This window comes from Narcine bancroftii, chromosome 1, assembly GCF_036971445.1.
Source record: "Narcine bancroftii isolate sNarBan1 chromosome 1, sNarBan1.hap1, whole genome shotgun sequence".
Lineage (NCBI taxonomy): Eukaryota > Metazoa > Chordata > Chondrichthyes > Torpediniformes > Narcinidae > Narcine > Narcine bancroftii.
Genome location: NC_091469.1, coordinates 437,727,374 through 437,871,552, shown reverse-complemented (window position 1 = coordinate 437,871,552; position 144,179 = coordinate 437,727,374). Strand labels below are relative to the sequence as shown.

Below are 144,179 nucleotides of genomic sequence, written 5' to 3'. Positions count from 1 at the left end.
TGTCCTCTTCACTCTGCTGCCATCAGTAAGGAGGTATAGGAGACTGTAGACGAACACCAAGCGGCACAAAAGCAGCTTCTTTCCTCAGCCATCAGATTTCTGAATGGACAATGAACCATAGACACTATCTCACCTTCACTTCTTTTTGCACTAATTTATATACATTTAATGCAATATTTGCCCTTGTAACATTGCCCAAAAACCAACAAATATTGTGACATGTTCATGACAATTGATTCCGATTCACAGCAAATGGCTGAAAGGTGGAGACAGGGTGAGACCTGTTCATATTAGTTAAGGGAGTAGTTAGGGATTATTCAGCTTCTTTGTGTCTTGCTAACAAGAGATATGTTGGCTGTTAGAGCGAACATTACAAATGAAGGGTGAAAAACTGACCTAAACGCTCTGAAATAGACAATCTAATTCTGATATCGACAGAAGGAACAAGCTACCTGAAATTGGAGAATTTGATATTGAGTGTGGAAGGCTACATTGCACCCAGATGGATGGAAAGGCAATGCTCCTTGTTACGTTGCAGACCAGCAGCAATAGAAATTCACCAAGACAATATATTTATAATATAACTTAACTGAACTTAACTCCACTTATCCATAAATATACCTATTTGTGTATATGTGTTTGTGGGATACCCAAACCATAACAGCTCAGGTACAATTCTGGAAAGTGAATTAAATGTTCTGTCTTTGAAATCCTGTGTGAAACTCAGACTTTTAAATTGTTGAACAGAAGAAATCATGAAGGAGGTGAGAGAGAGAGAGAGAGGGACTGTGCGATCAGAGCTGTTTCCAGAGAAATGTCCTTTCATACGAATAATTGTCAAAACTCTCCTCTTACTTGCATATGGGAAACGAAGCATATGACTTCCATGATGCTTCAAAAAACCAGTAGAAATCATGAAGGAGGAGAGAGAGAGAAAGAGAGAGAGAGAGAGAGAGTGCGATCAGACTGCCAAAAACACACAAATCCTTGCTGAGTTGCTTCCAGAGAAATGTCCTTTCATATGAATAATTGTCAAAACTTTCCTCTTACTTGCATATGGGAAACGAAGCATATGACTTCCATGATGCTTCCAAAAACCAGGCACAGGTCAAATGAGATGACCATCAGAATGGTCATGATCCAAATGCATGAATCCTCCTGCTTCTTTATCCAGATATGGGTTAATCGAAATGACCATTACAATGGTCATGGAGGATCAATACTTCTCCTGATAAGGAGAACCAGTAAAATTATTGATTTCACACAAAGTTCACCCCACCTTTGTGTCTTTCAGATCTCTGGTTACTTATTAATGAATCCCTCTTTAAGTGTCCCAATAACATGACTTTCTATCACATGTTTCATTCACCATATGGTTCTCCTAAATAAACACCATTGTTTCCTTCTTCGAGAGCAGTCCTCTGTTTATAGTCAATATTTAACAGTGCCTTTCTGTCTGTGAGCTGAGAAAAGTTTTGCTGTGAAAGGTTTGCAACCTGTGTTAACCCTTAAAGTGATATTAATTAAAAACAGGAGCTTGTAATATCCTCCAGCTTGTGTTGCATCTCCTTCATTGTGCTGGTGGTTAGTGACAGGCAGAGTGAGAGTGGGGCAGAGCCACTGTAATTTTTCATTCCCCTCGCATGGTTTCTGCAAAATCTTCCAAATCCAGCAGCAGGAAAAGCTGTGATCCCAATGCAATTGGCTCTGAGGAGCGGGCAGATTTGTTGACCCACCAGTGGCACTTTAGTGAAACAGGCACTCTACTTTGAGCCCTGATGTGACAAGTGATTGACAAGAAAGAGAATGTTTTGGGGATATTGTCCTTGAAAAATGATTTGTGGAAGCCCTTGGCCTGTGTGTTCAGGCACATCTGGGGAGATATCCGAGCACCTGGAGTCTATATGAAGCAAGCCTGTGGAGAATGAATGAAAATATTGCGGAAGCTCCCACACAATGCATTCTGTCACACATCTCCTACCTTATCTGTGAGGAAGCCTGTGGATCTTACAATGTGGAGCAATTTAGAAGCCACAAAACAGGAAAAGAAGTAATTTGTGACTCTGAGGCATTGCCTTGGAGCAGAACCATCACTGTGATTTATTTTCCAGATGAGCACTGTCCAAGATTAAAATAGTCGCGCTGAAATGTCAATTCTCAATTACCTTTTCAATTTACTATAGTAGTCATTCTTTGCCAGTAATAGCATTCATTGGATAATACTTAGCCTTGGGATTTGACCATTAATGGAGGTTGACTTGTAGATTGCAAAGCTTAAGCAGACAAGGGATGTAAGATCCCTCAGATAAATCAGATTAAAGAAGTGCACATTTCTCCCTGAATTACAGGAAAAGTAACTCCCACATCCATATTCCAAAATATTGCTGAATATATTCAAAATAAGATTAGGAATTAATAATATGGAAATATCAGGAAATGTTAAAAAAATGAATTTGATTCTGAAATTGTATAGTTCAAGATCAAGTTTGTTATCATCTGAATGTACTGCACATAGAAACCAGACAAAACAAAATTTCTCTGGACCCAGCGTGCACAATCATGCACACTTCATAAGAATTACAAATATACGTGCAGACATGATTTAAAATAAATATAAATAAATATTTGGAATTACAGGAAACTGTTCATCAATCTCACATCATGTAGGAAGAAGCTATTTCCCAGTTTCCTTGATGGTGTTAAGTCAAATATACTGTTTGCTGAACAGTGTTGATTATAGGGATATTGAGAATGTGTTATATTAGTCATTGAACTAACAAGACCAATTATTTAGCTTGAGTAAATTAAATCTTAAAACTTTAGTTATAATCGTCAGCAATATGAGTGTATTCATTTGTGTAGCATTTCCTTATTACTGATATCTTTCAAATTACTTCCTATTTTACTATTCTCTTTAGCAAACCTAATTTTCAGCTCAAAATTCAGCCTGACATTTTCATTTTACCTTGTAAACAAAGTATAACATCATTAGTTTATTTACAGGACAGGCATTGTGAATTCTTTGGCTTGGCTTCGCGGACGAAGATTTATGGAGGGAGTAAAAAGTCCACGTCAGCTGCAGGCTCGTTTGTGGCTGACAAGTCCGATGCGGGACAGGCAGACACGGTTGCAGCGGTTGCAGGGGAAAATTGGTTGGTTGGGGTTGGGTGTTGGGTTTTTCCTCCTTTGCCTTTTGTCAGTGAGGTGGGCTCTGCGGTCTTCTTCAAAGGAGGTTGCTGCCCGCCAAACTGTGAGGCGCCAAGATGCACGGTTTGAGGCGTTATCAGCCCACTGGCGGTGGTCAATGTGGCAGGCACCAAGAGATTTCTTTAGGCAGTCCTTGTACCTTTTCTTTGGTGCACCTCTGTCACGGTGGCCAGTGGAGAGCTCGCCATATAACATGATCTTGGGAAGGCGATGGTCCTCCATTCTGGAGACGTGACCCATCTTCAGCAGCGTGCACTCGATGCTGTCAACCTCTGCCATCTCGAGTACTTCGACGTTAGGAATGAAAGCGCTCCAATGGATGTTGAGGATGGAGCGGAGACAACGTTGGTGGAAGCGTTCTAGGAGCCGTAGGTGGTGCCGGTAGAGGACCCATAATTCAGAGCCGAACAGGAGTGTGGGTATGACAACGGTTCTGTATACGCTTATCTTTGTGAGGTTTTTCAGTTGGTTGTTTTTCCAGACTCTTTTGTGTAGTCTTCCAAAGGCGCTATTTGCCTTGGCGAGTCTGTTGTCTATCTCATTGTCGATCCTTGCATCTGATGAAATGGTGCAGCCGAGATAGGTAAACTGGTTGACCGTTTTGAGTTTTGTGTGCCCGATGGAGATGTGGGGGGGCTGGTAGTCATGGTGGGGAGCTGGCTGATGGAGGACCTCAGTTTTCTTCAGGCTGACTTCCAAGCCAAACATTTTGGCAGTTTCCGCAAAACAGGACGTCAAGCGCTGAAGAGCTGGCTCTGAATGGGCAACTAAAGCGGCATCGTCTGCAAAGAGTAGTTCACGGACAAGTTTCTCTTGTGTCTTGGTGTGAGCTTGCAGGCGCCTCAGATTGAAGAGACTGCCATCCGTGCGGTACCGGATGTAAACAGCGTCTTCATTGTTGGGGTCTTTCATGGCTTGGTTCAGCATCATGCTGAAGAAGATCTTCTTCATTGTGAATTAGTGATGTTTTATTGCCCCTCCTGAATAAGCCAGAAAATAATGAACTACGACCCTGAACCACTATAACCCTCTGCTAACTGTATTCCCACAATGCTATTGCGTGGAGAATTGGAGGATTTGAACAAAGGAATAATGAAGAACAATATAAGTTTTGATGGTATATGAATTGGAGAGATATCTCAAGCTGGTTATATCCCCTGGTCCTGCCTTTCTGCGTGTAGAAGTTTTGGGTATGGGAAAGTTAGAGTAGCCCAGATTCCTTTTGTAGATTGTAACTACAGCTGATAAGATGGTTAAGTGGTTGAGTCATTTAATATTTAGGATGGTGAAAATCAAACAGCCTGCTTCATCCTGGATGGTATCAAGCATCTTGGATGTTGGAGCTGCTCTCATCCAGATAACTACATTAAAGTATCCATTTTTAAAATAACACATTAAGTTAACCATGCATATAAAAATTAAGTTTAACACATGCATGTGTTATATTAAAGATTTATCTGAACATCAAGTATCATCATGTAACAGAGGTTACTGCACCGATCTGCAGATTTGAGTACATGTAAGGGATTTTGTGAAGAAATGGGGATTTTATTCAATTTTGTGAATTGATAAAGGAGAGACAGCACAATTTGTTAAGGCAAAATTGAATCTGATTTTCTTTCTTTTTTTGAATTTTCTGCTGAGACAGCAAGAGGTTGCTGATAGGAGCAGTTTAGTTGATGCACATATGTGGATAACTTAGACATCTGAAGAAAGAATATATATGTTTAGCTTTTAGACAAAACTGACGTCTCTGGAATAAAAGAAGTGAAGTGAAGTCTGAAAATCTGCAGAAGCTATGATTGTAGTAAAAGCACACCAAAACATTGGAGGAACTCACCCATTCCTTTCTGCCTTTTTAAAAAGGAAAGATCTATTGCCGACATTACAGGCCTGAGCCCGTCTATGAGGAATTAGCATAATGATCCCAGAAGCAGAAATGTAACCCTAAAGTATCATTTTTGTGCGAAAGGTTACAGGGAAGGGAGAGGCAAAGCTGGGGCAAGATGATGGGGGCGATGGTGGGGGGGGGGGAGTGAAGGGGGTGATTTTAACACAACCTAGAGAAGTCTTTTTTAAAACTTTATTTATATATTATAAAATACAGATATAAAACAAAACATTCTTACAATAAACCATCATTAAAATACACATTAGTTCTCTACTATCCCTTCTCCCCTCCCCCCCCAACTAAATTCCTCCCCCTACTACCCCTAAATACGGAGCCTGGTACATAAATCAATTAATTATGTGCCTTGGAGTGTGCCATATCCATAAACCACTTAAACTATATTCAAATCCATACATTTTAAATATGGAGTCCACATTTTAGTAAAAAAAATAATTATTATGTAAAGTTTATGTTATCTTTTCTAAAGAGATAAAGGATTTCAACTCATTATGCCACTGACTGTTCAACTCTATTATTTTTCCATGTAACTGCAATACATTTTCTAGCTACTGCCAGAACTAGATGAATAAATTCTACTTTAAACTTATCCAGTTTTAGACCCACTGCTCAATTTGTCATGTATCCCAATAAAAAAAGTATTGGATCAAATATTAATTTGATTTTAAATAAATGCTCCAAAAACTCCATGATTTTCTTCCAAAAAGGTTTCACTTTATCACAAGTCCAAACTGAATGTGAAAACGTACATCTGTTCTCCACAACGAAAACACAAATCTGATGAACTAAAACCATATCTTTTCAATTTCTACGGAGTTAAATACAACTGATGTAGAAAATTATAATGAACTAAACTATATGTCGCATTGATTTACTTGGTTACATGTTTTCACACAACGTCATCCATTCCTCCTGAGAGATAAAAAAGTTTAGGTCCTTCTCCCATTAACTCTTTGTTTTAAATATGCCAGGTTTAGTCAACTTGCAACAACGCATACATTTCTGATATCTCCAATAATCAACTTCTCAAATTTAGTCTGGGATGGCAATTTTAACTCCTGTCTAAAATTATCCCTTAATAAAGCCCATACTTGATAAAAAGCAAATAATGAATTTGACGGTATTCTGAATTTTTCTTGAAGTCTAATAAAAGAAAGAAAAGATCCTCTCACAAAACAATCTTCCACAGTTCTAATACCCTTTAAATCCCAAATTTTTAGATAATGATTATTCACAGAAAAAGGAATAATCTTATTTTGATATAGCAGTAACTTTAACTTTAGTTCCAATAATTTGATCTCTACTATATCAGATCTCCAGTAAATGTCTTATTATTGGTAAATTATAAGTTTTTAAAAGATGAAGATTCTATTTATAAATAAATTGATGAACATTAGATTCTGAAATCTGTGCCAATTCAACTTTGGCCCACACAGAAGGTTGATGAACATGAACCCAGAGAAGTTGATATTAATGCCATCCAGTTGGAGAGTGCCTAGTCGGAAGGTGAGGTGCCGTTCCTCCAATTTGCAGGTGGTCTCAGTCTGACAGTGCATGAGACCATGGGCAGACAGGTCAGCAAGGTAATGGGATGGGGAATTGAAATACATGGCCACTGGGAGATCCACACTATTGTGGTGAACAGAGCCGAGGTGATCAAGAAAGTGATCTCCCAGTCTGTGTCCAGTCTCTCTGACATAGAGGAGACTATGACCCCTGCAGATTCAGAAATGAAATGTTGCTTCACTTGGAAGGACTGTTTTGGACCTCGAAACATGCTGAGGGAGGAGGTGTGGAGCATTTCCTGTGGTCACAAGAGTAGGCACAAGGGGATAATTGGTGGACAGGGATGAGACAACAAGGGAGTCATGGAAGGAGCAGTTCATGCGGGGGGAGAAAAGGGCAATATGTGTCTAGTGGTGGGCTCACTTAGTAGGTGGTTGAAATGGCGGAGGATGCAGAGGCTGGTGAGGTGGTAGGTGAGGACACGAGGAATCCTTGTTGTGCATGGGGGCGGAGGGGGCCAGGGCAGATGTGCAGGTAATGGAGGATATGTGAGTGAGTGGTGAGTTGGTGGTGGTAGAGGGAAAGCCATATTGTTTGAAGAAGGAGGACACCTCTGATGGAAGTCCTGAGTGCATATGTGATGGAGACAGAAGAATTGAGAGAATAGAATGTAATCCTTACAGGGGACAGGGTGGGAAGAGATGTAGTCAAGGTAGCTGTGCGAGTTGGTAGGTTTGTCAAAGGTGTCAGAGAGATTGAGGAAAGGGTGAGCATTGCTAGAAATGGACCAAGTGAATTTGAGGTCAGGGTGGAAGTTGGCAGCAAAGTGGATGAAGTCAACAAACTCATCGTGGGTGCATGAGACAGCAGCAAAGTACTCATCGATGTAGCAGAGGAAGAGTTTAGGGGCCTTGCCTAGCATAGATTGCACCATGTAGCCAACAAAAAGTCAATCATAGCACATACACATGGCTACCCCTTTAACCTGGAGAAAATGGGATGAGTCAAAGGAGAAGTTATTGAGGATAAGGACAAGTTCCAGCCGGAGGAGGGTGGAGAGGGAGGGGAGGGGGACTGGTTACGTCTTTTGTCCAGAAAGAAGGAAGGGCTTTGAGGCCATTCTCACCTCACCTTTTATCATATCCATTTAACACCTTGCATTGGTCTGGATTCCTCCCCCAACCAGCATTGTCTGAATTGAGATTTTTATGAGATTTCCTGCTTCTGGCTTATTCTGTTTATTTCTTGTTGAAGGGCTCAGTCCTGAAATGTCAGCAATATATCTTTGCTTTTTATAGTCACTGAGTTCCTCCAGCATTTTTAGTGGGCTTTTAATGCCAGTGAGGACACAAGTTTTGCTGAAGTGCAGAAGACAAAAATGTTTTGGACTGTGGGGAAATGGAGATCAGCAGACTTGTTTTGAGGAGACTGCAATTTTTGAAGTTTATTTCTCGACAATGTTGAAAATCAGTTTATTGTCATACACATTGACCATGTTTAATCGTAAGAACTTGAGGCTCTCTTCTTCTTCCACTTCAGCACCATTGAAGTCAGTAGGAGTGAGGTCTCCATAACCCTCTCCTAAAATTTGCAATCATCTGTTTTGTCTTTGAATATTTTATGAGAGGTTGTTTTCATGGCCCTGTACCACAAGACTTTCTATCTCCTTTCTGCATTCCATCTCATCATCCACATTTGAAGATGAGTTTGGCTGCACGGTCATGGGTGTAGAGGGAGTGTAGTGGTGGATCGAGGGCACATCCTTATGTTGAATGTGGATGTTATCCATCTTCACTGATTGTGGTCTGTTAAGCAGGAAGTCAAGGATTCAGTTGCAGAGGAGGGAGCTGAAGCCGAGATCCATCTTGTTTTCCAGAAACAAGCTTAAGGGCACAAAAAAAAACAGTTTTGAAACTTATAGATGTCATGGAGTTTGGAAGGGCAAAATTATTGAGAAGGCTGACTTGGTTAGAAGGGTGAAATGGGCGGCGCATGGCAGATTAAATTCGACTGAAATCAATGTGACATGAAAATGTCAATTCCCCAGTGATCATAGCATGGAAGAACTTAAAATTCAGGTTGAAGGTGATTTACTGGTGTCTCAAGCTAGTGTCGAAATTTAAATAATATCAATTCTAGGGTTGGCTAAAATGGATTTGGAAAGTAGATTGAAGGTAAGGCAGTAAATTAACACACTGGACATTTAAAGAAAAACATCATAAAATTGTGAAAATGTATATTCCAGGGGAGAAAGAGCAAAGCAACATATTAGTAGTAGGATAGAGATATCTTTAGTACAATAAGAGACAGCTGGAGAGTGATCTAACTTCCTAATCATTTCATGGTCAAAACTGATGTATAGAACGTGCAACTTGGTGGCCCCGAGCTCAGGCCCACTGTTGCCCATAGCAGGAGGCAGCATTGGAGGAAGGATCCATGAACCCTCGTTTTCTCTGCAGGGACTCTCTTTTGCTTTTTTTTTGTCTTGATAGTGGTGCAAGATTATTAGCACCTTTTTATGCATCTTCATAGGGCAGCCAAAAAGGAAAAGATTTTTGTGCATTGTGTATGAATGGACAATAACCAAAACTTGATGATTGGAAAACTAATTATTATATGGCCCTACTGTAGAGCTCGTCGAAAGAACCAAAGACTTGTTGATCCAAACCAAGGTTTTTATTAGCAAAAGACAGGAGCTCTTCACAGGTGGCCGACCAGTCCGGAATGATCCGACCTGGCTAGGGACACAACCCTTTAAGGCCCAGAGAGTAGGCGTGGCTAAGCTCTCAGCCAATCGCTGTAAGCACAGTCTAGATACTGTAACTATATACACTATATACATTGGTGATAGATCTGTACTATCACACCTACTCAAGGAAGAAGGGAGACAGAAAGAAGAACGCTATTGGTCTGTTAGGTTCTCATCTCTCATTGTTAAAATACCAGAAATGATTATTAAGGATGTAATAAGCAGGCACTTAGAAACCAAATAGAACTAAGATGGTTTTATGAAAAGGAAATCACATTTGACAAGTTTGCTGGATTGCTTGAAAATATAGCACACTGTTTGGATAAAGGGGATGCAATAAATTTAATTTATTTAATTATCTAGACAGCATTTAATAAAGTGTCACATGAAAGGTTGCGGCACAAGATAGGAAATGGCCAACAAAAAATCCAGGGGCAGAATAATAGATCTTATTCAGACTGACAATCAGTGACTAGTGGAGTGCCCCATGGGTCATGACTTGGCCTCAACTAATCTATATCAATAACCTGAATGAAGAGGCAGGGTTTACAGAATAAGATACAAAGAGAGTTGGTTTGTAAGTTATGATGAGGACACAAAGTGCCTGTGAAGTGATTGAGAATGGTTTAATAAGTGGTGAAGAAATTGACAGGTGGAGTATAATCTGGGAAACAAATAACTGAAAAGCAAATGATTATTTAAATAGAACGAGTGTCCTCTGAATGCTTTGTTTCAACTTTGCAGTCCTTTGTTTGGACTAAACTACTATACCCATCAATGGGTTAATTCATTATGGTTAACTCCTTTTGAAAATTACTGAGCAAGTTAGGCCAGTGATAGCTACATCCCACAACTAAATAGAAACATTATTTCAGTGGAAAGAAATTACCAGACCACTTGGCAAGGCTCTCATTTTTAGTACAAGTTGTACCTCTCTTAACTACCTCTCTGTGGTCTGGCAACTTCCGTGGTCCGGCATATTTGAATTTGCCACCGTTATTACAAACTCCTAACAGACAGTACAGGACTCGTAGCCTGGTCCCAATTCTTGACGCTATAAACCACTAAACACTGTGTTATTTCCTATTTTAAGCTTTGATATGTTTACTTAGAGGGTTCCTTTAGGTCCATTTCTGTTTGCCAGCATTTTCTGTGGTCTGGCAATGGCCAGGTCCTAACGTTGCTGGATTAAAGAGATACAACCTGTCTTACTAGTGTCCATTGCAGTTAGAGTGTGGGTGAGATGAAGTTGGCACGAAACCCTGATGTGGCACCATCCGTTTTGTTTTGTTCTCAGAAATTAGTGATTGCTAGCTGTTTTCTTTTATAACTGTGGTTCTTTCTGTAAGGGTTCATATGTATGGGGTGATGAGACTTCATTTGGAGCAGGCTGATTGAAATGGGTGCAATTACAATGTTCAAAATACATTTGAACAGATATACAATATGGGTAAGAAAGGTTTAGAAGGATCAAATGGAAGCAAATGAGACTAGCTGGAAAGCCAACATAGTGGCCTGTCCCATGATTTATGGCTCTGTCTCCATACTGTACCAATTGCATTCACCTTGCAACCTTCTCTTGCAAGGAACATGGGACTGGGTAAATATAGGTCTGGGAAAGGCTTCCCATTAATTACTATGTGGAATCTAACTTGTTTTTATGGAAGGTATACAAGGTGCAAGTCTAATTAATATCAATGACCGGCTTTGGGCAAGGGAGAATTGCAGAAAGTATAGTGACTTATGCTTTACAGACATAAGCATATAGAGGAACCAGCCAAACAAATGATTGACCAGTACAGAAAAGTAAAACACAGAATTCCGTGAACACCATGGTTGAAGTAAAAACACACAATGCTGGAGAGACTCAGCAGGTCAACAGTGTTGTTTATGCAGTAAAGGCAGAAATACATAACTGACGTTTCGGGTTTGAGCCCTTCATTAAAGTATGAGAAAATGCCAGTGAGTATCAGAATAAAAGAGTGGAAGGGGTAAGTGGGGGTGGCAGGGCAGGAAATGGTAGGTGGAGAAGGGAGGGAAGGGACAACAGAACTGAGGGGGGGGGGGAGGCAGAGCTGTGTAGGTAAAAGAATGAGGAAGGCAGGAAATGGGGTAGGGGAAGAAAAGGCAAGCAGGTTTAATGGAAAGCAGTGAAATCAATATTCATGCCATCTGGCCAGAGAGTGCCCAAATGGAAAATCTGCAGGTGGTTAGGGTGGGACAGTACATAAGGCCATGGACAGACATGTGAGTGCGGGAATGTGACCCAAAATTGAAACGGTTGGCCACTGGGAGATCGCTCCAGTTGCAAACAGTGAGGAGGTGCTGAGCGAAGCGATCTCCCAGTCTGCGACCGGTTGCTCACATGTAGAGGATGCCTCAAAGGGTGCACTGGATGCAGTAGATAAGCCCTCTGGATGTCCAGGTGTAGTGTTGCTTAATATGAAAGGCCTGTTTGGGGCTCTGGACCATAGTGAGGGAGGATGTGTGGGTGCAAGTGCTGCACCTCCTGTGGGTATAGGAGAAGTTGACAGGGGTTTGATGGGTGGGGAGGGATGAGTGCACGAGGGAGGGAGGGGTCCTGCAGAAGGCCAAGAGAGGAAGAGCAGGAATGATGTGACTGGTGGTGGGATCCTGTAGTAAGTGCCAGAAATTCTGGCAGATGATGTGTTGGATGCGAAGGCTAATGGGGTGGTATGCGAGGATGAGAGGGATTCTATTGTTGGTTGCGTCTGGGGGCAGAGGAGGCAGCGCAGATGAGTGGGAAATGGAGTAGATGCGGGTCAGGGCTGGGTGGAGGGGAAGCCATGTTTGCGGAAAAAAGCAGACATTTCAGAAGCTCTTGACTGAAAGACCTCATCTTGGGAACAGATGCTGCAGAAATGGAGAAATTGAGAGAAGGAGATGGAATCCTTGTAGAGGGCAGGGTGTGAGGAGGTGTAATCCAGGTAGTTGTGGGAGTTGGAAAGTTTTAGTCTATGACAATGGAAAGCTGGTCTCCTGAGATGGAGACAGAGAGATCCAGGAAGGGGAGAGTGTTATCGGAAATGGTCCAGGTGAGTTTGAGCTCAGGGTGGAAATTGAATGCGAAGTGGATGAAGTTGACAAGCTCACTGCGGGTGCATGAGGCAGCCCTGATGTGGTCGTCTATGTACCGGAGGAAGAGATGAGTTATGGAGGGGTCTTGCCTGCGTAAGCTTGCAGCATGGATGCTCCACAAAGCCCACAGACAGGCAGGCATAGCTGGGTACCATGCTGGTATCCATAGCTACTCCTTTAATTTGGAGGAAGTGGGATGATTTGAAGGAGAAGTTATTGAGGGTGAGGACAAGTTCTGCCAGTCAGAGGAGGGTGGGGGTAGAGGATGTCTGGTCTCTTTGGTCCAGGAAGAAGCAAAGTCTTTTCAGACCTTCTGTGTGAGGGGATAGAGGTTTAAAAGGATTGGTCATCCATCATGAAGATGAGGCGGTCCAGTTTGGGAAATCTGGAGTTGCTGAGGAGATGGATGTCATGTGAGGTGTCGCGGATGTAGGTAGGGAGGGATTGGACCAGGTGAGAAATAATAGAGTCAAGGTAGGATGAAACTAGTTTGGTGGGGCAGGAGCAAACCAGTACAGAAGTGCCTGCATTAAGAGGAGAAAGGCACTCAAACCTTGCTCTTAGTGAAACTATTGAATTTCACTCCTTCCCGCAACCAAGCTCAAAGTTCGACTTCTCTTATTGAATCACAGTGCGTACTTGGCATACCCTGCCTTATCATGTGCCAAAAAGTAAGGGAAAGATCATTCCCTCCTCTTGTGAAGTTGTTTCATCCGTACCTCCGTCGTCACATCAGCCCTTTTTAAATAATGGCATCATATTTGACGTCTAGAACTTCTCCTGTCCTCAGCAATGAGTTAAAAAATGTCTATCAAGGCTTGAACAATTTCCTCTCTACTTTCCCACAATGTCCTTGTGAGTTAAAAAAATGTCTATCAAGGCTTGAACAATTTCCTCTCTACTTTCCCACAATGTTCTTGGATGCACCTGGACTGGACCCAGAGTTTTATCCACCTTGATATGACCCAAGATGTCTAACATCTCTTCACTACTGACACAGACGGGGCATCTGGTAGGTCGTTAAGTTTCCCTGGCCGGTAAAGGATGTAATAGTTATAGGTGGATAATTCTATTCTCCACCGTAGTATTTTATTGTTTTTGATTTTGTTCCGCTGATGACTGTTGAATATGAACGCAACAGTGCGTTGATCAGTCAGCAAGGTGAATCCCTTACTGGCCAGGTAATGGCGCCAGTTCAGCCTCTTTTTTGACTGAGGAGTGCCTAATCTTGGGGCCCTGCAGGGTGCATGAAAAAATGTGACGGCCTACCAGCCTGATTAAGGGTGGCTGCCAGGGTGAAGTCTGATGCATCGCTTTCCACCTGAAAAGGGGGAATTCATCCACAGCATACATTGTGTCCTTGGCAATGTCAGACTTGATGCAGTCGAAGGCTGCATGAACCTCCTCCACCAGGGGAAGGATATAGCTTTGATAAAGGGGCTGGCCTTGTCCGCATAATTGGGGACCTACTGGACATAATAGGAGAAAAACTCAAGGCACCTCTTCCGGGTCTTGAGGCTGCGTGGGAGGGGAAGCTCCAGGATTGGTCGCACGCAATCTGGGTCTGGACCAATGACACCATTCTCCACGACACAGCCAAGGATGGCCAGGCAAGTTGTGCAGAACACGCACTTGGCCATTTTGTACGTCAGACTAAGGAGCTTGGCTCTCTCAAGAAATCTCTGGAGTTTGGCATTATGGTCTTGCAGGTCGTGGATGCAGATGGTGACATTGTTGAGATATGGGAATGTGGCCCGCAACTCGTACTAATCCACCATACAGTCTATCTCCTGCCGGAAGACCAAAATACCATTTGTGACGGCAAAGGGGACCCACAGAAATTGGTAAAGGTGGCCATCTGCCTTGAGTTCCCTGTACTGGTGGTCCTCTGGGCGGATGGGTAGCTGGTGATATGCCAACTTTAGGTCGATGGTCGAGAAGACTTGATACTGGGCAATTTAGTTGTTCATGTCAGCGATTCACGGAAGGAGGTAAGCATCCAAATGAGTGTATCTATTGATGATTTTACCACTACCTCCGTTCTCCAAGGGCTATTGCTGGCTTCAATAACTCCTTCCTTAAGTAAGCAGTGTACCTCCACCTGGATGAAGGGCCTGTCCTGTATGCTTTTAGTGGCAACGGGTTTGCCGTCAGGGTTGAGGTTGCCAAATAACGGTGAAGGGGCGACTTTAAGTGTGGAGAGCCTGCAAGTCATGAGTGGTTAGGTTGGTGGACATGTACAACAGGGGGTTGGCTATCAAATTGCTGATTACGAACAGTGAGATTGTCATTGTCACCCTATTAAGATTACATTAAAAATCAAGCCCCAACAGTACAGGAGCGCAGAGCTGCGTCATTATCATCAGTCTAAAGTTGCTGTAAATGACTTGGATGCCATGGAGACGTGGTTCACTGGCAGTACTGTGAGGGAGAGGCTCCCAAATGTGTCTGTGCTCCCACTATCGGACAAGCCACTCGTCACATGGCCGTTTACCTTGATGTCCATCATCGACCTGGGGAGTTGGTGCGGACTGTTCTGGTTGAGGGTGATGGAGGCTAGGGTCGGGTCGCTGTACATCGCTGCAGTAGAAGATGGTGGCGTCCAAGATGATGGCCTTCCGAGCCCACATGCAGTGTTGCTGGATCCGCAAGATGGCATCCAAGATGGTGGCCCCCACAGATCATAAATGGTGCTGCTGGCCTCGGGTGATGGCAGTGTTGCGGAAAATGGCCCCCACAATTTGCATGCAGCGCTGTTAGGTATGGGTTTGAATGTACACACTTTGGCATAGTGGCCCTTCTTTCCACAGCTGGAGCGGATTGAATCCTTCGCTGGGCAGTGTTTCCTCTGATGCTTGCCCAGGCTGCAGAAACAGCACTTTCGGGGTTCCTGGAACACCGCAGCTACGTTTGGGTCGTTATCAGAGCCAGTCGAGAGCGTCAGGAGGGTTTCGCAGTGCACTGCTGCTGTAGTCTGGTCGTTAGTGGAGCGAAGGGGTGGTAGTGCGCCCCAGGATTGCTGCGACCGGGGTGACCACGAGCTGGCTGTGTTGTTGATTGAGTAGGTCTCCATGTTCTAGAGAGCCACCTCCAGTGTACCTGCCAGCTCATCAGTTTGTCATATGTGATGTGGGCATCCCAGATCAGGTCCTCTGCATACTCCGCGGCAGACACAACTTTGCATTCATATGCCCTGCCAAGTGCTTGCAGGGGCCCGGAGATATTCAGTGCTTGACTCACCAGATTGTTGCTTTCTAGTTACTAGAAGGTGTCTAGCATAGATAATGTTGATCTTACTCAGGTTTCGACCTTTGAGAGTGTCAATGGCCTCCTGGTACGTTGTGGTGTCCCTGATGGTGGAGTACACTAGGATGTTGGGCCAGGAGTGCAGTACTTGCAGTTTTTCAGTCTCTGATCGCACAATGGTAGAGGAGGCCTGGAGGAATACCTCAAAACAGCACAGCCAGAGTTCGAAACTGGTAGATACCTCAGGCGAATGAGGGTTGATTTCCAGTTTTTCTGGTTTGAGGATCATTGTAGAAATCTTCAAGTGAATTAAAATGATGCATCATTAATTACTTAGGAGACTATTGTGGAGAAACCAATAGGCTTTAAATCACTTGAGAACATAGCATATCCTTACTGTTCGGCTGTCCTGCACTGAGTTGCGGAGTGGGGGGGGGGGGGGTGGGGTGGCTGTGGAACAGCCACCTTTTAACAGGAGCCTGTGGGAGGGGCCAGAGGTATAACCAACCAATAGGCATGCTTGACCAGATGATTATACATTACAGTGGTCTACCACAACAACACCCCATTGTTCTGTACCTATCTATGCTCTAAGCTCATCCACTTTTCCTCTCATTCTTCTTCCATTAAAATAAACATAACAAAGTCTTACCTGTCTTACTTGTCCTCCACCACCTGGTTTTGTTTGCCTTACTTGCTATCATTAACCTTTTCGGTCTTGGTCTCTTCATCTTGGCTCCACACCCATAGCCAGAATAGTTTAAAGCCTCATAAGTGAATCTATTAAATCTCCCTGTCAGAATATCGGTTACCCTCTTGTTCAGGTGTAACCTGACTCTCTTGTGCAGGCCACCTGCCCCCGAAGAGATTGCAAGCGTTAACTCTCCCTCCTACACCAACTGCTCAGCCATGTGTTCGTGTGCTCTCTCTCCTCCTATTCCTACTCTCGCTGACACGCGACACTGCTAGTGATTCAGATACTACCACCTTGGAGGTTCTACTTTTCAATCTACTTCCTAACTCCCTATATTTATTCTGCAGGAGCTCATTCCATTCCCTACCCATTGCCATTGGTACTAATGTGTACCATGACTTCTGGCTGCTTGCCCTTCCCTTTTTTTTTTAAACTTTATTTATTCGTTCAAAATACAGATAGTAAATAACATATACAACAATAAACCAAAAACATGAATGTTATATTTTATAGAAAAAAAAAGAAAAAAGAAAGAAAAAAAAATGAACCCCCCCCCCCTTCAGCCAGCTCTCCAAAGGAGAGTCATAATGAAAGGAAAAAAAATTAAGAAAAAAATTTAAACATACATACTAAAATCTAATCCACATAAATCAAAATGTAAATATTCTGAATATAACAACCACTTACTAAAAAAAAGCTATAGTTATCATGTGAAACATATGTAATTTTTTCCATTATTAAACAATATTTCATCTCATTATGCCATCTATTAATATCAATCATATTTGTATCTTTCCACATACTAACATACATTTTTTCTCTACAAATAATGCTAAATATACAAAAGCAAGTTGAAATTTATCTAATCCCAAACCTTTCAGAGGTTGCAAACTGCCCAATAAAGATACTATCAGATCTAAAGGTATTTTAATCTTATACAGATTTGGATTTATCCCAACCCTTTTTATCCATACCATCCTATAATATTTAATACATGAATGAAATATAACCCTTCTCTGGTACCTTCATAAGAAAAGTCTCAAATTAATCATTTCAGATAAAATCATATCGCTACCAAACACACATTTTACCAAAGATCAAATTTAAAAATAAAGAAACACAGAAATCTTATCAATACCATAGCTGTCCCTCATCATTACGCTTAATCGAACTGTTTAAACCTCGAACATTAAAAGTAGTAAACCTCAACTTTAACATATCTACTAATATTACTAAAGACCGATAATACCTTTATATAAAAACTCAAATCATCCAATAGGCCCTCCAATATGAGAGAAAAAAAATCACAAAGTAAAAGCTAGATAAAATAAAATTTAAAAAAAAAGAAAAAAAATAATTAACAACCCCCCCGCAAAAAAAAACTACCAAAAGGTAGTAATCCCTAAACAAAACAGTGGCTGATGACTAATAGAACCTAGAACAAATCTCTTCCTCCCCAGCCAAACGAAAAAAAATCTCAATATATCATAATAACATAAAAAGTAAAATAAGAATAAGAAGATTCTGCTATTCATCCAAGAGGTTCCAAACTCGAAGATCCCATTTCAAAAGAAGTTGGACTCTTTCCATTCCCGTTTTTCCCATTTCTACCATTTCTTCCATTTCCAGAACAATCAGATTTTTCTTTAGGAGACAATGGTGGACTACGTCTTTGTCCTCTTATATCTGGCAATGAATCAGCAAAAATCATTGCTTCATGATCATCCTCAAAAAACCGAGATTGAAAGTCTCCATGAAACACCTTCAACATTGCTGGATAGCGAAAAGTAGACTTATAACCTTTACGCCACAAAACTTCTTTAACTGGATTAAATTGACATCGACGTTGAATGACCTCAGGGTAGAAAAACGCTCTGCTATTCTGAATCAATAACGGAGTTTGTCGTTGTCTCGCATTTTGCACCGCCAGTCGAAGCATTGCATCTCTATCCAAACATCGAATTATTACAGGTCTTGGTGGCTGACCAGGTAAAGGTGATCTCCTTAAAGTTCTATGAGCTCCTTCCAATGCCAAGCCTTCAGAAAAAATTTTTTGCCCTAGTACTTGTGGGATCCAGTCTTTAAAAAAAAAGCGAAGAGGATCTTGTCCTTCCATACCTTCTGGTAAACTGACAATTTTCACATTATTCCTTCTACTTTGATTCTCCAAATAGTCTATTTTCCTCTCTAACTCCTTCTCATGTTCTCCCAATTCTATGACTAATTTTTCAACCTTCAACACTTTTTCTGTGTTAGAAACCACTTGTTGTTGACATTCCAAAAAAACAGACTGAAATTTTTAAAAATCTTCACAAGCTGCCTCTACACGTGTTTTAACTGTATTCAATTCTGAACTTATCCTTTGAGCCAACTCATTCATTATAGGCTGATTGACAGCATTAACTGATTATATTGTAATTCAGAAAAGCTCAGCCCTGCTTTCTCTAACGTAGTGGCAGAACCAGATAACTGCAGCTCCTGCTGCAACTCAACAATAGGCAGTTTAACAGTCTTACTGCCGGTCTGGACTCCCAACGATGGCACCCCGACTTCCTCAGGGGGTCGACGCTGGTCTCCCCCCGCAGCTCGGTGTTTTTAAAAAAAATCACGGAAGAGGTCGAAATCTTCAGGTTGGAGCATTGCCAGAAACGTTTCAGACAATGGAGTCGTCTTCCTGCGTGCTCCCTCCGTTAAAATTGGCAGGCTGCCAGAATCGGGATCCACTACATGGGAACATGCACCTTCTTCCAGAGAATGGGTATCCTTCACTTGGTGAGTAGTAGACATTTTTTTTCAGCTCCCACAGGCAGGCTTTGTAGTTTAGGCACTGAAGAAATTAAACATGAGGCTGTAGCAAGTTGTTTAGGCCCCAAATCTTCAGTACTTCGAAAATGTAACTTCTTCTGCACTTGAGGTTTAATCTTTTTACCATTAATGGCCATAATAATTCCTTAATACTTTAAACTAAAATTGAAGAAGTTTAAACTTGAAAACAAAGGGTTAAAAAACGGGTACTTACAAGTCCGGCCAGAGAGGTCGAGATTAAACGTCTAGACTCTACGCCATCTTGCCATGCCCCCGGTTGCCCTTCCCTTTAATAATTCAGTGAAGTCAGTCTGAGATAATCCTGTCCGGGCACCATCTGGGAGTCTCAACCTTGGTCAGTAACAATTGAGTCCACAATACTATCATTCTCCTTTACTCCTCTCTTCTCTTCGGTCTATTAAAAAAAGTGCAGTTAATCCCTGCAGAATTAAAGAAGCTGCTCATGTACAGAAGTAAATCAGACCTGACCTAAACATGTCTAATTTGAACCCAACCCGTACCTGACACTTCCAATTTTCCCCACATCTGACCTGACCCAAAGTAATAGCCAGAAAACAAAAAGAAATGCTTTTTGGAAGACAGAACAGGGAAAGTAAGTTAACAGCTATGCTATTGCTGTTGACCAGGAATGGTGTACATGCAAAGTAAATCATCCTACCTTAGATAAAGGGCTGAACCAGGGTAGCATGGTAAAGATTGACATAACCCTTTCTGAATCAATGCAGGATACAAAGGTTCTGGAGAAACTCAGCAGGTCATGCAGCATCCATAGGAAGTAGAAGGCAAACCTTGTTTTGAGCCTGAGTCCATTATCAAGAATGTGATGAATTATCTTTCTGACCCCATCCTGGCTCATATTATTTCATCCCACTGGGCTCGTGGTAAGTAGACAAGCTTAACACAGTGTTAGCTATCCTTACTGGAAACCCATTTCATTTTCACCTTTGGTTGGGCAAAGACTCAATCTAAATCTTGCTTGAAGCATTTTTAATTTTGAGCTGATGACCATTACTTAGGTTTCGATTTAATTTCTGAATTATGGGACTAAGGTCAGTGATTTTCATTATGCTCCCTGGACTTACATGTCCAGGACTGCTGCTGGAGCCAGGCTATTAAGTAAAGCGAGTGAGAAGCAGGCTGGAATTTTCATTAGATCTGTACTTTTTGCTTTTCAATAGATTGGGATTATGTTTCTGACACAAAAAATAGTGAGTAATCCTGATTTGGAGTAATTTTATCCTTCTTTTCTTGAAACAAAAGCTCTGTAAGAGAATTACTACCAATTTTACAGGATAATAAGAATTTTTTCATCAAACTTCTAGATCAACACAAAACCAATAAATCTGCATTGTTCCCAGATGCCATGTTGCTTTAATGAGAGAATTAATTATTTTGACTTCTAAACACAGGTTCAGAATGGCAGCAATCTACTTTTAATTCTCATGTTGTCACCATGTCATGTTTTGTTGGTTGGAGCTACAAGAAAAGATCACATGAAACCAAACCATTTATTTTCACAGCATGTAACAGAAAAAATTGATTGAAATTTGGGAGAATTTGATTTCTGCTGTGTCTTGGATGCCAATTTTCTTCTTGTGGTTCAGCAAATGTAATAATAAAACAAAAAATATGGCTGAGAAATGGGGCTGCTTAGTGCGTTTGTGTTTGGTACAATAGGAGGTATATCCTACCAAAGTCCATGTGAGTTAACATTCTAACTAAACCTAACTGAAGAGAAATACCTCTGGTAACTCCACTTTTCTAGGAAAGTGGTGAAAGGGATCTGCTACATATTACATCAATAATTACAGTTGCTTTACCTTGGCTTGATTACTTTGCCTGGCACTAGGAGAGCAGTAACCCGAAATGGCCACGCTATTGTTCACCTTAGTTGCAGCAGTTAAAATGAAGGAGGGGACTGGGTCTGCAGCCTTGAATTTTGTTTTCTCCTCATGATTATGCTTATATAGAATAACTATATAGATGCCATCATGTGATGCCATTGGATTCTGCACATGTCCAATGAGATTTAGTAAAAGAAAATAAAAACTGGAAGATGCTGGGCATCTGAAATTTAAAAAAAGAGAAAATGCTGGGAGCACTCATGTGATCACAAAGCTCCTGCAGATTGTTTCTGGCATTTTATGGTTTTTTTTTAATGTTTACAGTGTGCAGCAAGTTAGGGCCAGGCACGATACTTCCCAGGATGTGCCTGAAAAGCTTTGACCAAAATGCCTTGATAGCTTTACATTCCTTGATTGGTTTAATACAAAGCAAATGGTGGCACAGAGCTTTGTTTTGCATTGAAGCAATCAATGGATTTAACAGTTTTAAAATATCTGTAACTTTCAGACACATATCAGCCCTTAAAACAAATGTAAAGAATTAAAATATTTCAAATTGAAAATATTTGAGAAATAAACTTCATTTAAGCATATAATTTTTGTGCAAATCAATAGAAAGCACCATCCTTCATTGTTCTGTAGGATGTGAATTGCTATTTATGTGGAGTCCAATAACAGTCAACAGTAATGAATGGCTTCTGTCACTCAGTCCCAGCATTACAGGAGCTGACTTCATTACATCACTTTGAATGCTAGCCGTTTGAACTTGCTATCATAGACAACGGTTCAATTAAAAGCCAAAATAAATCATTTGAATTGTCTACTGTCACATGTTCAGTGAAAAACTTTGTTTTGCATGCTAGCTCGGCAGACATTTTATACATAGTACAGCCACTAGTACAAGAATAAAAACAAAGGTGCAGGGGATGATGTTGCAATAAAACAAATGTGCAGAGTTTAGTGGCAAAGAAAAAAGTACAGTTAAACAGTCAAGGCATCGTCTTTTACTAATGGGATGTCTGTTTATGAGTTAGATAACAGTAGGAAAGAAACAGTCCTTGAATCTGGTGGAGGTAAACAAGAAATCTGAAGTACACACAAGTGCTGGAGAAACTCAGCAGGTCATGCAGTATCCATAGAAAGCAAAAGGCAGTCAATGTTTCAAGCCTGAACCATTCTTCAGGATTGCCAAAAATAAGAAAGGTGGGGGAGTGGCAGCGAGGGGTGGGGGAGGGGTTGGTTTTGGGGAAAGGGAGAGGAACACAGGCTAACAGGTAATAGGACTTTTACAGGTGGGTGAACATAAAGAAAGAAGCTGAGAAGTGATAAGGGAGAGGGTAGAGGATTAGAAGTTAGCTCTCTGACAAGAGAAAGAAGGGAAGGAGTTGGGAGCTAGACAGGAGGATGAGGGAGAGAGACAGAACAGGGAAAGTAAGTTAACAGAAATTAGATGTCAATATTGATGCTGTCTGGTTGAAGATGGATGAGATGGAGTGCTGCTCACCCAATGTGCATGAGGCCATGGACAGACATGTCACTGGAGTGTAGAACCGAAGTGGTTTGCCACTGGGAGCTCCATACCATTGCAGTGGATGAAGCAAAGGTGCTCAATGAAACAATCTCCCAGTCTGTCTATTCACACCTTTAATCTGATGGTGTGTGTCTTCAACTTCATGCACCTTCTGCTTGACAGGAAGGGGAGAAGAGAGGGTGACCAGGGTGAAAAGCATCCTTTAATATGTTGTGTTCCCAAAGCAATGGGAGGTGAAGATGGAGTCAATGCAGAGAAGGTTGGTTTGCCTAATACCCTGAGGTCATTCAGAACTCCCTGCACTTTCTCACTCTCTTGGACATGTGGACTTATCAAGACAAAAAGGCAGACATACCTAACTATTAGCGGCTGCCTTTTGCATGTTGTCATGCTCTCATCCAATACCTCTTGACAATCAACCTTGGTTTCCGAAGGTGGAAGATCTCTCTCCTTTTATTCCTATCAGCAAGGCATGCAAGCCTGATTGTGAAATGTTCAGGAGCCCACTTTCCATTTGTTCTCCCAGAGCTTGCTCCATCCTCTGGCAGCTGAAAGTAGTGATGACAATGGAAGACGGAAAAACTCTGTCTGAATCGCAGGCGCGAAGAAGATATCATATTCTGCTGCACCTGATGCAATTATTTGGCTCAGGTACCCAAATATAAATTGCTAGTTGCTTTTCAACATTTACATTAGTTAATGATTTCTGTGGGAAAAAGTATGCTGCCGTTAGGAGTTGGAGCTCTGGCATCCAGCTGCACAGACTTGTTGCAGCTTTCTATGAAATCAGATCGATTGGATATGTACTGAATAAAAGTGTGTGGTTAGCGCTGGCTCATGGTTGAAATGTTGAAAATGACACAAGAGCACAAGCTCTTTGTGTCTCCTGGACTGTTCAAACAGGTATATCGAGATCTCAGTGCAAATATTCCAGTCCTATCCAATTTATTCTGCAAAGCACTCTAAACTTGTGTTCTATTTTTGTCTGAAAAATATCCTGCAACACTTATTATACTGGTTCATTTCACTCTATGTACATCACGTACCACAGTTGTGAATAGAAAGTTATAAATCCATGTATCTAGTGGGAGAAAATACGACAAGTCAAAGCAATTAAGATTACAAAACACGAGAACTTGTACCTTGTTTTCACCAAAGGTCAGCATCACTCTTTATAAAGGGAACCATTTCTGTGGTTCAATGACGTGACTAGAAATTTAAAATTGCAGTTACTTTTCCAAATTACTAGATACCGACTGTCCTGATACAGCTTTATAATTTTATCAGGAAACAATATATTGTTATTGCAGCTTTTATTAAAGACCTGTGGTGATTGAAAGCTGGTATTATTAGATAAGAAACAAGACTTCACTACATAATGAGATTGCAATGATTTGTCTAATTTTAGCCTGCAGCCTTTGTGTGGACCATGTTGAAGCTGTAATTCAAGAGCTCTGCATTAGTCAACAGTCTAGTTTATTTGCCTTCTCACTTGATATTATTGATTTAGTCAAACAAAAATAATAAATTAAAGGCTGAACACATGCAGGAAGCTTTTCCACATTTGAAGAAGAATTTTGTTTTCAAACCCTATTAATTTCAATTGGCAGCTAAAAGAATAATTTTAACACCCTCAACCCGTGTCTGCTTCTGACTCGAGGTAACCCTTTCTCAGTGCTTGACCACAGTGCATTTTCGAGGCCATCGAGCACTTTTGAAGTGTATTCAACAGTATCTGACTTCCTCCAGATTTGAAGTAAAAGCACAGGATTCTGTTGACACCGTGGATAAGTGAGAAAACACACAAATACTGGAGAAACTCAGCAGGTCAAACAGTGCCTTTATGCTACACTGTTTTGACCTGCTGAGTTTCTCCAGCATTTGTGTGTTCCCCCAGATTAGAACATCAGTTATGGTATTGTAGTTTAACAACCATTCTCTGCCTTTTTTTTTGCTATGGTCCACTTACGACGCTGCTCAAAGTTTGAGCCCCCTTCCCTTTGAAGCAGTCAAGTTTTGATTTGTTCTGTACTTCTACTACACAAAATAAAACACAATTATGTTATGTGAGGTGAAAAGAAAGCAAAGCTTTACTTGAATGTGCCAGGCCCCCCAGGATGGCGTAGGGTCCCTGTTGAGAATGGTTAGTTTAGGAAATACCTAATGATCATGACATTTCCCTACCCTTCATTGGGATATTGCCATGGAAACTTCCATTTTTACTTCGAAATGTAAATTGGGCCTCGTCCAAAAGACACTATCTCAGTACTGTACGATGAGTTTTTCACATTCAAGTCTTGAGAGAAACTTGAACTCGAGTCTTCAAAATGTTCTGATTCGAGCATCAGGTGCCGCACAAACTATACATAACCTAAAATTTCACACACAATTATTAGTACTCCTGCTGCTCTTGTGAAGAAAAAGAACAGTGTCTGATGTCTGCTGGTTTTAGTAAAATTATATACTATGTAAATTTGCCTGACAACGGAGGTAAATGCATGCAATTACATTGTGAAGATTTAATCTTGTACAAATTCAGAAAATAGATATGGAGAAATAGTAACAACACATCTAAAGCCATTCTAGCTTGGACATCAAAAAAATAATCATGTGGATGGTGCTGTTTGGTGGTATGAGTGAGTTTTCATGATCATACTTTGTTAAAGCTTATTTAAATAGCTAGAGTATGTCAAAGAGAGTCGAATCTTTAAAATGGTTACATTTAAAATGCAGTGTCCTTGTTGCTTCTGCCATGCTCTGTGATGAATGGCAAGGAGATGGTGTTATTCTCTTGAGAGTGACACATTAGAAAAATACTAATTACCCACTACTTAAACATACTAAAGATAATGTTTTGCTGTGTACAAAACTGGAATTTAAGTGCTGTTGTGTTCCTGATTGCAGACTGCGATAATTGTAAGGTCTTGAATATCATCTAATTTGAGGTGGAAGGGAAGAAATGCACAGATAATACATAGCAGCAGATATGGATGCATTACAGTTAAAGTTTTTCATTTGGACATTTCTTTATCATTAACCAATCAAAAGCACCAACAAAAATACACCAAATATGCCCATGTTGGCTTCTCATAAATTCCATATGCAAGTATAAAATTAGTAGTGTAGGAATTACGAGCAGGCGTTTGCCGAGCCACTTATGCAGGCTTTGCCATGCAATAACACAAAGGCTGTTCTTTGCAAATCAGTAAGACTATGGTTGATTCTTTCTCGATAAGCAGTGAAGTAAAAGGTTTATGGGGCTGGTAGTAGTTGAGAGTATCAATTATAGTTCCTGGGAGTCTGTATTTCAGAAGACTTCTCCTGGATACAGTACATTGAAGCCACCATAAAGAAGGGGCACTTCTCCTTTCTAAGAAGTATGAGGAGATTTTCCATGTCATTGAACATCATCAGGCTTCTCCAGGTGCATTGTGGAAAGTATACTGACGGGTTGCATCACACTCATTCTGGTAATTGGAGTACCCAGGTATTCAGAAGGCTGCAGAACATAACAAATATTGCCAGATCCATCATCGGCCCCAATCTCTCATCCATTGCTGATATCTGTCTCAAGAAGGCGGCCAAGATCCTAAAGGATTCTCATCGCCCTGGTCACAACCTCTTCTCACTGCTCCCTTCAGGCAGAAGCTACAGGGTCAAGAACAATTTTTTTCCAATATCTATCAGGCTCTTGAATGTTCCCCTGTTACATTAATCATGCACTGGGACTGTCTGCACTATTGGGAAGCCATTTTTTTTCTTGCGTTAGAGTGACTGTGAATATTCATTATCCAGCTGTCTTTTATATATATATATATATATATATATATATAATCTCTTTGTAATTTAATGTATTGTGTTTTTGTTCTCTATAAAGTAACTATTTGGCTCCATTTATACATGTCAATAAACTTATTATCATTAAGAAAATTGGACGATTACCTACAACAGTAGGACTATAGAACATAACATGCCACTTAGAGAATAGAATGAGGAACATCTGAAATATTGTGTGTGAGTGTCACCATTACAGGTTCCACAGGAATGTCTAAAGCATGGGGCAAAATTTCCAGGATAGGGAACATTGTTCCTAAATAATAGTATTTTCAAGCACAAATTGTCTAGCAAGTTCATGCCTATTAAATTCTCTGTAGGTAGAAGTGGTCATTAATGCTGATATAAATATTAATTAATGGTGCTACAGGTATAATATTAACATCCTGTAAACTACAGAATGACAGTCAAAAAGTGAACCATTTAAACTGCTGAAGTGCATTTTGTTATGTATGAAATCCTTTCTGAAAGATATAAGAAAAAAAATCAATTTATTTGGTACATTATTTTATTGTTTTTCATAATCTGACGTCTCTTGGGTTCATAATAAAACAGAAGATGATTTTAAAAAATTAAGCAAAATCTGTGAAAAGAGAGAGAGTTAATATTTTGGTTTGAAAACCTTCCTGATTCCCAGCATTTTTATTCTCATTCTTCATTTGATTGGATTAAAAGTTATCCAAATCAATTTGTACTACTTTCCCATTATTCCTGTTTTTATTTCCAGTCTTTAACTTTTAATGATGAAGGAAATCAATGGATGATTGCCAAAGACCCACATTACAATTGTCCGTTTTGAAATCTAGCAAATGATAATAAGTTTTTCATACACATGCACACCAATTTTTTTAATTGCTGCAGCCAAGCAGAAGCAAAGACAAACTATAATAATAAACTAATTGATTGAAATTAAAAGAGACATTAAACATTATAAATATTCTCAATAATCCCAATGTAAATCATGGTGCAAAATGTAAGATTTCCCACTTCAGCTGGATTTGGCTACAAGAACCTTTAAAGGGGCAAAATATGTGGAACTGATGAAGTAGCTGCTGACAGTCAGTCAGAACTTAAGTCTCTTTGTTGCTATATGTACTGATTATGGATTTGATTGGACCATTGTTGACCTGATTTGCCAAACAACCCAAGGGATCCAGAATATGTCTGTCTGACACAACTTCAACTTCCATTAAAGAATTATCTACCTGCTGGTATAATTGGTCTCCTTAACCACCCCAACATCCAGAAATATTTAAAAATATGTATTAGGAGTAGAAGTGTGCCACTTTCCCACCCAAAATTGCTCAGCCTTTTTATAAGATCACAGCTCAATTGATTAAAACCATAGAATCATTAAAGAGGGAAAACATTCAGGCAGTGCTTGCATGACAACTCTGTTCTCCAGGTGCTAGGAATGTGAATTAAAAATGAAAAATGGTGGAAACACTCAGTGGAAAGAGGTATACAGCTAGTTTGACGTAAATTTAGTTTCATTTAACTGCATTTTTTTTTAGCAAGTACCTATTCAATTCCAAACTAAGTGTTTCAATCACCTTCATAGGCAATGAGTTTCAGATCAACACTACATTCTGTAAAAATGTACTTAATTCAAAACAAATCACTAAGTAGCATTTTTTTTTTAAAAATAACAAATTTCATGTAATCTTATTGATTAAAAATAATAAATTATCTTTGCTCTTTGCAGTTATTCCTGTACATTTAAACAAGTGGCCTTGTTCCTGGACGAAGTCTAATCTGGACTGGGCTCAGTGGACACATTCCCCTATATCACTGCTGGAAAATGTGGAATGCTCTTCTTCGTTATTCCAATGCCTCGATACAGCTGAGAAACACCAAGAAAAAGAAATCAGCCTTTCCCAACAGATTCTGGTCCAACTAAACTTATAGATTACAAGTTCTTAACTGCAGGTCAAAATTGGATGTTGCAGCTTTAAAATTCCCCAGCTGAAAAACGGAGTGAATTTATAAGTTTGAGAGAGACTTTACAGATTTTGCCCAGACATAGAAGACTCAGCACAGTACAGGCCATATGGCCCCCAATGTTGTGCCAAACCGTATATTCCTTTAAAAAGCCACTAAACCTTCCCTATCTTGTAAGCCTCTATTTTATTTCCATCCATGTGCCTGTCATCTTGGGGGCATTGCTGGAAAATGAGGATCAAGGGACTCAGGAGAGCTGCGAGTGTTGGGAACCAGCTTGAGGTGAGTGCACTTAAAAAGGGAGCAGAGAGTTAAATAGAACAATGATTCATGGGAGGAATAATGAAGGTAAGGGACAGTGGCAAATAAAAAAGAGGGGTAGCTCAAAAAGTGGAGAATGGCCAGCTTGTTTCCAGCAAGGTAAGACCAGGTAAGATCTTTGTATTTAAATTAGGAAGAGTTAACAGAGACAGCTAGGACAGTAGAATGCTCTGAGTGCAGCACGTGGGAAATGTGGGACAGGACAATTGTCCCTGATGACTACACCTGCAAAAGGTGCATTGAGCTGCAGCTCCTGACAAACCAAATTAGCATCCTGGAGCTGGAGCTGGATGACCTTCAGAACATTCGGGAGGCAGAGGCTTTAATAGACTGGAGCTTCAGGGAGACAGTCACCCCCAAAAGTCAAGAGGCAGGTGTCACATTTGTGGCCCGAAATGTGAAGTTAATAAAACATTAAACACAAGTTTATCAGGTAAACTTCTCTGGGTCTTTATTCTCCCGTTTCCTTTGTTCTCTTGCTTGTGTTCTTATCTCTCTCCCATACCACGTGACTTCCGGTATATCTCATACATATTCATTATCATGACATCCCTCCTTTAATCAGAAATAAACTTTACCTTCACTTATCAATATCCCTCGGAAACATACAAACATCGTAACTAATGGTAATACTATAACTCAACTACATAAAGTTTACTTCCTACAGCACTCATACATGCACTTTATGATATAAGATTAAATACTGTCCCAAAGTTCTTATTAAAACTATGACACAAAGTCTTCGTATCGTTTGGGCACTTTCCGGTTTCGTTTCGGCCTGCCTGCGATATTGTCGTCGCTTCTCGGTTGTTCACTCTCGGCGTCGGAAATACTGCTCGCCACGGCTTCGGGTGTTTCTGGCGCTCTAGTCACTTCATCAGGAGTGCTGGTAACTGTCTCTGGAACATCATCAGGTCTCTCAGTTTCAGCATCTCGTATTGGCCTTTCAACCTCTTCACTCGATGTATCTCTGGACTGGTACCTTTTTACACTTGATACATTTCTCTTATGTCACCATACTGCCACTTCTGGATACGACAGTATAGGGTTGATGGTAATAAGGTGTGTCTAGCTTACCACCAGTTTCATGCCTCACTAGTAGAACATTATCTCCTGGCATGATGTCTGAGTACTTGGCTCCACGTTTCGAATCTGTGTACAGCTTTGCTGCACCTTTCTTTTCAGCATCGTGGTCCCCCATCTCCTGGTCGTCTCGGATTTCCTTTATTTCTGGCATTTTTGTGCGGATTTTTCTTCCAAAAAATGCTTCAGCAGGACTTTTTCCAGTGGTTGCATGAGGCGTTGCTCGATAGACAGCCACATAAGATAGCAATGCTTCTCGCCAATTTTGTCCTTCTGCGTGTGCAATTCTCAATCGTTTTTCAATGGACTGATTTTGTCTCTTGTAACGATACAATCTACAGTGAGTCACAAATGTTGTCACATCTCGGGAACCTGGATCCAGCTCTAATTGATGATAGCCCCATTTCAGATCAATTTTTGAGAATACCTTGCTGGTAGTTAGTTCTTGAAGTATTTCTTCCACTGTTGGTATAGGGTGTCGTTCTCTAATTATAGCTTCATTGGCCATTCTCATGTCAACACATAGTCTTATGTCACCCTTTGGTTTGGGCACAATCACTACGGGACTGACCCATTGTGTCGAATGTTCCACCGGTTCAATAATGTCTTGTTCGATCAATTCTTTAATTTTGGCTTCGACTTTCCCACGAAGTCCAAACGGAGTTCGGCGCATTGGTTGTGCCTTGGGTTTGACCGTTTCATCTACCGCTAGCTTCAATTGTCGACCTTTCAGCTTTCCTACTCCTTGGAAGAATGCGGGGAATTCTTGCTTCATATCCTCGTATGACTGAATTGAATTGACACAAGCTCCAATATGAAGTATTGCCAGGTCTTGCGCTGTGCTTCTACTCAGCAATGGTTCTCCCCTCTCTTCTATGACCATAAACTCTGCTTCGGTGCACTTATCTCCAGCTTCAACAGTTGCAGTAAAACATCCAATGGTCTGCAATGGCTTGGTTGCTGTGTATGGATACAGTTTCTTGGAACACTTCTTTGAGGTACAGATAATCTTTTTTCTTTTCAACTTCTCCCATAAATGTCGATCAATCACATTACTGTCACTGCCTGAGTCTACAATGACCTGAACTGTCACTCCACCAATGATCACTGGGACTTTCTCATGATGTACTTCATTCAACGTAAATTGGTAACAACTCTGTTCCTCCTGGGTATCATCATCGTCACCGTCTATCTGGCGAATGGTATCTTTCTTTCCAGGATACTTTCCCCCAGGCTTTGCCTTTGGAAGTTGTACTCTTCCTCTTCTGGTCTGCATTGCACTTCTTTGCAAAGTGGTCCTTGCCTCCACACTTTCTGCAAACTTTGCCTTTGGCCGGGCAATATGGGTCTTTCCCAAATGACCTCGGTTTCCACATCTATAACACTCCACTTCCTGTGTCAACGTATATATTGGCTGGTTATGGCGATGTGAGAGCCTCTTAATTTGCTGGCTTGAGTTGTCTTTCAGGGTCATGGTATGAAATTGCTTTTCAACAGCCTCTAATGCAGCAGCAATGGTTAAAGCATCGGTGAGATCCAACTCCTCCCTCTTTCCAGTAGACATCTTCTGAGTTTATCTGATCTGCAGTGCTGTATGACTTGATCCAGTAATTGGATGTCCAAATCAGCTGGCATGTAATTGCATCCAACAGCTAGCTGGCGTAGTCTCATCACGTACTGAGCAATTGTCTGGCCATCTTCTTGTCTCGTTCTCCGAAACAAATGGCGTGGAAATGTAGCATTCGGTGTCACTACATAGTGTGCATTTAATGCATCTACCGCTTTCCAGTACTCATCCTTTCTTCCAGTATTCAAAAGTGTCTTAAATGTTTCCCGAACTGAGGGTCCTGCAGTGAAAAGAAGTAACGCCCTTCTCTGCGCTTTTTGTTCAACCGTACCGGTATCTAGAAATAGGCCACGACTGTTGGCATAGGATTCAAATTCTTCCAGCCATGCCTTCCACTTCACACTTACAGTGCTTGCATCACCAGTCAGGTCAAAATGAGCAATTCCACTATGTGTTAGAAAGTCACCGTCTGCACCAGCCATGAGGAAATATTCCAGTCCCAAAAGTACTGAGTCAAAGAGAAAATTCTTATCACCTTGAAGTTGTCTGTAATCTTGTTTAGTCTTTAATTTTCTTCAAGCTTATCCCATCCTCGTCGCCAATGTCACATTTGTGGCCCGAAATGTGAAGTTAATAAAACATTAAACGCAAGTTTATCAGGTAAACTTCTCTGGGTCTTAATTCTCCCGTTTCCTTTGTTCTCTTGCTTGTGTTCTTATCTCTCTCCCATACCACGTGACTTCCGGTACATCTCATACATATTCATTATCATGACAGCAGGTAGTTGGGTGACAATCAGGAGAAGGAAGGAGTATAAGCAGACAGTGCAGGGCACCCCTGTGGTTGTTCCCCTCAACAATAAGTGTACTGTTTTGGATGTTGTTGGGGGGGGGGGAAACAATTTACCAGGGACAATTCATGGTGATTATGTCTCTGGTGCAGAAGCTGGCCTCTCAGCTCAGGAGGGAGAAGATGAGAGGTATGGTGATGGGGGTCTCATTGGTTAGGTGACTGGATAGAAGATTCTGTGAATGAGATGGAGGGTCCAGGATGGTATGTTGCCTCCCAGGTGCCAGGGTCAGGGATGACTCTGATTGCGTTCACAGCATTCTGGAGGGGGAGGGGGAGCAGCCAGATGTCATGGTCCACGTAGAAAAGAGTAGTGATGAGGACCTTAAAAGGGGAAAGCAGGACTTCAAGGGTGGTAATCTCAGGATTACCTGTGTCACATGCCAGAGAGGGTAAGAATAGGAAGGTGTGGCAGATGAATGTGTGGCTGAAGAGTTCAAGCAGGGGGCAGGGGTTCAAGTTTATAAAACATTGGGATCTCTTCTGGAAAAGATAAAAACCATAGGCTGCACCAGAACTGGAAAGGGACAAATATCCTGGTGGCCAGGTTTGCTAGAGCTGTTGTGGAGAGTTTAAACTAATTTGCCAAGGGGGTGGGAACCAGAATGTGAGTGCAGAGAATAGGGGAGAAGGTCAAAAGCATGATGTGTTCTGAGTTTGTGAGGAAGAACAGGTATAAATGTAACCAGTTAGAGGGGTTGAAACGTGTCTCTTTCAACACTAGGAGTATTAGAAATAAAGGGGATTAGCTTAGAGATGGATCAGTACGTGGAACTATGATGTTGTAGTTGTTGCAGAGACTTGGCTGGAGAAGGGCATGATTGACTGATAAGGTACTAGGGTTTAGGTCAGAGGTGGGCAACCTTTTTTTTAAAGATGTAGCCAATTTTTGTAATTTCCTGTCATATTTTAAGTTTTATACTATATTCTAGTATGGATGAAAGCAGTGGTTCTCAGCCATTTTCTTTCCACTTTAAGTATTCCCGATGCCATAGGTGGTCTGTGGTTAGTAAAGGATTGCTTAAGATGGTATGTGAGTGGAAAGAAAATGTTTGTAAACTACTGTTTTAATCATACCTAATTGACTCGTTATGTGCACGGTTTCATAACTCCAAATGAAATGGGCCAGTGACAATTTTTCTCAAGCAAAATATTTCAGTAATGATTGGGTCCAGAGCAGTGGTTCTCAATCTTCCCTTCGCCCTCACATAGCACCTTGAGCAATCCCTTACTAATCACAGAACACCAATGGCAAAGGGATTACTTAAAGTGGAATGTGAGTTTTTCAGAAAAGGTTGCCCATCTTGGTTTAGGTGTTTTAAATGGAATAGGATGGGAGGTAAGAGAGGGGTGGGGTGGAGAATAGTATTACTGGTCAAGAATAGTATCATGGTTACATAAAGGGAGGACACTGCAGAGGGAGTGTGTACTGAGATGGCGTGGGTGGAAGTCAGAAATAGGAAGGGAACAATCACTGTACTAAGAATAGTCTAGCCATCCCTAAATAGTCCTCGGGAAACTGAGATGCAGATAAACAGACAGATTTTGGAATGGTGCAGGAAATACAGGGTCGTAGTTATGGGTGATTTCAACTTCTGTAATATCATCTGGCACTTCCTGTCTGCAAGAGGGATAAATGAGGCTGAATTTGTTTGGTGCATACAAAATGGATTTCTGACACAGTATGTAGACCAGCCAACGAGAGGAAAGGTCATACTGGGTCTAATTCTGGGTAATGAACCTGATGAGGTGGCAAACTTCTTGGTGGGTGAGCACTTTGGTGAGAGTGACCACAACACTCTGAGCTTAGCATAGCTATGGAAAAGGATAAAAGCAGACAAATGGGAAACCATTTAATTGGGGAAGTGCTAATTATGAAGGGATGAGGCAGGAACAAGTGAGCGCAAATTGGAAACAGATGTTCAAGGGTGAAAGCACAAATCTAATGTGGAGGAAGTGTAGGGATCCCTTGATATGGGTTCAGGATAGGTTTGTCCCATTGGAATAAGGAAAAGATGATAGGAAAATGGAACCATGGTTGATGAAGCAGATGAGGCAACAAATCGAGAGGAAGAAAGAACATACATTAGATATAAGAAGCAGGAAACAGGAAGGGCTCATGAGAAGAATATGGTAGCCAAGAAGGAACTTAAGAAAAGATTTAGGCGAGCTCGAAGGGGGAATAAGAAGTCCTTGGCATGTCGGATTAAGGAAAACCCCAATGTGAAGAAATGAAGGATGATGAGAATGAAGGTGGGGCCACGAAAGCATAAAGGGGGCAACAAGTGCCTGGAGGTGGAGGAGTTTGGTAGGTTCTAAATGAATACTTTGCTTCAGTATTTACAAGAGAAAAGGACCTTCATCAGGGTGAGGTGAGAATAGATCAAGCCTGTGTGCTGGACAATGTGGAGATTAAGGAAGAGGAAATGTTGAATCTTCTTAAAAACATTAAGATTGCTAAGTTCCTGGGGTAAGATGTGATATATGCCAGGTTTCTGTGTGAAGTGAAGGAAGAGACAGCTGGAGTAATAGCAATGATCTTTGAGTCCTCTGTGGCCATCGGGGAGGTGCTGGAGGATTAAAGACGGTAATAGGGAGAATTTTGGGAATTATAGACCAGTGAGTCTTATGTCAGTGGTGTGCAAACTAATGGAGAGGATTCTTAAGTATAGGACTTATGAGCATTTGGAGAAGTACGGTCAACTCAAGGCTAGTCAGCATGGATTTGTGAAGGGAAGATCATGCCTCACAAGAGGTTACTGAGGCAGTAACAAAAGAAATTGATGAGGGTAGGGTGGTAGATGTGGTCTAAATGATTTTAGCAAGACATATGACAAGGTCTCCCATAAGAAACTCATTGAGAATGTCATGCGATCCATGGAACTTTGGCTGTGTGGATAAAGAGATGGTTTGCAGAAAGAAAGCAGAGAGTAGTAGTAGAAAGAAAGTATTCTGCCTGGAGATCAGTGACTAGTGGAGAACCACAACTACTGAGACCCCTGCTGTTTGTGATTTTTATAAACGACCTGGATGAAGAGGTGGAGGAATGGGTCAGTAAGTTTGCAGATGATATGAAGTTTGGAGGGGTTGTGAATGGAGCTGAATGTTGTCGAAGGTTACAAGAGGATATGGACAGGATGCAGAGTTAGACTGAAAAGTGAAAAAACACACAAATGCTGGAGAAGCTTAGCAGGTCAAACCGTGCCTCTATGTAGCAAAGGTAAAGATACATCACCAACATTTTGGGCTTGACCCCTTCATCAAGGTGCACAGGTATAGCAAACACCAGAGGATATGTTCACAAAGTGAAGGGAGGAGGGTTCAGTGGCGACATCAGGGGTATTTTTTTTTCACTGACAATTGTGGGTGCCTTGCTAGGTGCAAGAAAAATAAAGGGTTACAGGGTATGAGGGTTTGTGTGTTATGTTCATATGTACAAGTTCAGGAGAAGTGCATCGAGCAGAATAAGCCTCTTTACTCTTCTTTCATTGGCCTGACAAAAGCATTTGACGCTGTAAACAGGGAGGCTCTCTGGATCATCCTGAGTGGTGACTGATGCCCAAGGAAATTTGTAAAAATGATTCAGCTGCTCCACGACGGAATAACAGGACAGGACAGGTCCTCTGAAGTGCTGATGCACTTGGTGCATTTGCCATTTCTAATGGGGTGAAGCAGGAAGCAGGGTTGTGTACTAGCTCCAATCTTATTCAATCTGTTCTTCACTTGCATGTTGTCACATGCTGTCCAAGGTCTGGAGGATTGTGTGTGCAACAGGTACCGATTAGACGGTTCTCTCTCTGACCTTCACCGCTTGAACACACGGACGAAGTGCCTCTACACAGTCATTCAAGAAACAGGTTTTGCTGATACTGTGCACTCTCGGCACACAAAGACAGTGATCTACAGTTAATGCTGAACAAATTCTCAAATGCTGCTATGCTCTTTGGCCTGACCATCAACCTGAACATGGCTGAAGTACTCCATCAGTCTGTACCTAATACCACCAACATAGAACCAAAAATCACAGTTAATGACACCCAGCTGACAAATGTAAACAGCTTCAAACACTTGGGAAGCATCATCTTGAGTGATGGGTCTCTGGACAAAGAAATTGACTCCAGGATCAGCAAGGCCAACCAGGCTCTGGGGAGCCTGTGTACCAGAGTAATCAATTAACACAACGTCTGCACCTCCACACAGCTGAAAGTCTACAGAGCTGTGGTCATCCCTTCTCTCCTATATGAATGTGAGTCCTCGACTCTGTACTGACACCACATCAAACAACAGGAGAAATTTCACATGCACGCTATCCATCCCATCCTTGGCCTCCGTTGGCAAGACTGTGTCCCCAACCTAATGATCTTGCGTCACACGAAATCCACCAGCATTGAGTCCTTGATCATCAGAGCCCAGATGCGGTGGTTGGGACACGTCATCAGAATGGACGACCACCGTATGTCTCGCCAGCTGCTCCATAATGAACTGAAGGTGATCTCAAGGTTATCCATACAAGCGCTAAAAAGATGGTGTGAAGGAACCTCTACACTACTGTGGCATCCTGCCAAGAGAACTAGAAGCTGCTGCTGCTGACAGGTCCCGTTGGTGACCCTGTGCCATGAAGCCTACACTGGTTTCGAAGACAGGTGCTGCAAAAAACTGGTGGAAGGCCATGAACAACGTTGTAGAGCAGCAGCCAGTTATTATAACAATGGACTTCCAGTGCTCCCATTGTGCTGGACTTTGTGCTTCCAGTCTGGGATTGCAAAGTCACCTTTGTGTCCACAGATGAACTGCACACTTCTTCGAACCGAAGAACAACCAATACCAATACAACTGCGCTGGCTGGGTCATGTCTCCAGAATGGAGGACCATCGCCTTCCCAAGATCGCGTTATATGGCGGGCTCTCCACTGCCCACCGAGACAGAGGTGCACCAAAGAAGAGGTACAAAGACTGCTTAAAGAAATCTCTTGGTGCCTGCCACATTGACCACCGCCAGTGGGCTGATCTCGCCTCCAACTGTGCATCTTGGCGCCTCACAGTTCGGCGGGCAGCAACCTCCTTTGAAGAAGACCGCAGAGCCCACCTCACTGACAAAAGACAAAGGAGGAAAAACCCAACACCCAACTCCAACCAACCAATTTTCCCTTGCAACCGCTGCAACCGTGCCTGCCTGTCCTGCATCGGACTTGTCAGTCACCAACGAGCCTGCACCGGACGTGGACATACCCCTCCATAAATCTTCATCCGCGAAGCCAAGCCAAAGAAAGATTTAAATACAGTAGGTTAAGTTGTGTATTCAACTACGTGTAGACAGTTAAATAGAAGCATCAATTGCAGAAGAGAATGTGAGATCAGATGTGGAGATCAGGTACATTGGAATAACTGATGTTGGAATGGATATTTCAGAGATATCAAATACAGTTTGTGGTGAAGATTTCAGTGAAGCAAAGAAGGAACAATGAGGTACATGAGAAGTATAAAAAATGCAGGAAAAATCTTAAAATGGAAATGAGGAGGGCTAAAAGAATGCTCGAGGCTGCTTTGGCAGACAAGGTGAAGGAAATTCCTCAGGGCTTCCATGGGTATATTAAGAGCAAAAGGATAGTATGGTACAAAATTGGTGCTCTTGAAGATCAGAGTGGTCAGCTTTGCATGGAGCCAGAAGAGATGGGGGAGTTTTTAATTTTTTGCTTCAGGAAAGTGGCTCCGAGTAGAGGTATGTGGGGAAAAAAAGCAGAAAGATCATGAAACCTATACAGATTGAAGAGGAAGAAGTGCTTGCTCTCTTGGAGTGGATAAAAGTGGATAAGTCCCAAGCGCCTGATAAGGTATTCGTTCAGACATTGAGGATCTGGCAGATATATTTAAAATATCCTTAGCCATGGGAGAGGTGCGAGAGAATGGGAGTATAACTCGTAGATTGTTTAAAAAAAGGCTCAAAAAACTAAGTCATGAAATTATAGGCCAGTGAGCCTGCCATCAGCAGTATGTATGTTATTGGAAGTTGTCCTAAGTGATTGAATATACAAGTATTTGGACAGTAAGAGTTATCACTCAGCCCCTCTCCCCAGTTTTCTCCCTGTAACTCTTGGTGCCCTGACATCAAATACCTGTAAATTTCTGTCTTTAAAAACTCCCAACAACCACTGCCGCCTGCGGCATCAAGTTCACAGACTCACGGCCCTCTGACTAAAAAAAAATCTCTACATCTTGTTTTAAATTGACGCTCTCTTTATCCTGAAATTGTGTTCTCTTGGTCCTAAATCAAGTATTGAGTCGAGGAGTTGGGGTGTTATGGTGAAGATGTATAAGACAGTGGTGAAGCCAAATATTGTGTGCAGTTTTGGTCATCTAACTACAAGGAAGCTATCAATAAATTTGAAAGAGTGCAGAGAAGATTTACTACAACGTTACTGGGACTTAATGAACTGAGTTACAGGGAAATGATTAAACAGGTTACGATTTTATTCTCTGGAGTGTAGAAGAATGAGGGGAGATTTGATAGAGGTATACAAAATGTTGATGGGTTATAGATAGAGTAAATTCAAGTAGGCATTTTACACTGAGGTTAGGTAAGATACAAATCAGAGCACATGCATTAAGGGTGAAAGGGGAGAAGTTTGGGGGAGTACTAAGAGTTGTGGGAGTGTGGAATGAGCTGTCAGCTGAAGTGGTGAATGCTGGCTGATTTTTAACATTGAAGAAATATTTGGAAAGGCACATGATGGCTCAGTGGGACGAGGCAGATTAATAGTTGGGCACAGACTAGAAGGGCCAAAGGGCCTGTTTTCTCTGCATTATTGTTCTATGATTCTATGGAGCAGACCAAATAATTGAGTGAATTCATGAGAGATTGAATTCATATAAAAGAGTCTTATTTTGCAACATTGTTGCATATTATCCTAAAGCTGAGAGCTACTTCTTTGAAAAAAGGTTGTGCTGTTTTAGTTGTTGGTCTGTTCAATTGATTATACTTGTAGCAAAATTACCCCACAAGCATCACATGGAGAAAAGGTGTGACACTGGATGTTAAGAACAACCCTTATGATCCAACATAAGCAGAAACATGAGCAGAAACGTTCAAACTACATTTCCATGATAATCTATTGGGATCAAAATGTTTTTGCAAATTCTTTATGTGTCTGAATCAGGTTTCCTCTGCAGCTTTGGAGACATTAAGAGTGAAACAGTTCTGAGCAAAACCATACAAAAAAAAACCACAAATGGATTAAATTATTTGGATTCATAAATCATTTAATTTAAGTCATTTGGTTTAAATGGTCTTGAGATTATTGTTTATAGAGTCAAGGATGTTTCAAATTTTCAGAGCACAATTCCACAAAATTCAATTTTTTAAGTCCTAGATTCAATACCACATGAATGTAAATATGTATTCTGTGCATATACTGATTTATTTTTGTCTGAATAAATTATTCAACTGTGCGCCCAGTCTTGCAGCTGAATAGATTCAAAACTCTACTCACGTGAAGTGTACTTGAAATGCTGGAATTAAATTATCCCCTTCAAATTCAGTGGACTAAAGAGCCTGTCAAGTTGAACAACTTCAACACAAAAACACTTCAGCTCACTTATCAGAGACGCATTTTCTGAAATTGTATATTATATCATTGCCAGCTGCTTACAAAGGAGATGGGACAGTTAGTCTATCATTTATTCCAATTTATCACCCTCCACTTTGACCTTTCTTTCACCTAATATTTCTGTGTTTGATTCTCAGCGTTTCATTTCCGTCACTCTGCTTGAAAAACGATTCCATATGTTTAATGAAAAGCAAAAAGAAAAAAGCTGCTGGTGCTGGAAGTCTGGAATAAAACGAGAAAATGCCAGAAACACTCAATGTGTTAGGTAGCATTTGTAGAATCAGAAGGAAAATTAATATTTCAAGCCGATGCCCCTTCATCAGAAATGTTGATCAAATGACCTCTGTAAATAGGCTCCTTAAACCACCTTTCATTACTTATCTTCTGTATTCCCTTATCTTACTGTTACAGTTTAATGCAGTGTAATGAAGTAAGCTTTTCCTTAATAGAGTAATATTCCTTTTCTCTGATTATTTTCAACATGATTCCTTTCCAAGCCGAGAAGACAACTTCTTTTACTTTGCAATTTAAAATTGGCTCCATCAAACAAGATCATTATAGTATCAATTTAGATGACATTTATTTATTCATGTTATGAGTACCGAAATGTAGTGAGAAGCTTTCTTTTGGGTGATATGCAAAGATGAGCAAAGAGTTGCTCCAGCACCATTTTGCAAAAATAAAGGAGACACACCTCTTCCAATATGTCCACCACCTACTGATGCAGTGGTCAAGCCCCTGTATCCAGCTGTCTGCTCCCCACTGGGCCTCCTTGAACCCAGGCCTCACTTCCCTAAAGCCTTTGGCATCTGCAGCCTGGAGGGAGGCCTCCAGCTGCCGAGCCCAAGGTGAAACCAGCACTAAATATTCCATTCAGATGAGAGGTCTGGCCAGAGTATTTTTATAATTGCTGCAATCTTAGGTTTTTTTCTTAATCTATAAAACACATTCCATTTGGATCATACAGGATAGGATTATTAAAATCATGGAACTTGAAATATACAGGATTAATTCTCAGGAAAGCAGACTTGTAGGAAAGAGATTGAAGATTATGTTGCTAATTCTATTTGCAGCCAGTCAAGGGGATTTGATTCCATGACTTTTTGACCAATTAATTATTCAACCAAATTTACTATACTACTAAAGACCGAATTGTCTTGTTTATGGCTTTTCAACTTGACACACTGAACATTAAATTTCAAGAGGCAGAAGGTCAATGTGAGCAGGTGAAAAAGGAAAGACGAAAACGGGTTGAGGGAATTGAAGGAGAGGAAGAGAAGAACATTTTCAGGTATTTCCCCAGTAGAATGATTGTGAAAATTTGCACAAGTCTATGATGGATACTTGTAGTTGCAAAACAATCAGACATTTACATAGCTGCTCCTCAGCACCACTGGAGGCACAACGTTTTGGGAGCATGAGGGACCCAATTCACCTGAGGCCTTAATCACTTCCATTCCCTTAAAGCGCATAATAAAGTATTTCTCCCTTGCTCTTCTTGGATGTCTCCTTGGTTTTCTGTACCAAATATTTATTAATTTCCTTATTCAATTGGCCAAGATTACATTCCAGGCAATAATTGCAATCTGTGCAAAGCTCGATTTGAATTTCTACCCCTTTCCTTGTGAGTTTCTTTAGCTGACAAGATCAATAGAAATATGTTCCTGCAGCAGTTTCATGATTGACAATGTGCAAGTAGTCTTTTGCCCTATTGTCCTGCATTTTAAAACTGAGCAGCAAATCTTTACATACTGCTGTATGAAGCATGCATACCAGTCGCCTGCCTGAGGTAATTTCCTTCAGTTTTAAATGGATACTTTAATGCAACGTTTAACATTGCAACTTCTTCGATGAGAGATAAACTCTGATTTAAACAAAACTGTTAAGAGAATTTCCTTTATTTGTAGGAAGTAATTTAAAGCCCCTTTCACACTTGTAAGTGATCCCTGGAATTAACCGCCAATCAGCCTTTAAAGTACCTGGTGTGAAAGCAAAATCAGTTCAATGCCAGCATCAGATGACGTCATCTCATGCCGGGGATTGATGACGCCCTCGACTCCTAGTACAATCCCCAGCATCTGCAGATGTTGGTGTTGCAATCAGGCAAGTGTGAAATGGGTAATTGCATTGTGGGATTGAAATGACCCAAATTTTTGCATGAGTGCAGGAACGTGAAGGAAGAAAAGATTAAAATGAAGGTATGAACTTTGCTGTGGGAAAGTCACAGTGGGAGTGAGAGAGAGAGGAAATAAATAGCAATAGCGGACCATTTTTAAACAGCGTGAGAAAATTGGTAAAGCTATCGCACACAATTTATATAGACACTGTCAGACCTGACTTCCCAGAATGCCGTGCGGTAGAGATACCCCTCTGTGCATGCAGCCAGGTATACAGCCCTTTCTCTGCCATATGGAATTCTGAGAGGGCAGATCAGCCATTGCTTTTTTTTCCCACGGTACTTTATGAATTTTACACAACAGCGCTACCAACTTTCCCACCCTGTTTAAAAAGTGTCCATTATTGCTATTTATTGCTAGCACTTTCCAGTGGTCCTTTATAAAGGTTTACATAGGTTGTCACAACAATAACAGGGGCTGAAGGGCTCAAACTGTGCTGTACATAAAGCTTAATTAAGTTAAATTAGGTATGATTAATTTTGTTCAAATATAATATCATAATACATTGACCATCACTCAAAGCATCATGACATCACCGGTAGAAGGTGGAACAGTCCTAACCCCAGGGATGGCTCCTTGCAAGTGTGAGAGTGTTCAGTGTCCCAGTTAGGAGTGGTCAGTATCCCAGGATACTGAATGGCCAATTTAGTGGGATGCAAGCGTGAAAGGGTCTTAAGAGTCCTGGTTTTATGTCAGGCATTTGGAATTCATTTTTGCAATGAATGTTTCTTTAAATAGAGGCAGGTAGGTTGGCCTTTATTCATTCTTGATGGAATTTCTTTCTGCTGACCCTCGCAAAATTGAGGCAGTGATGTACAAAGCTTGAATTTGTAAGCAAAGCAAAGTTTCTGCTGGATGATTCGGAGGAACCTCAGCAAGGTAGATGCGTGGGGGATGTTTCCTTTTGTGTGGGAACTGGAGCATGGATTCACAACAAAGCATTGCCCATAGCAAAGAATGAAGCACAAAAAGTCTGCAGATGCTGTGATTGTAGTAAACACCTAAAAATGTAGGAGGAACGCAGCAGCTCATGTAGCGTCCACGGGAAGTAAAGGTATATGACTAATGTTTCGGGCCTGAGCCCTTTTATTACCCACAGAAAACATGCTGAAGATCTTTCTTTTCCCCAGAGTCGTGAACCATGAGCATGGGAACTAGGAACACCATATCACAACTGACCTATCTTCCTATAATCCAATGTATGGACATGATTAATGGATGATATCAGCAATCCAGTGCTGGGAATTAAACTGTACTGAGAGAGTCCCTATATACACTCTGCTGCTCTCAAGCACAGTGACTGCAGACTTTCTTGTTCCACTTGGATTGAAATATCCATTAAAATGAGTGAATGGACCTAATCTTTTCTCCCTCCAATCTGATTAGTTCTTGAGGCTTAGCTTTTCAGCTGTAGTGGATATCTTGCCAGGAACTAACAATGGATGGATGATAGTTAAATATAAAAAAGTCTGCAGATGTTAGGTCAAGTGAAATACACAAAGAGCATCACTCCAATGATGTTTTGATGGATGGTAACCTAATGAGGAAACTGGCCCAATATGACAGATGTGACAAAATATCTGGCAGATGTTCAGAAAGAGAAAATTCAACATCATGAAAAGAATAGATCAGGTGAATGCAGAGAGTCTATTGCTCAGAACTGGGGAGACAGAGGTTTAAGGTGAGGGAGCTGTGATTTAACAAGAACCTGAGGGATAACTTGAAGGTGGTGAGCATATGAAATGGGCTCTGAGGAGGTGATTGAGGCAGATATAATTACAGTGTTTTAGAAATAATTGGTCAGATACATGGGTATGTTGGGTTTAGAAGGATATAGACAAAATACAGGCAGGTGAGATGAGGGGGGGGAATATTTTGGTCATTGTGGGAAAGATGGGCTGAAGGGCCTTTTCACACACTCTCTGACTCTATCATTGCACATACAAGTCAATAAAAGGTGAAAATATAAACTTTCTAATGTTCTAAAAGTCTCCAGGAAATACAAGATTAATATAATGGTGGCTGCAATGATTCAGACATTAACAATTAAATAATACTGGAAATGCTTTGGAGCTCAAGTTATATCTGTGGAGAATGATGCAAAATTAATGTTGCAGATACACAACTTTCCATCTGTTTCATCAATTTTTCTTTGGTTTATTTATTGAACAAATAAGGAAGATGGGAAAACTAGTTGCCAGCTATTAAGTGGAGGATTTTCTACTGTTAGAGGGTTATGATATTTTGGAATTGTCTACTTATTCATCGCATCGCATGTCCCGCATCGGACTTGTCAGCCACAAACGAGCCTGCAGCTGACGTGGACTTTTTACCCCCTCCATAAATCTTCGTCCGCGAAGCCAAGCCAAAGAAACTTATTCATATTACAAAAGGCTGAGAAAGATTATCGGTCCAAACAGGAGTCAACAATGATGGGGAATAGGCAAGAAAGTAGAATTGAGGGCAAGGTCAGGTCAACTGCGATCCTATTAAATGTTGGAACATACTTGAAAAGTCTACTTTCGAAGAAGTCTGAGGTAAGTTGGAGGAGGCAGAGACCAGATCTCAGTGGCATTTGGAGGAGCGAGATGAGAGTGATGGGGTTAATTGGTCAAGGGCCAATAAAAAGAGGGTAAGGAAAAGGAGCGGCCAGTGAAGAGTGGCCCAAGTGAGTGAGTGGCACAGGGAAAGAGTGGGGCTTTGAGGCTTTGGCTCAAGAGGCTTTGGCAAGCAGAGGCTGTGGAGAGCAACTGCAGGATCCAAGGTCAGCGGAGAAGGTAAGTTTAGTCAAGGGTATTATTCTACAAGCTAATGGAGTCAGCTAGGGCTGTGGATTGATCCAGCTGTGGGATGTGGGAAATCTGGGAAGGTAAACTTGTCCCAGACAACCACACCTGCAGGAAATGCATTCAGCTCCGGCTCCTTTCTGACCGAGTACAGCAACTGGAGCTGGAACTGGATGAACTGCGGGTTACTAAGGAGGCTGAGGCAGTCATAGAGAGAAATTACAGAAAGATACTTACCCCACATAGACAAGATGCGGATAGATGGGTGACTGTCAGGTGAAGTAAAAGGAAGGGACCAGTAATGCAGAGTATCCCTGTCGGTGTTCCCACCGACAATATGTATAGTGTTTTGTATACTGCTGGTGGGAATGATCTACCAGGGACAAGTTGAGACAGCCAAGCCTCTGCACAGAGATTGACTCCTCCGCTCAGAAAGGAAGGACGGAGAAGAGGAGAGCACTAGTAATAGGGGACTCGTTGGTTAGGAGGGCAGACAGGAAGTTTGCTGGAATGCATAGAGACTCCCAGATGGTATTTTACCTCCCAGCTGCCAGGGTCAGGGGTGTCTCAAATCACCTCAGCAGTGTTCTGGAAGGGGAAGAAGAGCAGCCAGATGTTGTGGTCCACATCGGGACCAATAATATAGATAGAGATAGAGAAGAGGTCCTCAAGAGGGAATATAGGGAGTTAGGTAGTAAATTAAAAGACAGGACCTTGAGGGTGGTAATCTTCGGATTGCTGCCTGTGCCATGCGCAAGACAGGGTACAAATAGGAAGTTATGGCAGATGAATATCTGGCTAAAGAGTTGGGCTTCAGATTCCTAGATCACTGGGATCATTTCTGGGGGAGGTTAGACCTCTATAAAAAGGATGGACTGCACCTTGACTGGAAAGGGACTGATTTCCTGGCAGGAGGGTTTGCTAGAGCCATTGTGGAGGGTTTAAACTAGCTTTGCAGGGGGAGGGAAATCATAATGAGAGCAAAGTAAAAAAAGGATAGTAGCGAGTCAGGGAGTTTCATCAGAGGAAGGAATCAATAGTAAAGAAATGGTCAAAAATGACATAAAGGAAAGGCAGGTGAGCAGACAGGAGAAAGAGCTGTTCAACAGGAATACAACTCATACATCATCGATAACGGGCTTACACACACTTTACTTAAATCAGAAACAAAGTGGATGAATCTGGTTGCTCAATTTCAGCTAAAAAGGTATGATATTGTGGCCACTACTGAAATGTGGCTCAATGAGGTGTGCGATTGGGAGCTCAATATCCAAGGATACACAGTCTAGAGGAAAGATAGGCAGGAGGGTAGAGGTGGAGGGGGTGGGGGAGGAGGCTCTGATGATGTAATGAGATTAAATCAATAGAAAGAAGAGACATAGGGTCTCAAGGAGTAGAATCAGTATGTGTTGAATTAAGAAATGCCAAGGGTAAAAAGATTATATTAGCAGTTATATATAGGTCCCCAAACAGCAGCTGGGAAGAAGACGATGAGATACAGTCAGAAATACAAAGGGCATGTCGCAAGGATAATATCAAATTAATTATGGGAGTTTTAATGTGGCAGGAGGTTGGGAAGGACAGGAATTTACTGGATCACAGGAATGTGAGTTTGTAGAAAACCTAAGAGAAGAATTTTTTGAACAGCTTGTTGAGAAGCCCACCAGGGGATCCACAGTTCTAGATTGGGTCATGTGCAATGAACCAAAGGTCGTTAGGGAGTTAAAGGTCTTTGAAGCTCTAGGAAGCAGTGATCACAACATGGTCGAAGTTAATTTCAAATTTGAAAAGGGAAAAAGGTTATCAGATCTATCAATTTTTCAGTTGGATAAAGGAAATTATAGTGGTATGAGAAAAGAACTGGACCAAGTCGACTGGAATAGCAATTAGTAGGATGAACAGAGCAGGATTGGAAGATATTTTTACAAATAATAAAATGAATGCAGGATAGATATATTCCCAGAAAAAAGGAAATTAGTTAAAGGAAAGATGGTACCTATGTGGTTAACAAAAGAAGATAAGGTCAAGGTAAAAGCATAAGGAAGCTAAAACCAGTGGAAAATCAGAGGACTGGGATTCCTTTAAAAACTTATAGAAAGAAATAAAGAAAGAAAAGATGAGTTATGAAAGGAGATTGGCAAACAATATAAAAAAGATACTGAGTTTTTAAAAATATATTCAAAATAAAATAGAGACACATGCTGACATAGGACCGATAGAAAATGATCCTGGGGAAATTATAATGAGTTGCAAAGATATGGCAGAAGAATTAAATCAATATTTTACGTCTGTATTCACGATGGAAGACATTAGTAATATCCCTTTCAGACAAAAGCCTCAGGGAGTAGAGTTGGATACATTTAAGATTACTAGAGAAATTGTGCTAGGTAAATTGAATGGATTAAAGACAGATAAATCTCTTGGACTGGGCGAGGTGGCTTTGGAGATTGTAGATCCATTGGTGACAGTGTTCCAGAAATCATTAGTCTCTGTCATGGTTCCAGGGAACCCATGAAAGGTTATGAATGTGGTTCTGTGGAACAAGAAAAGTGGGAGGCAGAAAAAAGGGAACTATAGACCTATAAGTCTGATGTCAGTGGTGGGGAAGATATTAGAGTCAATCCTCAAGGATGAAGTTATGAAATACCTGGAAATGTATGACAGGATTGGTCCTAGTCAGCATGGTTTTTTTAAAGGGTAAATCCTGTTTAGCTAACCTTTTGGAGTTTTTTTGAAGAAATCTCAAGTAGGATAGACAAAGGGGAGGCTGTGGATTTTATAGACCTGGATTTTCAAAAGGCTTTCGATAAGTTGCCGCATGCTAGGCTGATAAATAAAATGAAGGCCCATGGAGTTAAAGGGACACTATTGGATTGGATAGGAAATTGGCTGATAGGCCAAAAGCAAAGGTTTGAAATTAAGGGATCCCGTTCAATATGGCTGCCTGTAACGAGTGGTGTTCCACAGGGGTCAGTCTTTGGGTCGCTGCTGTTTGCAATTTATATTAATGATTTGGATTGTGGACTAAATAGTCTTGTGGCCAAATTTGCAGATGACACCAAGATGGATGGTGGAGCAGGAACTGTTGGAGAAACCGTAAAATTGCAGAGGGATACAGACAGATTGGGAGACCGGGCAGATAAAGTACAATGTTGAGAAGAGTTCGGTTCTACAGTTTGGCAGTGGAAATAAACAGACAGAGAACTATCTGGATGGGGAGAAAATTCAATACTCGGAGGTGCAGAGAGACCTGGGTGTCCTTGTGCAGAGTAATCTAAAAGTTGATGCCCAGGTAGGATTGGTTGTGAGAAAGGAAAATGTTATGCTAGCATTCATTTCGAGAGGTATAGGGTTTAAGAGTAGAGAGCTGTTAATGAGGCTCTATGGGGCACTGAGTACTGAGTACAGTTTTAGGCCCCTTATCTTAGAAAAGATGTGATGCAGAGGAGATTTACCAGGATGATTCCTGGAATGCACGGGCTGGAGTATGGGGAACATTTGGCAGCTCGGGTTGTACTCGTTAGAGTATAAGAGAGTGAGGGGGGATCTCATAGAAACATTTCAAATATTGTAAGGTTTGGACAGAGTGAATGTGGATAAGATGTTTCTCTTGATGAGCGAGTCAAGGACAAGGGGTCATAGTCTTAAAATTAGAAGTTATCCAATGAAAACAGAGAGGAGGAAGAAGTTCTATAGTCAGAGGTTTGTGGATCTGTGGAACTCACTGCCGCACAAAGCAGTGACGACCAGATCACTGGGAGCATTTAAACAGGAAATGGATAGGTAACTCATTAGTAAGGGTATCAAGGGATATGGGGAAAAGACTGGTAATTAGAACTAGGAGTGAGTTTAGTTTAGCTTAGTGCATAGTCACAGAACAGACCCGATGGGCCTAGTGGCCTACTTCTGTTCCTTTATCTTTTGAATTTGGCGCACACTAAATACTCTATCATACATCTGTAGGTGTGGTGTGGAAAGTACACTGACTGGTTGCATGATGACTCCATTTGGAAACTTAAATGCCCAGAAAGGCAGAATTCTGCAGAAAGTAGCAGACACAGCTAAGTCCATCACTGGCACTGACCTCTGACCTTTGAATACATGTACAAGAGTCACTACCTCAAGAAGAATGTCAACATAAAAACATCCATCACCTTGGCCATGCTCTCTTCTTGCTGATGCTTTAAGGCAAAAGATACCGAAGCTTAAAGTCCACCATTTCTGCATCCAACAATAGTTTCTTTCCAATAGCTATCTGGCTATCTTGAACCTCCCCATATTTCCCTCGCTGTATCATTACTACCAAGGATCTGTGTGCACTACTGACTCAGGTTGTTTTTGCACTATGAATATTTATTTTTCTTGATTTTGCATCGTGTTTTATGTATTGAGGAAGCTGCAGCAAACAAGACTTTTATTGTATCTGTACATCAATCTTAAACATAAAATTTGTTTACTCCTGCCCCTGTGTTTTTGCACTCATTTGTTCTTGGATGAAAGAGTTTCCCAATCTCCTAGACTTATGGAATCATATAGTACAGAAATGAGCCTTTTGTCCCATTGAATCCATGACAATCAAGGAATCGTGGATTCACCTCTGTAATACACTAATCCCAATTTTATTTCAATTGTCATTTTTCTCCCTTCTTACGGAATTTAACAGGAAGCAATTTAAAGTGCCAACAATATATACAATAGAAGCCAAATATTCTGTTCAGAGAAGGATTTTTCATTCACCACTTAGTTATTCATTGCACAATGTAGAAAGAATTTGGGGTCTTATTCATTGAACCAGTGTTATCTGCAAGTACTATAACAGAGGATATTGAGAAAAATTATCCAACGATGCAAAGGTCTACAGTAATTGTTCTTCATCGTGTACTCAAAAAAATTGTTGAATGACGTGTAGAAAGAAAAGAAAGACCCACTTGTTTGCAGAATTTATTGCCAACAAAGTTATTTTTACTTAGATTGCATTCACACCTTGACCCCTTACTGCCTCAAAAATAGTCTGAGGCTTGTTGAGCACTGAATTATAATGGAAAGAAAGAAAGGTCAGTTTAAAAGTGGAGTGAAATCTGTTTTATTTTATTTCATACTAAATTGAACATTATTGTTGAATTAGAGGCCTTTGAATGAAAGAAGAGAATGCCAGAAAGAAGGATGAACCTATCATGAGCTTTGATGGCATTTACTTTGCAATCTGGAGAAAAAAAAAACTGATTATTCCCTATCCCCATGGCTTTCAAAGATCGCTGGAATTCTTAATGAAGAATGGAATGGCAGGTCCTAATATTCTTACTAAACAGTCACAAAAAAAAACCCACCTCCAGTTGTCCATTCAGATTTAAATACTAAAAGCATTCTATGTCCTCGTGTCCAGGTTTGGATACATGCAGAGAAATAACAATATAGGTGTTTTTTTTTAAAATAATTAAAAAGCTATTATTTTGGAATCACATAAATGAAATGCAGCTCCTCAAAATATGTTGATTAATGAAAAGTTTAATTATAAATTTTGGAAACATTTTTCTTCTGTGGCAGCTGTGAAAATTAGCAGGATATTTGCAGAAATGAAATAACGATGTTTGTTCTCAAAGCTGTAAATGTTGGAAATGCAACAGTAGCTTTTATCTGTCTGGATCTGTGAAGGGTAAAGGTAGCTGATGCTTTGCATTTAATTCTTTGTCAAAACTCTTCTCTTTCTATTATATGTCTCATATATTTCCAGCATCTTTTTTTAAATTCATTCAAAGGATCTGGGCTTTTAATTGCCATCCCTAATTGTGCGGGAGAGTTGATGCTGAGGGGAGAATAAAATGGGTTTAGTGGTTGATCGAAAATCCAAAGAAAAAATCTGCAGACCCTGGAAATCTGAAATAAAACATGTAAAGCTGGAAACACTCAGCAGTTGGATAGCACAGGTGGAAACACTCAGCAGTGGGATAGCACAGGTGGAAACACTCAGCAGTTGGATAGCACAGGTGGAAACACTCAGCAGTGGGATAGCACAGGTGGAAACACTCAGCAGTGGGATAGCACAGGTGGAAACACTCAGCAGTGGGATAGCACAGGTGGAAACATTCAGCAGTGGGATAGCACAGGTGGAAACACTCAGCAGTGGGATAGCACAGGTGGAAACACTCAGCAGTGGGATAGCACAGGTGGAAACACTCAGCAGTGGGATAGCACAGGTGGAAACACTCAGCAGGGGGATAGCACAGGTGGAAACACTCAGCAGGGGGATAGCACAGGTGGAAACACTCAGCAGTTGGATAGCACAGGTGGAAACACTCAGCAGTGGGATAGCACAGGTGGAAACACTCAGCAGTGGGATAGCACAGGTGGAAACACTCAGCAGTGGGATAGCACAGGTGGAAACACTCAGCAGTGGGATAGCACAGGTGGAAACACTCAGCAGTGGGATAGCACAGGTGGAAACACTCAGCAGTGGGATAGCACAGGTGGAAACACTCAGCAGTGGGATAGCACAGGTGGAAACACTCAGCAGTGGGATAGCACAGGTGGAAACACTCAGCAGTGGGATAGCACAGGTGGAAACACTCAGCAGTGGGATAGCACAGGTGGAAACACTCAGCAGTGGGATAGCACAGGTGGAAACACTCAGCAGTGGGATAGCACAGGTGGAAACACTCAGCAGTGGGATTGTACAGGTGGAAACACTCAGCAGTTGGATAGCACAGGTGGAAACACTCAGCAGTTGGATAGCACAGGTGGAAACACTCAGCAGTTGGATAGCACAGGTGGAAACACTCAGCAGTGGGATAGCACAGGTGGAAACACTCAGCAGTGGGATAGCACAGGTGGAAACAATCAGCAGTGGGATAGCACAGGTGGAAACACTCAGCAGTGGGATTGTACAGGTGGAAACACTCAGCAGTTGGATAGCACAGGTGGAAACACTCAGCAGTTGGATAGCACAGGTGGAAACACTCAGCAGTTGGATAGCACAGGTGGAAACACTCAGCAGTTGGATAGCACAGGTGGAAACACTCAGCAGTGGGATAGCACAGGTGGAAACACTCAGCAGTGGGATAGCACAGGTGGAAACACTCAGCAGTGGGATAGCACAGGTGGAAACACTCAGCAGTGGGATAGCACAGGTGGAAACACTCAGCAGTGGGATAGCACAGGTGGAAACACTCAGCAGTGGGATAGCACAGGTGGAAACACTCAGCAGTGGGATAGCACAGGTGGAAACACTCAGCAGTGGGATAGCACAGGTGGAAACACTCAGCAGTGGGATAGCACAGGTGGAAACACTCAGCAGTTGGATGGCACAGGTGGAAACACTCAGCAGTGGGATGGCACAGGTGGAAACACTCAGCAGTGGGATAGCACAGGTGGAAACACTCAGCAGGGGGATAGCACAGGTGGAAACATTCAGCAGTGGGATAGCACAGGTGGAAAGAAACAATGAATGTTTCAGCTCTAGGGTGCTTCATTAATGTCCATTGGAGGGAGAGGAACAGGTGAAATAAAGGAATATCTCTGATAGGGTGAGTCTAGATGATTTCATTTTAACTTAGACATACATCATGGTAACAGTCCCTTTCAGCCCCTGAGCCCGTGCCAGCCAATTACACCCAATTAATCTACAACCCCGATACGTTTTTTTGAACTGTGAGGGAAAACCAGAGTCCCATGGGAAAACCCATGAGTAATGACTATCTTCATTTTAACCCCTACACGATGCAAACACAGTTAAATAAATAAAAGTGACTTGCCTTGAGAACATACAAACACTTTACAGACACCGCGGGATTCGAACCAAGGTCCTGATTGCCCGTTACGCTAACCATTCTGCCATAAGAAGTGTGAGATGTCATTCAAGGGGTAGTTAAAATCAGATTAAGCTTCATTTTCCATAAGATGTGCTGTTAATGGTTAATAGTGATTATGCCAAAAAAAACAATACCAAACCAAAATTGTGGGAGTCAGAAACTGCAGATTTGATACAAAAAGAAAGAACGAGTGATTTCTCTAAAGTAGGAGACCTGTAGATTCTAATGTGGCCTAAATGGAAAATGAGGTGTTGTTTTTCTAGCTTGTGTCAAGCCTCATACTGTGCTGGAGAGCACAGACGGAAAGGTCAGTGTACGATGGTGAACTAAAGTGGCAGGCAAATGAAGCCTCAAGGTCACTCCTATGGACTCAGCGCAGGTGCTTGGCAAAGCAATGGCCCAGTCTGCATCTGGATTCTCCACTGTAGAGGAGGCCACATTCTGAACACTGAGTGCACCACATTGAATTGGAAGAAATGCAAGAGAATCATTGTTTCCCCTGAAATGACGGGGTCCATAGAAGGTGGGAAGGGGGAGTTGAAAGTGATTCAGCACTTCCTGTAGTTGGAACATGATCGGTAGAGGTGGGCAGGGATGTAGCATAAGGTTAAATGGTGTTTGTTGGTTAGCATGAACAGTGGACTGAAGCATTGGTTTCCATCCTCTGTGACTCTAAACAATAAGGAAATTAGGTTTCAATAAAGTAGATTATTGTAACTGAAACACCCTGTCAGACTTGAAAAGCAAAACAGCTTGATTCTCTGCAGTCAAATATTATGAATTTATGAATAATTCCCTGCAATTTCATGCGTGACCTTGGCTCCCCCTCCACAAAGAAAAACACATTTTATTTTTGGTGAACAATCATGTAAACTTTAAAGTACAAAATCCACCAAACTCTTTCTTTGATCCACACTGTTCCATATATTCTTGGTGAAATAAAGGAATATCTCTGATAGGATATTCTTGGTTATCTGAATAAATAATAAACCCCATGTTACTCTTAGCAACTCATTCCAGGCACATATCACTCTCTGGGTTAAAATATTTGCCATGCACATCTCCCTTAAACTTTCTCTCCCTCATCTTAAATGCATAACCTCCAGTGTATGATGTTTTTACCCTGGGGTAATGATTTTGACTGACGCACCATACCACACATTCACGATTACATAAACTTTTTTCAGATTTTCCCTTAGCCTCCCACACTACAGAGAAAACAACCCAAAGTTTGTTCAATCTCTTTCATTACACATTCCCTCGAAACCAGGCAACATCCTGGGAAACCTCTCCTGCACCCTTTTCAAAGCCTCCACATCCCTCCAATAAAGTGGCAATGAGAATTGTATGCAGTATTTCAAGTGAATTCTAACCAATGTTTTATCTAGCTGCAACAGAACTTCCTTACTTTAATATTCAATGACTCACCCAATGAAGGCATGGATACCATACACTTTTTTTTAACCACTCTCTCTATGTGCATGACCATTTTTGAGGAGCTAACAACCTGGGCCCACAGATATCTCTACATATCTATGCTTTTAAGAATCCTAACATTAACTGTATACATTTCCCTTGCATTTGATCTATCAAAATTCCACTCCTCATAACTGTTTGGTATTAAATGCCATCTGCTATTTCTCTACCCATATCTGTAAATGATCTACATCAACATTATTATAGCTCCAGCAAACCAGGTTTGAATTTGGTGCTGTCTGTAATGAGTTTGTACTGCTCCTCATCTGTCTGCATGGGTTTCCTCCAGGTGCTCCAGTTTCCTCCCATCCTCCAAAAAAAATGGAGTTGTAGGTCGATAGGTATATTTGATTGGGGCAGCATGGGCTTGTGGGCTGGCAGGGGTGATAATGTGCTATATGTCTAAATTAAAATCCAGTTACATCCTTTGATAGCTCTCCACACTCTGTAGAACTCCACCAATTTTTGTATCATTTGCAAATTACTAACCCACCCACTGACTTTATAATTTGTTATTTTTTATATGTGTGTGTGTGTGTGTGTGTGTGTGTGTGTGTGTGTGTGTGTGTGTGTATATACACACATATATATAATTGTGTATGTGTGTAAATTTTTTGGAGCCGATCTGACCTTATAGGTGGAAAATGAAATTCACCCGACATGAAATTAGAACGAGTGTCCTCATTTCAGGTAACTCCCTCCCCTCTCTCTTTCCATTTCTTTTATAATTTTTCAAACTCAAGCAGTGTCAAAAATCCATAGTAATTCCATAATGGAGAATTAAATGAGAACTTACCAGTTTGAAGTTTGATGATTATTATTTGAGTAATGGGAGTGGTGAGATAATACGAGATCCCATTTGCCCATGTGCAGCCGATCTTTGAATCTTGATAAAGACGAGCTCTGGTATAATTCTGTCAAAAGAGCATTTTATTATAAGGCATACATGCAACACTAGAAACTACCTTAGCAATGTTCAAAGTAATTTCGGGAGGGTGAGGAGGGCATATTATCTCACCACTCCCATTACTCAAATAATAATCATCAAACTTCGAACTGGTAAGTTCTCGTTTATTGCTCCATTATTTTTAGTAATGCTCATTGGTTCACTAATATGAGATTTCAAAGCTCAATGGTCTCTTTTTCACATGGTCTAAAAGACCATAGGGTAGATCAATGGACCTTCAGTAAGAGCCACAATTCAATTGGCAGCCTGTAAAACTGCTGCAGTAAAATTTTTCCCCTCCTTCAGAGGTTTATTGTAAAACCTGTTAAAAGTTCTTTCATTTGACCATCCCGCCTGATGGATGATATCACAAATGGGGACTTCTGCTCTACTAGCAATGCACATAGCTGCCACTCTGATTGAGTGAGCCCCAAACCCAGTGGTATCCACTCCGGCCATCTTCATGGTCCTCTTTAGCCATCTGGCCAAGGTCTGAGAGAATGCCCGCTGATGTGGTTTCCTGATATCATGAGTACCTTCAATGTTTTGTCTCAGATACTGCACCACACATAATCTTTCATCCTCATGATAAGTGTACAGTTTAAACGTTGTTCCAACATTACCAGGTTTGTTATGTTTCAACAAGTCATGAACATGAAATTCATCGAAATCATTTTCCCAAATGATATAGTCCAAGTGTAAACAAGTTAAAGTCTGTATTATTCGGGCCGAAGATAAGGCCACAAGCACGAGCAATTCCCGAGATAGTCATGTACGTCCAAAGTGTATGCTGGCGACATATCACAACAAATCCAACACAACTTTAACATCCCAGATAGCGTGATAGCGTGGCGTAGGCGGACATAAGTGAAATACTCCCCTTATGAATCATGAAATCAGGGGATGATTCCCAACAGTGTTCGGTGTCTCGTAGAGTCGGAAAGCCGCCAAAGTACTCTTGGGCATATTGATAGCACTATAACTGGCTACGTGAACAAAAATCAGTGAGGAAATGCAAAGCATGTTAAACTGAAATGTAATTAACATTTAAACTCTCATTAAAACAAAACAGTTGCCATTTATTAACATAAGTGGCATATTGCTTTTGAGTTGACTCTCTCCTTGAAGCACAAATTATGTCCACTGTTTTCAGCTGCAATCTTTTTATGCCGAACCTTTCACATCAATCCTGCAGTATAAGAGAGTGAGATGAGTGAGAGGAAGGGAAAGGAGAGATACTGGTTGAACTAGCAGTTCCTTGCTCCTTCTCAACAGTAAAGGCCATTCTAGTGGCATCCAATTCAGCAATGGGAACCAGGACTAGGAAGGCCAATTTGGCACCACCAGGAGTCCAGTGGCCCCATCCTCCTGAACTTTGTGCAGGCATTTAGCTACTATGAGAAGGGGGTAAAAGCATAGAAATTTAATTCTGCCCAATCAATTGTAAAGGCATCAATGGCTTCTGCCTGAGGGTTTGACAACCAGGATCATATCTCGGTACTTGGACATTTCAACGAGATACAAACAGATCGATTTCTGGCAACCCAAAATTCTGTACTATCAGATTAAAGCTCTTTTCATCCAATATCCATTCTGTTCTATCACTGAACTTTCTAGACATCAAATCCACCTGATAGTTCAGATGCTCTGGCAATTACACAGCTTTAATCCAGATAATCCTTTCAATGCACCAACTCCACGTCTGCATTGCGAGCCAGTTATATGATGGGGACTTCACACCTCCCATTTTATTCAGATATGCTACTGCTGAGGTGTTGTCTAACCTCATCCACACTCAACCTCATCTGCACAGAACGATTTCAGTGCCAGCTGAGCTGCCAACATTTCTATGAAGTTAATACCAGATGCTGATGCCAGTCTAATCTCTTGAATAATCCATCTAACACTGACCGAGGTAGTTAAGTCTGTGGCGCCCCATCTTTCACCACTAGCATCTGATTGGATTTCCACATCAAACTTTATAATCTCTATCATGGCATAAGCCTCCAATACATTTGTCATCCACCACACAAATTCTACTCTAGCCTCTTGCAATAAGCCCATAGGTCTATCAAAATGACCCTGTTAGCCTTTAAGGCTTGTACTTTATCTCTTTCCAGCAATCTATATTTTAGCAGACCATACTGAATGGCTAGGAAAGCAGCCACCAATTTCCCAGTTACTTTTGCTACTTTACATATAGTGAGACGTGATTCTGCAATCAAAGGACTACAAGCCTGAAGAATTTCCACCTTTTTATCTTCTACCAGGGATATTCTCATAGATTCCATATTTAAGAGGAACCCAAGGAATTTAATTTCTCTGGTTGGGCTGAGGACTGATTTTTCTGGGTGCATAATAAATCCCAACTCCTGCAGCAGTGCCATGGACCTGCCATCACAATGGTGTCATCCAAGTAACCCATCACCATATGACCCTCCTTTCTGAGCCAGGAGAAAACCGGTTTCAGCAATTTTGTAAATACTCTGGATGCCAAACTGAGTCCATTAGGTAGTGCTTTATATTGCCATAATTTATCCTTCCAAATAAACTTCAGGTGCTTTCTAGAGAGCGGGTGAATAGATACTAAATAATAATTATCTTGTAAATCGACGGATGCCATAAAATAGCCCTTACATAATAATGGCATAGTGGAATGAATCATGTCCATTTTTAAATGTTGGTATAAGACATTCTCATTTAGATCAGATAAATCTAAGATCACTCTCGTTCCCCACTTCTCTTAGGTCTTGTGAACATGTTTGATATGAACTCATTCTGTTCCCGGCAGAAGCTTTCTATTACGTCTTTGCGTTCTAAAGCCATAATCTCTTCATGTGTAGCTTCCATGAGCTGGGGGCTGTGTTCTTTCTTTGGCTTGGCTTCGCGGACGAAGATTTATGGAGGGGGTAAAAAGTCCACGTTAGCTGCAGGCTCGTTTGTGGCTGACAAGTCCGATGCGGGACAGGCAGACACGATTGCAGCGGTTGCAAGGGAAAATTGGTTGGTTGGGGTTGGGTGTTGGGTTTTTCCTCCTTTGCCTTTTGTCAGTGAGGTGGGCTCTGCGGTCTTCTTCAAAGGAGGTTGCTGCCCGCCAAACTGTGAGGCGCCAAGATGCACGGTTTGAGGCGTTATCAGCCCACTGGCGGTGGTCAATGTGGCAGGCACCAAGAGATTTCTTTAGGCAGTCCTTGTACCTTTTCTTTGGTGCACCTCTGTCACGGTGGCCAGTGGAGAGCTCGCCATATAACACGATCTTGGGAAGGCGATGGTCCTCCATTCTGGAGACGTGACCCATCCAGCGCAGCTGGATCTTCAGCAGCGTGGACTCGATGCTGTCGACCTCTGCCATCTCGAGTACTTCGACGTTAGGGGTGTAAGCGCTCCAATGGATGTTGAGGATGGAGCGGAGACAACGCTGGTGGAAGCGTTCTAGGAGCCGTAGGTGGTGCCGGTAGAGGACCCATGATTCGGAGCCGAACAGGAGTGTGGGTATGACAACGGCTCTGTATACGCTTATCTTTGTGAGGTTTTTCAGTTGGTTGTTTTTCCAGACTCTTTTGTGTAGTCTTCCAAAGGCGCTATTTGCCTTGGCGAGTCTGTTGTCTATCTCATTGTCGATCCTTGCATCTGATGAAATGGTGCAGCCGAGATAGGTAAACTGGTTGACCGTTTTGAGTTTTGTGTGCCCGATGGAGATGTCGGGGGGCTGGTAGTCATGGTGGGGAGCTGGCTGATGGAGGACCTCAGTTTTCTTCAGGCTGACTTCCAGGCCAAACATTTTGGCAGTTTCCGCAAAGCAGGACGTCAAGCGCTGAAGAGCTGGCTCTGAATGGGCAACTAAAGCGGCATCATCTGCAAAGAGTAGTTCACGGACAAGTTTCTCTTGTGGGGGCTGTGTATATAATTGTATAAGCCCTTACTCCTAACTGGAGGTAATTTCTGTGGGTCAAACTCAATTTGATACCCAGGCATTGTATGCTGTATATTAGCATCAATAGTAAGATTACAGCATTGGCCAAAGAACATTGTTAATCAACCATCCATAATCTTATCATCGTAATTAGAAAATGCACTCAGCCATCTATAGATGGTGCTAATTTTCTCAGCGCACTTGGCTGGCGTGGCTGTGCAATCTGGCTCGACCTCTGCGAAGAGCTTTGGGTGGGAAAATTCTGCTGTCATTTTCTCCACAGAGGCCGTTGCCCTAAAAATGCCTGTGTAGTGGCACCACCTGGGAGGGATATCCTCTCTTAAAGTTCCCCGCATACCTGCGATAGGGATGAAACATAGCAGTTGCTCTTGCCTGTGCTCTCGAGCATCTAACCACTCCAGTCGCTGCCTTCTGCTGCTCATTCAGGTCCTTCACCTGTTTACTCAGATCACACCAAAGAGAAATTTAGTGACAGGATTAGCAGGTTAACATAAATGAGTATGCCAAACATTTAGATCAGGCCTTCCGGAAGGTATTAAGTTCATAATTGGCATGGGAGAGTAACCCCAGCACACCTTGTTGTGTCTCTGTTATATTTGACGATGGTGTATGGGCCAATGCAGTGATACTTTTAACCAGAGAGCCCTGTAATCTTTGCACCTTCATGTACTTGGCTCTCATGGGGATGTTCAAATTGTCCCAAAATGTGGGATTTACTTTTGGTACATCCAGCAGAAGGCAATTGGCTGGGCAGGGGTATTTTTTTAAATCAAGTCCTCTAGCACCATCTCTTTGAAGACATTAAATTCCAGATAAGAATATTGACCCTGCAATTTCTTCATCAAGGGTTTGCCCAATGCCCCTCAGTACTGCAAATTTTGCTGCGATAGATGGAATTTTCTCTCATCCTAACCAATGGGACTAGTGTATTGGGGATTAGGGGACCCAATTTCCACGTCCATCCCCTCGGGCTCTACCTCGTTGGAAATAAGATTCCTCCCCCTGCTCAGAAGGCACTTGTGGTTTACTCATGATTGCTGATATCATGCTTTCCAACTTGTCCAGTCTTAGCAAGATCTCCTCATTGGTCGTAGGCTCTGCACTCCAGCAGGCTTACATTGCCTTTTCTCAGGCTTTTTATGTGGATGGAGGTAATCCTCTATTGCGTGGGTTGTAGAGCGGCCAGGCCTTGTCTTACTAAATGAAGGCACCTCCCTTCACTGCTGCTAGAACTGAGGAGAATGCCCTCATTGAGCTCGCCTCCTGTGGCAGCATTTCTGTATCACTGTCAGACATGGCAGACCCCAACTTCAGCGAAGCTAGGTCAGTGCAGCCAGACTGGGGGTTCCACCTTCCACGAGGGTAAGCCACTATCGTCTGATCCCACTCCCAATGGAGGTAGATCGGCTTGCCCTGACCCAACCTGCAATGGATGTAGGTTGGCATTGCTGCTTCTTAGTGGATTGGTGCTCCCTGCAGGCCCACTGGTTCTTTGGCACTTCGGTGGTGCTGTGAGCTCAAGGCCTTTTTGCTGTATTCCTTCCCCACCTCATGGCCTGGCAACCTCCTACCAGCTGCCCTGGATCACTTTTTGCTCACCTCCTTCAAAATGCTGTCCGTCCTGCAAGTTAAACAGACGAATTGGCTGCACATGCGCAGATGGGATTTCATATGAGTGAACCAACAAGCATTATGAAAAATAATAATAAAAACAAATTATCCAATTATATACAAGCTTTACCATCGAGTCCAATTTTACCCCCTCTCATCTCCCTTCCTTATCCCAATTAATATATCCAGAGACAAAATTAGACAATTACCCTGAAACGAGAGATAGCAACAATAAGTTAGTCCTTGTCCCCTGTTCCTGTAGCATTTTACAGTGTCGCTTTATCTTCCAGACATATTAGGGACATAAGGATCAAAACGTAAAATAAAACAATTACACATAAAAAATTCTTACAAAAAAGAAAAAGCAAACTCAATGAAAGAACAGAAATTGTAGGATTTATCATGACATGACCACCAGTCCCCAAAACTTTAAATTTTCGTGACTCAACCTAATTAAGATGAATGAATGGATTCTCTCCCCTCGCCCCCCCACCTTCAAGGAGAGGGTAGACAGGAACGGACAGAGCGAGAAAGCACAAGGAACCGCACTATATCTTTGCACCTACATAATTCAGGTACGGTTGCCAAATTTTAAGAAAGGTGATGTATTTCCTCCTTAAGTTGTAGGTAATTTTCTCCAGGGGAACACAGCTCTACATTTCCGCATTGCAGAGCACAATGCCTAGATGAGAGACCGACTTCCAAGTACCTGCTATATACTTCCTGGCCACTGCCATAGCAATTCCATTTCTTTTTTACCTTCCCCTATTGACTTTTCTCTCCTCTCAAACTGTGTGATACTGTCTCTCAGCTCCAAGCAGTCAGAAGACTGTCCTGGTGACATGAAGGAGAGCAGTCTCCTGGGCAGGAGTGGAGCCTCAGGCTCCACTCCCCTTACCTCCTATCCCTTGCCCTCCCTCCCTCCTCAGCTCTCCGGAGCTCCCGACACCGACTCCGAATGCTCCCCTCGGCCTACTACCACATACACAGACTGGACTTTCCAGTGTGCATGTGCAGTAGGCCTAAGGGAGGATTTGGAGTCGGAACTCAGTCGTTGAGAGCTCCAGTGATTGGGGGAGATGAGCCCGTTGACTCACCAGTGAGTGTTCCACCAGACTGGGAAGCCACCCCAGGGATCAGTGCCTGCAGTGTGGAATTGTCGGGGATCGGCAGTGGTGGTTGGGAGGTCTTGATGATTGGTGGCAACGTCGTGGCTACCATTTTTTTGGTGAGCATTAAATATTATTTTAATGCTTAAAAAGCTTTCCCTTGTTTGTTGTTGTTTAAACATTGATACAAGAGATTTTCTGTTGCTGCTGGGCAGTTTAAAAAAAATTACCAGTTAATCAAAAAAGCCGTTTATCTGACATAGGCCTGGTCCCATCCATTTCAGATAATTAGAGTTGCGCTGTGTGTGTGTGTGTGTGTGTGTGTGTGTGTGTGTGTGTGTGTGTGTGTGTGTGTGTGTGTGTGTGTGTGTGTGTGTGTGTGTGTGTCTATCACAAACAACAGGGGTCTCAACACAGTTCCTGTGGAACACCACTGGTTACAGGGCTCCTGTCTGAAATACAGCTTCTATGGACCAGTCAATTCTGTATCCAAACTATCAACTCATCATGGATGCCACCTTCTGAATCAGCCTATCATAAGGGACCTTGTCAAATGCCTTAATAACGTCCATTTAAACCACATCCACTGCCCTATCCCCATGTTACTGGTATATTTGTTATTTATGATTAGTTTTTGACAGGCACATAAATAAGTAAAACAGAGAAGGATTCAGACCTGGTTGTCAAACACAATTACTGTAGATGGGTGAGAAGTTTGACATGGACATGGTAGGCCGAAGGGCATTGTGTGTGTTACAGCTCTGTGACTTGAAAACCAGACTACTGACATACTTCACTGGACTGCATCCGTTGAAGAAAATGACTCACTGGCAGCTTCTCCAGCATGGTTGGGTGTGGACAATAAATGCTGGTGACACCACTGATATCCACATCCCAGAAATGATCTTGAACAAAAGTCACACGAGCCATCTTTTGGAATGAATGAACACACTACTGAAATTTCTACACTGGCCTACCTGCTGATTACCAAAAGCATAAGTCTAACAATAGCATCCCCCAATCACCAACATATCTCAATAGGCCTAGTGCAATAACTCGTCAAGAAGTATAAATCAGAGAATTCATAACATCTTCTCTTCAACGGGTGGAAATCGGCATGAGAAAAAATTGAAGTGTTTTACGTGCATTGTTAAGCAGAATTCTATTTTTCTCAAGGACATCACCATCACAGATAATAATTTATTTTTTGGTTCCCTTCACAATGATGACCTTGAAAACATCAAAAACATTGTCCTTGACAATATCAGCATCCACCAGATACTGTGGAAAATTGGCCATTATATCTTATCTCCAAGGTTTCAGTTGATCTAATAAACACTGGTGTTATTCAGGTACATTCACTGTTTTTATCTTCTTCACCACCAATTTTTCATGAGAGATTTTTTTTCTCACAGAACTCTATTAATGCTTTGCTGGAAGAGCAAAATTATTACATTAAAATAATATATTATAATATATAATATATAATCTTGTATTAGTTTTTGCAAGTTGTACAAATCTAGTCCAGGTTGACTTTCACTCTCCTCAGTACAGAGTGGCTTTGACCAAGAAAGTGCTCAATAACAACATTCTCAGAAGTGTAAAGAAATTCAGCAGGTCCCCATCATCTCTTACCAAATTTTTTAGATGCTCTACTTAAGGTATACAGTTTAGATGTATCATAGCTTGATACAGGAGCATCTGAAGATGTGAACTTTCCTGATTGAACTCCCATGTGGAACCTTGTCAATGCTTTATTAAAGTCCATGTAGACAGCACCCACAGCCTTTCCTTCATGAATATTTTTGGTAACCTCCTTGAAAAACCCTATAAGATTGGTTAAATATGACCTACGACGTACAAATGTTGTGAATCCTATCGCTCAGTTTCTTTCCCAACAGCAGGTGCACCACTGAAGAAAAACTTACTTGTCTATAATTTCCTGGGTTATCTTGACGCCTTTTCTTGAAACAGGGAACATTTGCAACACTCCAATCCTCCGGTTCTTCTCCTGTCCCAGATCTTAGATCATTGTCAGTAGCTCAGCAATCTCCTCCCCTTAGTAGCCTTGGGTAAATTTCTTCTAGTCCTGGTGACTCATCTAACTTCCTGCTTTTCCAAAGCTCCAAAAAGCAGAGTTGGGTGGAACAGTGGCTGAAGGAGTTCATTTCAGTTAAGTATGAAGTGATGCATTTTGAAAGGTAAAACTTGAAGACAGAATACATGGTTAACAGCAGGATTCTTGACAGAGTGGAAGAACAGAGGGAACTTGAGATCCAAATACACAGATTTCTCAAGGTTGTCATGCAGGTTGATAGGGTAGTTATAAAGGCTCATGGTATGTTGGCCTTCATTAGTTTGGGGATTGAGTTTAAAAGTCATGAGATAATGTTCTAGCTCTATAGTTACTACTGTGTTCAGTTCTGGTCACCTCATTACAGGAACAATGTGGAAGCTTTGGAGTGAATGCAGAGGAGATTTGCTAGGACGTTGTCTGGATTGAAGAACACATCTTATAAGGCATAGTTAACAGAGCTTTTCTCTTTGGAGTGAAGAAGGATGAGAGGAGGCCAACAAGATTATGAGAGGTATAGACAGGGTGGACAACTACCACCTTTTTCCTAGGGCCACAGTAGCAAATATCAGAGGTAATTTGTGTGTAAGGGGAGACATAAGGAGTTTTTTTTCACACAGAGAGTAGTGGGTGCCTGGAATGCATTGCCAGGGGTTGTTGGCAGAAGCTGGTGTAATAGGAACATTTAAAAGATTTAGTTAGATGGATGCAAGAAAAATAGTGGGTTGTGAATGTGAGGTTTAGATTGTCAAATAGGCTTATATAGGTTAGCACAACATCGTGACCAAAGGGCCTGTACTGTATTGTGATGTTCTATGTTCTCACTCCAACATGTGCAACATTAGAAGCAGAGTAGTCTGGGCTGCAAAAGTCAAGGATGACTTGCTAAATGCGTTCTGACGGAGGAACCCAGTGGGTGACTCATGTTTGTTGCAGGCTATAATCCTTCCTCAGTGTCCCTTGACCTGTCCTATTAAAAACATTTAACAATAATTGTGTTACATGCACCATCGTATTCTGTATCTGAATGCATATGTGAAACAATGGCTGAAGATGCCACACTGATACCAGAAATCCTCAGGCAGCTTGTGTCAGTCTCAAGATGCATGAATTTCAACCATTTCATGGAAGGGAAATATTTCCCCTCATTCATATTCGGAAAATGCTGTGGGTGTGCTGGATATGGATCCTGCATTGGAAGTGGTTATCTCTCATAGTTTGGCATATAAGTCAGAGAGAAATGGTGTATCTCTTCTCTTGTGTGAGATGGAGAATACTAACCTTATGTAAGCAATACTAGGGATATTAACAGAAGAGACCCATGTATTGAATGTTTCAGTATGGATTTATCAGCCCTAATATAACCATATAATTGCTAAAGAACTGGTGTGCATCAAAGTTGTCACTCCATATCTGCTGGCCTTCATTAACATATTTCATTAATACATTTTTAGTAATTCTTTGTCTGGTATCTCATATGTATTACATTCCCTGATGCTAGAACTTCATATGCCTGTGTGAAGTTAAGCGCATGGGGCTGAGTTCTATGCATTATTTGAAGCTTTTCTGACAACCATCTGTAGTGACACCAGTAAAGAGATTGAACCCAATAGTAGACATTTTGCACAGCTCATTTGCATTTTCCCACATCTACTCCTCTGAACTATATTATTCATAAAGAAACTCTTGACTATTCAAGCTGCCATAACTGATTTTAACACTTTCTTCCTGCCAACAATGATGGGTGGTAAATAACTTGGGAGCCAGGAATGAATTTCAAGCTGGTAATAGGAATTACTCTGTAAATAGAACAATGCTGAAAGGCTAAGCAGGTCACTTTTCAAGAGGAAAGAACATGTATATTATAGCTAAAATGGAGAGCCAGCTCTAGGACACCTCTTCATATCTATGCCTAGATCAAGACACAGTTGCCATAGAACACTACAGCACAGTACAGACCCTTCGGCCCTCTATGTTGTGCCAATCCATATATTCCTTAAAAAAATATTAAACCCACCCTACCATAAAACTCTCTATTTTTCTTTCATCCATGTGTCTAAGAGGGTCTTAAATGCTCCCAATGTTTCAACCTCCACCACCATCGCTGGCAAGGAATTCCAGACACCCACAACTCCCTGTGTAAAAAAAAAAAAATTACCCCTGATATCTCCCCTAAATGTCCCTCCCTTCACTTTGTACATATGTCCTCTGGTATTTGCTATTCCTGCCCTAGGAAACAGGCACTGACTGTCCATCCTAACCATGCCTCTCATAATCTTGTAGACCACTATTAAGTCTACTCTCATCCTTCTATGCTCCAAAGACTTGCCTCAAAAGACTTGTTTCCCAATCCAGAGCAACATCCTGGTAAATCTCCTCTGCACCCTCTCCATAGCTTCCACATCCTTCCTATAATGAAGTGAACAGAACTGAACACAATACAGGAGACTCTATGTGTGGTCTTACCAGAGAAATTTAGAGTTACAGCATGACCTCCCTTCTCTTATTTATCCAGATTGAACTCCATCTGCCACTTTTTACCCAACTCTGCATCCTCTCTATATCCTCTTGTAACCTTTGAAAACCTTCAGCCCCATTCACAACTCCTCCAACCTTTGTGTCATCCGCAAACTTACTGACCCATCCAGGGTCATTTATAAAAATCACAAAGAGCAGGGGTCCCAGAACAGATCCTTGCGGCACTCCACTAGTCACCGACCTCCAGGCAGAATACTTCCCTTCCACTACTACTCTCTGCTTTCTTCCTGCAAGCTCTTTTTTATCCACACAGCCAAGGTTCCACTGATCCCATGCCTCATGACTTTTCTGGATGAGTCTCTCATGTTCTTCTTCTTTGGCTTGGCTTCGCGGACGAAGATTTATGGAGGGGGTAAAAAGTCCACGTCAGCTGCAGGCTCGTTTGTGGCTGACCAGTCCGATGCGGGACAGGCAGACACGATTGCAGCGGTTGCAAGGGAAAATTGGTTGGTTGGGGTTGGGTGTTGGGTTTTTCCTCCTATGCCTTTTGTCAGTGAGGTGGGCTCTGCGGTCTTCTTCAAAGGAGGCTGCTGCCCGCCAAACTGTGAGGCGCCAAGATGCACGGTTTGAGGCGTTATCAGCCCACTGGCGGTGGTCAATGTGGCAGGCACCAAGAGATTTCTTTAGGCAGTCCTTGTACCTTTTCTTTGGTGCACCTCTGTCACGGTGGCCAGTGGAGAGCTCGCCATATAATACGATCTTGGGAAGGCGATGGTCCTCCATTCTGGAGACGTGACCCATCCAGCGCAGCTGGATCTTCAGCAGCGTGGACTCGATGCTGTCGACCTCTGCCATCTCGAGTACCTCGACGTTAGGGGTGTGAGCGCTCCAATGGATGTTGAGGATGGAGCGGAGACAACGCTGGTGGAAGCGTTCTAGGAGCCGTAGGTGGTGCCGGTAGAGGACCCATGATTCGGAGCCGAACAGGAGTGTGGGTATGACAACGGCTCTGTATACGCTTATCTTTGTGAGGTTTTTCAGTTGGTTGTTTTTCCAGACTCTTTTGTGTAGTCTTCCAAAGGCGCTATTTGCCTTGGCGAGTCTGTTGTCTATCTCATTGTCGATCCTTGCATCTGATGAAATGGTGCAGCCGAGATAGGTAAACTGGTTGACCGTTTTGAGTTTTGTGTGCCCGATGGAGATGTGGGGGGGCTGGTAGTCATGGTGGGGAGCTGGCTGATGGAGGACCTCAGTTTTCTTCAGGCTGACTTCCAGGCCAAACATTTTGGCAGTTTCCGCAAAGCAGGACGTCAAGCGCTGAAGAGCTGGCTCTGAATGGGCAATGAGTCTCTCATGTGGGACCTTGTCAAATGCCTTGTCATCAAGATATCAGGACACCACTCAGAGTCTCCATGTCTGAAGAATTCTGATTATCTGTCTCCTATTGCCTTATATTCATCATGAATACGCAATACTTTTTACATATCCATTCCCCATCAGGAAGGCCTCAGGGACCTTGGCATCTTTCTTGAACAGAGAACCATTCAGTCCCCATTGATTAACATTCTCCTCTGCTTGGCAGAACTTTTCCTCTCCCTTAACAACTTCTCGGAGGACTCCTCCCATTTCATCCAGATCCAGGGTATAGACATGGGCACATTTTTGGGCCCCAGCTATGCCTGCTTTTTTTGTTGAGTACATGAAACAGTCACTGTTCTAGTCCTACTCAGATTACAATCCTTATTTCTTCCTCTGCCACATTGCTGCTACCTCCTTGTACCCATGCAGAATTTGAAATTTCATTAACTTCATTGCCAACTTGTACCTGCCCCTTAAATTCACCTAGACTGTATGTGACACCTATCTTCCCTTCCTGGACCTCTCTGTTCCAACTTTGGGGTCACACTATCCATGGAAACACATTACAAACCCACTGACTATCAGAGCTATTGTATCTCTTTTCACCTTGTTTCTTGTAAGGATAACATCTGATTATTTCTCCCATTTCCTCCTCCTTTATTGTATCTGTTCCAAGGATGAGGCCGTCTACTCCAGGACATTGAAATGTCTTCTTTGTTTAATAACTTAGATTCACTCTTACTGCCTGTAGAGTAGATAAAAGCTCACACTCGACTGGAGGGAGAACAAATGCTTTTATTAGCTTGCAACGCAGGTAGGGTTCACGAACAGGCTTCAGAGGGGTTCTGGGTTTAGGCAGGAAACCAGGGTTATATACAGGCCCCAGGGGGAGGAGCCGGGAGGTGGGACCAGTCATCAGTACAGAACACTTCTAATGAATCCCAGTTCACTACACTGACATAGATAAAGACTACACCTCTATTTCCACTATTTCTTGTACATCTACCCTCACCTCACCTTCCCCCAGGCAGAACATGGATAGAGTCCCTCTGCTTCTCACTTCCCAACCAACCAGCCTCTGCATCTGACACATTATGCTCCCACACTCCCTCCTACTAATAGCCACATTTTCCCATCTCCACCTCTATCCAGTTTTGCAGAGATAACTAGTCCATTTATCTCTTCCCATCCTTACTTTCACTTTCCTTGGGGACTTCCCATTATAATCTCAGTCATACCACTGCAATGTGCGTCCCTACTTCACCCCCTTCACCTTCGTTCAGGGCCTCAAACAGATCTCTCAGGTCAGTCAAAGCTTTACATGCATATCATCCAACCTAATCCACTGCATTTGGTATATCTGGTGTGGCTTCCTCTACATTGGTGAGACCAAATGCAGGTTGGGTGACCACTTTGCCGAACACTGTGGGTGGTGTAAACTGGAGCTTCCTGTAGCCAACCATTTCTACACAGATATATCAGTTCTCTGCCTCATCCATTGTCAGGACGAAGCTGAACGTGAACATGAGGAACAAAACGTCATATTCTTTCTGGATAACCTTAAATCTAATGGCAGGAATATTGATTTTTCCAGTTTTTGGCAAGCTCCACTTCAGTCTGATTTCATTGCTTCACTCTCTGTTTTACCATACCCCTTTCCCCTTTAAATTTTCTTCCCCCAATCCCCTCCCCCCAAGTAGTTTCTCTCTCAACACAAAGGTAAAGAAAGATGTCTTTAAAGTAGACTCACTCCACTTTCCCTACACCCTATCTCCTCTGGGTCCATTCCACAGCTGTTTTCTCTCTTTATACATGTAATTTCATCTTTTCATCTAAGTCTAGATAAAGGGTTCAAACCCAGATCCTTGATGGCCCATTTCTAACCATGGATGCTGTGTGACCTGCTGAGTTTTTCCAGAAATTTTTTTTATTTGGTCATGTATATTGTAGTTTTCACACCTAACATGCTTGGAGAATTGTTTCAAAAGAAGGAAAGACTAATATAATTTTAAGTCCACACATCAGTGTCTTAAGTCATCTGATTTCTAATGATTTAAAAGCCTGTCCCCAATTACCATTCCTTGACTTCACAAGGCAGACTACAATTCCCAGCATCCTCTCTAAAAGTTGTATTTGGTGGATCAAATCACTTTCTGATGTTAAACTTGTAGATGTCATTGAAATCAATGAAAATAGATGAACTGAACATGGGAATGGTAATATGGTCTTATCTATTGTTAATTTGTGACAATGAGTTGATTAGTGTCTTGACATTTTGTAAGCCATAGAGGTATACAGCACAGAACAGGGCCTTCTGATCCAAAGTCCATGCCTGTATTTGGTCCATATCCTTTTAAGCCCTTCCTATCCATATATTTATCCAAATGTCTTTTGAATGTTAGAATTGTTGCCTTTTCTACAGTTTCCTCTGGAAGCTCATTCCAGATACAGATCACCTTCTGAGTGAAAAAGTTGCTCCTCGTGTCCCTCTTAAATCCTTTCCCTTCTCACCTTAAAGTTAGTTTAGAATGGTCTCTCTTTGGAAAATGTCTGTAAGCATTCACTTTATCTCTGCTCGTCATAAAACATCACCTCTCAGCCTCTGAAGCTCTCCCTCTTTCATGAGCCTGCTGGTCCTTGCAACATCTGTCCTCTGCATCCCTTCCATACTTCCTCTAGCAGGATGATCAAATGTCACTCATTGCAGCCATATCAGGGGAAATGGAATATTCTAAGATATTCAATGATGGTGGATTGTACTCATATATCCATATAACCATATACAGCACAGAACAGGCCAGTTTGGCCCTACTAGTCCATGCCGGAACAAATCCCCACCCTCCTCGTCCCACTGACCAGCACCTGGTCCATACCCCTCCAATCCTCTCCCCTCCATGTAATTATCCAGTCTTTCCTTAAATGTAAATAACGTCCTTGCTTCAACCACCTCTGCCGGAAGCTTATTCCACATCCCAACCACCCTTTGCGTGAAGAAATTTCCCCTCATGTTCCCCTTATAATTTTCCCCTGCAATCTCAAACCAAGGCCTCTGGTTTGAATATCCCCCACTCTTAATTGAATTTTAAAATCTCATTTAAAAAAATTCTGACAAGTAAACATAGAAAAAATGTGGTGACCTGAGAACGGTTAAGAAATGGATACTAACTTAAAGATAATAAGACTATAATTATTTTTATAATAATCACCAAAGAAACTTGGGCTGCCTTGAAGATTCAGTATCATTGCAATTGAATGCATTGTTCTTTATCTCTCCTGGGTGCCTATTGATTTTATGGAAGAGTTCTTGCTCACTGTTTCACCCTGCACATTTACAGTCTATCTGAGGAAAAATGGAATACAACTTCTCATAGTATGTTGTCTCAAAATATTTTAAGAACTGCTTTTGAAGTTGGTTCAGCGAGTAGACCAATCTGTGGTTCAGTGGTCAGTATTTTCATATTGCGGTCCAAAATTCCTCATTTATATCTGTTTTATTGCAATATTCTTGCAGTATTGAATTAATTTTATTTTTAGTTCCAAATTTAATATTTATACTATACCTCCTGTTTAAAAAATCTTTTTAATTTAATATAATAAATTTTCTGTCGACTATAGGATTGGTTTGCATTAAACATTCTTGATATAATTACAAGTTGTTAAAAAGATCAAACACAATCTCTGGGCATAATCTTACTGTTTTGAATGGTTGAAGGAAGCTTTATAACTAGTAGACATTTCAGCATGTAACATTGTGTTGACCAACATGCTTAATGTTCAGGCGAACTGGCTCCAACTGTAATATGCGCATTGTCGGAGCAACCTACACCAAGGTGGCATCGGCATCTTCCCCTTCCCCTCAAAGAAAGGGCCCGCAAACGTGAAGTATGAATAGTCAGCGACGCAACTTCCAATTCCCAGCAGCGTGAATAGGGAGTGCCTTTAAAATGCTCAGTGAGCAAACAATAAAGCAATGAGATTTGGAATGAACCCGTCGACTGCTGGTCTTGTTATTCGCTCCGCAACGCAAATGCTACAACGCTTCATTTAGTCATACCCCTTGATGAGACTGTTGATGTATATTTTCAATAACTTTCAATTAGTTGCAGTACTAATGGTTAGAGAATATTCCTGCTCTTGTTTTTTTTATTTCTGTTTCTCCTCAATATATTTAATTTCCTTCTTCAAAGTACATCATTATAGAAATAAGATTCAGTTAATTTCTGAATATAACACCATAAGAATGCATGTACTAGTTTTTGTTCTGCAGTAGAAAAGTTAGTTGTGTCACCCCAGACAACATTGTGGAAAGTGTTAGGATGGCTTCCAGTAGCTTTAAGTAAATAAATAAATGCCAGCTCCTTTCACACTCGGACAGTGAGGTGCTTTTAATACTTTTCATGTAATTTAATAAATGTAATACGAGTCTTTTTTGAAATACCCTTCAGATGTTTGTTACACATCACAACAATAACTGTATGAAATCCATTTTCACAATTGTTATTTTATAGCTTGGATTTGACAGCAGCAGGTTGAGATGGGCTCATTTTAAACAGTATCTCATAATTAAACATGATCTCTGCAACTAACAGGAATGCTAGTAAATTGTTAACGTGAGGTTAGATTGTAATAGGAGCTTGATTTCCTAATGTATTCTGAAATCATAAATAGCACTTATATGCTACCATGCTATTGGAAAAGAAATGGTGATCATTGATTAATACGTAACATTTTGACCCCTGGAGGATATTGGCACCACAACTGTATAAGCGAATTGAGCTAAAAATATTTGCTTTAATGAAAAATAGGACTGATGAATGATATGATAACTCCATGTAATTCAATGAATATTTATGTTGTGGAATTTTGCACATGAAAAAGATCTGCAGAACAGTTTTGTAAAGATTGTACAGTCTTTTATACTAAATTAACCATCATAAATAAATAATTCTTATCATAAATAATACTAACGAGGGACAAACATTTATAAGGATGTTATCTGAATATACATTGGAATTTCCATGCTTACCAGAAGATCAGATGCGTCCTTGAGCATTTAACCCTTTCGTTGCTCAGGTTCATAAGTTCATTTCGAGGTTTGGCTCAAACAAATCTGATGACAAAGTGTTTTGCAGATTTTTTTCAGATAAAATGAGTTAAACCAATTACATAAAGCAACCGCTCTGAGTGAGTCAGCTGAGAAACAGAATGACTAATGCTAATAATGAGTCTGCCCTTGCAGTAATTAAGTTAGTAAGTCTTTATAATTCAACTGGTCATGGATGCTGTGGAAAGTTCGCCATTGCACTTTCTGTGTGCCATATCCTGCAGTTTCCTCCAGTTATTGCTGATCTATTTGGGCTCTTTTGGATTTGGTTTAACCATCCCAGCTTTGACTTTCTCACGAGAGTTATCTCAGTGGTTCACACGCTCTCTTTCTCTCTCTCTCTCACACACATTAAATAGACATGCAAAACAGTGACAGGCTATTTTGGTCCACAGGCTTGTGCCGCCCAATTACACCCAATTGATCTACAACCCCAGCATGTTTAGAAAGGTGGGAGGAAACCTGATCACCCAGAAGAAACCCACAGAGACGCGGGGAGAATGCACAAACTCCTTACAGACAGCGCTGAAATCCATTTCCCGTCGCTGGCAGTCTAACAGTGTTGTGCTCAACAGTGCACTAATTGTGCAACCTGCAAATAAACAGTCGCTCTGTATTCAGGTTAGGAAATAACAGGACAATCTGCAAACTTCCTATTCTGCACATTTCAAAACTTTCCTATTTAAAATGAACATTCACAATTAGCATAGGTTATTACCTGTCTGAAGGGGCATTCGTTTTCCCACATCATCTGTATCTCTTTATGTTCGTATCACAATCATGTTATATGTTTTCTCCTACACTGTGCAGTTTAATTTCCTGCCATAAGCTTTGATGCAACACCAAATGCTTTCTGAAAATCTAAGTATAGTGCATCCCACTCTTTCTTCTGTATCTGCATGTGTTTCTTATTCAAAGAACTCCAAGAAATTGGTTCAACTTACATTCCCTTTCATAAGATCATGTCGTCATTGCCTGATTCTTTTCAAGTATCCTTTATTTAATACTTCAATAATAGTATAGACCTCAAATGCAAAGGCATCAATATCATTGGAAATTTTGGACAGTCGCATGACAGATAGAGTTTAATCTGCGTGAAGTGTGAGATGATATATTTTGGGATGTCAAATTGAGATAAAAGAGAATAGCAAATGGCGGGACCCTGAGGAGCGTTGATGTACAGAAGGAACTTGGGATGCAAATCCATAGCTCTCTGAAAGTGGTTCGGGTGGTAGAGACGGCAAGTGTATAAAAGTCGGGAAGTTATGTTGTAGCTGTATAAAGTATTTGCAGGCAACATTTAGAGTATTGTGTACAGCTCTGATTGCTGCATGGATTTGGCGTCTTTGAAGAGGGTGCAAAGGAAGTTGAGGAGGATGTTGCCTGGATTGGTATTTAGACAAACTTGACTTTCATTGAAACATCAGAGACTGTGGGAAAACCAGCTCGAAGTTTATAAAATTATGAGGGGCATAGATAGGGTAAGCGCCAGTCTTTTTCCCAGAGTGGAAATATCAAATATTCTAGGGAAGTTTAAAGATATAGGGGAAAAGATTAAAGGAGATATATGAGGTATTTTTTTTATGCAGAATTGGTTGGTACCTGGAATGCAATGCCAGGAGAGGTGATAGAAGCAGGTGCAATGGCAATGATCAAGAGGCATTTAAACAGACACATGAACAGAGGGAATAGAGGGAAAAGGATTATATGCAGGCAGATTAGATTAGTTAGACTGATTGGCAGAAGTGGCTGTTCCTGTGCTGCCCTTCCCTAGACACAACTCAGTCATGTCATCATGATAAAAGTACATCAGAACCTTAGAGTTTGTGGAGGTTTGGTATGACACCTGAAACCTTGGTGAACCTCTACAGATGTGCAGTGACTGGCTGACTGGCTGCATCACAGCCTGGTATGGGGCACCAATACCTCTGAGCAGAAAGCCCTGCAAAATGTAATGAATACAGCCCAGTATATCACAGGCAAAACTCCCCTCACCTTTGACAAAATCTACATGGATCACTGCCATCAGAGTGCAGGATTCACACCACCCAGAACATGCTCTGTTCTCGCTGCTGCCATCAGGAAAGAGATATAGGTGCGACAAAACTCATATGATAAGGTTCAGGAACAGTTGCTCCCCTCCACCATCAGACTCCTCAACGACAAACTCAATCAGAGACTTATTTAAGAACTCTTACTTTGGACATTATTTATTATGGAATATTTATTTTTTTTGTATTGCACAGTTAATTTTTTTTACATTTATTTCTTTGTTTACATTTCTGTCTTTTCTATACATATCTTTTCTTGGGTGAACTTATTTATACTACCGATAAGTAGAAATTTTGACTGGCCTACAGGAAAAAGAATCTCAAGGTTGTATGTGATGTCATGTATGTATTCTGACAATCAATCTGAACTTTGAACTTTAAATTGCACAGTGAATCATGCAGAATCTGTAGTGACAAAGCAGTATTCATGTTTCAAGCTGATGGCCTGTTGTACAGATATAAATCTTAGCAGACCTCAGCATTATTGTTATTTAAGTCTGTGATTCTTTGTTGCTGTGTTGGATTGAAGTAGTAGTCTGATTGACAGCAGACAATCTCTATCAGTGAACTTTGTTTTAACTGCAGAATCTGGATTAATTTAAAATTTGCAATGATTGCAAATTTAAACCTAATAAATGTTAATTATTTTTCGTGTAATTATTTACAGTATGTTTTCCCTTCTGTGCAAGAATTACATGCAGGTTTGGATGGTCCTTTTCAGTGCTTACATGCCAATGTTAATTGATCCTGAAGGCAAATGTGGGAAAGTATCATTGAGCAGCTAAGGCTATCATCTCCATTAATATAAATAAGACTGAGTACTCTCAAATTCATTCCAGGTGCACATGAGTAGGCTCTGCCAACAGATTATCTGCAATCAGCATTATCAATTGGAAAAGCAATTTCTCAGAGAGAAAAATATATTGCACAAATGCAAAGAGTCTTACTATGATTGCATTGGTTTTATATTTATCCAATAACACCTAAGCACCCTATTCTATAATAAATTGTTGGCACATTGATACCTGGTACTTTAAAGAACTCACACAGTAATATTTTTTAAATTGTATGAGGTGTTACGATTGCAGCATTCCATCAGAAATTGAACTTGAATGAACTATTTCACTTGCTCAACACTACAAACTACAAACAAACTCCATAATAAGGTGGAGAAGAACATAATGAAGACAAAGCAGAAGTATTATGAGCTAGGAGAAAAAACGCACAAAATACCAGCTTGGCAGCTTAAAACAGAACAAGCTAAAAGAACGGTATTGGCATCAAGGAAAAAGGACAAACAAATTACATATAACCCAACAGAGATCAATGAAAACTTCAAGGAATTCTACGAGCAATTATACCGAACTGAGAAGAAAGGGAAAGAAGAAAAAATAGATGAGTTTCTAGCTAAAATTGAACTACCAAAATTGCAAGAAGAGGAGCAAAACAAATTGATAAAACCATTTGAAATAGAGGAAATACAGGATATATTAAAAAATCTACCGAACAATAAATCGCCTGAAGAGGACGGACTCCCAACAGAATTCTATAAAACATTTAAAGACTTATTAATTCCTCCTCCCCTGAAAGTAATGAACGAGATTGAAGAAACACAAAACATGCCAGATTCATGTAAAACAGCAATAATTACAGTAATACCAAAGATGGGGAAAGATCCGCTAACACCAGTTAGAACAATATCTCTACTTAACTCAGATTATAAGATAATATCAAAAATATTAGCAAACAGATTGGCCGACAGTGTACCAAAAATAGTAAAACTAGATCAAACTGGATTTATTAAGAAAAGACGAACAATGGACAATAACTGTAAGTTCATTAATTTAATCTATGCAGTACAAGGAAATAAGATACCAACAGTGATGGTTGCTTTAGACGCAGAGAAAGCCTTTGACAGGGTAGAATGGAATTATTTATTCAAAGTACTACAGAGGTTCAAGCTACCAGAGAAATATATTAATTGGATTAAAGTATTATACAAGGGACCATTGGCAAAGGTGACAGTAAATGGATATATATCAAATCAATTTAGATTAAGCAGGTTAACTAGGCAGGGATGTCCACTATCTCCCTCACTGTTTACTTTAGCTATAGAACCCTTGGCAGAACTGATAAGAACAGAAAATAAATAAAAGGGATAAAAATAAAAGAGAAGGAATATAAAATCAGTCTATTTGCAGATGACATCATAGTATACTTAACAGAACCAGAATTATCAATAAAAGAATTACATAAGAAATTGAAGGAATATGGAGAAATATCAGGGTACAAGATCAACACAAATAAAAGTGAAGCGATGTGAATGAATAATGCGGATTTCACAAAATTTAAGAAACAATCACCATTTAAATGACAAACACAAGCAATCCGATACCTAGGTATTAGATTAGATAATAATCTAGGCCATCTATACAAATTAAATTATCAGCCATTAATGAAGAAATTATAATTTGACTTACAACATTGGAAAGATTTACCACTAACACTGATAGGAAGGGTAAATTGCATTAAAATGAATATCTTCCCAAGGATACAAGACCTATTTCAATCATTACCAATTCCCTTATCAGAGAAATTCTTCAATGAGCTAAAGAAAATAAGAAGGAAATTCTTACGGAAAGGGGGGAAACCGAGGATAGCACTAGATAAATTAACAGAATGGTACAAACAAGGGGGCTTACAGCTACCAAACTTTAAGAATTATTATAGAGCAGCACAATTAAGATATCTGTCAGATTTTTATCAAACAAGGGAAAAACCAGATTGGACCAGGTTAGAGCTAGATAAAATAGGGGAAAGGTACCAGAACATATACTTTATAAGTGGGATGAAAAGCTGGTGCACCATAGAAGTTCACCAGTACTGCACCATCTGCTCAACATTTGGAAGAAGATTCACGTAGAAAGGAAAAAAAAACAAATTACCAACTATCAAAATTAATATTGTCACAAAATCAACTAATCCCTTTCACAATAGATAACCTTTCCTTTAGAGAATGGGAGAGAAAAGAGATCAAAAGAATAGAAAATTGTTTTTTGGGAAATAATTTATTATCTTTTGAACAAATGAAGTACAAATATGGTATAACTTACGGTATAATGTTTGCATACCACTAACTGAAAACCTACTTGAAGGACAAATTGGGAAGCAGGCTGAGGTTACCAGAAGGAAGCAATTTTGAATATGTGATTACAGACACAATGATAATTAAAAGATTTATAACAAGCATGTACATCAAGCTTCAAGAAAAAGAGAATGATGAAATAAGCTGTAAACCCAAACAAAAGTGGGAACAAGATCTAAAGATAAAGAATGAAACATGGGAAAAGCTATGCTCCGGAACTATGAGAAATACAATAAACACGAGGTTATGCATGATACAATATAATTGGTTACACAGTCGATGTACCATGCCCCAAAAATTAAATAAATGGGACCCAACATTATCAGATAAATGTTTTCGCTGTAAGAAGGAAACGGGAACAACAGTACATGCAATTTGGGCATGTGAGAAAGTGGAAAAGTTTTGGGAAGATTTAAATCAAGTATTAAATAAAATCACAAAAAGCAACATACCAAAAAAATCCAGAGATCTTTCTTCTAAGTAATATAAGAAATAAAGGACTAGGCCTCAATATGGATGAAGCACAAAAAAGATTTATTATGATAGCCTTAGCTGTAGCAAAAAAATGTATAATGTCAACCTGGATATCAGAAGAGAGCCTGAGAATACAGCAATGGTACATAGAAATGAATAAATGTATTCCATTGGAAAAAATAAAATATAATTTAAAAAATAATGTCACAGTATTCAAACAAATTTGGGAACCGTACATGGAACACAACAGGGAGGGCCTACCGCGGACCTCCACCCCCTAAAATGATAGAATGAGAAGAAGACGAAATGAACTGACCCAGTGTGTAACAGTAGATGACACAAATTTCTTGTTTATTTTCATTGTGTGATGACATTGCTTAATGGGTTTATTGTATTGTATATGTTGAACGTTTAGTGGGTAGGGAAGGAGGGAGGGAAGGGAGGGGGGAAAAGGGGAGAAAATGACACTGTGTATATTTAAGAGGGAAATGTTTGTGTGTATTTTGGTTAATATGGTTCATAGTGGCTGCACCATTTCATCGGATGCAAGGATCAACAACGAGGTAGACAACAGACTCACCAAGGCAAATAGCGTCTTTGGAAGACTACACAAAAGAGTCTGGAAAAACAACCAACTGAAAAACCTCACAAAGATTAGCGTACACAGAGCCGTTGTCATACCCACACTCCTGTTCGGCTCCGAATCATAGGTCCTCTACCAGCATCACCTACGGCTCCTAGAACGCTTCCACCAGTGTTGTCTCCGCTCCATCCTCAATATTAATTGGAGCGACTTCATCTCCAACATCGAAGTACTCAAGATGGCAGAGGCCGACAGCATCGAATCCATGCTGCTGAAGATCAAACTGCACTGGGTAGGTCACGTCTCCAGAATGGAGGACCATCGCCTTCCCAAGATCGTGTTATATGGCGAGCTCTCCACTGGCCACTGTGACAGAGGTGCACCAAAGAAGAGGTACAAGGACTGCCTAAAGAAATCTCTTGGTGCCTGCCACATTGACCACCGCCAGTGGGCTGACATCGCCGCAAACCGTGCATCTTGGCGCCTCACAGTTCGGCAGGCAGCAACCTCCTTTGAAGAAGACTGCAGAGCCCACCTCACTGACAAAAGACAAAGGAGGAAAAATCCAATACCCAACCCCAACCAACCAATTTTCCCTTGCAACTGCTGCAATCGTGTCTGCCTGTCCCGCATCGGACTTGTCAGCCACAAACCAGCCTGCAGTTGACGTGGACATTACCCCTCCATAAATCTTCGTCCGTGAAGCCAAGCCAAAGAAAAGTTTAAAAAATAAAAAAATTAAAACAAAACTATTTCACTTGGCTAGTTGTTGCTATGATCACAAACAGTTTGAGAAGGAACAAGTGCAACTGGGCAAGGAGCTATCAGTGAGAGTGGATAAATTAGATTAATTTCTGTTTACTGTCAAGCAAACTAATCAATGTACCTCTGAGTTCATGGGTCATCCCTAATTGGCATTTGTTTCCAGGAAAACAAGGAATATTTATAGCAGGGAAAGGAAAGAGAAGCAAGGAGTGCAGTAATGGTCTACATGTATGTAAGCAATCAATTTTCAGCTCCTTTCACGGGATCTTTATGGGTATACAGCAAAATTAAATACTTCCTTGATAAATGACCAGGACAGTCAGTTACAGTTTCTGCATTAATTGGAAAGGATTGATCAAATTGACAGGCAAGCTGAGTTGATGACCAACAAAGTTGTTGAAAATTGATTGTTTACATACATTGTCATAGGACATTGTCAAAGTTCTCTCTCCTTAACTCTCTTTTCCCTCCTATGAAGAATACTTTGTTGTCTTTGGAACATGTTGTCAATTAAGATTAGTCCCTAACCAATGTAAAAAAAACTCTAGTTGTTTTATTCCATAATAAACAGAAATGAGACCAATAGAACCATTGCTATTGACAGATTGTCCAGCTTTGATCATTCTACAATTTTTCAAATGAGGGAAATGAGATTCAACATTTACAGAATTATACAAAATAACTCAGGTGACACTGTCCAGAGAAGGGTGAAGCAGATTTGATAAAGGCTTTCATGAGAGAATTTTTTTAAATCTTGTATGGCTTTCAAGAAAGAACAGGAAACCGGGACTAATTCGTTACCTCTTGCACATTCTCACACAAGTTTGATATGCCCAGTGTGCTTCTTTAAGATTCTTAAAGAACAAAAATTGATGCTTTGGCTTGAGTTGATGGGACAAATCTAGTTGACAGGAGTTGCCAGTTGTAGTGAAAGAAATGAATGGTTACTATCTGGAACTCACAACCAGAGGAGATGGTGGAATCAAAATACAATCTTCACTGCAGTTAGGAGAGATTTAGACAGGATTTAAAAAGGCAAAGCTTGGAAGGATATAGATGAGGAAAGAGGTTAGATAAACATATGTAACCAATATTTCAGGCTTGAGCCCTTCATCATAGCTTAATGAAAGGCTCAAGCCTGAAACGTTGGTTGTTAAAAAAATTAAAACATTGCAGCACTGTTTAGGCCCTTCGGCCCTCCATGTTGTGCCAAACCATATAGAAGTGCTAAACCCTCCCTACCCTATATCCTTCTCCTTTCCTCTCATCCATGTGCCTATCCAATAGTCTTTTAAAGTCCCCTAATGTGTCCTCTAGGTATTGGCTGTCCAACTTATCTATGCCTATCATAATTTTGTAGACCTCGATTAAGTCCCCTCTCATCCTTCTGTGTTTTAAAGAGAAAAGTCCCAGCTTTGCCAACCTTTGCAAAAACTTTGAAGAATGCCTATAAGGACTTCGCAAGCTGGTGTTAATTGGACATGCTGTAGAGGAATGGATTATTGTTTTGGAAAGCAACAGATGGGAAAGAAACAGATGAACGAGCTCAAAGATTAGGTCCAGTTCTGCAGTCTATCTGAATGCAGTTTTCTGTTCTAGGAAGGTCATGTGGTTTTGCAAGCAGAGAGAGTCAAACAGGCTTTTCTGTGTGTGTGTGTGTGTGTGTGTGTGTGTGTGTGTGTGTGTGTGTGTATGTGTGTGTGTGTGTGTGTGTGTGCGTGCGTGCGTGCGTGCGTGCGTGCGTGTGTGTGTGTGTGTTATTTAGAAGATCTAACGCTTTCTCTTCCATAATCACCACATTGTCCAGCACGTAGTCCTGCTCTATTTCAACTTCAACCTGATTAATGACATTTTCTCTTGTAAATACGAATGCAAAGTATTAATTCTGGATCTCCTCCGCTTCTAGGCACATGTTTCCACTTTTATCCTTTAGTGGCCCCACCTTCACTTTCATCATCTTTCTATTTTTTACATATGCATAGAATGCCTTGGGGTTATCCTTAATCCTACCTGCCAAGGCCTTTTCATGCCCCTTTCGAGCTCTTCTTCTTAAGCTTCTCCCTGGCTTCTATATATTTTTCATAAGTCCTATCTGCTCCCTGCTTCCTATATTTAACATAGGTTAGCTTCTTCCTCGCTACAAGTCACCTTACCTGTTTCGTCATCCACGGTTCACTTTTCCTACCATTTTTTCCTTGTCCTAGTGGGACAAACCTGTCCTGGACCCAGCTCAATTGGTCCCTTTACTCCCTCCACATTACTTCTGTGCTCCCACCCCCTGCCAAACTAGTTTAAACCCTCCCCAACAGATCTAGCAAACACTCCTGCCAGGCTATTTGTCCCCTTCCAGTTCAGGTGCAGCCCATCCTTTTTATAGAGGTCTGATCTACCCCAGAAGCAATCCCAATGATCTAGAAATCTGAACTCATCAGCTACACATTCGTCACCCATAACTTTCTATTAGTACCCTGTCTAGCACATGGCACAGGCAGCCAGTCAGTGCTCAATGAAGGCGCTGAGAGACAAACTTTAATTTCCCACTCTGTCCCTGAGCCACTCCGTCGCCGGCCGCTCCTGCCGCTGTTCCTCCTTTTAGGTAATGCTAAGTCTATGAACGCAACTACTGTGCAGCTTTAGACAATTTTCTCAATTCCACACACCAGCAGCCACTGATCCAAACACTGCCTCAACCCTTAACACTAATAAATCACTTAAATATTTAACCCTAAGTGGTAAACCAACTGAAAAACAAGGTAAGCTGCCTGGTCTTTTAAAATCCGTGGCCCGACTGATGTTACGCGCCTGCGAACTAGGCCCCCTCCCCAACCTTAGTCCCTACACATCTAAATAAATAAATAAACAGACCTTTAAAACTCTGCTAATCCTAGCCCCTATATATGTACAAATAAATAGGCTCTTAACTTTGCTATTCCTAGCCTCTACATGTCTAAATAAATAAATAAATAAATAGATCACCGTTACTCACAGTTTTTACAGCAACTCTCCTGACTCGTCATTGACTGACCTTCTTTGCTATATAAAGTACACTGTTTGACCTGCTGAACTTCTCCAGCATTATGTTTCTTTTCTCTGCAGTTTTCTTTTGTTTTGAGTGCCAGGCTGGACCAGTGCTGTCTGGCCCAATCATTGCTTCTCACCAGTGAGATGGTTTTATTTAGATTTCAGATTCAAATTTATTGTCAGAGTACATACATGGCATCACATACAACCCTGAGATTCTTTATTCTGCAGGCAAGGCAGAATTACCAATTATTGATAGTGCAAAAAAAAACTGTACACAGTGTATACATGTAAACAAATAAAGAATTGTGAACAGATAATAAATGTAAACAAACTGACTGTGCAATGCAGTGAGATTATAAAATCAATAAAGTGTACAAGTGAGATATCTTAAATAAATCCCTGAATGAGTTTGTTGTTTAGGAGTCCGATGGTGGAGGGGTAGCAGCTGTTCTTGAACCTGGTGATGCGAGTCTTGTGGTGCCTATATCTTTTTCCTGATGGCAGAGTGTGTGCTGGGTGGTGTGGATCCTTGATTATTGCTGCTCTCCGAACAGCATTCCCTGTAGATGTTTCGACAGTGGGAAGGGTTTTACCTGTGATGTCCTGGCTGTGTCCCCTACCCTCTGGAATGCTTTATGCTCAGGGTTAATAGTGTCCCCATCCCAGACCATGATGCAGCAGACTTTCCACCAAGCAGCTGTAGAAATTCATGAGGATTTCTAGTGTCATACCAAACCTCCACAAACTCCTGAGGAAGAAGAGGTGCCAAAGTGCTTTCTTCACAATGCCATTAGTGTGTTGGTTCCAGGAAAGATCCTCCAAGATAGTGACTCTCAAGAACTTAAATTTGTTCACCTTCTCCTCCTCTGATCTATCTCTCCCTTCCTGAAGTCAACAATCATCTCCTTGGTTTTGGTGGCATTAAGTGCAAGCCGTTGTCATACCCACACTCCTGTTCGGCTCCGAATCATGGGTCCTCTACCGGCACCACCTACGGCTCCTAGAACGCTTCCACCAGCGTTGTCTCCGCTCCATCCTCAACATCCATTGGAGCGCTTACATCCCTAACGTCGAAGTACTCGAGATGGCAGAGGTCGACAGCATCGACTCCACGCTGCTGAAGATCCAGCTGCGCTGGATGGGTCACGTCTCCAGAATGGAGGACCATCGCCTTCCCAAGATCGTGTTATATGGCGAGCTCTCCACTGGCCACCGTGACAGAGGTGCACCAAAGAAAAGGTACAAGGACTGCCTAAAGAAATCTCTTGGTGCCTGCCACATTGACCACCACCAGTGGGCTGATATCGCCTCAAACCGTGCATCTTGGCGCCTCACAGTTTGGCGGGCAGCAACCTCCTTTGAAGAAGACCGCAGAGCCTACCTCACTGACAAAAGGCAAAGGAGGAAAAACCCAACACCCATCCCCAACCAACCAATTTTCCCCTGCAACCGCTGCAATCGTGTCTGCCTGTCCCGCATCGGACTTGTCAGCCACAAACGAGCCTGCAGCTGACGTGGACTTTTTACCCCCTCCATAAATCTTCGTCCGCGAAGCCAAGCCAAAGAAGAAGTGCAAGGTTGTTGTTGGTGTACCATTCAGCCAAGTTTTGCATCTCCCTCTTGTATGCTGATGCATCACCTTTCTTTATACAAGTCACTACTGTGGTATCGTCAGCAAATTTGTAGATGGTGATATTGTTGTATCAAATCACACAGTCGTGAGTGTGAAGTGAGTAGAGCAGGGGGCTAAGAATGCAGCTCTGTGGTGCTCTAGTAGTGATGGAGAGGAAGAAATTTTCTTACGAATCCTGACTGATTGTGGTCTGGAGGTAAGGATATCCATGATCCAATTATATTGTTGTGTCCCAGGGCTTGGAATTTACTGATCAGTTTTGAGGGGATGATTATGTTAAATGCTGAACTGTAGTCAATAAAGAGGATCCTGATGAATGCATCTTTACAAGATCACAAGATCACAAATTAAAGGAGCAGAAATAGGCCATTTGCCCCATCAAGTTTGCTCTGCAAATCCACCCTGGGCTAAACTATTCTCACATCTCGTTCCAAATTCCTACCTTCTTCCCATAATCCATAGATACCTTGACTAATTAGATATTTGTCAATCTCCCCTTTAAACACCCCCAGTAATTGTGCCTCCACAGCTGTATGCAGCAATGAATTCCACAAATCCATGACCATGTGGCTAAAGAAATCTCTCCTTATCTCAATTTTAAAAGGGTACTTTCTAATTCTAAGAGCATGCCCTCTTGTCCTTGATTCACCTACAAAGGGAAACATCTTATTCATATCTACTCTGTCCAATCCTTTCAGCATGTTTCTATGAATTTTCCTCTCATTCTTCTGTATTCCAATGAATACAGTACAAGAGACTCTAAATGCTCCTCATATGTTAGCCCTTGCATTCCAGGAATCTTCCTGATAAATTTTCTATGCCCTCTCTCCAACATTATTACATCCCTTCTAAGGGGCCCAAAATTCCACACAGTACTCGAAATGAGGTCTCACCAGTGCGCCTGAGAAGCTCATTAACACCACTTAAACACTATTCCTCTTGAAATGAATGTCAACATTACATTTTTTTTTAATTGCAAATCCAACTTGGTGATTAATCTTTAGGTTATGCTGCACGAGGATCCTCAAGTCCCTTTGCACTTCTGAATTTTGAATTTTCTCCCCACCAAATAATAATCTTCCTGTTTATTTCCTCTTCCAAAATGTACAACCAGACATTTCTCAACATTATATTTCATCAGTTATTTCTTTGCCCACTCTCCCAAGCTGTCCAAGTCTCTCTGCAACCTTTCGGTTTCTTCACCCCTTCCTACTTCACCATCCATCTTGGTGTCATCTGCAAACTGCACCTCAAACCCATTCATCATCAATATATAGTAAAAAGAAATCGTCCCAACACCAACCCCTGCTGAACACCACTAGTAACCAACCAGAACAAGACTCCTTTATTCCCACCCTTTGCTTCCTGCCTATGAGCCAATGTTTCACCCAATCTAATATCTTTCCTGTAAATCCATGGGCTCTCGTCTTATGTGGCACCTTATCGAAGGCCTTTTGAAAATCCAAATATACAATATTCACAGCCTCTCCCTTTTCCATTCTACTTGAGATTTTCTCAGAAAATTCCAATAGGTTGGTCAGACATGATCTTCCCTTCATAAATCCATGCTGGCTTGGACCTATCATACTATGCACCTCTAGGTATTTCATAACTTCATCTTTGAGGATCGACGTCATTAAATTTCCAACAACTGACGTCAAGCCTGTAATTTTTTTTTCTGCTTCCCTCCTTTCTTAAACAGTGGAACTACATTTTCAACCTTCCAATCCCCAGGAACCATGCCATAGTCTATTGATTTCTGGAAAATCAATTTCATTGCCTCCACAATCTCCAAAGCCACCTCCTTCAGAACCCTTGGGTGCACCTCATCAGTACTAGGAGACTTATCTATTTTTAGTCCATTCAGCTTACTAAGCACTATCTCTCTAGTAATCCTGCCTGTCTGAGACCTCTGACTATCAGATATATTTCTATTATCTTTCTTGAAGACTGATGCAAAATACTCATTTAGTTCCTCTGTCATCTCTTTGTTACCCATTATAATTTCTCCAGCATCATTTTCAATTGGTCCTATTGGTCCAGGTGTTTCAGGGCTTTGTATAGTGCCAGTGAGGCAGCATCCACTGTGGACTTGTTATGATAGGCTAACTGGAATGTATCCATGTTGTGACAGATTATGTTATATTTTATATTGTAGATAGATATGTTTTATAGGAGATAGATTGTAGGGTTTTTAGTGTAGGTAACACACAGATACAAACACTTCAAAACAGATCTCATTTCAAATGCCAGAGCTCTGCTCAAGCCAGATGGTCCAGGCTCCGGGTGCCTTTGCAAAAACTTTGAAGAATGCCTATAAGGACTTCACAAGCTGGTGTTAATTGGACATGCTGTAGAGGAATGGATTATTGTTTTGGAAAGCAATAGATGAATGGGCTCAAAGATGAGGTCCAGTTCTGCAGTCTATCTGAATGCAGTTTGCTGTTCTGGGAAGGTCATTTGGTTTTGCAAGCAGAGAGAGTAGAACAGGCTTTTTTTCTGTGTGTGTGCTTGTATGTGTGTGTGTGTGTGTGTGTGTGTGTGTGTGTGTGTGTGTGTGTGTGTGTGTGTGTGTGTGTGTATGTGTGTGAGAGAGAGAGAGAGGGAGTTCAGTTCTATTGTTCTACAGTTCTACAGTTCAGCAACAGCGGCTGGGACTAGAACATGACAAGCTGGCAAGCTTGTGGAAAAACTCCATTTTGAAGAACTCCATGTTAGTTCAGCCTATTCAAAGCCCTTGTGGTTAATACAAGAAGAGATGGCTGGCTGCAAAATGTTTCACTTGAAATAAGGGAAACAAAAATGAACTCTGAAAGAAAGAGGTTATCATCCGGAAAACCCTGATGGAGAAAAATTCTTTGGCTGATTGGAAGGAATCAGTTGTGGGTGCCCAATGAGCAATAAATCTCTCTCTGAAAACCAACAAGAACCTTCCTGAGTGGTAACCATTTACCTTTCAAGCACCAAAGCCTGGTGAAATTCATAAATGTTAAATACTGTGCACAGTATAAGAATTGCCTGAGAAGTGAAATTGCACTGTGAATCAAAGAACTTTCCTGAATTTATACACGTGCGCTTAGAATTAGAAAGGGGTTAAGTTAGATTAAATTAAGTTAATAATAATAAATTAAAGTTTGATCCTGTTTTTATTTTTAAAGGTAATTAAAAGCAACTTTTGTTTAAGTTACATTTGTCTTGGTGAATTTCTATTGCTGCTGGGTTTTGGGGTCCTGTGAGCTCGTAATAATGTCACCACTCAGACAGGAGCTGATATGCTTCAACACCAGCTTTCAAAACACTTTATCACTGTTGTTGTAAGTGCTACTGGTCAATAGTCATTAAGGCAGGTAACTACACTCTTGGGCATCGATGCCTGTTTGAAACAGGTGCATACCACAGCTTGCTGGAGTGAGATATTGAAGACATCCATGAATACATTGGTAAGTTGGTCAGCATAGATTTTTAACACTCCGCCAGGTACTCCATCTGGGCCAGATGCTTTCCTCGGATTTATTCTCCTGAAGGCAGCACACACATCATCCTCAGATACAGACAGGATGAAATCATCAGTGGACGAAGGGGTGTGGAGGAGTGATTCTTCACTGTTACTACTGTCAAATCGGGTGTAGAAGGCATTAAGTACCTCGACTGTGTAAGTCAATTATCAAAGACTACCTTGATGCCAAATAGAGGCATGTCCTTTCATAAAGAATTATATGTCTTTCATGTCAATGAACAAACTCATATTTTTTTTTAAAGGGGAACTATGGCATAACTCTCTAATAAAATTACATTTTTCAATAATTATGATCCCCATAATGTTGTCATACCTCATTATATTTGAAGATTGTCCTGCAGACAATCTTTACATCCCAGAATTATTGCATATTTTTGGTCAATAGTTCCATTGTAAATAGTTATTGCTAACCACAGTTTTAATTCCACTTGGTATAGAAACTTGATGTGAGGTGTTCTGGAACTTTTTTGGGGGAAATGAGTTTGATTTGAATCATTATGGCAGACAGATTGCAATGGTTAGTAAGAAAGCTAGATACTACCTTACTAAATCACAGAGCAAAAAAAAATGTTGTTGCATTTCCTGGTGAGAACTTTACAGAGGCGTTATCATTGTTGCTGTGAGTTATTGAATATAAAATTCTAACTGGCAGAGACTGAAGGATATAACAGATACTCGAACACAGGGCTCCGCAAAAACAAATCTGTTTGACACCATTGCAATTTCTACTCCGCACGGTAGATTGAACACCCAATTAAAAATGATTACCACTTCTTCCCACCCACCATCCTCTGTGGACGATTCAGTGATAAATGGACAGGTGCAGTTCTCGTCATTTAAATTAATAAATTCAACACCAGCCCTTGGCACAATCTGGAGCTCAAGGAATTAATGAAAGTGACTCAGTCATACTCTTTGCTGTTGATATTGCCATGTGTCCAACTTTACACTAGAAGTGATATTTTCAGAATTCAGGATTCCTTTTTATAGCAAACACATAAGCTTTAGATGCATACATCTGCTCAGAAAAATCTAAGATATATTATCGCAGTAGAAGACTTCATTATTCAGCTTTCAATTTGTATGTTATGAAGTTTAATATCAAATAGTTTAATTACTATGAAATAACTATATTATATACCAGGACCTCTGTGTGAAACATGTTGAATAAGAATTGAATTATTAATGCAGCCTACTGCTATTCTTTCTGAAAGGCTCATTTTAAAATCTCTCTCAAAAATTTCCCACAAATTTAGTGTCCAAAGAACAAGTGGCAGTATCATTTTACTGGGTAATTATCTAATATTTCTTAAAGAATTTCTAACTGGGCTAATGACAATTGCTCTTTAAGATTCTGGGATGTAAAGGTCATTTTCTATCTTGCCTGTGAAAACCAGCCTTTTATATTTCAGACAAATGTTTAGCTTGCTTTTAGTGTTAACTTCTTTCCTTATCTATAATATTGACTATAAGAAGGTTCCTTTGTCTTTACCTTTCTCATTGTGTGGATTAAATTAACAGTGTTGAGCAGGCACTTTTTCTAATTGCTGGAAATATTCAGCAGGTGAGAGAATTCTGTGGAAAAAACAAACATGGCTTATATTTCTGGTCTATGGTCATTGAGAGGACAAGTATAAGTTGCAGAGAGTGGGAGGGGGTTGAAAAAAACAGAGGAAACCTTGATCAAATGGAGATCAAGTGCAAACGCTGCAAGGTTGTCAACTTGATACATAAAATTTTAATCCTTCAACGTGGAATCTAAAAAATATGCTATCAATGGACACAATTACTTTGTATTGGAGAGGAATATTATTTCTTTGAGAGAAACACGATAGGCTGCAAACAATATGATTGTAGTAAAAATACCGAAATGATGGAGGAACTCAGCTGGTTTATTCAGCATCTAGGATGTTTTTGATAAAAAATAGATTGCCGATGGTTCGGGCCTGAGCCCTTCCTTAAGGTAGAAGCAGGATATAATGGAAAGTCTCAGAATTCAAACAATGGGGGAGGAATCCAGATCAACAAGTTGTGTTAATTGGATGTGATAAGGGTCCAGGTGGAATTTATCATGTCTGCGCGAAATGAGGCAGGTAATGGAGAGAAGTTGGTGGGGGTGGGGGGGGGTGGGTGGGGAAGCAAGACGGTGGGGTGAATTTTTCACGAAATCCCGAGAAGTCGATATTAATGCCATCCGGTTGGAGGGTGCCCAGGCAGAAGATGAGGTGTTGTTTGTCCATGGACAGACATGTCGACAAGCGAGTGGAATGAAGAATTGAAATGGGTGGTCACTGGGAGATCCATGCTATTGCGGTGGACTGTGCTGAGGTACTCAACAAAGCGATCTCCCAGTCTGCGTCTAGTCTCTCCAATGCAGAAGAGACCATAGCGGGAGCACCGGATGCAGTAGATGAATCCTGCAGGTTCTTGACAAGTGAGATGTTATGCATCCATGATAGATAACTAATTAAGTAAATTCAAGTATCTTGGTGCTCTCCTCTCTGTCCACTACAGAGTTGTTGACGCGTAGTGGAGGGTGGTCATTCGTGGTCCTCCTGAATTTCATGATCATCCCCTTTGTCTTGCCCACGTTGAGACCTCTTCTCTGTAGTGAAACTCATTGTTGTTGCTGATGAGACCGGCTATTGTTGTGTCATCTGCAAACTTGATGTCACTGTTAGAGCTGGAGTTGTGGGTCAGTAGTATGAACAGGAGTGGGAGTGCACACAGCCCTGAGGCATGGTTTTCAACATTTGGATTCCAACCCAGAGAGACTGTGGTCTTTCTGTTAGGAAGTCCAGAATCCAGTTACAGAGAGGGATGTTGAGTCCCATCAATGACAGCTTCTTCACCAGCCTCTGGGGAAGGATCGTATTAATCACTGAGCTGAAGTTGATGAACAGTAGCCTGGCGTATAAGAAGCAAAGGAGTGTTATTTAAAGGACAGAGGTAACTCAGAGATCTAGGTATTCACAAGTGCTCCCCTAGCTCGAGCTGTTCAAGAAATAAACAACAGTGTCATCCTGATGAGTAAACTAAAATAAGGCAAAAAAAAACCCCACAGGGAAGCACTGCGCCATTCCTCAGGAACTGTCTCTCCACCTTTGAAGCTGTCAATTAATCGAGCAACATTTTTATAGGCACAGATTGCATTCATGTGCATGGATACTTAATGCTTTCTTGACTTCAGCATTGCAGTCTGCAGGCACTGGTTCTCCTTGACACCACCAGCTATTCAAAACAGGAGGAAGACAGAGAGCCAGGAACTACAAGCCAGTTAACTTAGTATCTGTCACAGCAGGCAATCTAAAAAAAGTCCACAATAATTAGTCAAAATCAACATGGTTTGATGAACGGAACTTAACAATTAACCAATTTAAGGAAGTTCTTTGAGAAAAGGACATTTAGAGTGGGTAAATTGGAAGTGCCAGATGTACGCTCCATAGACTTTGAGAAGGTATGTGATAAAATGTCACATCAAAGGTTTTCTTATGAAGAAAGGATAACACTATTTGGCATGAAAGGAAGATTGGTGGGCTTAATGAAGCCATAGTTGACTTGTTCGAGAATGTAGATGTTAATGATGAGTAAATTTGTCGACAGCACAAAAGCTTGAAATCATAGACAGTGAAGGGTACAGAGAGACATGGATCAGATGGAAGATTGGGTCAATTAGTGGCAGATTGGAATTTAATCCAGACAAGTGTGAGATAGTTCTCTTTGGGAAGTTAAATTCAGGAAGAGCATATTGAGTAAATGGCAGGGACCTTAGGAATGGCTTACAGAGGGGCCTTGGATTGCAAGTCCATCGCTCCCTGAAAAAGATGACACAGGTGGATCGGGTAGCAAAGAAGGCATTTTGTGTGCTTGCCTTCATGAATGAAGCAGTAAGGATAATAGTAGTGGGGTCATGGTACAGTTGTACAAATTTCGAACAATAGGACTGCACATAAAGAATAATGTTCCGGTTGCTAAACAACAGGAAGAATGTGATAACATGAAGACAGTGCAAAAGAGGTCCCGCCAGATGTTGCCTGGATTAGAGGGGTGACCTTATAAAGATATAAGGAGCGATTGGATTGGCTGGGTTTATTCTCACTGGAACATAGGAGGCTGAAAGGCGACCTTATAGAGATTTATCAATTTATGAAGGGAATATTTGGGAAAGATAGTCACAATCTATTTTTACCAGACCAGGGGAGTCGAAGACTAGAGATCACAGGTTTCAGGTGAGAGAGGAAATAATTAAAGAAGATCTGAGGGGAAAGTTTTTCACATGGAGGGTTGTGAATATCTAAAGCCAGTGCTTGAAGTGGTAGAGGAAAGTCTAATTACAATGATTAAAAGAAGCTTGAATAGTTACATGGATCGGAAGGTGTAGGCTAAATAGGGATATGGGCAAATGGGATTCATGTAGGTAGGCCTCAGGGTTGGCATGGATGAGATGGGACAAAAAACCCTTTTTCTATTATTCAATGAAGGCACTGAAGATACGCTTGCTCAATTTTCCAATGGTGCCAGGGTAGGGGGGAAGGTAAGCAGTGAAGAAGACATAAAGTCAATATAGGATAGGTTGAACAGGTGGGGAAAGTTTGGCAAAATGAGTATAATGTGGGATAATGTGCAGTTGTTTGCAATATTTAAAGATGAGAACTTGCAGAGGGACCTGGCAGTCACAGGGCATAATTCACAGTTGACTTGTGGGCAAGTACAGCAAATAACCAGAAAAACTAACAGAATAGTATTGGTTATGTCAAGAGAATCCTCCATGACCTGGTTTCATTTCCCATTGTTTTTCTTTATCCTAATTTATTTTCACCCATCACCCATCTCCCTCTGACTCCAAAGTTCCCCTTCCTTCTTTGGTTCCATCTGCCCATCATTGCACACCTCACCTAGATCCACGTATCACCTACCATCTCTTGACACACCCTCTCACCTCTTTATACTGGCTATATCTTCTCTCTATGCTCTCAGTCCTGATGCAGGGTCGCAACCCAAAATCTCTATGTTTCCTTCGATACAGCTTGACTGACTGAGTAACGGCAGCACTTTGTCTTTTGCTCCAGATTTCAGCTATTATATTCTCTTGAGTCTCTGTGTTTCAAAGGGGTGAATTATTTTGTACAGAGTCTTTGATGCCTGGAAGTCTCCACCACAGGAAATGGTGCAGTCAGATACCATCACTAATTTTAAGAGACATTTAATAAAAGTCTGTAGACACCATGATTGAAGTAAAAATACAATCCTGGAAAAACTCATCTGGTCAATTAGTCTACTTTATGTAGCAAATATAAAGATACATAACCAACATTTCGGGCTTGAGCCTTAGAGACATTTAGGCAGGAACGTAAGTAGGCAAGGGATGGAAGGGTATCAACCAAGTTCGAAATGATTTGCTTGCAGGTGGTAAGGTAAGGGTTCATTTCTATGTGTATGGTTTATGGTCTCCTTAGTGAGGAGAAATATACTAATTTAGTACTTCAGCTATGCCTTTTGCCTGTGCATGAATTCTTTTATTGTTTCTGATTAGTCCCAAATCTTCTCAAATAATAAAAGTGAAAAAATAAACTCTTCTAACCTTTTTTCCTTTTGTTCACATGCCAACAGAGTATTTTTGGATTCCATTTATGTTTCTGCCAGCCTTCTCTCAAGAATCTCTTAATTCCATTTTGACCTCACTTTCTCTGAACTTTCTGTATCAGCCATCAATCTCCATTATCTGAACAACCTGACATTTTTTCCTGCTCTACTTTATACTTTATCATTTTGGTCATCGATGAAACATTGGCTGTAATTTCTCTGCCATTCACTGTCATGGGATATACCTTGAATGCAGCCGAATCAGGTCCATTTTAAAGGCCTCCCAGTGTTCAAGTATAGTTTTGAATCCCCCAATTTGCTTCCAATTTAAATGAAGCAAATTTGTTTTCATTTCATAAAAAATAGTGTTTCTACAATTGACTTTGGAATTGGCAATTATCTTGGTCTATTTCTAAATGATCAGTCCAACACCTTTACAGTGCCAGCGATTGGGACTGGGGTTTGAATCCCGCACCATCTGTAAGGTGTTTGTACATTCTCCCTATATCTGCGTGAGTTTTCCACGAGGCTCCTGTTTCCTCCCACCATTCAAAATGTACCAGGGGTTGTAGGTTAATTGGATGTAAATTGTGCGGAAGGGTCTCGTGAGGCAAAAAAGGCCTTTTACTGTGCTGTATGTCTAATTTTTTTTAATCTGATGTTCCTTATTGAAACTTGCTCTATTTGTTTGGGCTTACTTCCCGGAACTGAATGCATCAAAATCACCTTCTGCGTTGAACAGAAACAAACTTAAAAAATGGTGTGCTGTGCACACATAAGAAACTTCTCTTCTCTCTCCCATCATATGTCATTGGCATCACAGCTTAAATAAGTTAATAGGTTCTCCCCACCCCCACCCCCCCCCCCACTACTACCCCCTGACCATTAGACCAACACTTTGGTTTCTGCACATTTCTGTAATCTCCTTGCATGTTTGCTCCATTAAATGGCCATGGAATAAACCCAGCAGTGTAATCACATTTCTATTGTTTTTTTTTTAATTATGAACAGATGGATTCTGTCCTATTCATTTCAAAATATTCTACGCTGCCGGCACTACAATATTCTTCTTAATCTAAACTGCTGCTCCCCTTCTTTCATTCCCTTCCCTGCCCTTCCTCAATTTTATTTGGGCTTTCTCACAACCCCTTCCATGCCATTCTTTAGTGAGCATTCTTTTGTTGCAATGACCATGCGGACAGTTGCATTTGCAGCTCACTAACTAGGTTGAATCTTTCTTACACCTTGTTATACTCTATTTTAATCTGATCCTGTCTCATTGCTTCTCATCATTCTCATTATCATTTACTCCATTCTATTGCTTCCCTCCTGAGTCCAGTTCTCTGCCGAATTAGTTCAAACCTCTCCCCAAAGCCATGGGGATAGTGTCAACTGAAAATAATACGTTTCCAGATGAGATTCTGATCTGAGCTTGGAGGCTGGATTGGGGGAGCAGAGAGTAGTGAACCTATAGTAACAATGGTGAGGCAAACATTGCTGTATTTGACCAATAAAGTTCTACAGCAGGGAAACTGTCCCAATTAGCTATCCTTCTAAATTTTTCCTATCCATGTATATCTATGTATATTTTAAATGTTATGTCCCTGCCTCTACCACTTCCTCTGACAGCTTATTCCATATAGCAACCACCCTCTGTGTGAAAAAAGCACAGGTACCTTTTAAATCTTCCCCCCTCGCCCTAAACATAAGCAGAAGCCATGGAGAGGGTGCACAGGAGATTTCCCAGGATATTGCCTGGAATGGAAAATAAGTCATGAGATAAGGTTAGCAGAGCTGGGCTTTTCTCTTTGGAGTGACAAAAGATGAGAGGGGACTTTAGTCCTCTATAATAAGAGGTATAAGGCAGATAAGGTGGACAGCCAGTGCTTTTTTTTCCCAGGACAGGAATATCAAACACCAGGGGACATCTCTACAAAGTGAAGGGAGGAAAGTTTAGTGGAATCATTAGGGGTAAGTTTATTTTACACAGAGAGTTGTGGGTGCCTGGAATGCCTTGCCAAGTCAAGTCAAGTCGCGTCAAGTAATCTGATCGTACAAGTACAACCCGATGAAACAGCATTCTCCGGTCCTCAGTCCAAAAACATACAGTCATACAACCAGATATAACTCATATGGACAAATAATATATATACAGGACAAATATTATATCCATAAAAATATAAAAAATATTGTTTTTGTACAATGAGAGTGTCAGTTGGTTAGTGTGAGCAGTTCCTTTTGTCGTTCAGCATTCTCACTGCCAATGGGAAGAAGCTGTTCCTCAGCCTGGTGGTGCTGGCTCTGATCCTCCTGTATCTCATCCCCGACAGGAGCAGCTGAAAGATAGTGTGAGCAAGGTGGAAGTGGTCTTCAATGATTTTACGTGCCCTCTTCAGACAAAGATCCTGATAGATCACAGCGATAGAGCGGACAGAGACTCCAGTGATCCTCTCTGCGACTCTTATGGACTCTTATTGACCTCCAATCCATTTCTCTGCAGCAACCGTACTACACTGTGATGCAGCCGGCCAGGACCAAGCACTGACCTCATGATTTGTGAGGGCTGGAGTGGGAGATCAGATTGCAGCCTTGTGGTCTGATCCTCATGGCTCTGGATTACCCCATGGATTACACCATCTTTTCTTATTCATATAGAAGATGGTATTAATGCCAATATTTCAATCTTCACTGCACATTTCTGATTTAACTTGAATCAATAATGGTGAGCCTCTTTCTTGAATTACTTCATGCTATGTAGTGAATGTTTTTCCACACTGCTTTATTGGATAATTTTAATATCTGGACTCAGTGATACTGTGGAAGGCAGAATAATATATTTATATCCTAAATGTGGTGCAACCTGGTGTGGAATTCCAAGTGCCAGCTGCCCTTATCCTTCCAGATAAGATCAGGATATAACTTCAGTGTTCACTTGGTAAATTAATGTATTATATCTCATAAATAGAACATAGAAATTACAGCACAGGAACAGGCCATTCAGCCCAAGTGTCTGTGTAGAAGATGATGCCAAAGTTCAATTAAAACCCTGCTGCTTGTACATGGTACATATTTAACTCTGTGCATATCTCTCTCTTCCCTTCATATCAATGAGAAACCTCTAAAATGCTACTCTTGTATCTGCTTCCAGCATTATTCCTGATAGGCTGTTCCAGGGACCTACCACATTCTGTGTTTAAAAAAAAACTTACCTTATGCATCTCCCCCTCACATCCCCATACACCTTAAAAGCATGCCCTCTTGTATGTTACTAGGTTGATCCCTAGGATGAAGGGGTTGACTTATGATGAAAGATTAAATCATCTAGGATTGTATTCGCTCAAGTTCAGAAGAATGAGAGGAGATCTTATAGAAACATATAGGATTATGAAGGGTATGGATAGGATAGATGTAGGAAGGATTTTTGAGCTGGCCAGGAAAACTAAATTGAGAGGACACAGTCTCAAGATTCGGTGGAGTAGATTTAGGACAGAGATGAGGAAAAATAGTTTTTCCCAGAGAGTAGTGAATGTTTGGAATTCTCTAACCAGGGAAGTGGTTGAGGCTGCCTCATTAAACATATTTAAAATTTGGTTAGATAAATTTTTACATGATAGAGGAATTAGGGGATATGAGGAGAAGGCAGGTAGGTGGAGTTAGGTCATAAATTAGATCAGCCATGATCGTATTGAATGGCGGAGCAGGCTCGATGGGCCATTTTTGGCCTACTCCTGTTCCTACTTCCTATGTTTCTATGTTCCTATCTGCCATTGTTACTCTTGGAAAATATTTTGGCTTCTTCCCCTATTATGTCTGTCATAATTTTAGAAACTTCTATCAGCCTCCAATATTCCAGTGAAAACAACCCAAGTTTCTCCAACCTCTCCTTATAGCTCATACCTTCTAATCCAGAGAGCATCCTGGTGAATCAGGTTGCAGGTTTCAACAAATTTTCAAATTAATGGCAATAATTTTGTTTCATTGCATACTATATTTATTCAAAAAATGTGAACATTTTGTTTAATAAATTTGGAAAGAAGCTTAAATTTGAATGAGCAAAATTAAAATCTCACTGAAGTTAAAAATGGAATGCACATAACAAATGCAGCACTGTATCCAAACTAAAGTCTATTTGTTATAACCTCAATGCATGGTGATCTACCGTACTTTTGGCTCATCCCTATTACTTGCCCCTACCTGTCCTGTAGAACGTGATAGTGGGCCGCAGTACAAAACTTCTGCAATCCATGTTTTGACTGTTTTTATAGAGCTGTTTGGCAGAAATGGTTTTGTGTTTTGACTCTGTTGGAATGTAGATCCGTGATTCATTTTGAAAACAGATGCATATGGCTCAGAGAGAAACTTATGAATAGCTATATAAAAACACAGCAGTGGAGAAACTAGCAGATCAAACAGCATCCTTTATATAGCAAAGGTAAAAATACATAACAGACATTTTGGGCTTGAGGCCTTTTTCGTACCTTGATAAAGGACTCAAGCCCGAAACGACAGTTATGTATTTGTATGTTTGCTGTATAAAGGACACTGTTTTTCCTCCTGAGTTTCTCCAACGTTGTGTTTTTACTTCAACCACAGTGTTTACAGATTTTCATGTTTAACTTATGAATAACAATGTTCCCATATGTCTACTGTTTTAACTAACTAGGCAATAGAATTCACAGAGAAACACAAGACTGCCCAATGCAGAAATCTTGAACAAACAGCTACTGGAGGAACTCTGGGTGAGGCAATTCTTGGTAAATAATCCCGATGCGAAATGTTGACTGACCATTTCTATCTATGGATACTGCCTGACCCACTCAGTCCCCCCAGAATTGTTGACAATTAAATTCACAGATTTAGATATTTAAGAACTATTGAAGAGTATTTGCAGTGTATTTTGGAGATTGTAAAGTTTAATGGTGCATTGTTAGTGGAGGTAATGAATGCTTAATCTGGTGACCAGAACTCCAATTGAGTAGGTTACTTTGACCTGGATAACACTGTGATTCTTCATTGTTGATGGAGTTGCATTCATAATGGAAGACTTTGGGCAGTCTGCATATAGGAGAATTTCTAGACCCTGACCTGCTCTTGTAACCACTCTGACTAAGCAGCTGGTCAATTCAATAACTGTTGCAAAAAAATGTATGGAATCACACATATTAGTGAAAAAAATCACTTGATGTTTTGTAGAAAGTTACATTCTTGCCTTCAATACAATTTTTTTATGGAGCAAAAATTGTTGATAATGCAATCTCTCTCCACTTCAGTGAAATTAATTTTGCATTTCACTGAAAGATGTAAAAGTGGCTTGATTTTGTGCCAAAAGCAGAGAAGAGTGAACGTACACAGAAAGATTTTTGGTATCTGCAGTTCAATGCATTCTATTGACAACAATGTTTTTTTCTCTCCCTCTAACCATGAGAGCTGATTAGCTTTTCAACCTCATTCAACTATGGGATGGTTAGGTAAAAAGGCTGTTTTCTGTTAATTGAATGGTGTTGCTCCAGGAAATGTGACACTACATTACATTAGTTCTCAGGTTCTAGAGCAGTTCCCTTTTGGCTGCTGGGACAGGTGCCATAGGCTATGTATGCTACATCAGTACTCTAATCTGATAGTTATTTCCAAAGTCTGCTCACATCCCATTAGGGAAATGTAGCACTATACTGAAGATCTGTGAGATTCCAAGCAAATGTGGAAGTCTCCCAACTCCTGTCTAAAAACAATAAACCAAGGGTTTCCAGCCATTCCTCCCTCCAATGCTCAACTACAGTCAAAGTTTCTAAAATAGGGAGAAAATGCTTCATTGGAAAGATATGCTGATTATACAAAAGTCCTGATACTAGAATAGTTAAAATTGTAAAGGAAGAAAAGTCGACTCCATTGTATTTTGAGTGCTTATGGCAGAACAAGGCGAAATTTTAGAAGTATTTTTGCTTCTTAAGACACTACATAACCTCAGAGATAATGGACAAGACATGAGGTTTAATCAGAAACAAAGTCTATCAACCACTGCATAAAAGGTAGGCTTTTTGTGGTAATAAGTAGAATTCATATTCTAGCATAAACTTCCTGATGAATCTATTATGTTCCTTATTCTGTGATTGACCAAAAATGAGTAGATGTTCTAGTTAGATGAAAAATAGGGATGATTTTTTGGAAGAGTTTTCTTGTTTAATTGGGCATCTTTGGTTCACCACTGTTTTTCTACTTTGCTTACGTTATGTAACAGAAGGATTATGAATAGAGTTTTGTTCCCTTCATCTGTAGACTACCAGGTTCATTTATGAATTATCTCCGCTTATGAATTTCCTATGGGGTTCTCAGGCCTGTTATCTATTGACCCATTTGCCTGAGCATATGCTGCAGCAGTCATATACGCCCAGAATAAAGCTTTATCTGCAGTTCATTAGAGTCGTTACCTTGTGCATAGGAAGATCTTAATCCAATATGGAGAGACGATTATGCTGTTTGTTGAACATAGTTGTCTTTCAGAAGATAAATGGGAAAAAACTATCTGCCATACATTATTTAATTCTCTCGCAGCTCTTACAATGCTTATTTTCATTTATTTACTTGAGAAGTCTCATTTCACAAGAAGTGAATGCTGAATACAGAACAATATAATGTTATTTTAATGGGTGAAAACTCTATAAAAAAGATCATTAGTGGAGCTTTTATCAGATCATTACATATCCAGTTAACTTAGTCAAGGATGTAGATATCCCTTCAAACCTTTAATAGAAAATCATTGATTCATAAAATATCACAAAATGTTCATGCCCTGATATTAGCTTGTTTTCTCCATCCTTCTGTTAAGATGTGTGTAAGCTTGTTCTTGAAGGATTACATAAAGCAATCTACGAAACAGTAGAGGTATTCTCTTGGATGTATCATTCTAATTCTTATCAGTTCAATTACAAAAGCTTCCTTTACCTACTGTCATTCATCTTCATTGGAAGACCCAATTCATTTTGTCAAGAATATCTCAAATTATCAAAGGAGATTTCCTGCTTTGTGCTTGATGTTCCAATAAAATTACTGCTAGATCTAGGTTCAGTCAATATATTTTCAAATATAGATAACTTTTTTCACAATAAGTTGGTTACCCTAGAATTTCTGGAATGACTTTGGTCCATTTTAAATGGACTCCTTTCCCACAGACATGGCTGCAGCAAATAGATGAGCCACCAGTTTTCCTGTCTCTCACAAGCACATTGGCTGGAGAAAGGCCAAAAGTTTAATGTCTTGTCAAATTGACTGTTACATTTAATAATCTCTTGTTTTTCCCAAATGACAATTTCTCATAAAAGAATGATCCTATCTCAGGACCACTCAATCGCAGATAGATTTGTGTGTCCCTCAAGCTCTTTTATGACAGGAAGGCCCAATATGATGGTGGTGAGAACAATATACATGACCCTGGTTCTCAACCATTTTTTGGTACCTAAAGCCCACCTGGCTTCTGGCCGAACATACCATGGCCCAATAGTGACAATGCAATATGTTCAAATCAGGGGCAGCTTTTGTAAGAAACACATATTTATCTAATTTAAAGTATTTTATTAAACATTTTTAAAGAACAAAAAACACAGCAAGCATACACATCATAAAAATCAAAATTAAAGCTCACTTTAATGAGAACCCTGTTCCTGATGTTTCTTCACCAGTTTCCATGCTCTTGATGCAGTTGTAGATAATGCACAACTGCTTCCATCAGTCCAGTTTTGTGCCTTTGACTTCAACTGCAGCAATGGCGAAAAGCCTGATTCACAAAGATAAGTGGTCGTGTAGGGGAGAATCTTCTGAAAGCACTCCTTCACAATGTTGGGGTAACTATCCATCATTTTTGGCTAAAACAGATAAAGTCTCAAACACATCTCAGTATCCAGATTGTGCCAGTTCAGATCCTCACAGTCAAATAAACTCTACCTTTTACAATCACATCCACAGCTCTGGTATTTGTTTCCAGTGAACAGCAAAATAGGATTTCTTATTTGATAGATTCCCCTTTCAAATACTGAACAGAGGCAAGAAGCTGGGAACATGACGAAACATAAGTGGATTCATCCAGTTGAATTTCTATAGTGTCGGGATGCTTCATTGAATGTTATAGGTTATTCATTAGCTTGCATTAGCCCAGTAAACTTGTTACATATCCTACAGTCACATAATCCTGTCCAGGGTGAATCTTCGATGAAAATTTTTGCAAAAATAATTTATATCCAATTTTAGAGGAGAAAGATATCATGTGTCTTATAATTAGGAACCTCTTGAATCTTGAGTAAAGTGAAGAATAACAAGCAGTAAAAAGGCAGAAAATATATGCTTAGTCTGAATCTGTCTTGTGTGGAGGTCTGATAGGAACTGTGACTGAATGCTGAACGCCAAGCTGTTTATATTGAGAGGTGATCTCACTGACCTCAGTGGCAGATGCTCGCAACCCCACCCAACATCACCTCGTAGGACCGAAACATAACCTCAGACCCACCCTGACCTCAGTGAGTTGGGAAGTCTCTGTGACCCACATGCAAACATGCTGTGGGCCAACAGTGAACTAGGGGAACCCAAGCACCATGTTCTGCTTGCTAATTCCATCACATTTGTAAGAAGCATTCCCACAGTCACTCGGAATTAATCACTGTGAAGACTACAGAATGTTCTTAGCATTGCTCACGTGTCATTAGCTGAAATGCTCTTGTAAATTTTGCCTCTGAATGAATATGGTATCTGAATGGTAAATAGTAATCATGTATCTGAGAATAAAGTTTGATTTTATTTTACACAGCTGCTCATTTTTATTTACATGAGGTGAAATTTAAAGTGATGGAAAGAATTTGCTGAATGAAACGTGACCTGTTTTGAGTTGCTGCACAATCAGAATTTTGGGCCTGTCTTTAAAAATGAATAGGGTCTATGTCATAGAATGCTTTGAATAGCATTTCTTATCTTTATCACTTGAATGCAAACTGGTAGAAGGGATTGGCTGTTGAAGAAACCCTCCATTTTCACTTTGTTGGCTTTTGTTAAGTTAAATGAGCCAGTTCTATAAAATGGGAGATGCACTTGGCTCAATTATAATTACCATCTAGATCTAATGATGTGAGTTGAAAGGAGAGACTGAACACAGACTGGGAGATCATTTCATTGAACACCTTTGCTCTATTCCCAGGAATGAAGGGGGATTTCCCAGTGGCCAACAATTTCAATGCCAAACCTCCTTCCCACGTTAACATGTCTGTCCATGGCCTCATGCACTGACAAACGGAGGACACCCGCAAATTGGAGGAAGAGCTCCTAATATTCTGTCTGGGCACACTCCAACTAGTTTCTCTAGTTTCCACTCGGCCTGTCCCCTCTCCCTCTCTCTCTCTCTCTCTCTCTCTTCTTCCCTATCCCTCTGCTTCTCTTCCGTCTTCATTCAGAGAGCTGTCAACTCAGCTCAGTGTATCAGCTCAGCTCTTTTCTCTTCTGTCCTCCCTCTCATATCCACCTCTGGCCACTTGTCTGTTGGCTGACCACCTCCACTGCGCCATCTTCCTTCCTCCCACCACCTTTTGTCAAACATCTGCCTGCTTTTTGATCATAGCTTGATAAAGGGGCCAGGCCCAAAAGATTGGATATGTATATCTCTTTCCTTCTTAAGACGCTACATAACCTGCTGAGCTTCTCCAGCACTTCTGTGTATTGCATGACAATCACAGCATCTGCAGACTTTCTTGTTTATTAACTGAGTTACAAGGGAGGGAACTTACAGGTAGAAAATGCGTTGGAGGTGTTTTTGAGTTTGTCTCAATTTAATTTACATTTGTGGAATATACAAATCATGAGTTCAAAAACTACAAATAATATCAGATTTTAGGGATGAAGTTGACATCTTAAACTGGATCAGCACACAAAGAGCTGGTGGAATTTGTCGAGTCAGGGCAGCATCCGTGAAAAGCAATAGTTAATTAACCGTTCATGCCAAAAATCCGAAGGATGAGGAATATCTATTGCTTTCCATGGATGTCGCCTGCTTTCAGCATTTTGTGTGTCAATCCAATTTTACAATGTCTACAGTCTTCATGTTTACCTACTAAAATAGAGACTGCTGATGCTATGAGGAAATTTGAATGCATGGGTGGCAATTTTAAAAAGAAGGAATTGGAGGCTGACCAACCAATTTGAGTCAGGAGGCTTACAGAACACTTTTTCTTTGGCTTGGCTTCGCGGACGAAGATTTATGGAGGGGGTAAATGTCCACGTCAGCTGCAGGCTCGTTTGTGGCTGACAAGTCCGATGCGGGACAGGCAGACACGGTTGCAGCGGTTGCAGGGGAAAATTGGTTGGTTGGGGTTGGGTGTTGGGTTTTTCCTCCTTTGTCTTTTGTCAGTGAGGTGGGCTCTGCGGTCTTCTTCAAAGGAGGTTGCTGCCCGCCAAACTGTGAGGCGCCAAGATGCACGGTTTGAGGCGATATCAGCCAACTGGCAGTGGTCAATGTGGCAGGCACCAAGAGATTTCTTTAGGCAGTCCTTGTACCTTTTCTTTGGTGCACCTCTGTTACGGTGGCCAGTGGAGAGCTCGCCATATAACACGATCTTGGGAAGGCGATGGTCCTCCATTCTGGAGACGTGACCCACCCAGCGCAGCTGGATCTTCAGCAGCGTGGACTCGATGCTGTCGACCTCTGCCATCTCGAGTACTTCGACGTTAGGGATGAAAGTGCTCCAATGAATGTTGAGGTTGTGCGGAGACAACGCTGGTGGAAGCGTTCTAGGAGCCGTGGGTGATGCCGGTAGAGGACCCATGATTCGGAGCCGAACAGGAGTGTGGGTATGACAATGGCTCTGTACATGCTTATCTTTGTGAGGTTTTTCAGTTGGTTGTTTTTCCAGACTCTTGTGTAGTCAAGCAGTTTACCTATCTCGGCTGCACCATTTCATCAGATGCAAGGATCGACAACGAGATAGACAACAGACTCGCCAAGGCAAATAGCGCCTACAGAACACTACAGCACAGTAAAGGTCCTTGACACATATATTCCTTAAAAAAAGTACTAAACCCACCCTCTATTTTTCTTTCATTCATGTGCCTGCCAAAGAGTCTCTGAAATGCCCCATTGTTTCAGCCTCCACCTCCATCCCTGGCAAGGCATTCCAGGCACCCATAACTCCTGGTGTAAAAAACTTTACCCCTGATGTCTCCCCTCAACTTCCCTCCCTTTGTGCACATGTCCTCTGGTGTTTGCAGGCTGTCTACCCTATCTATGTCTTTCATTATCCTGTGGACCTCTATCAAGTCTCTTCTCAGTCTTCTATGCTTCAAAAAGAGAGCATGATGGAGTTATAAAATTCAAGATCATAGAAGCATGTCCCTTGGCCTAACTTGTCCACGCTGACCAAGTTGACTACCAAAATTTTAAGGTGTTTAGATCTTGGTGCTTGTACAGGCAAACAGTGTACAAATTACATACTTATTAGACATGGATTGCATGTCTAAGGACAAGAGGGTTGGTTGTATCTGGTCAGAATGCAGTGTTATCTTACTTCTAGTTCCAATGTTGTTGCGTGATTAAAAACTCTCATGACCGGAGGGAGAACCAACACTTTTATTGGCTTATGACTATGAGTGGGGTCTCACAGTAGTCTTCAGAAGGGTTCTGGGTTTAGGCAGGAAACATGGGTATATGTGAGCAGATGGGGGCAGAGCTGGGAGGTGAGGCCAGCCATCAGTGCAACACACTACCAGTGAATCCCAGTTCGCTGCAGATGTTCTAATCTGGTTTGTATTGCCTGTGTGCATGGTCATCCCTATAACCACAAAACAAATGTCTCCGATGATCAGAGCCACCAATTCCTGATGTCCCAAAATGTGTTTAGCTCTTCTTTGCAAGAAAGGTTGAAGCTTGTATTAAGTTATCAGAATGAAGACCTGCAATATAACCTGATTTTAGGATAGAGTTCATTTACTAGTCTTTAAATATAAAGCAAATAAATTTAAGCAGCTGAAGGCCATTTGGACCTTCCTGCCTTTTCAACCTTTCAATCAAATCATGACTGATTTAGGTTGCCACCTGACCTTCTGTCAATGGTGTGGACTGGAATTTCATGTCTATCTACTATTAGAGTTTGTTAATGGAACATTTTTTTGTAATCTTCTACTTTGTAAAGTACTTATTTCAACTGAAGGGTTCTTACCTCCCTTGATATCAATAATATCTTGTCAGTTAATGATTCGACTAGCAAAGGAGCTTCAATGACATCAAATAGGCCATGTTTAACCAATTAATTTATATAAAAAAATATACAAATGTTGCAGATCTAAAATGAGGAAAGATGTCACCAAATGTATTGACACTTGAAAAGAGAAAATATTACCACTGCTTCTGAAACACTCGGAACATGTTTATATGACTTTATATCAATACTTTGTGTACTGTTTTTTGTGGGGAAATTCAGCCCATCATGCCGATTCTGCCACTTAATTATGAGCTGATCCATTTTCCCACTCAGCCCCACTGCTAGGCCATCTCCCCATTACCTTTGATGCCTGAGCTAATCAAGAACATATCAAACGGCAATGAAGAAGCATGCAGGAGGGAGATAGATCATCTTGTTGAGTGGTGTCATGCTCAACATCTGCAAAACCAAGGAGATGACTGTGGACTTCAGGAAGATGTCAGGGGAACATGACCCAGTCCCCATCGAGGGCTCAGTAGTGGAGAGGATCAAGAACTTCAAATTCTTAGATGTCAATATCTCTGAGGATCTGTCTTGGAGTCTCCATGTCGATGCAATCACGAAGGCTCACTAGTGGCTTTACATAGTGGGGTTTTTGAGGAGATTCAGTATTTCACCAAAGACTCTCAAAATCTTCTACACGTGTACCGTGGAGAGCATTCTTGCTGGTTACATCACTCTCTGGTATGGAGGCGCCAAATCTCAAGTCAAGAACAAAACTCCAGAGAGTTGTTAATTTGGCCAGCGATATCACAGGCACCAGACTTCACTCCATTGAGTACATCTACAAGAGGTGGTGTCTTAAAACAAACAACCTCTATCTTCAAGGACCCCCAGGCCCTTTTCACTCTGCTACTCTCAGGGAAAAGGTCCAGGAGCCTAAAGATGAGCACTCAACAACACAAGGACAGCTTCTGCCCCTCTGCCATTATATTCCTGAATAATCAATGAACCAAAGACATTGCCTTTATTTTTGTGCACTTTTTAAAAAATGTATGTGGTCAGGTGGTTTATATGAAATGTGCTGTGATGCTGCCACAAAACAATGAATTTCATGACTTGTTCATTGCAATAAGTTCTGATTCTGATTCTGATCAATCTCTACCTGAAATACACTCAATGAATTGGCCTCCACAAGAGTCTGTGACAACAAATTGCACTGATTTATCACCCTCTGGCAAAATAAATTCCGACACATCTTTATTCTAAACAGATGCCCTTCAATCCTGAGGTTGTGCCCACTTGTCCTAGACTCTTCCACCATGGGAAACAACCTTTCTACAACTACTCTGTCCACTCCTTTCAACATTCAAAGTGTTTCAATGAGTTTTACCCCCCCCGACATGCCCCCAAACCGCATTCTCCTAAATTCCACCAAGTACAGGCCATGACCTGTCAGACACTCCTCATATTAGAGGAGCATTATTATTTATCATACTGTCAATACTCCCATTTCATTCCCTGAATCACCCTTGTGAACCTCCTCTGAACCCTTTCCAATGTCCGCATATCCCTTCTTAAATGAGAGCCGAAAACTGCTCACAATAATCCAAGTGAAGCCTAGCTAGTGTCTTAAAAAGCCTCGACATCACACTCCTGCACTTAAATTCTTATCTTCCTGAAATAAATGCAAGCATTACCTTTGGCTTCTTCACCACCATCTCAACATGTAAGCTTTCCCTTCAAGCTCTCCTGCATGAAGATTCCCAGGCCTCTTTGCATTTTGGTACTTTTAATTTTCTCCCCATTTAAAAATAGTCTGCCAATTTATTTTTTATACCAAAGTGCATGACCATACATTTTCCACATGACATTTCATTTGGAAATTCTCTGCCGTTCTCCTCATCTGTCCAAGTCCTTCAGCAGCCACCCTGTTTCATCAACACTACAGCTCCTCCACTTACCTTCGTATCATCTGCAAACTTGGCCACAAAGCCATTCATTCCATAATACAAACCATTAATCTGCAACATAAAAAGAAGCAGGCCCCAACATCAGCTCCTGTAGAACAACAGTAGCAACTGGCAAGCAGCCAGAAATAAATCCTGTATTCTAACTCTGCCTTCTGCCAATCAGTCAATGCTCTACCCATGCTAGTATATTTACTGTTTACATCACAGACCCTTATATTGTTAAGTCCCTCATGTAGAGCATCTTGTCAGGGGTCTTCTGAAAATCCAAATACACAATATCCACTGCATCTCCCTTATCCAGTCTCTTTTTCTTCAAAGAGTTCCAATAGGTTTGTCAAACAAGATTTTTGCCTTAAGGAAACCATGTTGGCTTGGCCTCTCTTGTCATGTGTCCCCTGTAACCTCATCCCTCACAAGTGACTCCAACATCTTCCCAGCAACTGACATCAGGCAAACCGTTCTATAATTTCCATTCTGCTGCCTTGCTCCCTTCTTGATAGTGGCGTGACATTTGCAATTATCCAGTCGTGTGGGACCATATCACAATCAATTGATTCCTGAACGATCATTACCAATGCCTCCTCAATCTATATCACTACTTCTATCAGGACCCGAGGATGCAATTCATCTGGTCCAGGAGACATCCATCCTTGAACCATTCAGCTTTCTGAGCATCTTCTCTCTTGAATTAGTAAATGTACTCACTTCCCCTTCATGATGCCTTTTGACATCTGGCACAATGCTAATGTCTTAATGTCTTCCACAGTGAAGATTCATACCAAATACTTACTTAGTTCTTTTGCCATTTCCTTGTCTCCCATTATTATTTCTCTGGTGTAATTTTCTAGTGGTCCTATATTTACTCCTACCTCTCTTTTACTCTTTGTATACATGAAGAAGCTTTTCATATCCTCTGATATTAGTTGTTCACCTATTTAATTTTTCCCTCCTTATCAGTTTTTTAGTTATCGTCCCCAAGTTTTTATAAACTTCCCAGTCCGCTATCTTCCCACTAATTTTTGCTTCCTTCTATGCCTCCTCCTTGGCTTTGACTTCTATTTGAATATTTCCTCTCTTCTGTTATGTATTTATCCTGCACCTTCCTACTTCCTTGCAGAGACTCCATCAATTGCTGCTTTTCTAACTTTCGTACTTGTGCCCCTCTTCAAATCTACTTTAGCTAGTTCCTTTCTCATGCCACTGTAATTCCCTTTACTCCACTGAAATACTGGCACATTTGACTTTAGTTGCTCCTTTCTCCAAATTGGTCTATCACTGCCCCCTAATGGTTCCATTAAGCTCTCTAATCACCTCTGGTTCATTATATAACACCCAATACAGCTAATTCCATAGTGGGCTCATCAAAAAGCTGCTTTAAAAAGCCACCTCATAGGCCTTCTACAAATTCTCTGGAGACCCAGTCCCAAACTGGTTTTCCCAATCTACTTTCATGTTAAAAGTAAAACTTGAAAACCTGTAGAGACCATGGTTGAAATAAAAATACAATGCGGGAGAAACTCAGCAGGTCAAACAGTGTCATTTATATAGCAAAAATGCATGACACTGTTTGGACCTGTTGAGTTTCTCCACCATTGAGTTTTTACTTTCATGTTAAAAATCCCCCATGACTACCGTAACTTTGCCCTTCTGACACACCTTTTCTGTTTGCTGTTGTAATTTGTTGTACACATCCCAACTACTGTTTGGATGTCTGCACATAACTGCCAACAGTGCCTTTTTACACTTGCCATTTCTTAACTCTACCCACAATGTTTCTATATCTTCTGATCCTATGTCACCTCTTTCGAATGATTTAATATTGTTCTTTTCCAACAGAACCACACCATCCTCTCTGCTTGCCTGCCTCTCTGTTTGATTCACAGTTTATCCTTAGACATTAAGCTCCCACTGACATCCATCCTTTCGCCACAACTCTGTGATGGCCACAGCATCATACCTGCCAAATGTGTAGCTGAACCGCAAGATCATCCACTTCATTGCTTATGTTGCTTGCTTTTAAATACAAAACCTTTATCCTTTTATTTATTAATTTTTATGTATCCCTGCTGGATTTCATCTTACCCCACAGATTGTGATTTTTCCCTGTTCTTCCACTCAAACTCCCTACCAGCTGTCCCTACTTGTGCACCAACTGCCTCCCTTTGTCTTTTCACTTTGATTTCCACCCCTTTGTAAATCTAGTTTAACCCCCCACCCCCAAAACACCATTAGCAAACCTCCTTGCCAGGATATTGGTTCCCCTCAAGTTCAAATACAACCTGTCATCCCTTCCCCAGAAAATGTTGCAATGGACCAAGAACTTGAAACTTGCCCCCTGCACCATCTCTTCAGCCACTCATTGGTCTGCGGTCTCTTCCTGTTCTGACCTTCCCTAGCTCATGGCACCCAGAGTAACCCAGAGATTACCATCTTTGAGGTCCTGCTCTTCAGCCTCTTTCCTAACTCCCTAACCTCATCATTCAGTATATAACATTTAATCTAAACACAGGTAATATTGTTGTCATTTAAGATCAAAGAAAGCAGACCAACAGGATTAATTTTGAATTCATCTATGAAACTTCGGATGTAGAAATAATCATCCTTTTTTTTCCTGTGCTATAGAGCTCTACCTCTATATCAACTTATTTTCTAGGATCCTGGATTGTACATGTCAGACACTCCGTAAGCATCAGCCTTAACCAATGAGGGAGAGCCATCTCTCATTCTGCATGTAAAAAAAAATTGTCTCATGATTAAAGTATGCACTTCCAACATTGGGATAAATGGCAGCATCCTACCTTGTGTTTCCCAGCAGAATTATTTTGTTAATTTATAAACAGGAAGGAGTTGAACCTGAGATTAACGCGCTTGCCATTTTTTTATGCGGAGCGGTGAAACCTTACCCTCAATGGCATTTCAATACAGGTTCATTGCTGATTTGTCATCTGCCCTCTAACACTGAGACTGACACTATAAAACTATCTGGTTCTGACAATTCATAAGTGACTGCTACTCAATTTATTCAACTATGTTGGCTTCCCTAAGCTATACATTCCTTTTGTTAAAATGCTGTCCATTAGTCAACCCAAAAATAATCATTTGTTCAATTATCAAAAAAAGTTATGGATGAGGATAATAATGTCCTTTTCATAAAACTATTACAGTTTGATATAATTCAGTGATTGAAACAAACAAGGCATTTTTTGGAGGAAGTCGGGTTGCAGCCAACTTGGCAACATTTTTCAATGCTGACAATATTTCTCAGGGCAAAAAAAAACTAATTGGTAAATAGAATGAATGCAGAATAAGTTAAACTTCTACAAAAGTGAATCCATCTAGTTAACAAAGCCTTAAAAAACACTGAGGGGGGAAAAAAAACTCATGCACAGGCAATGTATTTGGTTAATCATCTGTGCAGAATTGCCATAATTAAATTATTTTGGTGGATAAGGTAAGGGTGAGCCCGAAGAGATTGTACAGGTATACGAAGGGGCAAACATGCAATTAGAGGATAGGGTCCTAAATGCACAGTATGGTTGTTCAGTTGGCTGAAGCCCCAAACAAATGTTTCTTGTCAGTGTTTACCGTAGAGAAAGACATAAATGCCAATGATCCTAGGGAAGTAAACAGAGATGTTTCGGAAAGAGTCTTCATCCCAGCAGAGGAGATGCTGGAGGTCTTTAAATATGTAAGGGTAGATAAATCCCCAGGGCCTGACCAAGTATATTCTGGGACATTATTAGTTGTATGTGAAGTGCCGGAAGACTGGAAGATTTCTAATGTGTCTTTATTACTGTCTTGCAAGGACATGCCTGGGAACATCAAGCCAGTGAGCTTAACTTCAGTCCTGGGTCAATTATTGGAGATGTTTCTGAAAGAGAATATTTGTATTCATTTGAAAAAGCAGGGTTGATTAGAGATAGTCAGCATGGCTCTACATGTGAGAAATTGTGTCTCACAAATTTGAGTGGTTTGAAGAGGTGACCAAGAAGATTGATGGGCAGGGGAATAAATGTTGCCTATATGGACTTCAACAATGACAAGGTCTTGCATGGTAAGCTGGTCTGGAAGCTCAGAGTTGGTCAATTGGATACAGAATTGGCCATATGGTGGGACTCAGTAAATGGAGGGTTGTTATTCAGATTGGAAGCCTCTTACCAGTGATTTGCTGCAGGGTCAGTGTTGGGTCAACTATTGTTTGTCATTTCTTTAAATGACTTGGATGAAAATGTAATTAGCATGGTTAATAAGTTTGTGGATGACATCAAAATTTGGTGGTGAAGTTGGCAGTGAAGAGGTTATCTGAGATGAGAAACAGGATCTTGATAGACTAGGAAATGGACCAAATTAAATTTAATGGACACATGTGAGAGGATTGGAACTTTGGTAGGTTAAACCTAGGCAGGATTTATACAGTGAAAGATAGACCCCTGGAGAGAACGAAGGGTACAAGTACATAGTTCTATGAGTGTGATGATGTATGTAGACAGGGTGGCGAAGAAAGCTTTTGGCATATTGCGTTCATCACCTAAGGCGTTGAGTCACTGAGCAAGGATTCAAGATTCTATTATTGTATTGTAATAAAACGTGAAATGTAATATTGCATGAAATTTCCTTTAATCTACTGTAAGGCAGACAAAGATCAGAATCAGGATTTATTGTCATGAACAAGTCAAGAAATTTGGTGTTTTGCAGCATACGTGTAACCATTGTACAACATTACTATAAAAATAAAATTAAAATAACAATAGTAGAGCACGAAAAGTAAGGCAATCGATTATTCAGGAATCTGATGGGAGCAGGGAAGAAGTTGTTCTTGTGCCACTGAGTGCTCGTCTTTAGGCTCCTGTACCTTTTCCCTGAAGGTAGCAGAGTGTAGAAGACTTGGCCTGGTTGGTAGGGGACTTTGAGGAAAGAGGCTGCTTTTTTAAGACACCACCTCATGTAGATGGAGTGAAGTCTGGGACCTGTGATGTTGCATGCTGAGTTAACAAACCCCTTGAGTTTATTCTTGTCCTGAGATTTGCCATCAGCAGACATTGCCTGGCTCCCCTTACTGTCACAGAAAGGGAAATAAAGGAGAGTCCCCCAGAGTAAATGCATGTCTATGGGTTCGCCTCCAGTACACCTCCGGTACACCTCCAGTACACCTCCAGTACACCTCCGGTACACCTCCAGTACACCTCCAGTACACCTCCAGTACGCCTCCAGTACACCTCCAGTTCACCTCCAGTACACCTCCAGTCTCCGCAGCCACATAGACTTCTGTCCAAATTATCAGCACCTGATCCCCAGATCTAAACCTCTGACATGATCAGGCAGTCCTCAGCATCCTTGGTATCCTCTTGAATCTCATCAATCCCGTAGGGTCTTTTCCTTCTCAAACAGGGGGTGTTCTGCATGTTACTGGTGCCCTGCGCCATCCTTTGCTTCCCCAGAGTCTGCAGCCCCTCGAGGCCACTGCCGAACATTGTGGCCACCACCTTGGGCTCAGAACACGTGGTCGCAGGATTTTAAAATAAACCACTGTCAGCTCCTTTAACAGGCCATTTAAAGCCTGTACTGAGCGGCTGGAAGTTGGACTGAGCAGTTGGACCCTATGGGGGTCCGACACCAGCGGGCGTTACAGCGGCAACATTGCAGCAGCTCTGGCTGTTCCAGATTTTTTAAAATTGTTACAACTGTACAAGATGTTGGGGAGACCATGATTGGAGTACTGTGTGCAGATCTGGTAGATAATGATAGATCATTAATGTCGAAAGGGTATAGAAAAGAGACATAGGGATGTTGCTGGGACTGGTACGCCGAGACCTTTCTCCCTGGAGCGTAGGAGGCTGAGATGGGGGTGGGGATTATCTTAGAAATGTTTATAAAATCATGAGGACATATATTAGGTAAAGAGTCATAGTCTTTTTTTTTCCCAGGATATGCAAGTCTGAAACAAGAGGACTTAGATTTAGGTTGAAAGGGGAATGATTTACAGGAGACCCTAGGAGCACATTTTTACATAGAGAGTGCATGTCGAAAGAACTGCCAGTGGAAGTGGTAGATACTGATACAATTGCAACATTTAATAGCATTTAAAAAGATACAGACATGCGCCGCATAAAGTCTGCTCGGGGAACATCCGACCGCTTATACGTCCGTGGTCCCGTAATTATTCAGTTACTGCGAGCAAGTCTGCAGCAATTTAGAAAAAGTGATTGCTAGCTATGTGAAATTGTATACTGTATACCCAAACTGATCCAACTGCTCACTCTCTCCCCAAAACTTTGTGTCAGTTCTGTGCTAATTCCACTGCCCACTCTCTGCCCACAGCCCGTGTCAGTCCCCACATTGATCCCACTGCCCCACTCTCTGCCCACAGCCCCATGTCGGTCCCCACACTGATCCCACTGCTCCACTCTCTACCCACAGCCCCATGTGGGTCCCCACAAAGATCCCACTGCCCTGCTCTCTCCCCACAGCCCTGTGTCAGTCCCCACACTGATCCCACTACCCCGATCTCTCTCCACAGGCCCGTGTCGGTCCCTAAACTAATGACTTTAGGAGTCTAAACTTCTCTTATGCTTCAGTACTGAAAATAAAAACCAACCTGAAGAGCCTTGTTTATAAGCAAGCTAGTTTTTATATGGTCCAGGGATCATTCAAAAATTATGCTGTTTTTATTTCATTTGTTGTTTTTTTAATTTAAATTAATTTAGAAAAACAGCTTGGTAACAGGCCCTTCTGGCCCACGAGCCCACCCAAATGCACCAATTCACCTACTAACCCCGTATGTTTTGGAGGGTGGGAGGAAACCAGATCACCCGGAATAATTCCATGCAGACAAAGAGAGAACATACAGACTGCACCGGATTGGAACCCAGGTCACTGGTGCCATAACAGCATTGTGCTACAGCAACATTAAATGTGCCACTGACCTCATTATGGGAATTTAATTTTTAGAATTTGTAAGCCTCTGTGTGAAATTGCATGTTAAGGAGCCTCCAAATGTAGGAGTTGGGTCCATAACTGCATGAATTCCATACCTGTTCCCTCAACCATATACCTACTGTGGTGTATGCACTGGCTGACCTGCCCTCCAGGGTCTCCCTGCCTTAGCTCCTCCCTTGATCTGACCCATGTGACCCCGGACCATAAATGTCGAGTTCCCTCTCCTTCCCACTCATTTTCTTAGCCTAGACCCGGGCCAGCACTCTCTTGCTCATTAAAGCCTATCGTTTCCCTCAGTCTTTGTCTGCATCATTATTGGGGCTATCGATAGTGCCCAAAACCTACTAAACTGCTGACCTTTCAACTTGCTTATTGAGTTGAATAATTAACAGTTCTTTCTCCTCAGCTATTTGTTCTTTCCTTTATATTTGCAACCATAACCTTAAAAAATACACTCCTTTTAATTCCTGCAAAATATAATTCTTTGTCTCCGTTTCTTTCTCTCCAGGGTCAGTGAATGTGTTGTAGCTTCCTTAAGTGATACTCAAATTCTCAGGTGAACCTTGACTGAATTCTTCCAGTCAGGTTTCACACAAGGAAATTGTTTTTATATTCAGTGATAGCCTATGTTATTTTGAGCAAATCTACTCTGCTCCTTCTCCTTCTACTTGCCTCTAACGTGGTTTATCACATCATTCTCCTCCATTGCCTTTCCATCATTATCATGCTGGGTGGATCCATACTTGATTGGGTCCATTCACATCTATCCAGTAATCAACAACCTTGACTTCTCTTCCAGACCAAGTTGCCTTTAGAGTTCTTTAAGAATCAAACCTTTGACCCCCCCGTCCTCTTTTTTTTCAACTTTATGCTCCTTTTGGTAACATTGTTCAATTAATGCAGCAGTTTCCGCAAGTATGCTAAAGATATCTAACTGTACCTCATCACCACCTCTCTTGACTATCATTTTGCCCTCCCACTTCACTTTCTCCGTGTTATGCAATTACTTGTCCAAGATTCAGAACCCCAGATAAGCAAAAATTTCTTCTAATCTCTGCATCCTTGAGCCCTAGTGGATGAAAAGAGGTTCCTTTTGAACACTCTCTCTCTTCCCACCTGCCAGTCACCTCATTCGCTTCTTGTGCCCATTGACCATTCTCTAGTCCATGCTGGACTCCTAAGAGAAAGCCACCAATTACATTCAAGTCATGAGCAATCAGTTTATGCAGAAGTTGGAAGTAAAGACAAAGTCTATCAGTATTTGACACATGATTCCCTGTGGTCCTTAGCAGTTTTAAAGAGCTCTTGAAAGCATGAAACCATGTTCAGTCACAGCAGCTTCCAGTAGAAATCAATCAATATGTGGTTGATTATCTTTTATTTTACATAGTGCTGGTGGAGTTTGGAATGGTGCAGGAGGTTGTTCTTACTATTGAACCCCAAAATTGTGCACTTTCAGTGTCTAGATTTCCTTTTGTAAATTATTACTGAATCTGCTTTTCTATCCTCTCGGGCAAAAATTGACTCTAGAGAAAGCTTTAGCTGGAGCACAGAGCTTCAATTCAGCAGGGGCGGCATTAAATCAATATTGGATGCTGATTGAGATCGTGTTCAGCCTGCTCAGCAGCTTTGCTATGGCATCGTGAACAATGATACTCATGCCGATCTGGGCAATTAGCTCTATAAACATATTGGAATGAACATCATACACAAACAAGTTAAAGTTTCTGGTCATTTTTTAAAATCCCTTTTCAATTTCTATTTCTGTTTTGCATTTTTGCTTGCTCAATGTTACAACTAAATGCATAGCTAAACATTAATGACTTGCATAAATATGCCAAACATACAAAACAAGAGGGGATCGTTTCCCACATATTTCTCATGTGTTAAACCAAAATAGAAATGGAAGGTGTAGAATTACTCATTCATTTTTGTGACAATAGATTTATTTGAAGAAGGATGCAGATGTTGACTCAGGGATATATTATTTTTCGATGTCTTTTAAGAGAAGCCTGTAATGGAATGGGAAGAATAACTACCCTCATCCTAATGAAATCATAATGGAATTATAGAATTATGCAACGGCAAAGGATGCATTCTTGCAAATTGCCGAGGATGGTGCTTTGAGGCAACCAGGTATACTCCTGGCAAACATTGACCTCCCCCTTGTTTCCTTGACCACCCCAACTCCCTTATTTTTCCTGATTTCTCTGGCCCCAATCCTCTTTCCCTTCTCTTTCCACCCTTTCAACTTGCCTGTCACCTATACCTTCCAGATCCTCACCCTTTCCCTTCTTTCCCTGATGAACTATCTCCTATCAGTGTCCACCTTCCTTAGCCCTCTGCCTCTTTTTCCCATCAACTCTCTTCTTTCTTTTTCCCATTTCTTTCCCCTCCCACCTTTATTCACTTAGCACCTGCCAGCTCAAGCTCTTCTCCCACTTCTTCCACTCTTTTATTAGGGCTCCTTCCCTCTTTCTTGCTATTCTTGATGAAGGGTTATGGCCCAAATTGTTTGACTGTCTATTGCCATCCATAGATGCTACCTGACCCGTTGATTCCTCCATCATTTTGTGTGTTACTCCAGACCTACTCCTCATATTTTTCCTAATCTTCCCATCAAATCATCCATTAGTCAGTATTGAGTTGTACACTATAGAAATAGGCTGATGAGCCCAACATGTCCATGCTGACCTTTTAACCCCATTAACACTAATGGCATTTGCCTGAAATACCTAAAAACCTGTCTAAATACTTCTTAGACATAGTAATTATATCTGATTGTACTGCCTCCTCTGGCAGTGAGTTTTGTATACCAACCATTCTCTGTGTGTAAGAAACTTCCCCCTTAGATTCCTTTTAAGCCTCCTTCCCCTCACCTTAAACCTATGCCCTCTTGTTTTTCAAACTGCCACCATGGGAAGAGATTTTTAGCTATCTTACCCTATATATACATATTTGATATATTTCTTTCAGCTCACTACTGAGCCTCCCTCACTCCAGGGAAAACAAGCCCAGCCCATTCTTTCTCAGCCCATGACTAAAGCACTCCAATCCATGGTGAATTTTCTCTGCAGTCTCTCCAGCACAATCTCATCCTTAAATGCCCATTACTTATCCACGTCTCTTTTGCAAGCTGGGTGAATCTTTTTCCCTATCCTGATAGGCAATACCTGCAGAAAACAAACCTCTTCCTTCACTTTCTTTTCTCATGGCACCTCAGATCCTCCTACAAACCCCCTACAAGCGTTGATTGCTGTCTATTGCACCTCTATAAACTATTTGTCTCTACTGTCACCATGGAAGTAGTGGAAGAAAGTTGCATGCTAAGGCAATCACACACCAAAAGTCTATTCCAAAGTACAATGCATATTGCAAGCTGGAATATTGTACACTGAAGTGTATGAGAAATCGGGCATATATACTTATAAAGAGCTATTTAAATGCAGATTTAAATAACTTAAACCTCTACCTCTCATTATAAGCCAATACTTTTTGAGCATATTTTTCAACATGTCCTGAAACATCAGAATTTTCTTGTAGTCATCCTCGTCCTCATGTGTCCCTAATATTTTCCAGTTTCTTGTACCTAAAAATGGTCTATTCCAGTGCTCTGTCTTAAATGTGATGAGGGTAGAGTAGTGAATATTGTCTATATGGACTTTAGTAAGGCCTTTGATAAGGTTCCGCATGGAAGATTAGTTGAGAAGGTTCAGTCATTAGATATTAACTTTGAAATAGTCAAATGGATTCAACAGTGACTGGAAGGGAGATGCCAGAGAGTTGTAGTGGATAACTGTTTGTCAGGCTGGAGGCCGGTAACCAGCGGTGTACCTCAGGGATCTGTATCAGGCCCCTTTGCTGTTTGTTATATACATTAATGATCTGGACGATGGGGTGGTAAATGGATTAGTAAATATGCAGATGATACTAAAATAGGTGGAATTGTGGATAATGAAGAAGGCTTTCAAAGATTGCAGAGGGATTTGGACTGCTTAGAAGAGTGGGCTGAAAGATGGCAGATGGAGTAAATGGGAGGGCATTTAGGAATGCAGTGGAGCAGAAAGATCTAGGAATAACAGTTCATCGTTCCCTGAAGGTAGAATCTCATGTGGATAGGGTGGTGAAGAAGGCTTTTAGTATGCTGGCCTTTATAAATCAAAGCATAGAATACAGGATTTGGGAAGTGATGTTGAGACTATTCAAGGCATTGGTGAGGCCAAATTTAGTGTACTGTGTGCACTTTTGGTCACTGAATTATAGGAAGCATATCAACAAGGTAGAGAGAGGGCAGAGAAGATTTATGAAAATGTTACCTGGGTTTCAGAATCTAGATTACAAAGAAAGATTGAACAAATTAGGTCTTTATTCTTTGGAGTGTAGAAGGTTGAGAGGGGATTTGATAGAGGTATTTAAGATTATGAAAGGGATAGATAGAGTTGATGTGGATAAGCTTTTTCCATTGAGAGAAGGAGAGATTGAAACAAGAGGTCATGAGTTAAGAGTTAAGGGCCAAGTTTAGAAGTAACATGAGGGGGAACATCTTTACTCAGAGAGTGGTAGCTGTGTGGAATGAGCTTCCAGGAGATTTAGTGGCAGCAGGATCAATTTTGTAATTTAAGGAAAAATTGGATAGGTATATGGATGGGAGGGGAATGGAGGGTTATGGGCAGGGTGCAGGTAGGTGGGACTAAGGGAGAGTACTTAGTTTGGTGTGGACTAGAAGGGCCAAAATGGCCTGCTTCCTTGTTGTAATTGTTATATGGTTATATGGTTATCTGTCCTTTACATCTGAGCCAGTTCTGTTATTCTGAATTAAATTGCTGTCTTTCTTCATTACTAGTTGCATTTCTGAATGGATCCCAAACTGCGTAGATAAATATGTTGATACAAGACTGAATTGTAGTGGTTTATTTTAAAACAATGCCTATGACATCAAGAACAGTTTTATTTTATTTCACACACCATAAGGTTAAACATGTAAATACATAATTATGTTTGAAGTGAGCAATAAATGGAAATGAGAACTAGTTAATTGAAATGCATCAAATTACTGATCATCCTTAATCCCACTGGAATAATTGAATGAAAATTTATGTTTTATATGTGTTATTTAAGTCTCTAGCATATACATATTTAATAAGTTTCTCTTTATTATGGCTGTCTCTAGGCAACAACTTTCTGGATGATCAGAACCACATAGAAAGTCTCCTGTCTATGTGTATTATTCAACTACAAGACAAATAGTGACAAAAAAGTTAATAGAATAAGAACTATTAAACACAGTCAAGTTTTTTTTTCCCAATCAACATTTAAATAACATTACTATTTGCCAAACTCTTCCATATTTTCACATATTCAGGTAGTAAAAGAAGATGTCCATGCTCTACTGTCCAATGGTCTTCAAATTGTCCCCCTAAACTCACATTCTACCACAAGCAATCCCTATGCCATAAGTGCTCTGTGATTAGTAAGGGATTGCTAAGGTGGTATGTGAGTGGGAAGGGAAGGTTGAGAATCACTGCTCGAGACACAATTGTTACTGAAAAATTTCGATTGAAAAAAATTGTCATTGACCCATTTCCTTTAGAGTCATGAAATCGTGCACATAACGAGTCAATGAGGTACGATTAAAACAGTGGTTTTCAAAACTTTTTCTTCCCACTCACATACCCCCTTAGGCAATCCCTTACTAATCACAGAACACTTATGGCATAGGGATTGCTTAAGTTGGTGAGTTTTAGGAAGGCAGTTTGAAAACCACTTCTACACCGTTTTGTTGGTGATTTGACAGATCTTGTTTAAAAATCAATCTGCTGCAAGGCAGACAATAGTATTTGACCATGAAACACCTGAGTACAATAGAATCCTAAAATTTTAATGGCATAGACAGAGACTATGTAGTGCATCCTTTATGAGAGAGTTCTTTGTCTTATTCCCCTCTGCCCTGTAAAACAATGTACCTCGTGTACATGTCCAATTTCCTTTTAAAAGTTCTGATTGATTAAATTGATTGTATTTACCTCACTCTCATATAGCAGGTGACTCCGTGTTATTTAATTAAAAAATGATTTCCATTACATGACTTTCTGACTTTTGCTTCTAACTTTAAATCCATGTTTTTGGATCTCCAATTGTCAGAAAATGCTGGGCCATCAAGCAGGATCTGTAGAAAGAGAAATAAATTAATGTTTTGGGTCAGGGAACCTTCCCAATAACTGGAGGAAGAGTGGAGGGACAGAAGATTTCAAAACAGCTGAGGAGAGTGAGATGTTGGAAGAAAAGACTATGTGGAGCAAAGAAACAATTAGCTGCAGGACCTCAATGGGTTGAGTTGCCTCAGAGGGAGAAAAAGAATGGTCAACGCTTCAGGCTGGAACTTTCCTCATTATTTTTCTCCCACTGATGTTGCTTGATCAGCTGAGTTCCTCCAGCATCTGCGGTCTCTTGTGTTCCTCCAAACAGACTGTATGGAGGTGGGTTAAGAAAGATCAGATGATAAAGAGAATGACTACTGACCATTAGAATATAGAACAGTACAACACAGGAAGAGGTCTTTCAGCTCATGTGTGTGTTGAACATAATGTCCAAATCATACAAAAACTCTGCAGCTTTCACATGCTACGATATGCCATTAAAGAGGGACTTTATAGAAACCAGATGGGAAGAAATGAGAGAACAACTTACCTGAAGTTGAAAATTTAATTGTTCATTCCAGACAAACTTTTCATAACCTTCAGTTGTCAATATAAGAATATCGGACCATGTACCTGTCCACATTGATGGGACAGAGGTGGAGATGGTTAGAACCTTCTGGTTTCTGGGAGTCCATATTTCAGGAGGCCTTTCCCAGAGCCAGCACATTGAGGCAATGGTGAAGAAAGCTCACCAATGCATATACATTCTAAGAAGATTTAGCATGTCATTGAATGCTATTTTTAATGTACAGATGCAGTGTGGAAAGTATAAAACCATGGAACATGACAGCACAGAATCAGGCCCTTTAGCTATCTAGTCAATGCCAATCTATTACTCTGCCCAGTCTCATTTTCTTGCACTCAGACACACTGACTGCTCACATCATATCCTGGTTTCCTGTCCAGCAAAACAGCGGATTCCAGAAGATAATAAACGAAGCCAGATCCATCACACGTTCCAACCTCCCATCCACTGACTGCATCAAGATTGCAGCCAGCATCATCAAGGACCCCCATCACTCGGGTCACACTCTCATCTCAATGAGAGTGCAGAAGGTACAAAAGCTTGAAGACCAGCATCACTAGGTTCAAGGACAGTTTCTTTCCAAGAGCTATCAGGCTGTTGAACTGTGCCATGTTACACTAATCATTGTCTGTTCTAACACCACAAAAGGATTAGCTGCACTATTGCTAAGTCACTTTTTTTTTTGCACTGAGGTAACTGAATATTTATTATGTCTTTTTAATTTAATATCTCTTTTCAATTGTCATTGATTTTTAGTTATTCTTGTAGTTTTTTTTTATAAAAACCTGTTCAGCTGCAGCAAGTAAGAATTTCATTGAATTTGTACAATAAATTCAAGAAGTTGAAGCAGGAAAAGACTCTTTGTGACTGCCCCACTGTTCATTAAGGTCATGGCAGATCTTTTACCTCAGCGTCATTTTCTAGAACTGTCCCCATATCCCTTGATTCTACTAATATCCAATGATCCATCAATCTATGTTTTGAATGGATACATCAGGTTTCCCAGCCCTCTGAGTCGAGAATTTCAAAGGTTACTAAGTGGAGTTCCTCTTATTCTGAAACGATGTTCTCCCGAGCAGGGGAAACATCTTTCTGGCTTCTGGCTAAGAAGAGCTTTAAGAATTTTGTATGTTTCAATAACATCTCATCTGCATTTCTAGTGTTAATGTTATATCCATGTTGCCAGTAATCTCTTTATTCTGTGGACAATAGTTTGCTGACCAGCATTCCATAAAAGAACGCCAAAGGCATCTACGACTGCATCTTCTTTGTCAGCTTTCTCTGATTCATCATCAAAAATATTCAAACGATTTGGCTATAACAAATTTGGGATGACGTTAGAAATTCATGCATTTTCAGAAAAAAAACTATCTTTATTTCACTAATTGCAATAAAATTCCAATAATCCATTATTTTATTTGGAAGTCCTTATAGGGTTTGACATCTGGCTCATAATAATAGGAGAAAGATCCAATAGTCCAGGAAACTTCTAGTCTAGTACTGGTAAAATCCCAAGTGTGCCAGATTATTGGAGTTTTACTGTAATTTCTAAGTTTTCCACCACTGAGGTTCAATCGACTGGATTTCATTTGCCCAATATGTCTTTCTATCACTGCTGCATTTGCAGGAAGCAGTTAATTGTGATCTGCTGGTTTCTGGATATTTGGGTATGTGCCATTCCAATAGTATTGACTGAAAGCCCTCAGATGATACCTTTAAGCAGTTTTATGTATAGGAAATTGCGCAGTTTTAGGTTTTCACTGAGAGGCTTATTGAACATTGGAGAGGATAAAAAAAATTCTCAAATTGGTGTCTGCATAGCAAGTAGCTTGTTTATTAATATCCTGGATTGTTGACTGAGTTATTTATACTGGGATCCTTTTTCAAAATTATGTTTTATTCAAAGATAGTTCAAAAACAGTAATGCAAAATTTATTCCTCAATATTTTCCATTATTTCTGTTGAAGTTGATTGGCAGTGTAAAATACATCCTCATTGCTTTATATTCCCATGTATTTTGGTACTAGTGCAGTACTTCTATTTGATAAGTGGGAAGTAACAGATTTTTTTGGTCATTAAATCTAAATCTGACAGACTGCGTCATCAAGAGATTGACAGTTGCTCCTGCATTTAAAGATCTGCAGGTAAACAATCTTTAGGTATACTAACCTAAGAAGGAATTAAAAGCAAGGGAGCTGAGATAATTCATTGCGTGCTTTTAAAAATCATGTGATGATGGTTTCATGCATTGAAAAATAGTTTCCTTTTTAAAGATATAATTGGGATGTGCATCTTTTAGAAATATATCCTCGGCAGTTTGTCATATTCCATTTGTGCAGTTGCCCAATTGTCCTTGAACAACCAAGCAAGGTTTTCCAGCAGTGCATCACAGCAGAACTATGCATTTCTTAGAATTGATTGGGTCAATTCTCATTGTTCAAGATGAAAATGAAGGTGTCCTAGATCAGTGGGGAATTCTGCACATAACAAGATCATTGGACATTGGCATAACTAAGAAGCACTTGGACAGAGAACATGAACTGACAGGTAATAGCGAGATATAGACCTTGTGCTGTAGATGCGATTAGTTTAGATAGGTCAGCACTGACATCATTGATGAAAGATCTGCCTCTGTGCTCTGCTGTTCTATGTATATTATAAATTGCAATGATCTAATGAATTTTATATTCTATAAATGCTTTGACTGGCACATAGAGAGAAAGATCTTTCCCAAAATGATGATTGAGCAGAATGAAGGCAAATAAGAAGAAGGCAAAGGGAGACGTTTAAAGCAAGAAACAAATCACAGCAAGAAAAACAATGATTTTGTTTATCAAAAAAGAAAATGCTATAAATACTCATCAGGTCAGGCAACATCTGAGAACAGGGAAACATTTGGGTTGATGAATATTTCCACAGAATGCTACCCCGCCTACTCCATGATCAGTGGTTGCGTGACATCATGTCCTGTTTGAATATGAAAAAGATTTGTTATTCAATTACCATAATAATTCAGATATAAGATTGCAGAAGTTATGGGGGGGTCATTTATGATTCACTATTTTACTTTATAATTTTACTCCAACGTAATTAAATTGTCGGACTTGTATCTTTCCGCGTTCTTCATATACAGCATCTGGCAAGGCGGTTCGGTAAGGGGTTTGAGTTTTTCTCCTTTACTATTTTCTTCTTTCTTTTTTTTGCATTATAAGAGTTTTTTTTTCTCAACAAGGTATATACTATTTAGAATATTAATTATGAATGTGATTTACAATTTATGTATGTTAGTGTTATATGGAATGTCTTATGTAGTTTGTACAACTGTCCATACCATCTTATTGAATTGTACCTTTTGTGCTAGTATCAGTTCTTTATTAAAATCAATAAAATATTTTAAAAAGTGAGTATTTCCACCAATTTCTGTTTTCCTATCAGATTTTCAACAATGAAGTTTTGTTTTTTTTGCTTTTCATACACTTCATTTAATTGCTTTCCAGAAGCATGTTGTGGGAGATCAAGAATTTTGAACAGTGCACTGTCAGAACAATTGTGCTGCATGAGAAAAGGAGACCTTTGTAGCAGCTGAGGAGGAATAAATCTCAAGAAGGTGAATGAAGCACTTGAGTGGAAAATGTTACAAAGCAGCTTCAGTAGAGATGAACTCAAATCCAGAAGTTCAAAGGTAGTCATATGGAAGGAAAGCTGATTTTCTTGTGGAGAGTTAGGGTAATGCTGTAATTTAACAATGCATTTAGTGCACTTAGGCATTCCGCAACTTGAAAAAAAAATGACCGTTTTAGGAGCCATTTTGTAAATTAACAAGGAAGGAGATCAAGGTGTTGCCTGACAACTTTAATGATCAACTTCGCTATTTCCCCCTCGAATCATTACTTATGACAAACAGCCTGATGGTGAAAAAGACAACGTTGTACAGGAAGAGTCCGTGTTTGTCAGTGTACTCATGCAAGTGTGTGGTATGATAAGCTATTTGTCATGCCTTTGTCACTAATGTTATGGACCAGTAGCTTATTGGTATCCGAGAGGAAAGGGCTTTCAGGGGAATAATCCCATGTCTTATATAGAGGTTTGATTTTGATGGTCCTTTAAGTTTCAATTGACGGTTGAATGTGATGCTATTTGTCTCAATGTATTGCTAATGGGAAGTGAGTACAGCGACATGCACAGGTATTGCACACAGGTGTTGTCACCAACCTGTGCATATTTCAGAATGAATTCAATTTCAAATTATTATCACCTGACTGTATATTGTAAGGTAAAACATCATGAGATGGGAATGTACAGGGCTGTAACAAGATGTGAATGCATCCTTGTACTTACAAGATAAGAGAGACATTGATGGATTGAGAGGCAGGAAGCTAGCAGGGAAAGGATAGCAACAGTTTTAGTCATTGGACAAGTAATGATATGATGATGTTCTAAGCATGTATCCAAGGGTATAAAAAATCACCATTTTGCTGATAACGGCAGAATGCATTCTCCGACTAACATGGTTAGTTGCAAGTGTTACAATCCGGTAATAAAGAACAAAGAACCCTGATTTCGACTCAGTCTGGTGTTTGTCTCACTCATTCATGAACAAAGCAGACCTAACAATATGTACAACCAGACAAAACAATGTTTCTCCAAACCGCAATGCACACACTATAAGCATCACATAATTGTAACATATAGCTATAATATAAAATAAGTATATGTAAATATTTTGGATTAATTTTCTTGGTTATAGGATACCATTCAACAACCTTACAACGGCGGGAAGAACTCGATGGGCTGAATAGATGATTTCTGCTCCTATGTTTTATGTCTTAGTTTCTAGCCTGGCAGTCCTGATTTTTTTAAAGGGAACAGTAAGCTTCATAGTTCTTGTAAGTTGCGTCTCAAAATTAGCATGAAGTTAGAAATTATGCTTTTGATGCCATACAGTTAATTTTAACCATTTCAACTTGAGAAATGTATTAGTCTGTATTCCTGCAGCAATTCAAGCTTGCACTTGTGTTATCGGACAAAATTAAGTTATTGGCAATAATTACTTTTGTTCTAGAGCTTTACTTCATACTCTAACATTCCCCCAGTATCTACGTGGAATGTCACCCCAGGTTAGGCATGGAGGGTCTGGAGTAGTCCCAATCCTACATCCTTCTGACTTGCATTTAAAAGTGCCGTCAACTGAGTCCATCTGACAACAACAAATGGCGCAAAGAGACATTATAAATCTCTTGTGCTTCACCGTGATTTATTGTCAATTCGCCAAAGGAACACCAGCATCATATTAATAATTTACGCAGATATACTTCAAAGCAGAAGCACAAATCTAAAGACGGAATGACTTTCCACAGTCCTTTGACACATTTCTTTATGAATCCAAGCAGTTTTTCATAATTCCATTATCCAAAAGCTGTTGCAATAATTTCCGCACCTTCCAAATAGAGACTTGAACAATGGTCATGTCGTGCCATTGACCTTTTGCTGCTCTGGCAGACACTATTGCTGCCTAAAGGCTGGCAATTATATTTAAATTTGGATGAGTATTATTCAGATCTATGACTCTAGGAGTGTTTTTTAAGTCTGTGAACCATTTAAATCAAGGTATTAATTTAGTTGAAGGACTAGTTCAGACGAAGCAGCTCCTGCAGTAAATAATCCTCTGCAAAAATAAAGGATTAAGCATAAATGATTATTGTCAGGCATGGTTAGAACATTTATTATGTTCCTTTCGATGGCATAACATATTAAAGCAGCCATTACTCATATGACAATATATCGGCTTGACCATTTCACACATTGAGGACTTGAGAGAAGTGTAGATCTTTTATCTGTAGCCCCCAATCTCATGATAAGCTCAAAATAAATTTCTATCAGATCAACTGGCTGTGCATATTGACTCAACGGAAGCATTGGTTTTCTCAAGTAATAATGCCACAGTCCTAACTTTGAAACAGCATTACTTCCCTGTTCCATTCAGGTACATAATAGACTTAAACAGATATTGAAGCTGTCCAAAATTGGAAGGATGGATCAGCAAGCTGTGACCAATCAGTTAGGAACAAAGAAGCTTGAGGCCATGAAAATTAAAATGCAGCAGATGCTGGAAATCTGAAATAAAAACAGAAACTGTTCAAAGCTCTTCAGAAGACCAGGCAGTGTCCAAGGATAGAGAAAGACTAAATGTTTTAGATTCTTAGTTACAACTGAAAATAAAGAGAAAAACAAGTCAAGGTCATGGTCTTAAGGCTTAAGGTTATGGTTGAAATGTTTGTGAGGCAAATCCATTCTTTGCTTCTGTTGAATGCAAACAGGTCATAACTAAGAATTTTATTATTTTCTGAAAATAGAAACAATAAAGCTATGAAAAATGTCAAAGGTATTTACTTGTTCCTAAATCATGGAATTTATGAATAAGTCTGTGGTAGCCAGTGAATTGGATGGATGACTTGGAGCAGACATTTTATCAAAAAATAGTCAATGTACCGAGAGAACAAAGTCTATTTAAACCGCAAAAGAAACCAACTACACCAAACTACGTAGATTGATTCCTCCAGGAAAGTGTAGTGAATGACGGATGGTTGAAAATAAATTATGCATTAAAATCAATTTCAGTCATTTATAGAAATATGGTCACCAAGCCTAACTGACAAGGTAATTACTCAGCCTTTTTCTCTTTGACCAGCTGTAGTGCCATCACTACATGCAGACATTATAAATAGTGGTATATTGTATGTAACTGAAAGTAAAGGTTAAAAGGAGATCCCATCGATGCTTCAAGAATCTAATGGATTTAAATGGGCTGCTCATGGAGTTTCTTTTCAAATGCGAAACAAGACAGCCAGCTGATTCAACGCTTTCAATTTCTTCCTGAAGAAATCAAGTTAAAATTACCCATACAAATTGCCATCAGTAATAAGATAGGAAGTGTAATTTGCAGACGCAAAGCTCTAAAGTGATAGTGTTAAATTAGTAATGATAAAGTAATGGAATGAGGAAAAAAATTGGCCAGATGGAATTCAGTTGCTTGTCTAAATGTCTGGTGGTTGGATCTGATTCCACCATTCTTTCTGGCAGGGAGTTGCAGACATCAACACTATCCCCAATGCAGCCACATCTGAGCTGCACAGCTTACAAACAAATAAATAATACACTCATTTATTTCTTCCAGAACACCATGAAGTCGACTTTCTTTTATTCCTTTCCAAAACAATTTATTCAAATTCCCAAACACCACCCAGCCACACCCCTCTGACCTTCTCAATGGATCACCACCACATGAGGGATCCTGACATAATTATTCTCCTACTCTTGCAACTGCCCCCCCAACCCCCCCCCCCCCCCCATTTAGCCTCCAAGCCATGCAAGGTGACAACTAATTGGAACTGTCCCACTACATAACGGTCCAGAGGGCTGATGGTTTGGCCTCACTTCGTATGATAGTACAAGACGGGCAATGCTCTAGCATGTACTAGCTCTGCCGCCGAACATCCAAGATCTGCCTTAACAGCAGTATGCACACCAAGGAAAACCATGGGCAAATGATAGTTGCATCACAACCTGCTGACAATGCTGCCTTCAATTGCCAATGGAAACACTCAATGAGGCTGTTGGCCTCTGGATGGTAAGCTGTAGTGCAAATACAAGTAGTGCCCAGAAGATCAGTAAGAGCTCGGAACAACGCTGTCTCGAATTGAGCCTCTTGATCCATTGTAATAGTGATTGGAACACCAAAGATAGAATCCAGTGATCTATGAAAGCCCTAGTGACCATCACTGTAGGGATGTCAGTGTTAGGAATGGTCTCCTGCCAGCTAGTAGTCCGGTCTTCACACGTGAGCAGATAAGTGTATCCCCGAGATGGCAGAAGTGGGCCTACCAAGTCTAGGTGCACGAGCTGGAAACAGGAATCTGGAACACCAAAATTCCCCAGCTTGGACTTAGTGAGTCAAGAGACTTTAGAATGTTGACACGGCAAGTAGGTTCATGCTCATAATCTAACATCCCATTTAACACGAGGCCAGGTAAAACGTTCTATAACTAGTTGGATTGATGCTCTTCTACCAGGATGTCATAGATTGTGAAAAGACTCAAAATCTCCCGCCTCATAGCCGACGGCACAAAAGGCCTAGGTCTTCCTATGACTTTTCACCTGATTTATCCAGGGTCACATCTTGGAAGATGGAGGCAAGAATTGACCTGGTGATAACGGATGAGATTGGGATCAGTCTGTTCTGTGCAAGCCATGGTGGTGAAATCAATGACAGTACTTGTATATAAGGCATCTGGATAGGCCATCATCCATGGCATTCGTTTTTCCTCAGAAGTGCCATATGTCTAATGAAAATTGTAAGATGAAGTCCAGGTGTTGAATTTCTCTGGGTGAGAAAAGATGTGCACTTTTGCACGTGGTATGTGTAAGAGGCTGGTGATCTGTATAAATGGTGAAAGGACAACCTCCTAATAGAAAGCAGAAATGTTTTGCTGCGAGATAGATGACCAAATGTTCTCGACCAAATATTCTGAACTTTGACTAAGCAGGTGAGAGCTTTGCTGAAAAAAAACACCAGACGTTCCCATTGCCCATGGACTCATTCTAGCATTGCTCCCACAGCAGTGACAGACGCATCTATAGTAAAGAGAGCAAGGCGTTGGGCTTCTAACGTACAAACATTGTGACATTTGCAAGCGTAGGCTTTACATAATTGAAAACACACACAGCATCATCTCCTAAAGTTAATGGCCTTTTGGACACGGACATCAAACCCAACCATCCAGGTAAACTCATTGTTTCTGCTTGCTCGTGCACCACCGAACTAATTACCTCCTACCTTGACTCTATGCTTTCTCCCCTGGTCCAATCCCTCCCCACCTACATCCTTGACACTTCACATAACCTCTATCCCCTCAATGACTTCAGATTCCCCAAATTGGACTGCCTCATCTTCACGATGGATGTCCAATCCTTTTATACCTCTATCCCCCAAACAGAAGGTTTGAAAACATTTTGCTTCTTCCTGGGCCAAAGACCTGACCAATCAACCTCTAACACCATCCTCCTCCACCCGGCAGAACTGGTCCTCACTCTAAATAATATCTCCTTTAACTCATCCCACTTTCTCCAAATTAAAGGAGTAACCATGGGTCTCAGCTACACCTGTCTGTTTGTGGGCTTTGTGGGACAATCCATGCTGAAAGCTACACAAGAAAAATGCCCCAACTCTTCCTCTGGTATATAGATGGCTACGTCTAGGCAGCTTCATGCAACCACTTGAGCTTGTCAACTTCATCCACTTCGCATCCATCTTCCACCCTGATCTCAAACTCAGCTGGTCCATTCCTGATAACACTCTCCCCTTCCTAGATCTCTCTGTCACCATCTCAGGAGACCAGCTTTCCATTGACATATACTAAAACCTTCCAACTCCCATGACTACCTGGACTACACATCCTCACATCCTGCCCTCTGCAAGGATTGCCATCTCCTTCTCTCAATTTCTCCATTTCTACCACGTCTATTCCCAAGATGAGGTCTTCCAGTCCAGAGTTTCTGAAATGTCTGCCTTCTTCCACAAACGTGGCTTCCCCTCCATCACTATTGACTCAGCCCTCACCCGCATCTCCTCCATTTCCCGCTCATCTGCCCTGACTCGCTCTGCCCCCAGACACAACCAGCATAGTATCTCCCTCATCCTCACCTACCATCCCACTAGCCTCTGCATCCAACACATCATCTGCCAGAATTTCCGGTACTTACTACAGGATCCCACCACCAGACACATCCTTTTCACTCCTCCTCTCTCGGCCTTCCACAGGGTCTCCTCCCTCTGAGATTCCCTCGTGCACTCATCCCTCCCCACCCATCACACACCCATCAACTTCCCCTGTGCCCACAGGAGGTACAACACTTCCGCCCATACCTCCTCCCTCACCACAGTCTGGAGCCCCAAACAGGCCTTTCATGTTAAGCAACACTACACCTGTATATCCAGAGGACTTAGCTACTGCATCTGGTGCACCCTGTGTGCCATTCTCTACATCAGAGATGTAGACTGGGAGATCACTTTGCCCAGCACCTTCTCTCCATTCGCAACCTCCCAGCGGCCAACCACTTCAATTCTGGGTCATACACCCACACTCACATATCTGTTCATGGCCTTATGTACTGTCCCACCAGTTGATTGAAGGAACAACACCTTATTTTCCGATTGGGCACCCTCCAGCCAGATGGCATGAACATTGATTTCACTGCTTTCCATTAACCCTTCTCACCTTTTCTTCCCCCTACCCCATTTCCTGCTTTTCCAGTTCTTTCACTTACACAGCCCTGCCTCCCCCACTCACCCACCGTTCTGCTGTCCCCTTCCTCCCTTCTCCACCTATCATCTCCTGCCTGTCATCCCCCTCCCCCTTCCATTCCTTTATTTTGATGCTCACTGGCATTTTCTCATACTTTGATGAAGGGCTCAAGCCCAAAATGTCCGTTCTATATCTCTGCCTTTGTTACATAGAGGGCACTGTTTGACCTGCTGAGTCTCTCCAGCATTGTGTGTTTTTACGATCAGATCCTTTTAGTTGTTCAGTAAGATATAATAGAGAGCTGCAGCTTTTGACAGGAATCAGCGATAAAAATTCATCATGCCTAAATAACATCGCAACTGGCCAAACGTAATGGGTGTAGGAAATTCTCGATTCTCTCGCACTTCCGATTCATCAGGCAAAATACCATGTTGTGGAACTCTATGTCCTAAAAATATAAGATCAGCAGCGTCAAAATCACATTTACTGGGATTGATCACAATGGAAAATTCATCAAGTCTCTGAAATAATGAGATAAGGTGGCGCTTGTCCTCTTCATCCACCTTCGCGACAAGAATATCGTTGATGTAAACAAAAACAAAGTATGTGGTCCATAAACCACTGGAATGCCTGAGCTGCATTCCATAGACTGAATGGCATTCACAGAAACTCAAACGTGCCGAAAGGGGTAATTATTGCCATCTTCACAACATCCGAAGGTTCATCTGGAATCTGATAGTAGGTCTATTTTTGAAAATATATGTTAGCCATGGAGGTTTGCTGAGAAATCTTGTAAATTGGAAATTTTAAATCAGTCAAGCACGGTAGAATTGTTCAGGGCAAGATAATCACCAGAAGACCGCCAATCCCCAGGAGATTATTTTGGAACCATATGCAACGGTGAAGTCCAGCAGCTGTCAGATCTGCAGACTATACCCAGGTCTTGCATGTGGTTGAATTCCAATTTTGCAATTTTAAGATGGGCCGTGGATAATCTAAGATCCCACACTGCAACCGGAGGACCCAAGTCTGTATATGCTGGATTACTGCATGTTTAACTTCGATATGGTGATGCGATGGGGTCACTAAGCTAGGGAAATACTTGAGCAAGACTCGGAAAGGGCAGGAGCCGGGTTGAAGGCTCATCAGGCAGCTGACGATATTGGAGGGATGACAGATGCTGCTCACTTGCATACAAGAGCTGCAGTCCACAACACAGTAATATTTCAAATCACCAACAAAGAAAAATGTGACAAGAAATCTGCTCCCAAAATGGAATTTGCCCATTTGTAACTGTGAAAAAAACATCAAAAAGTTTTCTTGAGAGCAAATTCTAATGTGAATGACCTCTGACTATATGTTTGAATAGGAGAATTATTCACGGTTCAAAGGACACGTGACATATTAAGATGTCTGCATTCTTCAGGGTTGGAGGGACCACTGAAATCTTTGCATGAGAATCGACAAGAGATTGAACACCCAAGAGTTTGTCTTTGAGGAAGACGATGGTTGGCGTACCCATGGGCAACAATTTCCTCTACTGCCGGGCCTGGTTGTTTCCCGGCTGCCATTTGTAGAAGTTGCAAGGTGGGCGACAGGACCAGGAAGCAGCACCAAATCTCCAATGCTTCTAACAAAGTCCAAAACATGTGAATCAAAGAACCCTAATCAATTTTATATTTGTCACATAGAGGATTTATATCAGAATAAGAATGAAATATTTTAACTTTAGACATATGTACTCTATGGACCACTTTGAATTGCAATAAGCAATGTTGTGCACAAAGAGGTCAAATTAAACAGATTACAAATGGAGTCCCAAACCTCATCAGACAATGAAAGATTCAAATCCTGTTCCCAGTCTCTCCTTGATCTTAACTAATGAAGCCATTCGTAAATCAAGCAAATTGTTGGAAATAAAAAATATTGAACCTTTATGAGAAAGCTGTAAATCAAAAAGTATATCAAGAATATTTTCCTTGGGAATTTATGGAAACTCAGGGAGCTGAGATTGAGCAAAATGTCTAACTTGAAATATCTAAAAAATTGAGTGTTTGATACATTAAATTTTACTACCAATTGTTCAATCTAAATTGTTTAGAATAAAAAGGTCTTTGAAACATTTAATACCCATCTGTACCAGTCATTAAAGACAGTATCTTGCAATGAAGGTTGAAAAAGATGATTAAATATAATTGGGCTAGCAAAAGAAAAGTTCTGAAATTTAAAAAAAACCTTCTAAATTGACCTAATGACCTTTTTAGTTGCTTTCTGTAAAATTTTAAATCTTCCCAGTCCTCTATCTTCCCAATAATGTTTGCTTCCTTGCTCTTTCTTTTGCTTTTACTTTGACGTTGACTCCTCTTGTCGGTCAGTATTGTTTCATTTTTCCATTTAAATATCTCTTCCTTTTTGGAAAATACCTGTACTGCACCTTCTTTATTTCTCACAGAATTTACAACCATCGCTGCTATTCTGTCCTCCCTGCTACTGTGCCTTTCCAATTAACTTTGGCCAATTTCTTGTTGTTTTTGGGCAAGGATGTGAGAGGTAAGTTGAAGACCTTCAGAGGTGAAATTTTGAGAGTACAGAGTTTGTATGTTTCTGTCAGAATTATAGGCAAGGTTAGCAGACATATGGAACCTTGGTTTTCGAAGGATATTGGGGATATTGTTTGGAGGAAGAGAGAGGTGGAGAGCAGGTATAGACAATGTGGAACAAAAGATGTATTTGAGGAGTATTAAAAAATGCAGGAAAACTTCAAGAAAGAAATCAGGAAGGCTAAAAGAAGACATAAGTTTGCTTTGGCAGACAATGTGAACGAAAATTCTAAAGGTTTCTACAGGAATATTAAGAGCAAAAGGATGGTAAGGGACAAAATTAATCTCCTTGTATGGAGTCAAAAGAGATGGAGAATATATTAAATCTTTTTTTTTTCATTAATATTCACTCAGGAAATGGGCACAAAGTTGTGGGAAGAAAAGAAAACAAGCAGTGATGTCATGGAACCTAAAAGGAGGAAGTGATTACTGTCTTAAAGCAAATAAGGGTGGATAAAACCCCAGGGCCTGACAAGATATTCCCTCAGATCTTGATGGATCCTAGTGTAGAAATGTCAGGAGCTCTGGCAGAAATATTTAAAATGACCTTAGCCACTGGTGTGGCACCTGAAGATTGGAGGGTAGCTCACATTGTTCTATTGTTTAAAAAAAGGCTCCAAATGTAACCTTGAAAATTATTGGCCAGTAAACCTGATGTCTGAGGTAGGAAGGTGATCTAAGAGATGGGATATACAATTATTTGGATAGCCTGGGACAGATTAGGGATTGTCAACATGGCTTTGTGCATGGTAGGTCATGTTTAACCAATCTTTTTCAAGGAGATTACCAGGAAAGTTGATGAAGGAACGGCTGTGGATGTTGTCTACATAGACTTTAGTGAGGCCTTTGATAAAGTCCCACATGGGAGGTTAGTCAGGAAAGTTCAGACGCTAGGTATTCATGGTGAAGTAAACTAGATTCAACAATGGCTGAATAGGAGATGATTGCTTCTCAGACTGGAGGCCTGTAACTAGTGGTGTGCTCAGAGATCAGTTCTGAGATCATTGTTGTTTATTATCCAGATCATTTATATAGTTGACATTGTGGTAAATTGGATCATCAAGTTTGCAGATGACACTAAGTTTGGAGGTGTAGTGGACAGGAAGGAAGGCTTTCAAAGCTTACACAGAACATAGAGCAATAAATCACAATATAGGCTCTTTGACCCTTGATTTTATATCCCATCATTAAAAAAAATACTAAACCCTCTCTACCCTATAACCCTCTATTTTTCTTTCATCCAAGTGTCTGTCTAAAAGTCTCTTAAATTCCCCCAATATTTCAGCTTTCATCACTATCCCCGTCAAGGCATTCCATGCACCCACAACTCTCTGTGTAAAACAACTTACCCTTGATGTCTCCCCTAAATGTCCCTTCCTTAACTTTGTGCATATGTCCTCTGCTGTTTGCTATTACTCCCCAGGGAAACGGGTGCTAGCTGTCCACCCTATCTATGCCTCTCATAATCTTCTAGACCTCTATCAAGTCTCCTCTCATCCTTCAATGCTCCAAAGAGAAAAGTCCTAGCTCTGTTAACCTTGCCTCGTAAGACTTGTTTCCCAATCCCCAGGCAACAACCTGGTAAATCTCTTCTGCACCCTCTCCACAGCTTCCATATCCTTTCTATAGTGTGGTGACCAGAAATGAACACAATACTCTAAGTGTGGTCTTTACAAATCCAGAGATTTGTAGAGTTGCAACATGACGTCTACACCTGAATTCAGTCACCCTATTAATGAAGCCCAGCATCCAATAGTCATTCTTCCTATCAACCTGTGTGGTGACCTTGAGGGATGTGTGGATTTGAACCCCAAGGTCCCTCTGTTCATCCACACCCTAAAGTAACCAACCATTAACCCTGTACTCAGCCTTTTGGTTAGTCCTTCCAAAATGCATCACCTCACACTTATCCAGATTAAAATCCATCTGCCACTTTCCTGCCCAACTCTGCATTCTGTCTGTATCATCTTGTAAACTTTGACAACCTTCTGCTCCATCCACAACTCCTCCAACCTTCATATCATCTGCAAACGTACTGACCCATCTATCCACTTCTTCATCCAGGTTATTTATAAAAATCACAAAGAGCAGGGGTCCCAGAACAGATCCTTGCATCACTCCACTAGTCACCGACCTCCAAGCAGAATAGTTTCCTTCCACTACTACTCTCAGCTTTCTTCCTATAAGCCATTTTTTTTATCCATACAGCCAATTTTCCATTGATCCTGCGACTCATAACTTTCTGGATGAGTCTCCTGTGGGGGACCTTGTCAAAACCTTGCTAAAATTCATGTAGATCACATTTACCACCCTACCCTCTTTCTTTTGTTACCTCCTCAAAAAACTCAATTAGATTCGTGAGGCATGACCTTCCTTTCACAAAGCCATGTTGACTATCCTTCTCCAAATGCTTATAGATCCTACCCTTAAGAACTTCCCCGTTAGTTTACACACCATTGATGTAAAAGTCACTGGTCTATAATTCCCAGGATTCTCCCTGTTACCTTTTTTTAAATAAGGGGACTACATCTGCCATTCCCTAATCCTCCGGCACGTCCCTTGCAGCAAAAGTGAATTCAAAGATCATAGCTGCTGCCCCAGCTATCTCTTCTCTCACTTTCCACAGGAGCCTAGGGTATTTCATGTCTGGCCCCGAGGACTTATCAATCTTGATATTTTTAAGAAGATCCACGCTTCCTCTTCCTTAATCTCCACATTGTCCCACACTCTCACGCCTGTTCAATTTCAACCTCACCATGATCAAGATCCTTTTCTTTTGTGAATACTGATGCAAAGAAGTCATTTAGGACCTCCCCAACCTCCTCCAACTCCAGGCACATGTTGTCTCTCTTATCTTTTAACGGACCTACCTTCATTCTTGTCATTCTTCTATTCTTCACATACGCATAGAACACCTTGGGGTTCTCCTTAATTCTATTTGCCAAGGCTTTCTCATGCACCCTTCACGCTCTCATAAGTACTTAAGCTCCTTCCTGGCCACCATATACTTCTCATAAGCCTTTTCCTGCTTCCTATATCCAATGTATACTTCCTTATTCCTCTTGCCTTGTTGCCTGATTGGTTTCATCAGCCACAGTTTCCTTTTCCTTCCATCCTTTCCTTGTCCCAATGGGACAAACCTAAGTTGACCCTGCTCTAGTGGTCCCTAAACTTTCTTCATATTACTTCTGTGCTTTCACCCTTAAAGAGAGGGATTTGGACTAGCTTGAAAAATGGAAAATGGAATTTAATGAAGACAAGTGTGAGGTGTTGCATTTTGGAAGGACAAACCAAGAAAGGACATACACGGTAAATGGTAGGGCACTGTGGAGTGCTGTACAACAGAGTGATCTGGGAATAAATCCCTGAAAGTGGCATCACAGTTCGATAGGGTTGTAAAGAGAGCTTTTTGGCATTTTGCAAATAGGAGTTGAAAAAGTTGTTTAAGATATTGGTGAAGCCAAATCTGGAGTATTGTATGCAATTTTGATCACCTAACTACAGGAAAGATATCAATAAGAGTACAGAGAAGATTTACTAGGATGTTGCCTGGACTTCAGGAACTGAGTTACAGGGAAAGATTAAACAGGGTAGGACTTTATTCCCTGGAGCATGGAAGAATGAGGGGAAATTTGATAGAGGTATTTAAAATTGAAGGGGATAGAAAGAGTAAATGTAGGTAAGCTTCTTTCCATTGAGAGTAGGTGAGATACAAACCTGAGGACATGGGTTAAGGATGAAAGGGGAAAACTTTAGGGGAAACATGAGGGGGAACTTATTTACATAGAGAGGTGGTGGGAGTGGAACAAGCTGTCAGCTGAAGTGGTGAATGCATGCTCAGTTTTAACATTTATGAAGAATTTGGACAGGTACATGGATGGGAGAGGTATGGAGGGTTTATGGACTGGGTGCAGGTCAGTGGGACTAGGCAAACAAAAATGTTTTGACACAGTCTGAAAGGGCCAGATGGGCCTGTTTCTGTGCTGTAATGTTCTATTGTTCTATGGTTTCTCTTTAGTCCTCTTTATTCCACTGGTATATAAACACATCTGAAACTGCAGGGTAAATTCTACATTATGCTCACTGCCTCCTAAGGATGACCTTACGTTCAACTCCCTTATTAACTCTGGTTCATTACACAATACCTAATTCAGATTTGCCATTTCCCTGATTGGCTCCACCACAAGCTGTTCCAAAAAGCCAATTGATAAATTCCTTCTCTTGGGATCCAACACCAATCAACCCACATATTGAAATCCCACATGATTAATATAATATTACCCCTTTTGCATGACTTTTCTATCTCCCTCTGCAGATTGCACTGCCCATCCTGGCTACTGATTGGAGGCCTGAATACAATTCCCAAAAGGAGTGGCAGTTTCTTAATTTTACCCAAAGGGATTCAATGTTTCCTCTCGCCAAAGTTTTATTTCCATTTTTAACAGGCAGAACCATCTCACCCCTCTCCCTACCTTCCAGTTCCTCCAATACAGTGTGCATCCACAGTTATTTAGTTCCCAGCTGGTAATGGCAAACTTCAGTGCCACCCAGAAGTTGTAGACACTGTGGCTACTGGATTCTGGCAGTTGACAAGTTGTCAGTGAGGCTTTATATATAAAGGAAGTCTTCATTTTGTTTTGGCACACAGTACATCATTTTTTCAAGGTCAAATCAAAAGTCAAGTTGGCATTTTGAAGTCTCCAAGATTGGGGTGCATCCATTGATGACCATAATGTATTGATTCTGACTAATGAAAAGGAATTTTAAAAATTTTGTGTTTGGGAAATCTCCTCATTTTACCTTTTATTTAAAATGGCTTCATTTCACCAATATTATGTCCTGCACATCATAAGTTACAATTGGGTTTTATTAACAACCATCTTGGTTAGAGTCATCCAAATGAAGCTCGTAAGAAGCCAAAGATTAGTCCAGCCTATGTAGCTTCAGTTATCAAAAAGAATGTTTGTGATGCCTTCAAAGCAGCAGTGCACAGTTCACCAAGCTTTGCTTTGAATAACTTCAGATTATCAATGAAATATGAATGAAGCAGTTTTCCTGCTCATTAACCACAGGAGTGGAATTCTGATTGGTTCTTTGCAGGTGCTCAGGGTTGAACAACTTCCAGTTAGATGTGTAAGCATTTCTCCCCAAAGCTGAGCCACATATCGACTTCCATTGGGAGAGGAATTGAATACTAAAGTAGAGTTATGCTTCATTTATCTGGGGCATTGGTGAGATCACATCTGGTGTACTGTTTACCGCACTTGAAACTCTATTTAAAGAACACAGTGTCACAGAGTTACACCACACAGAAATATGCTGCTCAGCCCATCATGTCCATGCTGCCATAATACTGAACATGTAACTGAGAACATGAAAGTAGGAGCAGGAGTACGGTATTCAGCCTTTAGAGCGTGCTTGATTAAGATAAAAGATAATCTTCATCATAGACTTCTACAGCATGGAAGCAGACAACCTCTCCATGCCAACCCAATTGTCTATCTGAGCTAATCCCTTTTTATTGGTGTTTGGCCTGTATCCCACTAAAACTTTTCTATTCATGTTCTTGTCCTATTTATTTTTTGTGTGTTACTATTGTCCCCTACAAGTTCCTCCAGCAGTTTTTCCCACGTGAGAAAAATATGCCTCCCAGTTAGCTTTTCTTTTTATCTTTTAAAATATTTTTATTCATTTTCACATATAAGCATGTATATACAAAACAAATATGGATGCATAATATTTGATAAATGACAAATTAGATAACTCACAAAACTATAAAGCCAATATAACACAATCATAATTGTTGGACAGCGTAGAGTTTGTTGTGTGTTCAGGAAGGTTCCTTGACACAATATATAGATAAGCCTACAAGAGGAGAGTCTGTACTTTATTTGGTATTAGGAAATGAACCTGGTCAGGTGTCAGGTCTCTCAGTGGGAGAGCATTTGGAGATAGTGGTCATATTCTATTTTCTTTACAATAGCATCAGAGAGAGATAGGACCAGATAAGTTAGAAAAGTGTTTAATTAGAGTAAGGGAAATTATGAGGATATCAGGCAGCAAATTGGAAGCTTAAATTGGGAACAAATATTCTCAGGGAAATGTACGGAAAAAATGTGGGGAGTGTTCAGGATGGAAAATATGTAAGGAGTGTTCAGAGGATATTTCTGTGGAGTTCTGCATAGGTACATTCCAGTGAGACAGGGAAGTTATAGTAGGGTACAGGAACTGTGGTGTACAAAGGTTGTAATAAATCTCATCAAGAAGAAAAGAAAAGCTTACAAAAATGTTCAGAGAGGTTGTTAATGTTAGTGATCTAGAAAATTATAAGGCAATGTTCTTTGAATCATTAATGGAGATGGGAGAGCTTCCGGAAAATTAGGGGGTTGTAGATGTTGTTCCATTATTTAAGAAAGGGAGTAGAGATAGCCCAGGAAATTATAGACCCAGTGAGTCTTGCTTCAGTGGTTGATAAGTTGATGGAGAAGATCCTGAGATGAAGGATTTATGAACATTTGGAGTGTATAATATAATTATGACTAGTCAACATTGGCTTTGTCAAGGACAAGCCTGATTGAATTTTTTGTGGATGTGACTAAACACATCGATGAAGGAAGAGCAGTAGATGTAATGTATATGGATTTCAGCAAGGCAGTTGATAAGGTACCCCATGCAAGGCTTATTGAGAAGGAAAGGAGGCATGGGATCCAAGGAGACATTGCTCTGTAGATCCAGAACTGGCTTGCCCTCAGCAGGCAAAGAGTGGTTATAGACTGGTAATATTCTGCATGGAGGTTGGTGAACCTTAGGGATCAGTTCTGGGACTCCTTACTCTTCATAATTTTTATTAATGACCTGGATGAGGAAGTGGAGGGATGGGTTAGTAAGTTTGCTGATGACATAAAGGTGTGTGGATAGTGTGGAAGGCTGTCAGAGGTTACAGCGGGGCAGTGATAGGATGCAAAACTGAGTTGAAAAATGGCAGATGGAGTTCAACCCAGGTAAGTGTGAAATGGTTCATTTTGATAGGTCAAATATGATGGCAGAATATCGTATTAATGGTAAGACTCTTGGCAGTGTGGAGGATCAGAGGAATCTTGGGGTCTGAGTCCATAGGATGCTCAAAGCAGCTGCACAGGTTGATTCTATAGTTAAGCAGTGCATGGGGACACAATAAGCTGGAGAGAGTGGCAAACGCAGCAAAATCCAACACAGGCATTGACCGTCCATCCATATCAAGAAGACAGCCAACATCATGAAGGACCCCCATCACCCTGATCACAACCTCTTCTCGCTGCTACCTTTGGGCAGAGGCCTCAAGTCCAGCACTTCCAGGCTCAAGATGGTTTTTATTGAACAGTTCTCAGGTTCTTGAACCTCTGAGTACTATACTAACCCAAACCATAAGCTAGTCTTGGACCATCAAGAAGATCTGTTTGTACTATTGAAATATCACTTTATTTTTCTTGCACGAATTCCAACTGTGAATATTTATATCCACCCTTTCTAATGTGACACCACTTTCATGGGCTTCTATTCATCCTGAAGGAGGGCACAGGCTTGAGATGTCGAATGCCTTTTACTTTCTACGGATGCTGCATGAGTTTCTCCAGTACTTTTGTAATTTCCATTTCTAATGCATTAAAAATTCCAGCACTTATACATCTTCTGATCTATCCAACACAAACACCTTGAAAAAGCCATCCAACAGAAGCCAATCCCCTGGCACCCTTCTTCCACACAGTTTCCTCTGTCATAGCACTCTATAATGTGATCCCTCATGGCTTGTAAATGACTCGCAAACAGCTTTGAGCCCACAATTTTTTTTAAAAAACTGCCGATGCTGGAAATCTAAATTAAATACTGAAAGTACTCAGCAGGTTAGATCATAAGAAGAAAGCAGCAGGAGTAGGCTACCTGACCCCCTCATGAGTTATTTTATTTTAATTTTAAATTTAGACATACAGCACAGTACAGGCTATTTTGGGCCAGGAGCCCGTACTGCCCAATTACACCCAAATGACTTACCGTATTGTATATTTGGAACAGCGAGAGGAAACTGGAGCATCTGGAGGAATCCCATGCGGACACGGGGAGAATGTTCAAACTCCTTGCAGACAGCATGGGATTTGAACCCCATTACCGATCGCTGGCTCTGTTACAGCATTGCGCTAACTGTTATGGAACCAAGCCACCCCATGCTGATGGCTGATCTGTCTGAGTCCTCAAATCCCCTTCTACATTAGTTTCCCGTAGCCCTCAATTAACTGGACTTTCAAAGCTTTACCTCCTTTTTTATATACTTTTAATGATCTAACCTCCATAAAGCTCCAGGGTAGAGAATTGCAGAGATTCACTACCCTCTGCAAGATAAAGAATTAGTGAGAATAGTCCTATTGTGTTTAGTGGCAGCCATTGAATAATGAATCATGGCACCAGTGAATTACAGCTCACTCCTATCAATGTGGGGTAGCCTGCTTGGACAGTGTAGAGCGTGTCGAAAGAACCAAAGATGTTGATCCAAACCAATGTTTTTTATTAACTAAAAGATTGTAGCATATCCAAGTAGAGTGACCAGTCCAGAATGACCTGGTCTGACTAGGAGCAATCCTCTAAGACCTGCCAGTAGGTGTGGCTACACTCTCAGCCAATCACAGTCATCCTACACTACCATCTGTACATATACACATTGGTGATAGAATCTGTACTATCACAGACTGTGATTACACTTCAAAGATCATAAGTCACAAACTTTTAAGCTAGTGTCTGTCAGTAAATAATTAATAGGTTCTGCACACATTGATCAAAATAGAACGTGAACACAAATACAGCATTAAAGTGAAGAGTGAAACAGAGTGACAAGTTCTCTTACCCTATGGGCAGACCTTCAACAGGAAATTAAATGTAAAACCTCAATACATAATCAAAATCCTGCCCTTTACAGTGTATTGGCACACATGAAAAAAAAGTAACAGTTTATTTGTAATTCATTTTCTCAGCTTTAGTTTTGGAAGCAATACTCTGTGCTATTATTTGCAAGGGAAGACTGATATAATCTTATTTAAAGCAGTGACATGGGTCAAGAATCTATTGTTTAAAAAAAAGAAGCTGCTTTTAATTCCCAGCTCCTGATAAGAGAGATGACTCGTCCTGATCTGCTTTTGTTCCCAGCATTATTATGTTTTCACAGTTTTTCCAGTGTATCAGCCATCCTGATTATTCATTTCCCATTGAAAAAAATAATATACTGAATTTAAAATTAAAGATACTATATTTAAGGTAATCATGGCCTTTAATAGTGATTTGACTACATCGGCCATGATTCGAATGGTGGAGCAGAATGTTCTAATTCTCTCCTTATCTCTTTTGGACTGAAAGGACAAATATGCCAACACTTTGCTTCAACCATGTGCTGGGTGGATACCAATTTATTCAAATAATTTGTTGTTGTTGAGTGAGGGACTGGACTTGCAGCTTGCCTCACAGAATTTATCCAAAGTCTAATATGGAGTTTATATTAACTTTTGAGATTTTTAAATTGATCAGCTTTTCAGAAACAGAACATAGAACATTACAGCACAGTACAGGTCCTTCAGCCATAGATGTGATGCCGACATATATTCCAGCAAAAAAAATACTAAACTCCTCCTACCTCGTAACCTTTTATTTTTCTTTCATCCATGTGCCTGTCTAACAGTCTCTTAAATGCCCCTTGTGTTTCAGCCCTCACCACCACTAAGACATTCCAGACACCCACCCCTGATGTCTTCCCTAAACTTCCCTTCCTTCACTTTGTACAGATCTTCTCTGATGTTTGCTACTTCCGCCATGGGAAAAAGGCACTAGCTGTCCACCCTACCTCTACCTCTCAGAATCTTGTAGACATCTAATAAGTCACCTCTTATCCTTCTTTGCTCCTAGATCCTAGGTCTGCTAACCTTGCCTCATCAGACTTATTCTCCAATCCAAACAACATCCTGGTAAATCTCCTCTGCACCTTCTCCATAGCTTCCACATCCTTCCTGTAATGAAGTGACCA

At 40.8% G+C, this 144,179-nt stretch overlaps 3 long non-coding RNA genes across 4 annotated transcripts; 1 reads left to right on the top strand and 2 right to left on the bottom strand.

Annotated features, from left to right (window-relative positions):
- Window positions 1-28,106: 28,106 nt before the first annotated feature.
- On the bottom strand, window positions 28,107-90,436 carry LOC138753543 (uncharacterized). Of its 2 annotated transcripts, none has more exons than XR_011351236.1 (4): window positions 90,198-90,436; window positions 89,353-89,435; window positions 54,850-54,967; window positions 28,107-28,288 (listed from the first exon to the last, which is right to left on the bottom strand). It is a non-coding gene; the product is annotated as an uncharacterized lncRNA (long non-coding RNA). The 2 variants fall into 2 exon arrangements; XR_011351235.1 differs by lacking the exon at window positions 28,107-28,288 and adding an exon at window positions 50,311-50,575.
- On the bottom strand, window positions 70,821-73,233 carry LOC138753546 (uncharacterized). Its single transcript, XR_011351247.1, has 3 exons — window positions 73,186-73,233; window positions 72,591-72,674; window positions 70,821-70,904 (listed from the first exon to the last, which is right to left on the bottom strand). It is a non-coding gene; the product is annotated as an uncharacterized lncRNA (long non-coding RNA).
- Window positions 90,437-90,571: 135 nt separating the features above from the next.
- On the top strand, window positions 90,572-98,278 carry LOC138753538 (uncharacterized). The gene is made up of 3 exons (XR_011351232.1): window positions 90,572-90,809; window positions 95,774-96,165; window positions 98,107-98,278. It is a non-coding gene; the product is annotated as an uncharacterized lncRNA (long non-coding RNA).
- Window positions 98,279-144,179: the final 45,901 nt, after the last annotated feature.